We start from the raw sequence: 122,751 nt of genomic DNA, 5'->3' as shown, positions 1-122,751 counted from the left end.
TGCTCCTGCCCAGCCTCCTATGCGATGACTTCTACAACAAAGGAGTGCGTGAGACCAAGTCACTGGCTCTGTACCTGCTCCGAACACCCCAAAATTGGCTGCATCCCCACCCGGCACACGTGAGTAACAGGAACAGGACTGCAAACATGACCTGCTTTGACCAAACGCTGCCGAGCTCTGTGCTTTGGGTAGCGCTAAATAATTCGGCCATCTGGAAAGTGTCAGGGAGAAAGGATCTCAGAGAGGGGAGAGCTGCGTTCCTTCAGCTGGACAGGAGGGGAACCAGAGAAGTTTTCTTTTCCTGGGGAAGCAGGGCTGGGATGTTTCCCTCGCAGAGCATCAAAGCAGAGAAACAACAGGTTTTTCTCCTTTCACAGGGCATCTCCAAAGCAGGGAAGGCAGCAGGCTTCCAGCGCGCCTGTGCCAGGCTCAGCACCTCCTCGCTGCGCCCGCTGCCTCTGCCTGCCAGGCCCCAGCACCACGCACGCACTCGTGCTGGGAGGAGGCTGCAGGGTCGTGAAGCTCCATCTGAGCTGGGGACACGGCGGTGGCAGGGTTCTGGGCACCAGCACCGCCCAGCCGGGGTGAGAGGAGGAGGCACAGCGGGGGCTTCCTCCCCGGGGAGCTCTCAATAAAACAAAGCCCAGCAAACACAAACCAATCCAACCCAAACAGCTCCGGCCCAGGCTGAGCTCAGCAGCTGGGCACTAAGCTCAGCTGGACGGATTTCGCAGCAGGTCGGGCTTCCTGGGGCAAGTTTATCCAGGGCACGATCGCTCGAGCCAGCACCAAGAATCCCTTTGGTGACAAACACTGCGCGTTTCCCCCTCCGTGCCCTCCCCGGCACCGCTAAGCAGAGAGGAGGGCAGGCGGCGGGGAGGCCCCTTCCCCTTTTTGCTGCCCACCTCCTCCAAGCTGCTGCCGCCCCCCGAGCCATTTCCCGACACGCAGGGAAGGCGGCCTTGGGGACAAAGCCACCCCCGAGCTCCCGGCTGCCTCGCTGCCATGCCAGTCCCTCCTGCTCCAAGCCCCAGCTCCTCACAAAATGTCTCCGCCGCTGCCTGCCAGACCCGGCTCCAGGCTCCCCGGAGCTGGCTGGCGCGGCGGTGCCGCTGGGAGAGGCTTTGAGGCGGGGGGGATCTATCTTTATCCGCGCCGGGAAGCGCCATGTGCGGCGCTGGCACCGCACGAGTAATTAACAATAATGAAAAGTTGGGGTTGCCATGGATATGGTGTTCTATTTACAACGCGCATCTCGCCCAGCACCCGGACCCGCGCAGCAGCCCCAGGAAATCAGGAGCCCATTCACAGCCCCGCCGCGTGCTTTTATTTTTAACTGGAGCTCTGCAGCAGGGCCGCAGCGTGGGGAGCAGCACGCGGGGCTCCAGCGCTGCCCCTCCTCACCGAGACCCCTGGGCAGCTGCCAACGGCACAGAGAAAAACAGCAAAATATTGTCAGCCACCCCAAACTAACCAGTCACGGTGGTTTTTTGTAAATAATAACAACAAAAGATGGTCCCCACGCACCATTTGAGAGCTTTGCTGCTGGCAGGCCCTCGTTCCAGACCCTGCTTTGGGGTCGGTGTTACTTCAGGGGAGGAAAATAAAAAAAGAGCCTGCCCATGGGTTTGTTTTGTGCACGGGGCTCTCCCGCACAGCGCTCGGGAATGCCAGAGCTCGTTGGCACACTGCGGGCTCTCTGCTAAGGATTGCAGTTGGTTTAATTAGAGACTCAGGTGAACATGAAAGATTAAATATGGAACAAGGCTGGGGAAGGATGGGAAGACAGCCAGTTCGGGTTCACGTGCCTATCTGGATCCCGGCAGCATTAATTACAGCGGAGCTCCGGCGATAGGGAGAGGCTGGAGCTGTTCGGTCCCTGCACCTTCTTGGACACCTCTAGCAGCCGTCACACGGGGTGCGTGCACGAACCTTTGGCGCTGTTATTTGCCTGTCGTTAAAAATATCAGTCCTTTTTTTCCCTCTGACAGTTGCAGCCACAGCAGCAGCAAACACCCTCAGCCCTTCGGTGACTCAGAGCTGGGAGCTTTGGGCTGCCCGGACCGGGTCCCGGGGGCTTGTGCAGCCCCCAGCACAACCCCGGGCTCCCCAGCTCCCGACGGACACGGCAGGCTGCAGCGGAGCAGATAACACTGATAACAGAGTCACAAAAAGCCCCAGTTCTTGTGCCTGCTCAAGTTCCCTCAGGTGGGGCCGGTGAAACCTAAACCGCCACGGGCCAGGCCACACACCCCAAACACGTCAGCACACCACAGCGGTGCCGGGTCGGAGCAGCACGGGAACCCAACAAGCATCAGAGGGGATAGGAAAGAGCAGGAGAAACCCGAACACGGGGGAGCACTCAGGGTGGCCCGGCCATTTGTGGCTTGGGAAATCCCAGGAACTGCCTGGTCTGCTCAGGCCGTGTCCTCGCAGCACAGCGGGGCAGTGCTCTGGGGACAGCTGCCACCGCGTCCCCAACGGGGGCAAGCAGGACTGCGTGGGCTGCGAGAGGTGCAAGGAGGGATGAGCACCTCGGGAGGCTGAGCTGCCGGCCACGTCAGCCCCTCAGCCCTCAGCTCCCTGGGGTGCGGGGCACCACCACCCCCAGCCAGGCCATGCACACACGCTGCGGCTCGCGTGGCTGCTCAGCCCCGTGACTCAGTGGGCCAGCACCCGGATGAAGCTCACCCCACCCTCCCGGCACCCCTCTGCACCCAGCTTCTTGCTGAGGGAGCTGCCAAAACATCCCTGCGTTAGGGGGCCCTGCACCATTCCCATCTCCGCTCGCCCATCTGAGCAGCCAGCAGGGCAACAAGGGCACCCCTCCAGCCACCAGCCATGGCAGAGCTGCTTCCCAAGACCCCACCGAGCCCACCGTCCCCCACAGGAGGAAGAGCAGAGGGAGAATTGCCCCCGGTGCGTGGTGCTTTCCCGTGCAGGGATGCCCGGGCTGCCAGGGCGAGGCGCGAGGCCGTACCCGCGGTGACTCAGCCTTGGCACACGCGGCTCCCCGCGGCCGGGCGCACCACGCCTGGGCTGCGGAAGCCCTTCCAGCAGCGGCCTCATGAATCAGAGCACCGTGCGGGCTCTGCAGCATTCACGTGCCTTCGCTGCTGACTGCCGAGGTGGCACCGCAGCCACCTTCCTGGGCTCCGTGGGCACGGGAGCTGAGCTGTCCCCTGCCAGGGGTCAGGGAGCACCGAGGGCTCGCCCCATGGGTTGGATACACAACCTCTCTGCTTCCTTCATCGCTTGAAAGCGAGCAAAAATCCTGCTGTGTTTTGACATTCTCCTGCCTCCCCAGAGAGGCCTCTGGTGACCTATATTTGGCCACTTAAATCATCAGCAGTGACCTAAAGCTCAGGTTCTGTTTTCCCCCATTAACAAGCCGTAGCCTGAACGCCTGCTCAGGGTTCCCTCTGCTCCGCGCTGTCACCTCGCATCTAACGAGAGGCAGCCGATGGCTCCTCAGCTGGATTTTTCTGTGGGAGATCACTCCCTGCATCCCCATGGGGTCCCCGAGGCTGTCACTGGCGGGCTGGGGAGCGAGGAGGGGAAGGCAGCACCCCAAAACCACACCACAGCCCCCTGGGTGCCCCGAGGGTGCCGCTCAGCAGGGGCACGCACGCCGCAAGGACAGCGAATGCCCGTGCTGAGCGGTTTGACCGCCCTGCCGTGCTGTCAGTAAGGCAGGAGATCCCACGGCCCCAGGCCTCTCGCATCAGGCAGGGTCCCTGCACCCTTCCAGGGCCGGGTAAACTCTCGTGTAACCATGGAAACTGGAGAGGATGGCTGGCGGCGGGCGCTGGATTCCTGCGCGCGGCGCTGGGGCCGCTGCGGAAACCACCGGCGATCTGCTCCCCACTTGGGCGGCCGCGTGGCCACCGCTGATCACAGAGCAGGGCAGGAAAACACCCCGGTGATTAAGCTAATGACCCTAATGACCGGCTGATGAACCGTGGGCCAGACGCACCCTTCGGGAATGCGCCCAGGACTGCGCTGCGCCACGCTCACCCCGGGGATGACTGAGCCCTTCCTGGGCTCGAGGATCCTCTTTGAGGCACCACTGACCCCAAACACGGGGCCTCATGGAGGGGGCCTGGTCCTGCTTCACCTCTCTTGCCCCAGCACCGTTTTTGTTTCTCTTCCAAGGGAAGGGAATCAGAATCTTTAAGGTTGGAAAAGATCTCCAAGATCACCTGGCCCAACCACCCATAACGCACACCCCTACGTGTCTAGGGGAAGGAGGGGAAGCCCCCCATGAGCTGCCACCATCCCACACAGCCACGGCAGCAGCAGAACACATCTCTGGTGGGGACCAAGGACGAGCAGGGCCTGGAGTGCCTGGTGGCATGCTCCCCTCTGGCTGAAACTGCCCGTGTGAGAGCCGCCCAGGAGCAAACCCTGCAGAGGGGCTGAGCGCGGGGAGGAGACGATGTTTCCTTTTAACTCCCGCACCCGCTTCATCTGCTGCATCCTTGGGTCAAAGGCCTCCAGAGTTTCCCTCTTTGCCTGCTCTAACCCATGCTAAAAACGCAGAGCTGCTGGCAGGGTGAAGGTTAAAAGCCCAAATTACACCAGCACTAAAAGCATCCATCCACCGCTGCACGAGTAGTTAAGAACCACCCGTGACAAGCAGCCGGCTCTGCCCAGGAATGCATTTCTCATTTTGTGGCAGTCAGAGGACAAGGGGGAGACGGGGGGGGGTTGGTTGCTCGGTGCTTGGATTAACACTACGAGGCGCTGAGGCTGCCACCCCTAAAAAACGTCCTCATGGCTCTCTGCGCTGCCCATTGCTGATGCCCCCCAGATTTGGGCTGTGAGGGCTCCGAGGCACGGTCCCACAGCCCCGAGCAGACAGCCAGGGAAGGTGAGTCTGTCTGGCAGCTCCTCGGCAGACCCGAGATCTCACCTCCGAGCCAGCTGCAGAGGGAAACACCTCGAAACCCACAGGGGTACCCCGACAGCCTACCCACGACCTAACACCCCGCTGTGCCCTCTGCTCTCTGACCCAGGGAAGGGCGAGCAGTGATTCCCATGCCAGGGGAAATAAACAACCCCAGCTGTGCCCACGCATGCCGAGAGCCAGCCCTGGCTGCCAGAAGCGCCAGGGACGGCTCCACGGCACCGGGCAGAGGGGACCTGCTGCCCCCAGGTCCATCCCTGCCCGTGGTGTGGCTCCAGGGGCAGAGGAAGAGCAGAGCAAATCTGACGCAAGACAGAGGCAGAGCAAAGCTCCAGCTCACAGAGCCGAAATCCTTCCATTTTCGTTTTTTGGCCTTTTGAGGTTTTCTTAATTTGTCTATTTTTGTTCCTCACCCACCTCCGCGCTGAATGTGATGAGCTCCTTGGCTGGAGAGGCAGGGTTTTAAGGAAGAGCACTGGCTGTTACAAAGCAGAGAGGCTCTTGGAAAAACAGCCTCTGGAGCAATAAACAGATTTGGTGCTGAAGGCTGTGAGGGACGGCTCCATCTGGGCTGCTGAGTCACGAAACCTACTGAAGTGAGATAAAAGCCAGAGGGCTCGGAGGTAAGGGAAGCTTCCTATTAGGGATTTTTGCTATTTTGGTCCAAACACACGACGACAGCAGCAGAAAACGAACAAAACCGAGCCAGGGTGGCAATGCTTTGGAGACTGCTGGCCAGGCGCTGGCAGCCGGGGGGTTAAAGCGGAGGCTGCTGCCTCCTCCTCCTCCTCCTCCTCCTCCTCCTCCCCCCCTGTGTCAGGCCAGCTGAGCTCACAGGCTGCTCCCAGCACGACATGGTGGCGAAGGCAGGGGGGCGCAGACCCCAACAGCTTCGCCTCGAGTTCCCCAAAGCCCACCCTGCTGCGAGAGAAGGGACCCCAGCCCGAGGTGTCCCCTCAGCCCCCCCTTGTCCAGCTCCGTGTGTGCAGGGAGGTCCCAGTCCCCAAAGCACGGGCTCAGCTCCAGCTCCATCCTGACACTGTCCCCTCCCCACGGGGACCACACCAGGTCCCCAGAGAAACCCTGCCATGTCCCCCCCACCATGCTGGCTAATTCCTCATGGGGACACAGCACGTCCCACCCCTAACAGAGCCCCCACCACGTCCCCACGCTGTCACATTCCCTCAGGGACCTGCCACGTCCCACATATATCCATCATGTCCCCACAGGGACTCTGCCACATCCCCATCCCCACAGGGCCCCCGCCATATACTCCTGTCACGTTCCCAGGGGGACCCTGCCACGTCCCTGCGAGAACCCTGTCAAGCCCCTAGGCTGTCAAATTCCCACGGGGACTCCCAGATGTCCCCACACTGACTCCGTAACGTCCCCAAAGGGACCCCACCACATCCCCACAGGGCCCCTGCCATGCCCCACACTTATTCTTGGCATGTCCCCACAGGGACCCCACTGTGCCCCACACATGCTCTTATCACATCCCCAGATGGGGGGTACAGACCCTGCCGCAACCCCAGAGGGACCTCTTCATGTCCCCAGACTGTCACACCCCCACAGGGACCTGCTGTGTCCCCTCATGGTCCCTGCCACATCTCTGTCCCCACAGGGACCCCACCACATCCCCACAAACTGTAATGTCCCCACGCTGACACCCCTACAGGGACCCTGTTGTGTCCCCTTATGGTATTTGTAATGTCCCCACATGGGCCCCACCATGTCCCCACAGATTGTGTAGTATCCCCACACACTGTAATGTCCCCATGGTGACACCCCTACATGGACCCTGGTGTGTCCCCTCATGGAATTTGTAATGGCCCCACAGTGACACCCCACAAGGATCCTGCTGTGTCCCCTTATGGCATTTGTTATGTCCCCACACACTGTAATGTCCCCACAGTGACACCCCTACGGGGACCCTGCTGTGTCCCCTCATGGAATTTGCAGCGTCCCCCCACACCACAATGTCCCCACAGGGACCTGCTGTGTCCCCTCATGGTCCCTGCCACATCTCTGTCCCCACAAGGCCCCCACCATGTCCCGACAGATCGCGTAGTGCCCCCACACACTGTAATGTCCCTATCGCGACACCCCCACGGGGACCCCTCCGCGTCCCCCCGCGCTCCCCACGCCCCTCAGCGCCCTGAGGGGGGGGCGGGCCGGGCGCCATCAGCTCCGCCCGGGGGGGGGCAGAGCCGGGCGGGCTCGGCCCCGCCGTAACCGGGCAACTGGCACCGGGCAACGGCCACCGGGGGGCGGGCGGGGGGCGGGCGGGAGGCCGGGAAGGAGGAGGGGAGGGAAGGGAAGGGAAGGGAGGGGAGAGGAGGGCGGCCCCGGTAGCGCCGCGATCAGGTGGCAGCGCCGCGACGGAGCCGGCAGCCGGCGGATAAAAGTGCTGCCCGCCGCCACGGAGCCCAAGCGAGCCCCACACGGAGCCCAGGTGAGGGGTTGCGGGGCGAGAACGCGTGTGTGTGGGGTGGGTTTGGGGTGGTGGGGAGCTGGGGGGGGGGTGCCCGATCCCAACCGAGCACCATCCCCCCCCCCCCCCCCCTCCCCGGGGCCGGGCAGCGCCGCCGGATCGCGGCTGAGCCCCCCCCCTCGGTGAGGGTCCCCAGAGGGTGGCTTGATTGGGACCGTGCCTGAGGGGGCACCGGGAGAGGGGGGAGAAGGCAAAACCCCGCTGCTGGCACCCAGCAGGACCCCCCCTCCAGCTCCGTGCCAGCTCTTCCCTCACGGCTCCGGGTGCTGTGGGGCACCCCCAGCCCTGCCTGGTGCCTATGGGGGTGCTGGCACCCCCTGGCACCCCACTCTTGGGGCACCCCGCTGCCCTACAGCCGGCCCCACAGCCCCGCCGGCTGCGTGCGCGGCCCTTGACTCAGCTCCCGAGCCGCTGCTCAGTGCCTGGCATGTTCAGTGCCTGGGGATTGCAACCTGCTCGACTGGACAGCGGGTGAGTCCTTGATCCCTGACGGATGCCCTAATATCACCCTGCGACTTGGGTTTATCCCGAACACGGAGGGATTAGCGCTGGCGAAATGTTGTCCCTGCTCGTGATACACCGGATCGGCTGTCCCTGCCCTGGCAGGGAGCGGATTCCTTCCCCCTGGGCCTCGCCGCCTCGCTCCAGGCATGCCGCTGCTCCCCAGGGCTGGGACGGGGCTGGTTCTGCCTTCACAGCACCACAACCCCAGTTCCCAAGCGGTGGGAGACCAGTCCCCGGTTTGGAGAGCTCATGGCAGCTCCCACCAGCAGGAATCTGCCACCAGGGCTTGGCTGGCAGAGCCCCGGTGAGGATCAGGAGGGTGGCAGCACAGCGGGTTGTAACCAACCTGTGCCCAACACAGCCCCTGCCATGTGTCCTTCTGCCTTGAGGGCCTTGGGCAAGGGCACGAGCAGCCCCGCTCCCTCTGGAAACAAAGGTGAAATCCCAGGGATTTCACCCAAACCCCAAGGGATCTGCTCCTGCCTCTCGCAGCTCCTCCGCGTTGGGCAGGACCACGCTGAGAGGCGCAGGGCTCAGCGCAGTGCCTGAACCCAGCTGAAAGCTCGGAGCTGGAGAGCTCAGGCTGGTTTTGTGTTCAGAAATAGGCTGTCTGTGGGGGGAAACAGTCCTTAAAATTGGATCTAAGGGGAGGGAAGACAAAGTGTGGAGCGCTGTACAAGAGGTCTGCTTGAGCATGTTTGGGGAGGCTGTAACAGCTTGGAGCCAGGCACCGCACAGTTGGGGTCCAGGTAGAAGGCAGGACGAGGAGAGCGAAGCAGCAGCCCAGAAGGCCCAGCGGTGCCATGGAGAAACCTTCCCAGCTTCCTACCACCGTGTCAGGCCCCAGAAAGATGTGGCCACCCCCTTCCTCCTGTGGGCAGGTTGTTTTCCCCTCGCCAGCCAGGTTCGTGCCTCAGGTCGGTGTGGGAGCTCCTCCCAACCCCGTCCATGGCCAGTCCCCAGCCTGGCCACGTGCGCGCTGAGTTACGGCTTCAAAGAGACGCTGAGCAACCACAACGCGAGCGGAAACGTCAACACCTAGCAGGCTGTGGTGTTTGGAAACAGGAAGGAAATCCCCAGAGCACGGCCCCAGGCCTCCAGCAGCTCGGGAAGCGAGCGGGAAGAGGGCAGCCGAGCTCGCTGCCCACCCGCACCCGGGCACCGCAGGCTCACAGGGCACCCCCTGGTGCCTGCCTGACCCCTCAGCTCCTCCTGCCCAGCTCCTCTCCCCTTTTAGAAAAGAAGAGCAGCCATTGGGGGGTGTTTCTCCCCGCAGGACAGCTCAGCAGGTGCCTCTGCATGCCCCAGCTCCCCACACCAGGCTGGGTTGCCCGGCATCCACGAGGGGCATCGCGGGCCCCAGCGAGCCGTGGCTTTCCCCCCTGTAAACATCGCAGCCCCCCGCACGGAGCGCGGCTGCGTGTCTCCTCCTGTTGGGAGCGGGAGGCTGAGCAGTAATTCAGCTGGCCAGGCGTCCCTATTCATGAGGGAAATTGGAATTCGCTCGCTGTCCCTTCTGCCGAGCGCCCGTCCATACCAAGCCGAGCGCGCGGAGCCTCGAGCTCTGCACCAGCAGCCCAGGGGGTGCTGGCCCCGGGCTGCTCGCATGGGAAGCGCCTGCTGCTGCATGTAAACTCGATTTCCAGCTAATTGATTAAAATCGGCCTCCCTTCCTGTTACCCTAAGCAACCCCATTGATGTGCTCACAAAGTGACCTCATTCCTTACAGCTGCTGCGGGCAGGAGGCCGGGCACAGCCAGCCCGCTGCCAGCCCCGCTCGCTTTCTTTGCCTCCAGCTCGTGCTTTTTGCTCCTACAGCCCCTGCTGAACCACCGCAGGGCCTTGGGATGAGTCCACAGCCCCTGCTGCCCTTCCCTGAGGGGGATCCCTCCAATCCCTCCACCCCAGGCCCATCAGCCAGGTTCACCAGGGAGCGTTGGGGCTGCCCAGGGAAGGCTCAGAGTGTGCACCAGTTGGCAGAGCCCCTGGAAAGGTCCGGGCGAGCGTCAGCATGGAAGTACCGCACGATTTCCAGGGAGCGAACTCACAGCTGCCTTCAATTTTATGGGTTTTGAAGTGGGCCAGCGGGGACAGTGCCAAGCACAGAGGTGCTCCCCCAGCGCACAGCTCCGCCGCGTCAACGAGAGGCGAAGCCTCCAGCAGCATCCAGGAGCCGAGCAGCCCTGGTCCTGCGAGCAGCCAGCCCGGCCCCGTGTCGTTCAGAGCTCCAAGGAGGTGGTGTCCCTCTTAGCTGGGGCAAGGCAGGGAGCTGGGGAGCTTCTGAGCTCCGCCTGCAGCCCAGGTGCCGTCACCTGGAGCCAAGCAAGCCGTGTGCTTCAGAGCAGGGAATCTCTCCCCGCTTGCTTTGAGAGCAGAGGATTAGAGAGCAGTCCCTGGTGTTCAGCTGATGGCACACCTGGCACCGCGCACAACTGTAGGAGCCGGTTCACGCCTCCTCAAGGCTTCACGCTGGTTTTTAGGGAGGTTTCGTGCACCCAACCCAAGTTTTTAAGCAAGGTGCAGATGGCCACGCTACTGGCCTGGCCCTGCAGGGGAGCCCCCCACCTCTTGCTCCGAGCAGCAGACACCGAGCGCAGCGCGTTGGATCACGCCAGGAGCTCCAAAATAACAGACAGCTTTCTTTTTTTTTTTTCCCTTAAAAAAAAAAAAGACTGTTTCTCATGCATAAAATCAGCCTGCTGGTTGCCGAGGGAGACCTGTCCCCGAGCAGAGCAGCTGCATCGCCCAGCAGTGCATCAATCCCCGCGCTCCGGGTCGCAGCGGCTCCCACCTCCGTCCTCCCCAGCAGCCGGGAGGGCTCCCCCACGGCGAGGGCTCTGCGTGGAGCTGGCAGGCCCCAGCTGCCAGGGGAGAGGAGAGGAAGCAGAGGCGAGGAGGAGGTGGCAGGGAGCGGCGAGGCGCCCGTGGGCAGGCAGCCTCACGTGGGAGACGGCAGCGAGCAGGGAGAGGCGTGCAGGCAGCGGGAGCAGCAGGCAGCGAGCAGGGACCTTGGCTGCTGGAGCAGGTAGCAGCCCTTCCTTCAGAGCCTTCCAGAGCCTCAGCCACCTGTGGGTTGTTGGTTTTTTGGTTTTTTTGTTTTCTCCTGCTGCTGTTTTGGTGCTGGGAGAGCAGCGAACAGGGGAGCCGCGCTGCGTGGATGCGCCCGGCCGGGTGAAGGCAGGCACTGCTCACCCCTTGCCCCATCCAGCCCCACCCAGGTGCTGATGACAAACCCTTCCTCCCCGCTCCTGAGTCACAGAGGTGCCTCCTGCGTCCCTGCTGGCACAGCAGGGGCCTGGCAGCCTCCACACACAGCGGCAGAAGGGGCAGAGCAGCGCTGGGCGTTCAGCAGTTAACCCGCGGGCATGCCCTGATGCTCTGGGAACACCACCAGGTTTTGCTATTCCTCGTTAACCCCTCGCACATTCGCTCAGTGCATTACCCTGCCTGAATGCCTTTCCTCGGGTTGCTGAGCCCAGGACCTCCTGCAGCCGAGCCCTACAAGCCTCTCGTGGAGGGGAGCTGTGCGTGGAGCCCAGCACCGAGCCTCTGGAAAGGCAGCTGTGTGCATGGGGCACCCGGTTGTGCTGGGTGCTGTGCAGGCAGCTGGGCCTGCCCAGAGCTTCGGGAGGCAGATTTTATCTGATTTAACATCTGACAGCTTCCACCCCGTGCTTGCCCAAGAGGGTAACGTGGCCTGCCTGTAGGAATCGGCACGGCACGGGGTTCCCTACAGGCACGAGGTGCAGCTGAGGCATCCTTTGTCACAGCCACATCTCCCCCTACCCTTCCCATTTCCCCTTCCCAACCCAAACTGCTCATCCCTGCGGTGACGGGGGCACGCTGCTGGCTCTCAGCCACGCTCCCGAGAGGGGCCTGGGGCACCCACAGCTCCAGGAGCACGGCCACGGACAGACAGAGGCAGCGGAGCAAGCGACTGCCGAGGGACGGGAAGAGGAGCAAGAAGCCAGCAGGTTCAGCACATCCTCGCTGCCCAGGGCTGCCCGACGGCCCCAAACCCACTTCAAGCTCCCCTGGACGCGGTACGAGCGAGGCCTGACCCCGGAATGGCTGCAGTTTGTGCTCTCTGCTGAAATTTATTTTAAACACCGTTCTCCGAGACCATTTCCAAAGCAATTTTCTGTTCAGCCTGGCTAGGAAGAGCCCTGAGCAGACTCATTCATTCAGCGCCTGCAATATTGACTCTTCTCTTTACTGCAGCATTAGAAAGCATTTGTCATCTCTAAAATGAATAACTTTACCTCTCCTGGGAAGGGGGAGAAGCTCGCTTCAGTACTGACATTTCATACACCCAGCCCACAAACCTGCCTCGAATCCCAGATGATGCTCCGGGAAAGAAACCGGGGGCTCCTGCTCCTCTGCCTTTTGTGGGGAAAGCACGGCTCCTGCTTCCCCTCGTCCTCCCCGAGCGCTCAACTCGCTGGGACACCTCTCGGGCCCTGCCACCCGCTTTGCTCCGCGGTGTCCCTGCTGTCCCCAGCGCCACGCAGCCCTCCTGAGGCCTTCAGGGAAGAGCAGAACACCGAGAGCAGCAGCAGGGGCTGGAGCAGGCCCAGCCACCCCTCCGGGGATCTGGCCACCGAGCGAGGCATCTGCAGGACCTCAGCCAGCCCCGAGGGAGCCGGGGAGGTGCTGGTGCCTGTGCCGGGTGTGTTTTTACCACGCTGCTGCCACACAGAGCAGTACCTGCTGCAAGCCTCGCTCCAGTCACTTAGGAACAAGTCAGTGCCTCTGCTCTCAAGCTAAAAGAGCCCTTAAAAATCATCCAGAGCAACAAAGAAGTCAGAGAAAAGCCACCCAGCAGCCCCAGAATAAGAGGCATGAAGTTCAGGCTTGCCAGCTCATTGTCTGCAGCCCAGTGAGCGAGGCCCTCTCACGGCCTAGAGACCGCAGCGTGCTTCGCTGTAACCTCTGCCTGCGTTTGCCTCAGCCTTCGGAGCTTCCAGAGGTGTTTCCAAGCCTTTCTCAGGAGGTCCAGGGACCAAGAACGTTTGCCTGGGGGAATTTCAGCCTTCATTAACAGAGCTGTGTTTTGGGAACTGAAGCGAGAGGAGGAAATCCAAACTCTGCAAGATCTGGGACAGGAGACCCACGAGCGCTGCCAGCAGCGGCCTTTCTGAGGGAGCAGAGCATCTGATATTCAAACCACCACACAGGTGCTGTCTTATCACTTCTGAAACCCCTCTCACTGCGAGAGGAGCCGCTCTGCCATCAGGAAACCAAGCTGGTGTCTCACCCAGCTGCCCCACGGAGCCGGGCACAGGCAGCCTCGCAGGGCTCAGCTTTCACAGGCTCCCCTGGGGATCTGCCATGGAGGAACCACACAGCTCAGCCTCTGGGTACAGCAAAAACAGCCACGGTGCCCGACACGAGCTCGCCAGACTCACCCCACGCAGCGATGCAGTGTGCTGGAGGCACCAGGCGAGGAGATCCTGAGGAGATCCAGTCCTGGGGCAGCAGCGAGGTCCCTGCTGCAGCAGGAGCTGGGCAAGCAGCACCACAAACCCCTCCTGAGGGGAGCTGGAGGCTTTGCAGACCAGGGTTATCTCCGGGCTGTAATTACCCAATCACTTCCCCCATCCCTCGTTAAGCAGATGAGGGCAACAGCAGAACCCTCCGGTCCCTGGACCCCAGGGACCCCGTGCCACTGGGGCTGGGGAGCCCCAGGACCCCACTCGGGGTCCCCAGCGGGAGGAGCAGCAGCAGCAGCAGCCGGTGTCTGTGGCTGGGGAAGCGCATGGCAGAGCCTGGAAGGGGTTTGCTGTGGGTCAGGGCTGTTGCAAGATTAATTAGCCTGTTAATTGGAATCAGCACAGCGATGAGGGTGCCGTGGCAGGAACACCTGGTGGCAGCCAGCCCACCAGCGAGCCTCGCTGCACCCCGAGCCTCTCCTCGTGCGTGTAGGGAACAAAAAACCCCGGTGCTGAGCTGGCAGCGGGGAGCTCTGTGTGCTGGGGACCCTGCTGCCACCCTGGCACTGCCACACAGGTACGTGTGGCTCGTTTTTTCAGCTGGTTCCCTTGCCTTTTTGTTGTTGTTTTGCCTGGAGCAGTGGTTGGGAAGAGCCGTGGGGCTCCTTCCCTGGGAAGTGCTGCGTGGAGAGGGGCAGCGCTGGGTCACAGTGGGGCCGTGCCAGGAGGAACGGGGCGCCCTAAGGAAGGCAAAAGGCATTTCGTGGGAGCGAAACAGCAGGCTGCAGGGAACCTGTCAGAAGCTGGCTGGGGCCAGGCGTGAGCATTAGGAGGAAACGCAGCTCCCAGGGCAGCTGAAGCCTCTCAGCGCCACCTGAAGCAGCCGTGCCGCGATCAGCCCCTCGGAGCCCCTCCAGCCTGCCCCGGGGAGGTGGCACGTAGCCGAGACGTGGGCCTGCGGGCACCCTGCCTGCGCTCCCAGCTGGCCCCAAAACCACCCGGTGCCCTGCTGCTGTGAGCGGGGCTGGCACTGCCATCCCTTGTGTCGCTCCTCCTGGCTGAGCGGTGCCCCTGTACGCGGGCAGCTCGCTGCCAGCCCCGGCGGCTGCAGAGTTTGCCGAGCGAGCCCAGCCCGGCACATGCAAATGCCCGGATAAGTCGGTGCCTGCCAACAGGAACCGCGTTATGGAAAGCAGCGAGGCCCTTCCCAAGGCGCCCCGAGTGCCCCGAGCCCCCGAGGGGCTGCAGCGAGCGCCTGCGCGGCCGGCTCCAGGCAGGAACGCCACCGGCTGTCACAGCCCCTCTGCCAAACCTGACCCTGCTCTCACCGCTGAGGCCATCCGCCTCGTCCATCTTAACGTTTTTAAGACCAAAAGGTTCTCCCTGCTGGCTTTTGACACGTTAAATCTCGTCTTTTAATCAAAATACAAATCCTCGGGCTGAGGAGGAAATGTGCACAGCGCCGGGGAGCGACGTACCCTGGCACGGAGCGCAGGAGGGCAGGATCACAGTGAGGAGGGCAGGATCACACCAGCACCACGTGGAGCTGGGGCTGCAGGACCCCGCGGGGACACGGCTGTCACCTGCAGCCCCACGGGGCCAGCAGCACGCACCGACCGGGGCTGGCTGGGGCCTGGGGTGCAGCAGAGGCTGCCTTCAGGCTCACATCTCCTCCAACGGCGACGCTTTGTGCCCAAGGACTGTTGGCGTAACAAAACGCACCCTTCTCCCCACCGCCTGGCACCTGTGGATGAAACCAGGGCTGGCACAGGGGGCTCAGGCGCTGTGCGGTGCTCCCACAGGTGGGGTGAGCCCCGCGGGTGGGCCTGGGGGCTTCTGAGCAACCCGTGGAGCTGTGCCCTCCCGTTTGCTAAGGCCACATCCCAACGGGACCCAGCTGCAGCGTGTTTGCGGGTCACCTCCACGCTAAGGCTTCCCAGCCCTCCCGGAGGGAGGCGTGGAGCTCAAAATCCTGTTTGGCTTTGCCTTCTGCCTGCTCCCAGCTCCACCAGAGCTCCCGGCCCGCCCTGCCTGCCGGCAGCACCACGGCGAGCGTGCACGCCGCCTGCCCTGCACCCGCGGCCCCAGCTTCGCTTCCCCTCGCTCCGTGTCATTTCCTTCCTCATTTTTTGGCCACACGCAGGGAAGCTGAGCCCTGTCCTGCTGTCCCCAGGGGCTCGGTGGCCAGCCGTGGAGCGGGGCTGGCTGCTCGGGGCTGCTCCGGGGGCAGGCGTTGCTCACGCTCTCCCTGCGTGGGCTCGCGCTCCTGCAGCGCATCCCCGCGGGCGGCTCTGCCGCTGTTCCCGTGCTGCGCCCACGCTTCTGGGATTTGTTCATTTTGGGCTAGCTGGAGGAATACAGGAAGGGGATGCTTCCCCCAGCCCTCTGCTTCCCTGTGGAGGGATGCTGCAGCTCTTGGCACCAGCTCGGCCCCTTCACGCTTCCCCTGCGATCCCAGCGCCTCTCCTGCTGGTGCGGTGCTGGGGACGGGGAGCTCAAAGCACAGCCCTCACGGGGGGGTCCCAGGGGAGAGAGCTTCGGGCACTGCCTGAAGAAATGCAGACCCACCCCAGGGCTCTGGGGGTAGGAGAGAGCTTGGTGGATGCTGAAGGCAAGGGTATTTTTGTAAGGCTTGTGATGGAAGAGGAAAACCCCAAACACTTCCCAGGTGTCCTGGGTGCAGGAAAGGAGAACTTAGAGTGAATTCCTGGGATCCTGGCTGGGCCCACAGCCTGTTAACTCCCACCTTTTCTTCTCTTCCCAGCTCAGGGCTGGACACACTCCGCGGGACATCCCAGCATCAGCAGCCCTCCGTGTCCGGGTGCCGGTCGGTGATCTGGAGCAGCTTGTTTCGGAGTGTAAGTGCCCAAATCCTCTGTGCTGTCAGTAACAGACCTCTGGGGAGGGATTTCCCATGCTCCAAGACCTCCATTCCTTTGGAAAAACACCACGTTCACCGCTGCTCCGGCGGGGTGGCTGTGGTGGGGGGGCTGCAGGGGAACCTGGGCGCTCGCAGCTGCAGCAAAAATCTTTCCTGGCGGGGCACGAACCCTCGCAGCGCCCGCACTTGGGGCCCACGGTTTCAGGAGCTGCTCAAGTAGCTGCCAGCAGGGAACAAGCCACAGAGGAGACTGTGTTATGCTCGTTAAGTTACCATACTGCACATGCATGCCAAAAATGTGCTGGCAGCGCTAGCGGCCGCTGCTGAGACCTGCCGGCGTTTCCCAGGGCCCGGGCCGCCCGCTGCGCCGTGGTGTCAGGGTGTGCGAGCTGCAGGCAGAGCCTTTCAGCCCTTTGGGGGGGCCCAGCTTGGCTCTACCCCCACCTCGGCCTTCCCTGGGAAACAGGGAAGGAGAAAACAGGTAGGGAAAGCAGCAGGGAGAGGTGGCACCTCTGGGAACCACCACGGTCCCCTGGGGCAGGCAGCGCTGCTCTGGGAGCGCTGAGGGCTCCGAGCCCCGGCGCTGGCTGCTGGGGGCAGGCACCTTCTGCCCCCGAGCACCACCCAGAGCCCTCCACAAGGAGCCCGAGGGCACCGCGGGTGGGCTCAGACATGGCTGGGAGGTGCAGCAGCAGCTCCGCACCCCCCGGGCAGTCCCAGCTGGAGACGGCGCAGGTAGAAGTGACTCGCAAGTTATTAATGCTCCGGGGCTCGTCCCCATGCTTACAGCTTCTCCGCTGGCTTTGGGGAAGTCCTAAAGGAGTAGGAGATGAAAGCAGGTATTTTGTTTTGAACTCCGGCCTTTGAAATAGCAGGAGTGCCCAGATCTCATCCTTCCTGGGGCCCGCAGCAGGCGAACCCAAGCCTGTGCAGAGCGTGGCTCTCTCCAAAACATTCGTCAGGCATTACGGCAGCAGGAAAAGAGCCTCCCTTGTCCCTACCTCTGCTTTGGTTTTACTCTCGGCTTCTGACAGAACCAGGTCACTCTTTCCACACTTCCTCAGCCTCGCGGAGAGCCGATTAGCGATGAGATGGACATGACTCACCGCCTTTTCTAATGAGCAACTTTCCTATGTTTATGTATTTTGGCAGGGCCTCTCGTATACCTAAAAAAAGCAGGGTGGCACTGGGGAGAGGGCAGGGTAAATTGCTGGCATCTGTATCCAGCCTGAGCCTCTCACCATCCCCTTGGACTCCAGCCAGCTGTGAAGTTGCTGCTTTTGAATGTGAAAAAGGTGTAACCAATCTCCCATGCGCTAATCTGGCTGAAATTCTGTCCGGGCCCACAGGTAGGCTGCCTAAGCCCTTGACGAGTAATTGGACCCAATTAGGCTGGAAGATTTTTTTTGCTTTGTTTTGTTAATATCTGTCCTGGCAATGCCTGGGGGCCCCCTGGTAACAAGCACTGCACAAACCCAGAACAGCCTTACCCTGCCGAGGTTTGCCGAGTGCACAGCGGGGCGAGTGGGGTTTTCCTTCTCTTGCACAGACGTGGTCCTGGTGGATGGCCACCCGCTCACCCGGCCTTGCTTGTGTTTTGCAGTGACCAAGCGGTGGAAGCTCTCGCTGCCCTAGCCCCGCCAGGCCAGACAATCCTTCCCTTGGCTGAAGATCCCGTTGGATCCCTTCCCATAATGGAAGTGTGAGTGCCAAGATCCTCCATGACCTCCAGAAGCCACAACTCCTTACCGAGAACTCTGATGGCTCCACGAATGCTCTCTGAAGGTGCCCTCGGGGGCATCGCCCAAATCACCCCCTCGCTGTACCTGAGCCGGGGCAGCGTCGCCTCCAACCGGCACCTGCTCCTGTCCCGGGGGATCACCTGCATCATCAACGCAACCATCGAGATTCCCAACTTCAACTGGCCCCAGTTCGAATACGTGAAAGTGCCTTTGGCTGACATGCCCAACGCCCCCATCTCCCTGTACTTCGACAGCGTGGCCGACAAGATAAACAGCGTGGCGCGGAAGCACGGGGCCACCCTCGTCCACTGCGCGGCCGGCGTGAGCAGGTCGGCCACGCTGTGCATCGCCTACCTGATGAAGTACCACAAGGTGTCCCTGTTCGAGGCATACAACTGGGTCAAATCGAGGCGCCCCGTTATACGCCCCAACGTGGGCTTCTGGAGGCAACTGATAGACTACGAGAGGAAGCTGTTTGGGAAGACGACGGTTAAAATGGTACAGACACCATATGGCATCATCCCAGACGTTTATGAGAGAGAGAGGAGACCCCTGATGCCTTACTGGGGAATTTAATGGGACTGCAGGCAGGAAGCACAACAGAAGGGACACGCTATTCGGAGTCGGCCAGACTGGAGACATTCCCTTCTCTTTCTACAGCCAACTTTGGTTCTTTACCATACAGCAGAACCTCAACTGATTCTCACCTCACTAACCTGCAAGGCCAACGGTTCCCTTCGACGCATTTCTCTCTACAGGGATTCCCCATCCATATTTCTCTGATTTAGCAGAACGAGGTCTCCTTATAAGTTTATTCTCCTTTCATAAACCTTCCCTCTCTTTTTAGTCAGTTTATTAGTATCCTACGAGGAAAGGCCTAAGAGGCATTTGGCAGAGTTGATGAACAAAGTGCGCTTTGTGATGCGGTAGCCTGGATATTTCTTTAATAGCTTGTTTGCTTCCTTGCAAAATCCTGTAGTGGCTAGGGAGCGGCGCTAGCACAGAGCGAGGGAAGTCCTGCTCTAGGGCAGGGGGTTTTACCAAGAGCCAGGAAGGAAGGAGTGGAGTTGTGTTGCTAGTGCTGGTGTTTTCTTTAACAGCTGTAGTGACTCTCAGTATATAGTGTTTGAGATCTTTAGTCAGCTCTTAATCTGTATTAAAAGTCAAAAAGAGTGAAGTCAGTCCGTGTCAGCCACAAGCAAAATAAAATCTGAAAGATTGGAATCAAAATAAATACAAAGTCCTTTTTCACTCATTCCATGCCGGGGCAATAGTCCTGGAGTACACTTACACTTCTGAAAACCACTGGTGTTTTTTGTGGGTGGAAAGTAAACAGAATTTGTCCACGTGTGGCTCAAGACAGACGTGGGAGGTTAACCCTTCCCGCACTGACCAGCCAAAGAAACGTTTAGGAAACTGTGTGCATGGCCACCTTCCAAAAGGGCTGAGCTGTGTTTTCTAATGTTCAATCAACCAGTAAATTGGAAGTAGGTAAATCCGCTTGATTACTTAGCTCTAAGTACGGTCGTGATCTGCCTTAGCCCATTTCTAAAACACTTCATTATGTCCTCAAGGTTATGTTGCATTCTAGAATTATTCTGCACAAAGAGGCGATCTGTGAAACCTCCCGGACGAGGATGGCTTTATGGAGAAGGCTTTGCCTTGTTCTGTTCGCGAGGAGAAAGATTCCAACCTGAGAAGTGGGAGAAACCTTCCCGTGGTGTAACCACTGCGAGCCGAACACCGCTCCTCTCCCCGCGCACAGCGGGGGCCGGGTTTCGTTAGCACATCACCAGAACAAAGCAAGCCCCTTCCTCAGTGAGACGTTTGTGTCCTCTGCTGCATCTCAGAAGGAGGAGTACGCAGATTGCTGGATGCTGAGATAGCTATCTGATTTAAATGAGATTCTATACTTGTAAAAAAAAAAATCAATAAAGATTAAACAAGAACATGTGTTGGCTTCCTATTCAGAACTGTGCTAATGTATCTGAAGTAACAGTGGGAACACGGTGTAATCCTGAGCAGGGGCTGGATACGAGTCTGGAGCTTAGTCCTGAGCAAAATAACGTGATCTGTGCCAGTCACTGGGCTGATCTGTTCTCAGTCCATCCAGGGGGCCTGCAGTTCCTGACCAGCACCATCAGGACAGCCAGGCAAGTCCTTTGGCTATTCCAAAATCAGTTACTGCAAATTCCTCGATACTGCAAAGTCCAAAAGGAGTTTCCTACATGCAACTACAGCCCCTTCCACCTAGAAACCCTTCTTTTACCTAGGGTGCACTTGGACAAAACTGCAATTGAAAAAGCCAAAGTACTTTAGCACAATTTTTCCTAACATCAGTGGATGCATCTCAGAGCAGTCCTGCACCGACAGAGGAAGTCTTTTTCCCACTGAAATGAGTGAGGTTTTTTTGCCATGAGCTGTGACTTGGTCAGGTTTTGCTGGTTGTGTCTCTGGGCAGTGCAGTGACAAGCAGAGTGCCCATGGAAGAACTGCATTCTGCTCATCTTCCTCCCCAGTTAAACTGCACCAGGGCAATGGTAAGCAAGAAAATGAACGAGAGATTAAAAATGAAGACTGATAATTAGTCTGCAGACATTCTGAAAGCATGACGTATTGGAGGGGAAAAAAATCTACTTTCCAAATTAAATACCTAAAAATTGACCATGTATAATTTAACAATATTATAATATTAATAATATTGTTTTATAATATAATTACCTGATAAAGCACATCACGAAATAAAGAATTCATTAATAAGAAATACCCAGCAAAGAGTATATTATGGAGAATTGCCTCGGTATTAATAATAGTTACCGGTATTTCTCTGCACAAATTCCTCGTTCCAAGAGCAGGTATTTACCTGAGTGTTTTTCCCCTCAAAATCCATTTTTTCATCACGCATCCGTAAACTTACAGAGACCAAAGAGGAGAGCACAGCACAGCTCAGGCTGCGGTAAGCACACCTGCTGGGCTCCAGGGAAGCCTCGTTCCTCCTGCTACCCATTCTGGAAAGCGCCCACCTGCGATTGTTTCAGAGTGGTTGGATGCTATTTGGTGAGGCATCTCGCAGATATGAGCCATGAAGATGACTTTGAATACACAGCTTCACGTGAGGCCCTTTTGGTTGAGCTCTTTGAGTTTCTCCCGAGCCAGAGGATGTTTCTCAGCCCTGATGCCACCCGGGGAGCGCGGTGGCAGCTCTGGTCCTGCAGGCAGGGCCAGGTTTTGTCCAGCTGCAGCCCAGAACAAGCCCCTCCATGGCTCTGTCGGGAATGAAACGGGTTCTTTATTGAAATCGAGGTTTGAATCCCAACAACAGATTTGTAAGTCACTGCAAGAATTAAGGGAGCGAACAATTGACTAAAAAGTCAATTAATAACACTTTTCCTCCTTGGATTTAAAATGTCTGCAGTGACTCCAGCACAGCGCAAACTGAAACAGCTCCAACACCTAATCACAAAACCACTTCTGGAAGACAAATAGCATCTCCCCAAGGGGGAGAAAAAGGAATCACAATACGAAGAGACGTTTTCTGACCACTTTTCTTCATAAAATTATGACATTTATCTTTTAACATTGAGAACTGGAATTAAATACCGGCCCGGAGATCAAAAAAATCTTTCAGAAAAAGCAGTTAGTACAATAGCAGCTTTTATTGAAAAGGCAGTTTTTGTTTCAAGTTTAATTAGTCTGACATGAAGCTAACTAGAAAACAGCATTCGTTGGGTTTTACCGAGCTCCACTCGCCCCTCGTTTCTGCTGCACCACTCTCAAGGAGCTGCTGAAAGCAAACCCAGGTGAAGGGAAGCTGCTGCCGGAGCTGAAAATTCAGAGGAATGTTCAAGAGCAGGACGTAACAATTCCCACGCCACAAATAACCTCCCAGCTGCTACACAGCAAACACAACAAGCTCGCGAAGGTACTCGAAACAAAACGCGACAGCGGCCGGGCAGGACACAGGCTGGAACAGTTGGGTTGCTCCCGAGCGCTCCTGCCACCGAGGAAAAGCCAAAATGCACTGAGATAGCACAGAAGCATCAGGAACACAACTGGGCAAAACGATATAAATTAAATCAAGCAAAGGAACAATCTCTTACAACTCCAAATATACACAAATACATAGAAAAATCACTTTTCATAGGTAATCCCAAGGCAGCTCCAGAGAACACACACATTAAAAAAAAAGGAAGAAGAAAACCAGGTTTCTTTTTTTTTTTTTTTTTTCCTAAGGAAAGAGTACATCCAGCAAGAGGAGCTGTATTTATCAAATTCAGCACAGCCAAAGCAGAAGGCAGCATGGCCATTAGCCTGTATGCAAAGGAGGCAGGGGAACACGGTCTGGTACAATGCACTGTAGAAAATCCTGTAACCTTGGATACAGATTGCAAGGACAGCGGGCTCTGGCTAGCAGTGCGATGGCTGAGGAGATGCTGAATGCAACAGTGAGTCATTTTAATGACTGGGGTATGGGAGGGAAACGATCCTCGTTGTGCAACGCCTTTATCAAGGGGATCTGCATGTAAAACATTTGATGTATTCCCATGACGTAAAGGTGTTCAGAACAACGGCTCCTGCTTGCCACGAACGCATTAATATTGCCTGCTGCTCTCCCTTCTGTAGGGAGCAAGTGCCTGGCAGTGTCATACTTCAGTAAGCTCTGCTGCAATTATAATTGTAAATGTCGATTCCTTACTTTTATGGGCCAAAAGCCACACCGGCTACAGCTTAGAGAGGGAACTTGCTTAATAAGTACGTGGCAGGAAAAACATCACTGGAAAAGGCTTTTATGACAGCACATCTCCTACTGCATTTGAAATATTGGTTGCTTTAAGTTTCACATTGTGGCCTTTTTGTGTGTGTGTGTGTGGCATTCTCTTTTAATTAGAAAAGAACACGTACCCGGTTAAGTGTTGAGGAGCTGTGGTGGAAGCCCGTGCTAACAATAAATTCCCTTTTCCCAATATAGCATTTTCATAAGCAGCAGCAGCCTTTGCGTCAGCCAGATACAAAAACCACTCGACAAGTCCCCTTGCTAGCAGCAAGGCGAGGCGTTTGCTTGAAGCCAGACAATGCTTAAGTGCTTCTGTAGCTCAGCGTGCAAAGGCAAGTGCTGGCTCACTGTGCTGTGCAGCCCCCGACCATCAATGGGAGCACTTCCACTGGTACCCAACAGCCCCTAATTACGAGGGAAACCGATGGATGTGGTCAACAGCTATGGTGCAGGCTACTGGAACTATTTCACACCTAATACACGAATTAGAGAGCAAGCAAAGACTGACTACTGACTCTTTTCTTTTTTCTTTTTTTTTTTTTTTCCCTTTTTTGATAATTACTGGGCAGCAGAAGGCAAGCAGTCACTGTCGCACTATTGACAATCTGCCACTTGATTAGCTTGAGCTTGCAACTGGAGGCACAAGTTGCTGAGTTTATGAATAAGCTAATTTCAGGCAGGAGAAAGATTTATTTTAATTTGGGTAAACAAGGGGCCGGACACCTAACACTCTTATTAGCCAAGATTCTTTAATTTGGCATAATTAATTGTGTAGTATAGCTAATTGTTCTTTTTTTTATTTTTTTAATCACAGACTGGCTGAGGCTGACAGGGACCTCAGGGTCCCTCTGGTGTCACCCCAGCCCCACGTCCAGGGGGCTGCTGGAGCTCTCCCAGAGGAGCCCTCGGGCTCCTCGGGCAGCCTGTACCAGGGCTGTGACACCTGCAGTGTTTTTTCTGATAGCCTCCTGTGTTCGTTTGTGCCCACTGCTTCTTGTCCAGGCACTGGACACCACCAAACAGGGTCCTCCCTGCAGGTGTCTATAGGCATGGATGAGATCCCCCCGAGCCCCCTCTTCTCCAGGCTGAACATCCCAGCTCTCTCAGCCTCTCATAACAGGAGAGGTGCTCTGGTCCCCTGAGCATCTCGGTGGCCCTCCACTGGGCTCTTCCCAGTATGTCCAGGTCTCTCTTTTACTGGGGGACCCAGACCTGGGCACAGAGCTCCAGGTGAGGCCTCACCAGCGCAGAGCAGAGGGGAACGAGCACCTCTCCGGACCTGCTGGCGATGTTTTGCCTAACGCAGCCCAAATACCACTGACCTTCTTGGCAGCAAGGCCACGTTGCTGACTCGTGTTGCCCATGGGCTTGTGACAGTCCAGTTTGCTCAAGTGTTCCCTGACCTTATCTTCTTCCACCAAAGAGAGGGCAATCTTCCTCTTTGTAATTTTGATTTCAGCAAATAATTACTTGTCAACGTCAGCTACTCGCAATGAAGGCAAGACTAGCTTGAAGAAGCTGTCGATATCTTTGGAGAAAAGAGATTTTCTAGAGAACCGAGTTAAACTGAAGTTAAAGAACGAAGCAAACTGAACACGGTGTATAGTGGTAAGGCTCTTAAAATAACGCCACGAAGCTCCCAGTGGGTTTAAAGTTCTGTAACTATCACTGAGCTGATGGCACTGTCTTCACATTGAAAGAAAGAAGCGGTTACTTTAAGTTTATGGGCAACACTTTGTGATGGTCTATCACACTAATCTCTTCCTATCGGATAGGTGTACCTGCCATAAGCAACAAAATGACAGCCTGCCTCAAAAAGCAGTCTGCTTAAGCCCAATTTTCGGCGTTAGATCACACCCACCTGCAGTAGGAGCTAAGGGCCTCCTTGCACTGCCAGTTCTGAGTCAGGAAAATGTTCTCACTGACAGCACCGGATTGCACAAGTTAGCTGCATGCGTCCCATCAGGGGAAGCAGGTAACACACAAAAAAGGGACTATGTACAGGAGCAGACACGCAGTATCAGCGGAGTCCAGTTTTCAGCAGTGATGCAGCCACACAACTACCACAGTGTCAGAAGCATAACAAACCACAGCTGTAGTCCAGGACAAGTGTAAGAGCAGACATTAGCCAGTATTTACAACAGAACAGCAAAGATTTCTAGTTTTAAAATCCAGTTGCCCGTACTAAAGAGTCCAGATATGATAGAGAAAATTTAAACAATTTTTCCATGTTCTTAACCCCCAGTACTAACCAGTTAAGCATATGAATACTTTATAATAATTTACAATTCAGAACAGTTGAAAATTTAAATAAACAAAGGCTCTCTACAGTCTAATTCCTTCCAAGTCAGTAATTCATTTTGCCTTGGAAGTTACCATGACATGTGCATTGTATGCATTGTAATAATGTAGCAGCAAATATTTAAAGAAAAATATCATGATCCAGCCACCCAAAACATTAAGAAAAGATTTGTTTGCAAATATGTAGTCTTTAAGTGTCACTTCCATGCAAGTCAGTCTAGCATTTCAGTTTGTCTTGGAAACTAGGTGCTGTCCTCTCACAGAGGTCTGTACACTCCGACAGCAGACTGGCTTTTTGTTTGTTTGTTTCACAAAGACCTACCCGCTTTCATATTGAGAAAGAAACGCCACATTTTGTGCCACTCCACCTTTTTTTTCTGGTTGTTTCTGAAACCCAGCCATTTCAAGTACAGTTCTTCACGGGGAACTTCCATATGCGAGAGTGGCTTTAATCCACTGTTGCACAGAAATCAAAACAAAGCATTTCAAACCCTAGCCACAGCTCCAAGAAGCCTTTCCACTTACTCTATCGCACCACTGACCCCAAGCGAGGTGCATTTTCAGACCCGATACTCCACCTTCAGTGTGACCGCTTTCAGAGCAGGTCAGGCAAAATAAGACCCGGAGGCTTTGGCTCCACGCAGTTGATCCAGAAGTTTGCACAGCTGGCGTGGTATTGGTGTCCTCCATATGCCAGCTTAAAATTATCCGTTTCTGAATTAAAGGCCTAGAATAACAAGAATTGAAACAAGTATGACAGTCTTATCTTCTCCAGGATATCAAACAGAGTGGAAAATGGCTATCGCAGAGGCGTTCACCCCCAGATGGCACAGCATGGCAGAACCTGGCCCCTCTCACTCTGAATGAGCCATCTCCACTTGCAGAAGCAGAGCAGGCAGACAAATATTTCAGTTTAGTCTGCAGAAATGTTTGCAGGTGGACAAAGCCTTCAGCCACCACACCTGATGGTGCTCAGTCTGCTACACGGTGTGTGAGAGGGAGCCTCTCGATGGGTATTCTCTCATCTGACACCTGGTAACTAACTCATCTTGTTTCGTGTGTCCTCTAGGAAACAAAACCTTGTTCTGCTGGCTATCGCATTTATTTCACAGGGTCAAATTCTGCCATAACTTAGGCAGGTGCAATTCTTGATATTAGCATTATCCTACCATGCTGCTGGCTCAGGTTGGTCCCTTTTTTTCTGGTAATTGAATCTGCTTTACAATAGGAGCGCATGAAGCCATGAACAAGCTTAAAACATCTCAATGTATGTTGCTAGGAGATACTGCTTAGATGTGATGGGAAAACGATTTTATTTTTTTTTTTAAATAAATCTAGGCTCTTGGGGATAACGTTGTTTTTTTTTTCTTCCAGTTCAGAAAGAGAACAGTTAACAGCTGTTTCTACTTCAGCAGCATTCCCAGTGCTTCACAGCTACCTATTTAAAAAATATTCTAAACCTGTTTCCCACACTTTGGATTTCCTGCACAGACTTCTACAAATGCCATTGCCTACTCCATATAGCCAAAAGGCAATACTTGTAGCAAAACCCCTAGAGTTCCCCACCCTTCTGCAACAGACACACAGGCAGCTACAAATTGAGAACCTCGCTGCGGTGAGTTTTCTACCACACAACAGAAGTAGCACAAAACCAGAAAGCTATTCACGAGAAACAAGCATGCAGACAAGACAAAAGGGAGGCTCTGGAGCATGTTAGTTGATCGGATCAGGTATTACAGTCACAAAAAATGACTAGAAGAAAAGGATTCATGATTGGTACAATTGAGAATGACAGCTGAAGGCCAGTTTGCAGTTCAGCCTTTCACACTCAACTAGGAATGATTCTATAAAGAATTTTTTACAGGTTCATACTTTTCTAGGAAGCTCTTCCACAGGTTTCTCTTCTTTCTGAAATAACGTTGAAACCAAAAGGTCAGCAAAACTGCCGATATACATTAATTGGTTGGCATAATTACTCTGTACACATCCTGGGATTCCCTCCCAGCTCTACTAATTGCAATAGTCCCCTCCTGGCAATCCGCAGAGATGCATTGCATAAAAGAAAGTCATTAAAAGATTTATATCTGTATCTGTATATATATTTTTTCTCAGTATCCCAGTTCTTTCCTGTAATGAAGAATTTAACTTTTCAACCTTTTTCTCCACATCCATGTCACACCCAAAGCCCACTGAGTTTAGGCCACTGACTGGTCTGAGTCCCATCTATTGATCAGATTCTGCCTTTGCTTCCAGTTACAAATTACAGCCATGAAAATTTGTAAATGTACCCCAAGCCTAAATGGAAGTCAAAACTGTAAATAAAAATGAGTTTAATGATAGAGGCCATGATACTTACTTTACTTCTTGAATCCACATTTAGGAGGCACACTCCACAGGCAAGATCTTGGGCATTTTTAATCCCTGGACGCAGCATACAAGAAGAGAAATCCAGTGAGTTTTCATCTGGCTAAAGAAATGAAACAGTAAAATTTAGGCATTTTCAATGACTGAAAAAAATCCAGATATGATAAAAATTATTTTTCTGGTTGTAGCAGAGACTTATGGCATCACACAGGCAACAAGTCAGAGGTGACGTTACATTTTCTCAAACCGATGCATGATTTAATCAAAGCCATTAGTATGCATTTGCAGTCCTGCAACGCAGTCTCCATCAGCATTAATTTATAACACTCCGGCTCTTGAAAAGGGGTTAGACTACAAAGGAAATAATTCTTAAGTTCCATGTTCCCACATCAAAAAGGGAAGAAATTTCTGAGGGAAGAGCCCGGGCAGCTGCTGCTACATTTCAACTGCAGCGTATTAAGAACTGGATGCAGATAAACAGCGGGTATGCACCAGCTATTTGTGCAGCTGCGAGGAAACGAGGCGCTGGCCAGCACGGCTTCCACTGGTGTTTGAAGTGGTGTCCGTATCTGTGTTTATTGTCCTGAATTCCGTGTTACTGCCTGATCAAAAAGGGCAGTTGTTATTCTTTCTGAAGGTTTTTTTTCCTGAATCTACAGGATGGCACAGCAGTACCAAACGGGATATTAAGATTAACCAAACCACGTAAGAATTAAGGTCACCAGCTATTTCATGCCAGACAAGCTCAGGTCCAACGGAGGCAAAGATTGGGAGAATAAGCCTGCAAATAATCAACTTTTCTGGTACACAATCTTAAATTTCAGCTACAAGATAAACGGTTACAGAAAGCTTTACATATGCATGCTATAAAGCTGTTGAAGTATTTATTGCTTGAAGGCAGTAGCACAATTAAAAATAATGACTAGAAATGCGAGAAACAAACAAAATGTGTGATCATAAAACACACGTACTCTTTCTTAATCCATAGGCTAGGTATGCTGATCACACTCCCCTGCTGAATGGCTGGAGAATAATTGGAATCCTGAAAAAAGCCCTTTAATCTCTAAGTAGATCAATCAAATTAATAAACACACTCTAATATTTGTTTACCAAACGCACGAGTGAAGCAAATGAGAAGGTCGTCCTGTAATTTGCAATGAAAAACCACAAGGCTGTGCATAAAATTACTTTGCAACAAAATCCTTTAAAAGATAAAATTAACCTTTCCCAGAGCGTGCCTCTGAGCTGGGCTACTTCTCTGCACCGTGTGGGATCTGTGACACCGGGGGAAGGCACGGTTCCACATGGTTCGGTATTCCACGTGGAGAAGAGAAACAAAAAAGGATGATTTTGAGAAGTATCGGAGTCAGGAGTCTCTTCAGTAATTTCCGCGGCACTGCACATGTTTGAGAAGCTGTTTGCAGCTCCAAGCGTGCTTAACTTTTAGCTGGACTGCTAAGGAGAATGTAGCACAGACCTTAAAGGTAATCCCTGTAATCTGCCAGGGAAAAGTACTTTAGGAACTAAATTTTAATCTACTTGTTTTAAACCAAGAGAGGCTCCTGGTAGCTTTTTAGATTGTCACCATCAACAATGCCAGATTTCAAACGGATGAGTCCTCGTCTATCAACCTCACCTGCCAGGCAGCAAAATAGCTTGGCAGTGTAAGTTTCATATTCTGACAGGCCTTGTGTAACACTGGGGGTTACCAAAAGCACCTGCTTGGCATCGCTGCGTGTAATGAGAGATTTGAAGTGTGCAAGAGGTGTGTAAAAAGGGACTGACACAATACCTGCTTTGCTCAAGGTGGCTGTTTGAGGCAGAAACCAGGTACCTGGGGGCTCGTTTACAACCAGCTGCTTGCTGAGGAGCAAAGATCTTTAGTGGCCACGGCTGCATTGCAGGAAGGAAGCCACAAATTAAAGCGTTCAGGGAGAAGATAACACAGCAATGATCTAGTTATGGGTGCTTGATGTGAAGCACTGATACTAGGGATTGGAGACTCCTCAGCTATACACTGAATTAAAGAGATCCATTACACAAGACTGTATCAAGCACCCTCATAAGGATGATTCCCTAAGGATATGAGTTCTACCATGGTTAAAGGAAGTCATTTTGCACATATTTCTGTGTGAACGTTGCAGGAGCTAAGTGAAAGATACTTAATGGCAAGTTTATTTTCTTGCTTTCCAGTTGTATCTATTCTGTACCAGGCCCCTACACAGCCCTCTTTTTCACAGTTCCTTTGAGCACCCTTCCCATCTGGTGCTCCGTCACCTAAAGACCAGTGCTCAGACAGCCCCCCACCGTCTCTCCTTGTGTCTATGCAGAAAGCTCTCGAGCTCCTACCAGACTGTCTCAGAGCAACTGAGTCTTTTTTGGCAGTTCTATTGCAAGGAGGAAGAACTATTTAGTCTGCAGTGGGAACCAAAACAAACTTAGGCATTTCCAAAATCCAGAGAGAAAAGAAAACAGTTCAGTTATTCCTGTGTTGCTACATGGCATGCTCCTGTACTGTTAGCATTAGAACTGGCTGCAGGGATGTTTCACTGACAAGGTAAATCCACACAATTCTGGCTTCACATAATGGCTTATAAAATTTCACTAATTTTCCCTTGTTAGAGAGGTCCACAGACACAGAGGGTATCACATCCTTAAGTTACTAACATAACGCAGTATTTGCACATAAGTAAGTTTTCTTACACAGAGCTTTAAACTAGATTTTACAAACAAGTGTATTTCCATTTTGCAAGAGGAAAAAGAAAAAAAAGAAAGTTAGGACACCCCATGAAGTCATTTTACACATAATTATGAGGTTTCTGCTAGTAAAGAGATAACTTATTTCTGGCCTTACCGTTAAAGCAGCAAGTGACATGAAGCTTATTAGGTTGTTCCATACTTTGTCAATATCCTTCAGCAGCTGTTGGAGTTTCTCGCTACAGACAGCTGTTGCTTTGATACCCAGTTCAACTCTCTTTGTTACTCTATAGACTTCAACAACCCCTGTTGAATAAAACAGAGCAAAGAAACACAGATAAATTCACTGCAGGAACAAGATTCCTGAAATTGTGGCTCAAAAATAGCACAAAATAGGCACAGCATATTAAAGGCGGTCATGGACTGTTTTTTCTAAGTAGTAGTTACATTATTTAGCAGCAGTTGTTGCTCATCTTTTCAATACAGGCATAGATTAAACTAAAAAAAAAAACACAATTTGGGGAAAAATGATTGTACATTAGTATAGGAGAACATTTAATGCAAGAGAGGCACTAAATTAAAACATACCTAGTAAATATTCCATGCCTTGAGCAGACTGGATAACTTCAGTGCAAACAGATGAACTGCTTATTCCATTTAAGGTATCATTTGCTTTCTTTATGACCTGATGGAAGTAAGATTCATAAAAAGGTGGTGTTATTTACCTTAAAATAATTACTACAAACAAAATTGTCACCAACAGAAATCGTTACACAAAAAAGGAGGCAAATTAAATGACTGCTATATTCAGTCTCATGATTTTGTACATTCATGCTGTAAGTCTAAGTAGATCAGGGTAAAAGTATGAACATTTAAAACCTTAGTGCATTCCCACCAATGTTTTCATTACTAAAACAGTAGTTTTGAGTGTATGCATGCATTGCTATTTAGTTTAATAATAGCATTCAGATTTTTTTTTTGCATTTTAGTATTAGACAGTAAAAAGAAATTTTAAGGAAAATTACTCTGGCTGTGAAATACCTGACACACATTACCAGAAAATCCATGACCTCTCCTCAAGCCATATTAAATATGCCCATTTCTAAAATACGGTGCTGAAGAGCAAGGTGCTGATACCAATGCCCCAAACAACATGTTTTATTGGGCTCTGCTCGGGCTGATTCACACCCTTTCCATGCCTATACAGTCTTAAACATTGAATACAGTTGTACCTACACTAAGGAGGAAAAGATTTCAGAGGCTATACACTTACTTGCAGGGCACTCTCCAAGCATCTTTGCCATTCATAAGCGTATCTCTCACTTTCCTATTTGAAAGAAAAGGACAGTCTGAATCCTCTTTCTACATGCATTTCCCTCTCTCCTACCACAACAGACATACAGAAGACAGGTATTTAAAGAGTTCATTTGCAGGTTAGCTATGAAAAAATCGAAAATACCTTTTCCTAATTTTTAAAATAGTCTCTTTGCATCTGACCTCTAAAATTTGATTTCTGGGAGTTAGAACTAGTTTCAAAAGGAAGCACACACATTCCCACTCCCAACAAATTTGTTACAGGTTTGCCGTTACAGAAATGGGGATTAGCAGAACTTAATCCAAGTCCTTTTACCATCCTATTCTTAATACGAGCGAGAGAAATAACGATTACACAGCCAAAAAGTTAAGCCATTTCTCAAAGCCAATGGTCTCAGTGCCAAAACTAGGATTAGATTTTAGTCGTAACCAATTTCCAGTTACAAGCTTGGACTGCAAGGTCAAATGATTCAGACACCAGCATTTTTTTCCATGCCACAAGGCTTTAAAGAAGAAACCTCCTTTATGAACCGTTTCCTGTTCATAAGAAGAAGACAAAGAAAAGAACCCTTTCTTTATGAACAGCAAAATCAAAACACCTAACTTCACCCAGGCTCCATCTTAGAAATACACCCTAAACGGAAACAGCTGAAGTCCCAAGAAGCTGGGATACAGAACTCCTTTAATATCATACCACCAATGAATGTCATTGCTGATTTTCCAGACAATTCCTCACCTCAACTTCCCCGGTCAGGTCTTTGTATTTGTCTCTGATGACAGGCAAGGCCGGCTTCTCACTCAGGGTGTTTGAACGATCTCTAAACGGCTGCTCCAAAACCGGTAGAGGTGAAGAGCGGCTTATTTCTCTGTCACCTAGGCTTAAACTCCTTTTATGAGACCCTAAAAAGTTCGGATATAAACAAGGTTTTTCTTCCACTCAAAGGCAGGGAATACTTAAAATGAATGTAGTGGTATCGAGGGATGCACTGCGCCTCCATAAGAACAAAACCTGCTATTTACTCACTGACTGGTGCAAGCTTCCCCGGTTCAATGCTTACAAAATTTTGGCACAACAACTTTTTATTTCTACGAAGAACTCTACTCCAAACGTCATAGAAATCAATAAGGAGCTTGTTTCCAGTAGTCTTTAGAACAATCCCCACTGGCTAATTTATAATTTGATTAGAAAAAAATAGCCTTTAATAAGTACCTGCTTTATGAGATTGCTCTGCTCTGAGCGGGCTTACCTTGAACAGACAGGTCAAAGGTAGCCAGCTCACTCTTGATCATTTCTTCACTAGATTTCATCTTGCCTTGGGAAGTTGCCACCAAGAAGTCAAATTTGCTAATTTTTGGCTTTTCACTTTGGAATTCTCCAAAGTCATCCGTGGACTCCCTGCGCATTTCAGAAGAGATGCCAGTAGCAAGGAAGTCTGCCTCTTGACTTGTGTCGGCTGCTGCATCCTGCGCTTCTGATGAAGGTCTTGCAAAATCACCAAAGTCTCCAATGTCATCATCACTTGGACCGCTGGATATTGGTCCGGAGTCCTTAAAGTTTGCAAAGGCTGCAAACGAAACATCCTGCAATGCATCCTCGCTAGAAAAGGTTGTCACTTTGGAAACGGTTGTCATGGTAATGTTTTCTGAACTGCCAAACAAAGTCTCCTTCTTCTGAAGAACAGAGGTAGCTGCAGAGGATCCGCTTCCCGAAGCCTGGACAAAGGAGGAGAACTTCTTGCTCTGGTGAATGTCTTCTTTGTCGGACCAGTCGTAGCTTGCCAGGCTGCTGACTGCAGACCCACTGTTATAGCTTCCAAACGGGGCACATTTTAAGTCATCTATATCTGAGAAAAAGAAACCCCTACAATTAGAAGCTGAAGTTCAAACATTAATCTCTTCACACTGTCTAAAAATAATAGCTACTTGCTAAGAGTCTCAGAGAACTGCAGAAACAAACACAGTGCATTGTTGTTTTGATGAGGCTTAAGCTAGTTTGCACAAAAATAATCCAAAAAATACCTAAGAGTTTAATACAAAAATTCCCTACTTACTAAATACAAGCCTCAACCTTTGAATAGCGTCTTATATTTTAAGCTGAAAGTCACCATCCCATTCCAGATAGCAAAGAAACACTAAAAAAGAAGATGTTTTTAGACAGTACGTACTGCACCCATCACTACTTCAGTTTTCTGATGCTGGCTACTGAATCTATAAGCAAGATGTAAGCATTAACTCAATGAGATGTCGGAGCTGCTATTTCACCTTACCAAAACCAACCACGTAGACAGCTTGGTTAGCTTCCCCATCCCCTTCAATAAAGTATTAAACCATTTTATATTCACGCTTTGATACAAATAATGTATAGAGACGTGCTGCAAGAATTTTTAAGAAGTCGTGTTAAAGCTTATCACAATTCCTGCGGTGCCGCATGACCGACTCTTCAAACCTACAAGTTTCAGAAACAACGGATATCGCCAAGATCCCGGTTTAGCATTTACACAGTTTGTTCACTTAAGGATAGAGAAAATCCAATTATTTTGCAGAAAGCTCCAAACATTCGTACTCACCCAGCAATTATATGGGCCACTAGGTTCTTCTCACTGCCGTGAGCGGGTGTAGGATACGGTCTGGCTGCTTACATTAAAGCCAGCTGAGGGGACCACGCAGTGCCCAGCTCCTGCCAGGCTCTGCCTGCTGCTCACACAACTTATCTCTCACATTTCGACTGAGATTGATCCGCAGCGAAGGCGCCCAGAGCCAGGGGCTGGATGGTTTTCATTTGAGCAGTTTTAACAAGCCCTGCTGGGCTACCTTTGGCATTTGTTACCCAGCATTAGCGACTGTCAGCTTGGATTAGACGCTCAGCCGCTGCTCAGGGCCTACGGTCAGAGGGTCCCAAGGCGAAGCAAACACATTCCCTGAGTATCATCTGTGCCGAGGCTCCTGTGAGCGTTAGGGCCTCACCTGGCTGGCAGGCAGGAGGCACAGCCAGGCCTCAGCACAGCCAGGGCAGACCCACGGCGGCTGCACCACCTGAGGATTAAGCCCTTTTAACAAAATATTCCACCGACGTTTATTCATTTTACTGGGAGGGGAGAGCACGCCGTGCTTCAGGCTGCTTTCCAGGCACGACCCACATCCATGGCTAATTAAAAAGTCCAACGAGTATACGATATAATGATAGAGCTTGACGGCTACTGCAACAAAGCGAAACGTCTCCGTGCAGTGTGTCACCTATCGGAGTGTCCTGAGGGACAGCCTTCACGCAGCTGCTGCCTGTGCAGCTGACAGCACCTCAGTAATAAGCGTTAGCACCTTGAATATACAGGGCAACATTTCAAAGTGCCATTCGAATATTAAATTTGTAGAGCAAGCAGTTTGCAGAAGGGTAAACAGGCGAGATGAAATCACCTGCTCAGGGCAAAACTGAACAGAAACAAGGCTCTGAGGTAAAAAGGAGCTGACTTGCAAGGGATCGGTAATTTATCACAAGAAACCACACCTTGTGCTCTCAAATATAAGGTTTTGTTTAGAGAAGCTAAATGAGAGTTTCACTAGCATTAAAGAGTGCCAGAATCACCTCCAAAATGTTAGCCAACTGTAATTAATCCTGAGATCTTGAAAATACCACAGCGTACCAAGCAACCTTTCCCTTTCAATTTGTGTTGACTTCAAAACCCAGCACAGATTTAAGCATGGCTATTGTCTCAGCATTCACCAAGGTGTGGCAAGAAAGAGTGATGATCCTGCTGTGAAGATCTGCAAAATCTCGGGTGAATGCTTTCTTTGATAACCGGTAGGAGCTGGAGCTGAAAGCGCATCCTAAAGGAGCAGGTCACTGCATTCCTGCTGACCGATCCTGGCTCAGGGACACGCAGAATCAGTAACAGCATCGGATGGGAGCCCTGAGCTCCCAGCGCTTCCCCTGTAATCCTGGCAGGGAAGGCAGAAAAGGATTTTGTTATTCACAAGCTAATATTTACCATTCTCTACGTGAATTCATGCAGGCATGAAGCCCGCCTCTATAGGTTTAAGGGCTAAGATAAAATGTCACACTTCTCGTCTATGCATTTTATTTGGATTGTTTCACTGATTGCAGAAGTATTACTCTGGGGAATAAACTTTCATAAAAGTATTCTACTACAGGAAAGATGTTGTTCAGGTACAAAACGTCTACAGCTAAAGCAGTCCCCAAACAATTTAATAAGAAGTACAAAAAATACAAAGTTCTGCGTGACTGTCTGTAGTTCAAGGTAAAGTAGGTTTTATAAAAAAAGTCTTATTCTATTGCAAAAAAACCCACGCTATATTTAGCTAGGCCATGAACTGTATTTGTCATGAGTCAGAAGTTTTGTATAGAAGCACAGTCCTAACCTTTGCCATAGCTGCAGCAGGACAAAAGGCTTACCTAAGCTCTCAGCACATTTGCTGTATAACGACAAGGGGAGCGTTTCTCTTCCCTCGACAGGCAGCAGAGCAACTCGCCACCAGACTAATAAGCGAGGCAGCAGTTTACATGTGAAAAGCACTTCTTGGTTGACCCTAGAGAACTCTTTATGATGTGGGTATCTTTATTACTGGCACAAGATTGTTTTATTAAGCGCTGTTAAGAACTGCTCCTGCAACAGCCTTTTGCTTAAAGACCGCAGATACGTTTAATGAATAAAACCGCTCCAGTTAAAACGCTGCATTTATAACCTCGGATGCAATAAAACCTTCATTTTGCTGTTATGGCAATTCAAAATATAAGAAGATGCATGCGCATCAGAATATTTTTTTCAAAGCGAGACGTGATTATGTGGGAAAAAAGGAATTAAGTCTAAGTATCGCATTTAGGAAAGACACCTGCTATTGAGCTCCTGCCATTTCCTCCGGCAGGAAACTTTCTGTACAAACAGCATCTGAACTGATGGCAAGCATTAAATCTCATCCAAAAAAGAGCAAAGAATAAATCCATACAAATCCCTAAGAAAACGCTTTCCTTTGAGGATATGCAACCTTTTTGGCAAGGTTAAAATTGATTTCTTAGCACCTTTTGGAGAACATGCAGCAGACTGCCCTGTGGAAGCAGGGCAAATATGAAAGGGAGGCATCAATGGATTTTAGTGAACTATATCATAATAAAACAGCATTCCTAAGTAACCTTGCTAGCTTTCAGAAACATGAGATTTGAGTTTTGTTATAAAAATCTCAGTGCTCTTACTGCCAGTGCAGTTAGAGCCGCATGGAATTGGCACAGCCAGCCCTGGCGTGACTACAAACACACACCCCGTGAAATACAATGGGCATGGAATCCCAAACCGCTTAAAGAGGGGTCAGGGAGGGAAGGGGGTGTGCGTGTCCATAAAAATCCAAGTCGGATCCATTCAAATATCACATAACCACATTTTTTTTTTCCTTAAAAAAATATTTTCTAGCAAAGCAAGAATGGAAAGAGTGATCTTCACAGAGTCGTGCTGGAGCGCTGGAAGTTTCTGAAAGCTTTAGAAGCAAAACCCAGTTCGTATTTCATCCAGTGCAGAGGGTTTGAAATATTTACCCTTTCCTTCCCACCTAGTTTGAACTACCAAAGCCGTGCTCCCTGCTCCACGTTCAGCCTGCCCGAGGATCACCTGGGGCTGGTACTGCTGCTGGTGCTGAGCGGTGCACGAGGAGCTGCCAACCAGAGCTTGGGAGAATACTGTCAGGGTGAGATGCAGGTAAAACACCATTTTATACATTATCTAATCTACAGACGACTTTGCCATCCTTCATTTGAGCCAACTATAACAATGTATTGCAGCTATCAAGGATCAAGTTATGCCTGGAGGCAATTTACAAGCTGGAGTCTTCCACGTCAACAGTTCAATCATTTAAAGAAACCTTTGTCAGAGTTAGTTAGTTTAACAACAACGAAAAAATGCAATTCTCAAGATTGTATCATATACTCAGTGATTATAGCCAACACAGGAGGGTTTCACTTTTCAATATTTCAGTTTATATTCAACTCTAATGAATAAATGCAACTCGCACCATGCTTGGGATGGTTGGGTGATGCAGGATGCTGCTCCTGGTCCTAGCAGCACAGCATCAGTGCCCCAAAACCCAGCCCAGCTCCTACACCAGCACCGTTACCAGCAAGAAGCCCCGAGACTGATGGGTGGCAGGCACCAGCTCTGGACCCCTTCCAAGGAAGAGACCCCTGAGAAGGGCCAGGATGAGAATTGGAGGAGAAGAGAGCTCGTACTGCTGCTGTCTGTGCCCTGCCTGCCAGCAATCAGAGAAAGGCAAAGCCCGTTTCTCAGCTGCTGAAGTCCACAACAGCTTCAATTGCCCCAGTGCAATTCCATTGAAAGGCAGCACCCAGCACTGCTGGAGAGGAAACCCTTCAAACCTTGTGGAATGAAAGCCCTTGCTAATTATTTTCCTGTTATCACGATGAACGTTGTTTCACAGCTGAATAGAGACCCTCTGAACGTGCATGGGGAGCAGGAGCCAGCTCAGTTTGACCCTTCGGGAGCCAGGACAGAGCTGCAAGGAGTTGCTGGTGCCTCTGTGCCCTTTGCTCGGCTTCAGAAGACCACAGATACCTTCCCTTGGTGGGAACCTTTGCAGGATAAACAAGTCTTTTACATCTCTTCTATTTGCAAGCACGTGAATTTGACTGTCAAGCCTGGACAAAAATGTATTAAAGCAGTCGTGAACATTACTTTCCTCCTCCGGGTATGATTAGCTGAACAAATACTAATAGCACAAGCCCTGCAGAATTAAGTCTCTCAGGTTTATGTTCAAGCCTTCTGTTTAAAAAGCTTTAGGGCTAGACATAATGTACGGGTTCTGTAGAATGAGAGAGGTGTAAAGAAAAAACTGGCTTTTAGCCTGTTTTTGGCTTTGGGGCAAGGAACTACAAAAATCCGGCTTGCACTGGCATAACACTCGAACTTTACCCCACATCTCAAGTATTTTTGGCTTTTAACCTTGCCTCCTAATTTGACAATAATCCAAAACTGTTGGTGGCCCAGGATTTGGAAGAATTTGAAGTGACACCGTGCTGTGGCACAGATTTGCAGCTGTCATTTGTGTTTGAAAACGTTCATGTTTAGTAAGCTAGGACTTTCAAAACAGAGAAGAACGAAGCAGGGCCCTTTATACTTTAGGGCACCAGTTAACTCACTCTGGATTAGCTAAACAAACATCCAAATACTGTTTAATGGTCTCCTACTCATAAAGACCTAAAGAGCGACACATTTTCCAAATGCCCTTCTTCACTAAGTCTTCTTACAACCTGGGCTAGCAGCAGGGAAATACAGATGGGGAGACCTGGGGACAGGTACCAGGATTTGTCTTCAGTTCCAACTACCACCGTGCCCTCAAAACCAATGCACAGAAACAGCCCTGCCACCGAACGTCTGGGCAGTTCAATCCCTCTCAAGATCCTTTCTTAAAAAAGTTTTTGTCTAGCTGACATTGAAGGTTTCAGAAAGGCACAGAGGGAGGTCCAAGCACCCAGCTCAAGAGGTTTGCAGAGGAGAAGCTCGCCCGCGCGCTGCCCTACCAGCCTAAGGGGATACTATAACTTTAAACTTTGTATTTTGCAGGAAAAAGAGGTATGATTGCAATCCAGCAACAAATCACACACCCCCACATTTTCAAAATATGCCAAGATAATATTTATTAACACAGCAGGACTTACAGATCACAAAAGATAGTGATACACAGGAGCTCGTAAGGGTGTTATCAGAATAAAGCATGCAGGTCAATACTTGCAGAAGAGAGATATCAAAGCAGGTCTGAGAAGGCACATTCACACAGGAAATGTTTAGTTGAAATAAGACATTAGAAAAGCAGCAAAAAACCTGAAGTTGATTAAAATATACAGAGATCTCCAGTAATGCCAAAGAAAAAGATACTTTACAGATTTGTAAGTGCAGCAAACTGGATAACCCTTTGAGAATACCCCCGGCGAGGTACGCTCCCACTGCAACGTTTGGCAGAACAAATTAGGTTCGTATAACATGACTAGATGCTAATTAAAAATGCTTTAGTCTTGGAGTGAAACATAAATTTGGTTTAAAAGAAGCAGCCCGGTTGAACTAACAGCATGCAGGCAGTGCTCAAAGGGTTATACGAAGTATATGCAAGAGAAATCAGGCAACATTAGTATAATCTACCTTCCACACAAAGAATTATAGCAAAGTTTAAAGAGACAGTATCCCCTTCGGAGAGCAAAACTGAAAAACTTGCTTCCCTCCAGGCCAAGGTCAGCTGCATGGGAGGCAGCTTGGTGTCTTCTCGCTAATTCCCAGCACAAGCAACCTACCTGCCCACGTCCGAAAGCTACACAACGTGAAATCTCAATAGCCAAAGGATAAAAACCTCTATATCACTACAGCAGAAAAGTCTACTATTTATCAACAGCCCCCACCCCGCTGCTCTGGTTCACTCGGGGTGTTCAATATTGCTTGCAAACCTAACGATTCCCAGTGCCTGGTCTGCCATTTCTCAGCACTGAGGACTACAAAGGGATACTGTCCCTTTTTGACATTAGATTTACAGATTGAAGAAAATGGAGGAAAAAAAAATCTGCTTTTTAACTTAGGTAAACTTAAAAAAATAAAAAAGGACTTGAACATCAGCAGTTCATAGCTTGAAATGCATCAAACATACAGAGAGGAACACATGAGCACAGAAGTATTGGTAACAGATAGTCCAGAGCACGCTCCGCTAGGAGATTGGAACAGAATTCAGTGGAGTAAAACCCTCCTTGTGGAAAAACATCTAGCTTGGCACCATAAGAGAATACAGACTTGTTTGAGTTTAATAAAAATAGCTTCTAATTAATACTTCAAAGTTCAAAAGTTTAGCAACAAGCACATGATCGGCTAACCCCTTTAAACGACCCAAAGAAATCTTTCCTGCCACAAATGGCAATTATTAATCACTGATTTCTGTGGCAAAAGCTCACGTACCGTAGAAGAGCTACATAAGTCAAGCTACCACCAAAAGAGGCTAGAAAAATATTACGAAAAAAGTGCTTTCAAAACCAAAGTAAACATTCAAGAATACACTGTAGGTGCTACGTTTTTGACAGCTCACTCGACTTGGAATTTCACCAAGCAGTAATATGAAAATTAAATGTCTTTGCTAATAAAATTATTCCTGATATTTTGTACCCTGTTATAGAGTATCTTCCATGTCAAAGTTGCCAACTCAATTTTTTCCTCCCCTACTTAAAAATAGCATATAATGCAAAATTACAGTACTGTATATTTTCTCTACTCATATCTGCAAAAATGGAAGAATTATTTCATCTGGAAATTACCAATTCTTGCAGTAACAGCTTTTACATTTGCAGTTTGTATGCTTCCCCCGTTCAGAAAAGCCTTTGACTGCATAATACTTGTCCCTAGAACACAGTAATGGTTCCCGTATTATTGAAGGCCACAGAACATTTAACTACATCTTATCTTCCTATGTACATATGAAAAGAAAAAGCAGGACACTTGGGAAATTTATTTTTATGATATGCAATCAGATTGGAGATGGTTAATTCATTCTCTCAGGAGTACTTTCATAAAGGGAAATTAAAGAAGGTGAAAGCCTCATAAGGATAAAATAAAAAGTCCCGTGGTTTTAAATTTAGGTCCAAAAGCTATCAATCATGGTACTAGCATTTACAGACCCCTTGCACAATTATTCCAATGAGGGTATTAACTCTAAGAAGTATACACAATACCTGTAGTCCTGCAAAATACTGGCTACGCTAATTAAGCCCCCCCGTAACGGGAATATACTAGTGTTATTGATTAGACAGCTTTTCATTAACAGCACAAATGAGTGTTCTGCCTACCCTTTTAGCAGCACAGAGTGGGTTAAGTCCCCGAGTCAAATGCTTTGTTGAAACCAATAAATTAAAGTGTGACTCTCTGCCATTTATCTTGTTAATATAAATGGAATGACACCGTTTGCATTAGAAAATTTTCCACGCAAATCCCTTAAGTGACGGTTGCTAACAGGTACCAGTAATATGATGTTGTCAGATCTCAAAAATAAACTGGAATCGAGTTCAAACTGCTCAATCTCTAGTCACCTAAGACAAAAATAAATAAATACTGCCCTTTTAAGGGGCTGTCGGTTAGCAGGTGCACGGATTTAGAAGCCTTTCACTACTGAAAGACCAGTGCATTATTCTGTAATTCAGCACACAGAACACTGAAACCTCCACCACCTACGTTACCAGAGCAATCTAACCAATTCCTCACCTGCTGCTGGTGGATGCTGGCCACTAACTGTTGGCAAATCCAAAGAGCTATCAGACATGACATGCTTAAGATCTCCTCCCACATCAGCCAGTTTCATGTCAAACTGAACAGACAACGCATCTTCAGAATCCTCCTTGCCAACACTGCTGCCGCCAATAGACGGGAGATCCAGAGACTTCACTGACGCAGAGTCTTCTTTGGCCTGCTTGAAAGCTGCGACTTTGTCCACCAGGGACTTATCTGTGCTGCTGCACGTGGAAGAAAACTTGTTGGAGTGAAAGTCAGCAAAATCATCGTCGCTCTTCACTGAGGAAAGCGTGTTGTCCTTCCCCTCCTCAAAGCCTGCTCCAGAGCCTTCCAGAGAAAGCTGTTTGAAGATATCGTATTTGGTGGGCGTAGCAGAGGTGGCTGAATTCTGCCCGCTCTTCACCGTGCTGGCAGATGAGCCGGGCTGAGGAACAGGGCTGGCCTCTAGCTTAAGTGCATTGTATTTGTCGTCTGGTTTTTGTTCAGAAAATCCACCGCTATTGTTGAAAGCCATAAAATCTGCAAAGTCATCTTGTCCACTGGCTGATGTGCAATTAGAAAATTCCCCAAAAAGGTTGAACTCTCCAAACTCATCAGCTAAGCTCGAACTTTTGCTAGGTGCTGGCTGCGCAGTGGTAGATGGAAGTGGTGGTGGAGGAAAGGAGGAGGACGATTTTGATGCGTTAAATGCAGGCGGGAAGGAGAGCTGCTTGTTTTCTCCAGTAGAGGAAAAAAGATCCAAGTCTGCTAGATTCAAAGAGGGCTTAGCTTGTGTTTGCTGTTTTGACTGAATAGGCAAAGAAGGGAAGGATGTAGGGAAAGTTTTGTCTTTTGTAGGCGGCTCTAATGGTGGGATACTGTCGGCAGTTTTAAAATCTGTGAAGCCATCATCGGTTGCTGCAGACTTGAATTCTGCAAGGTTATCTCCTGACAGAAGAACAATGAAAAACAACACAGTAGTAAGATACTGCAGTGACAACAAATACATCATATCCATACCATGCAAGCAAGCAAATTATTTCATGCAATGTCAGAAAGATTTTATGCAAACTATTTAAATTAAGACCTCGGGATGCACGTAGAACTGCAAACTCAACTTGTATAAACCACACAAGTTTCAGGGTCAGCGATTCTAACAGTCATTCCAGGAAAAAAAAAAAAAAAAAGTCTTTCATATAGCCTCAAAGTTACATTAAATTCCCTTTATAATGAGTTGTTATAAAAACACACCATGACCAATAGATTCAAAAGGTGATCAGCTGTCTCATTCAGCTCCTGCACAAGGCTTTTTCCCCACTTCATCCTTCTCACGTTTGCCAAGCAGCAAACATAACCCCAGATTTGACTTATACCAATATAGCATTTGCTTTCTTACAGAAGCAGCTCTCCCTCCCTCCCTTTGACGTACTGCACAAATGTAGTGTCTTCATGGGATGTCAGCAGAATGTTGAGACAAAAGCAGCCCAGCTTATAAACTGGAAGGGGAATGTAGGAGGGACCAACTCGACTTCTGAAAGTAGAAGCTGGCTTAAAAGAAGCCAGCCGGCCAAACAAATCTACCCAATGGTGCATAGGGGGAACCCAAACGGTGGAAGAGACAAGCCACAAGCAAAACAGAATGCCAGGCTGTCATCCTAATAGGTTGTTTTAGAACACTTATAAAGCTCTCATTTTAATCTATAATTTTTTCCTTCTGACCAGCATATATTTACAGAGATCATTTGTAATTTCGAAGTATTTATGCGTAACTTACGACAAGCATCCAACAAACAGATTTTGTTCAAGTTTAGAAATACACCATTACCCTTTAAATTAGTTTAACCAAAATTTAAAAGACTGCTCCTTACAAGGGTAATAGAAGACCATGACTATAGCTGACATTATTCCATTCTCCTTTCCCTCCAAACCAATTCACTTGGCCCAACAACAGCAAAAGTATTTGTGAAATTGCTATCCATTCATCAAAAAATGAAACATCACAGCAAACTACACTTACTGATGGATTGCAAACTTTTCCATTAGAAATGTAAGCTGGTGAAAGGGAGAGACTGCTTTTGTAATTACACAGATATTGCATCTCACATGCCATCTAGGTTTTACTTTTCCCAATCAAGAAAAAAAAATTAAACAAATTTAAAAACAAGTGACCATATCTATTCTTAGAGCAAAGACTGTGAAAGATTTAAATTCTGCCCTAACTACAGAAAAACGTTGCAATTTTGTCCAGACGCATCTTACTCTACTGCCTTCTAAGAATATGTGATTCCTTACTTAAAACAGACAAACTCCAACTATGTCGTTATTTTAAAATGAGCCTCAGAAGCATCCAAAAAAGATGCCAATCTTCTAGAAACAGTTTGTAGACTGTTCAGAGAGTATACTGATACTTCCTGTCAAGTTGTTCAGAGGAGCAGAAGGACCATTATTCTGAAATCCTAGCAATGGAAATTCTACAGTTCGTAGAGAACTACCAAAAAAAAGAATCATGAAAATATGTTAAAGCATCTCCAAAAATACATACTGCTTACCTATGTATTTGGTCTCTGATGGTTGTTCTAATTCACGGAAAGCACTATACTTGTCCCCACAGTCTAGTGAATGTGAGAAAAGAAATTTGCATAAAGTTATGAACTTGTATCGTAAATTTTACATTGGCATAATTGCTCTGACTTTTTACATTAAATTTTAATAAATGCCAGAAACTAGATATATGAAACATTGCAATACTTTGTTCAGAGTAGTTGCATATTTTTCCTTTTACCTCCAAAAGTAGCTGTACTTTCAGGCTTCTCAGCTGCAATTCCTTTAAACACAGCATACTTATCAGTTGATGAGAGTGTCTTATTACCTGGGAGTGGCATTAGTAAAGAAGGAACACTAAAAACAAAAGAGATAAAAGCAAAGTTCCTTAATTTATCCAGAAGAAATATATGGTTCCAGGTTTTATTTAAAGGACTTTATGACTACAGCTTGGATCACTGAACTTAAGCTTGTACCCTACAAAGTTCTGAATCAGAAACATTATGGAAACTACCTCATATCTATCAAGAGTAAGAGCATGTAAACAGGTAGTTGCTGTTGGGTAACTGATGGAAAAACTTGCACTTTATCTCACCTAACTGCATTTCTGTAGGCCAGAAGTCAATTTTCACCTTTATTGATTTTGATTTGTAACAAAGCGTGAGCAAAAAACTCCAAAACTTTCCACCACAGGAACTCTTAGCCTACAAGAGGACAGACATACCCCAAGAATCACTGATGTTTCATTTAGCACTGTGTCCAAGGCAGTGTAAGGACTGTTCTCTGGTAGAAGTAGCTATAGTAGAGTCAAAACTGCATGAAGTTTTTCCAGCTCCATGCTTCCCAGCTTATCAACTTCTGATTATATTATATCGCAAAATTAAGAGAATAAAGCAGAACCACTGTTCAAAGTGAAGTAAAAGAGAACTTTGAATTTCTGTCAGTGCAAATCAGCACGTTTAGGTAACCATCTATTCAGCAACATCAGGATTATTCCATAGTTACATAAGCAAATCTTTTTGCACATAAACACATTTTACTTTATATAGTAAAACTGCCATAATAACCTAACACCATGTTAGCAATTGCTGAAAGATTTTTAAGATGCTCTGTGAGAGCTTTGCTTGCCCTCCGCACAAGCCTCCTTATCAGACCTTGGCAGCTCTACAGAACAACATCCTTTACATATGAATGATGCATTTTACCTCTAGTTTATGTCATTCAATCCTATACACATTGAAAACGTGAATGAATTTCTATGGCATTCTTTGGCCTGAAGCAAGAATCTTTCCAGAGCCATTTAAATCTCCTTATCAGCAGCCTACAAGCAACATACAGACCTACCACTTGCACACACGTGCTAATGATGGTCTGTGATGCTTGCAGACAGAGCAGCGTCAAAAAAAATATAGCTTATGGTAATTTAATTAAATTTCACATCACTGCAAAACAGGCTATTACATATGCAATCTTGGCAAATGTAATGGTTAATCATCTGTACTCTACAGATGGCTTTTTTTTAAAATAAAGCTCCATAAGCAATTAGATTATAGCTCATTGTAACATTTTGTTCAAAAACGAATGCTTTTACAACAGAATAAAGAGAACTGCTGCAATGAAACACCTTTTTTTTTTTTTCCCTTACGATCCCCTACTTCCCACTGTGGAATTTAAAAACAGTGTTTCTGCTAAAACTTTCACTAACAGAATGGCTTTAATTGCAAAATGACGTCTAACGCAAATTAAGATATACTTAAAATAGAGCACCTTCAACTACACATGGCATTAGTGATTGACATCAGCAAAATTAAATTCCTTACATGGAATGTCATTAGGCACAGTGTAACTGAACGATCTGTTTTAGTATCCCCAGCTGATGTCACTGTTGAGGAAGCAACCGGTAATCACTACTTACCTGGAAAACACTCGTTCTATTTGCAGCTAAGAAGAGATAGTTCAGTACGTGGAAAAGTGGTATGTCTACAATTAGACATGTGGGAGCTACACAAAACTTTGCCACATGCAGTAGAAGTAAACACTTTGTAATTTTGTGATCATAGAACTTTGGAAGATTAATTTTAAACTCTCAAAGGAAGCAAGCATGCATATTTTATTGTACAAAATCTGCCTGAGCCAGAATTACATTTTGGCAGTCTCCCAGATGAAGAGCCAAGATTGCTTAAGTCTACATAAGATTTCAATTCAGATTTATATTCAGCTATCAACAACGTACATGCTAGCCAGAGAAATAACAAAAACCCTGTCCACTAAAGTTCTCTGTCATTTAAGAGTACAATGTCATGCTTTTTGCGTGAATTCCAGGGTCCATATTCAGGGCCTGAAAAAAGACCTTGATGTCAGCAAATGGTTTCTGTCAACTCCAACAAACACTGGGTCAAGCTATTAATGGAAGCACACAACACTACATGCAGAACCCCCCTGTCCTTGTGTATTTTTTTCTGAATAGCTTTATGTAAGATTTTTGCCCGAATGCACAGTATGAAGTAACTTTCAATTGCCTGTGCAGTAGTGTAAACACTTGAAAACCTAGCCCCACACCTTGTATATGCAATTTACCTCAGCATGGTGACTGGAATGGTAAAGAATGGCCAACCACCTATGGCACATCAAATGTCATTTTTGATTCAGAAAGCCTAATTGTAGTTGTAACAACCTTCAGAAGAAATTGTCAGAGTAGAAGTCATGTGACAGAAGAAAATTACAGGCTAGAAAGCTACCCACAAAAGAGGAAAGCACTTCATTTCTTAAAAGAATTCTAAAATACTGAAGGGGTGGAAATCAAAAGATCTGCTACCTGCTCCGATGCTGTGAACTGGTTGCTTTGGAGGAGCCAGCTCCATCCCCTTGGAAATCAGTGAAAGATTCATCTAGTGAGCCAGACTTTGAAGCATCTTGAAACTCTTGGAAGTCATCATCTTCTGGTTTTACTACCTGCATTACAAATAACATGTAAATTGATATACTGTTGTCTCTCCAAATTGCCATATAACATGAAAGTAGATCAGTAATGTGATACACTTCAAAAAAAATCAACAAAACCACAACCCTTTCAACATTAGTAAGCAAAATTAGTATGGTCAGTGTTTCCACTTCACCTGTACCTCACCCAGTCAACACATACAAGGTGTATAGGATTACAGATAGTATGCATGAAGAACAGCTGAGTAAGGAACTCTATTCCCTTCACATTAAATGTATTATTGATCGTAGCCATGTAATCTTTTAATATAGGATAACTATTAATAATTTAAATCAGTCAATAACTTAAATCAATAGATACATAGAGCAAGACCACCAAAAAGATGAACCATATTTGCAAAACAGCAAAATTGATCTCAACATGATTTACAATGTTGTAAAAAAAAAAAAAAAAAAAAAAAAGGGTTTTAGTTTTTATAGTTTGCATCTTCTCCCAAAAACTCTTATTTCTAACTATTCTGTAATCTAGCAGAGTCTCTCATGTAGTTTAACCTAAAATTCCGTTTTTTGTGCATTACGAAGTCCTAACTAAAATTCTCTTTCAATTTCAGTTTGTAATGGAGAAAGTTGTACCTCTTATAATGCTACCAGAAAGAAATGGAAAGAATAAAAGGACATTCACAGTGGCATGACTTCACATTTTTAGATGCCACATCCTGGATTCCAGCTTTTTTTTGTTCTGCTTACTTAAAGCCTGTTGTCATTACACAGCTTTGAAACATTCAGGCTAATTCTCTTTCCAGGACAGTATTTGCCACACAACAGAGCGAGCTCTAACCTGACTTGGCGGGTAGGATGGCATGAAAGCTCCCGAAGGCTGTGCTGCAGCTCCACCCGCTGGTGCCGTTATGTTCATTCCTATCACAGCTGGTCCCATGCTAAGAGGCATGGAGACAGGTGGTGGTCCAGAGGGCATCAGAGGCTGCTGGCTTACTGTGGCAGGCAGCGGCATCGGAAATCCAGTTAAAGTGGGGACAGGGGCAGCTGGAAACTGGTTTAACACATCAGGACTCACTGCAGGTATTCCTCTCTGCAAAGGCAGAAAAGCAAAGACAACTGTATAGTACACATCAGCAAAAAGGCATATTGCATTCTCACTCCTAGCTCTAGCTTGTATTATTGAAACCATGAAAGAGCAGGGTTCTGCTCCAGCTTCAGTTAGATCTTCTGAAATGGAAAAATGTGACCAAGAGCCTATATAAACAAAATGAATCCTATTCAACACCCTGACTGCTGGCATTACACCGAGGTCAATGATACCCACCTGGGTGAGCAGAGACATTTGACAGCATTTTTGTTCAGCTTTTAGTAAATCAGTCTAGCATGCACAGGCAAGCAAAGCTATGCTGAACCTGGCACGTGCTATATAGTCCACTCCCACGAGATCTTCATTGCTCAAGATACTTTCCTCTTAGTTTTCATACAAGGCTGGTACTTAGAAGTAAATGGTAAGAGATGATACTATGCTGACAAAGAATTGAAGACTAAAATTCACACTCCACTGGCTCAGGAGAGAGGTAGCAAGCAAGGGCTAAAATTACAGTCCTACTGAAGTTACAAGGGAAGCTTCTCCTCTGGACTTCAGCAAAGCAGTATTTTACTTTATTTTTTACAGCTGTGGCACACCATCCCTTTGTGCTAACATGCAGTCAGTCTATGGCAGATTAGTTAAGTGAATTACCTTTTTGCACTAATCCCCAAAGCCTTAGACGTACCTGTGTTACTGCTATCATAGCCAGGACGGAGTACAGCTCTTCTTTCGTGAGCTTCCCAGGGGTGGTACGGTTGGCTAAAGCCCATATTTGTCCAAGAGTCTCTCTGGGCAATCCAGATGACATCAGGATGGGATACAGCTTAGCAGTATCTATTCCAGCAGGAGTCAAAGTGGTTTCTAAAATTTTCTTATACAGCTCTGTTAAGAGGGAGTCAGTGTTAGGCAGTGACAACTGCTCTTTTCAAGCAAGTTTAAGACTGCATTTCTACTTTATCTCAAACTCAACATTATATCAAATTAATAACATTCTGAAGTGTAAGTTAAGGCAGCAACATTCTGGTGTTGTATGCCATCATCACTTCTAATCTAAATGTGTTATTGGAAGATCATTATGCACAAGTTTAAAACAAGCAAAGAAGAAATACTTTATACAAAATACATTTAGTGCAAAACATGTTTCTTTAATAAAATTGTAGGATAATCCATAAAAAAATATATTTATAAAAGTTTTATGTATTTAAATCTCAGTGTAATCAATATTAGCATGGTAAACAGAAAATGCAATGCTACAGTAATTTGCATGTATAAGATAAACAGCCTTAAGAAATGGGCCTCCTCAATTAAAAGAGATGCCAGAAACAGACTGCCCATGAAAGCAGGCTTATTAGCAACAGCGACCTCTAACATAATCTGCTTTCATTAGAAATTTTAGTTTAAGGATTTAGCATGCTTGAAGAAAATCCTTTCTTCAAATGTAGATGAAGCCACCATAAATGTAACATATCAGAAACGCAGGATTCATTTGATAACTGAAGAAAAATGCTTAAAACCAATAAACAGTAACGTAAGCTCACCAAAACATTCACACCTTACATTGCCCACTTAGAAATGCCCACTTTCACATTTACCTGGGACCAAACTATCGTTGTAAATCCAAGGAGGCAACATTTGCTGAATTGGGTCCTGTGAAGGGAATACTCCAACTCCTAAACGCGTTCCATTTAGTAGGAAAAAGAAAGGCACAGTTGTATTAAGATGCAGAGATTCAGAGTATAAAGGTCTTTGAGACTAAATCATAGTTTGGCGGCATCATTTAGCTTTTCAGGCAAAGATTTCAGATAGGAATCACTGTGCTCAGAGGAAAAACAGCCACTGCAGAAATACACATTTCGACATAACTAGAATGATTTGGGGGTAACAGCAAGAATACAGTTATATACACAATGAAATAAGGAGCTCCTCATTTGCCAAATTTCCAGTTGTACAGAAGCTCAGGTCTCATTGTCTCTTAAAATTGCTTAACAGCAGCAACGCAATATCAAACTAACCTTCCCGTCAGCTGCCTGCTATTAGGACTACTTGTGGAATAAATTAATACCTTCCAAAAGCATAAGAACCATTCACAACATTCCTCCAGAAAATCCTTAGTGGGGAAACCCACAAACAGCCTATTATACTGAATCTCAGCAAGATCTTTTCCCATGTTCCCAAAAACTTAACCATTGCCTCATTGCTCCTACACTTCAGAACCAGAAGGCATCGCAGCTGCCTTCACTGCCATGAGCTTCTGTGTGACCTGCCACAACTCCGTCCCTGTGAACGGATTGCTTCCTTCTCCACTACATTAACTCTTCCCCTTGGTCTCACATTTACATCCCACCTAGCTCCTCCTGAGCAGATTTTGTGCTCATTTTTATGGAACATGAGAAACTCAAAATAATTTTGGATTTCATGGTCTTTTCTACTCACTCTTTCCCAGTGCACCTCGTCTTCCACATGGATCATCTCCTGACTGCAACCTAATTTCTAATCATCCTGTAACTCCACGTACATTTTAACAATCAATTCCTTCCATTTCTCCACCCAAGGAGAATAATTTTTCTATTTTCTCCAATTTCATTGTTGTTATTCAGCTTTAACCACTCTTCCACAGACATGTATGCACAGACATTTATCCAATTCTTGCTTCTCACCCTTGAATCTCTGATAAAATTCAGCCCCTACAAATCAAATAATGAGAAATGAAAAGGAGTTCTGTCATATTTAGTTGATAGATAAGTGAGTCTTATTCAAAATGCTGATAATATCCAGATGGCTAAAGGTCTGCCATTTTTCAACTTTATCACTTAACTACTGAACTTCTGTTCCTCACAAAGCACTTCAGCTCATCTTTCAGAACACCCTTAACAACCTTTAGACATATTCTTAACCATTGTTGCTCTCCAATTGTATTGAATTTGTGCAAAAACAATGCAATTGACTGAACTATGAATAAATGAACAGCTCCTATTTCATTCTGCAGACTCTTTAAAGTCACCTTTAGCAATTTACTGTGTATTAAAAAGCCCCTCCATTATTAAAAATGTCTATTCAAACCATTTAACTTCATCCAATATTAAAACAAACAAAAACTCATTGGATAAGAAAATATTTGAAAGCAACATACCCAGTGACTGAGAAGAGGAACATACAAGATTATTAATAAAAAGTCATGGTACCTCCAGGCAAAAAATAATTGCTCGGGAAAGTGCCTAATTCAATTATCTACACACCAGAAGCTTTCTCTCACTTCTCTGTCTCCTCTCACCCTCCAGTAAAGTGAGATGACAAAAAGGGCTACATTTATTTTTATCATACTTGACTACACTTGAGCTCAGATTTCATGTAACCCTTGAATACAACATCAGAGCACTTACCAAGGTGTACCAGATACCTTGCATTTATTTTGATTGAAATAAAACAAAACCAAACATTTAATAGTCAGCTTTAATAAAATCGAAGCTGGTCCAGCTTTTGAAATGTTGATCTCTAAAACACAGTTTGAAATGTAATACATGTGAACGGCAAACTGTTTGGCTAATAAGTGAGCTAAGAGCTTTAGGCTAACAAGATTTTATCCTTTCAAATTTAAAAGATGGAAAATAACCATGACGTTGACCATCTTTAAATAAAAACATAACATTTCTAATTCTCCAAGAAAGAGGACAGAACGTTGTAAAACAGAAGACCTGATTAAACAAACGTGTTAAAAGTGATCACAGCAGTAAACTCACGTGGAAAAGTTCAAAGCAAAATCACAGCTGTTACTTTTAGCATAGAGCAGGAGGCCCTGACATTATTCAAGCAGGCGTTCAGAGCAAAATTATGCAGGATTGGTCTTAGAATTAGCGTACAGAGTGTTAGCGTTCAAGCAGCGTCTTATTAAGTTCTGTCAAATGTTTCGTTTGCTCACCACACTCTTCAACTGCTATGTTTTGTTCTGAAGCCTTGTGCGCCTCTGCAGCTGTGGTACCACTTTCGTGTCCACCTACAACATCCCAGTCATTGATGCCTAGACTGGGGCGAACTTGTCCCGCAGCTGAGGCTTTGTGCCCAACTTCAGATGTTTTAAGTTTGGTTTGCGCTTGTTCAGATTCATTTGAGTCATTATCTAAGACTTTCTCCAAGGAAGAGCCTGAATAAACAGCAGGAGGAATTATTTATATTTTGTTATTAATCACCCAGACTGTAATTCCATACCTTCAGACAAAAGTATTATTGGTACCACTGACAAATGGTGAGGAAAACCTGTTCCATCTTGGAACAGTAGCACCACCCGCTTCAAACACTTTTATGGTCTGATTCTGCTTTTCACTTACCATGTATACACAACAAATTCAACTAACAAGAAGCAATGAGTTGGGAATAGATTAAACTATTTTCTGTATTAGGAATACTGTTGCATAATCATCTGTGCATTGGTAGCAAAAGCACGATTTAAGGCTCAGGTCCAATATTTACATAAGCAAAATTCTTCACATTAATCTTACCAACATCCACTTAGCCTCCAGGAGAGGAAGCACATAAGTGTTCCACATCAGCGTAAGCCATTTTTTATACCACCATTTCAACGCTTCTACTACATGTACTTAAGATGATGTTAGTACACAAGACTTAATTCACTTAAGATCAGACAGATGCATATTTAGCCATCTTCAGATCCACACAGGACTTGCTTTTACAGTGCAGTTCTAAGGGAAGCAGGAAGGGGACTCGAATAATCTTTCCCTGTGGATCAGCAGGTTTCTACTTAATTGACTGTATATATATCTTTCAGAAAGACAAAAAAAAAAAAAAAAACACAAAGGCTCTCCATAGCTCTATGACAGAAGGTGATATTAAAAAAATAAAATAAAATACTTCAGAGTTACCTGTTTTATGGATATTGGGTGAAGATGCAGAGGTAGGAAAATAAGGAACCTGCCCAATTGTACCATGCAGGATGGATAACACTGGAGTCTGGGCTGGAGGGAGAGGCTGACCCACAGCCTTTTCTGAAAGGAGTTGCCCAACCTCAGTACCAGAATGGAAAGGCTGAAAAGGCTGAGAGGCAGGCTGAGGCACCAGTTTGGGGATTTCAACAGGCCCTTGTATAAAATCACTAAATTCTTCATCATCGAGAAAAGCAGAGTGGGAAACAGATACAGCAGAATGGGATGATGTGGGATGATCTGTAAAATGCAATGAACACAATGCAAAGTGATGAGGAAGAAGGTTTTTAAGTGGAAAGGTAGGAAAAATGGCAAATACTAGCTAATCGCAACAAATGGGTGAGAAGAAATGGCAACTTGACAGAGATGAGAACAGAGGTTACTGTCAGCATAAACACGTAAGGTAAAACTGAGCAGCCACTTCCAACCATGCATCTTCTCTCCCAGACTTTTAAAATGTAAATACTTTGATTGAAGCTTGATTCTTAACACTGGCTATGAAAGTATTCTATTTGTTTTAAACAGACGGGGTCAGAATAAATCAAGAGGTGATATTTCAAATTGGACATCCTCAGAAATTCAAAACGCATTATGAGATACAAAAGAAATGTATATTCATTTAGACAGTTTTCTGCTCAATCCCTTCCTTATTTACCCATTTTAACAGAACTGATATAGGGTGGGCAAATCAACAAACCATGCGAAAATGTCAGAAAACAATTGTAACTTCAGAATTATCAAAGAGTAAATCCACAGCAGAGAAAGATTTTACATGGGAGAAAACTTATCTAGATGAGCTTCATTTCAGGCATAGAGCAAGCTATATTATAACCCTCAGGAAATCTTTAGTAATAATTACTAAGAAGTACTAATACCAAAGAGGTATTATTGTACTAATACAAAGAGAGAGTACCAAAGGCTTCGGTTTGACCATACCAAGGCAATGGTACAGAAGTACTATTGCAGTACTTAGAAGTTTTTACACAATGTTTTGATCATTCTTAACACTTATATGGCATTTCTCAGCTTCAAAAGCACTCTGCAAAACATTAATTAATGCTTTGAAAAGAACTCAATTATATCAGTTATAATGGAAAGATAAAGAAAGTTACTATCACTGGCCTGAACATCCATTACCAATTCCCATGATATTTCACATTAATCATTTCATATTACGCTCTCTTTTGAAGATTATCAACTCTTCTAATAAAAGCTGAAATCTAATATTTTACCCTGATAACCTGAGTGAGTAAGCAGTTGCTAGGATGACACATTATTTTACAAAACATTAATTCATTCACTTTATACTACCAAATTAATACTTCTTTCAATTAGTTCCTCCTGCTGAGGATTTCAAATATGAGTTTTATTTTCAGCTGGAAAATAGGAAAAATGACAAACCTGGCTTTTTTGGGTGTGACGCTGGTGTTGGGTGCATCTTAGCATCTCTAGAAAAACCATCTAAATTTCCTTTAATGGCTTCCAGTGCATCATCCCTGCTTTTTTCACCTGCCTGAAACACGACAGAACACGTTTTGAAAAATTCAGAGCAGAACTCAGTTTTCTTTCAATGTCCACACTTGTTCAGTACAAAATCTAGCAATGCCTGCTGTCAGATTAAAAGTTTTCCCCCTCCTGCAACACCTACTTGAAGCATATTAACATCAGCTCACATATTTAGAAAGCCATGTATTTTGCAGACTACACAATAACAGCACTGCTCAGTTTTAGACCTGTGCTTTATGTACAGGAACAATGCAGAAACCTCACTCGACTATTTGGAGTCTTGCAGATACGAGTCTTTAAGCTCACTAGAAGCGTTCAAAACTTTGGACAAAGTTAACAAACAAGCCACCAAACGCTCTGTTTTAGAAGCCTCAGTCTTCCAAATGTTACGTGCAAGGTTGGTTTAAATTTATTTTTTCAGATGTTGATTTCATTTTCAACGCCAGCTTTTGTTTACATTATACAAAGAGCAAAAAGGACGGAATATTTCAGATGCTTTTGAAGATCTAATCTGATGTCTCATACAAGTTCCCCACTTGCTTACTTGCCAGCCAAAAAAGAGCGCCCCATAAAAGCTATTAAAAAAAATAAAACTGAAGAAATGAACATTGCAGTTATTATTTAGGCCATACCTTAGGTTTCACACTGCTCAGGAGCCTCAACTTTTGCTTCTGCTCTTCAAACTGGCGCCGCTTTCGTTCTTCTTCTAAGAACTTCTGCTGATGCTCAAACCTCTTTCTGAAGCAAAATAATAAAAAATCAAAAAATAATTTCATTACAATTTTCAAGTCAACCTTCTGCTCGTTTTTTCCACTTCTGTCTCAAATTCAGATGGCTTGGTGCACACATTTCCAGTTATCCTCTGAATTGTACGACAGCAAAAAATATTCTACACCCCTAAATGGACTTTTTTACTAGAGAAGCTACCATTAATATTTTTGCTGTGTTGACTATACTTCCAGACTATATCTACCTCTTAAAAAAGAATTTCCCAAGAGTAAATAAAGTGTCACTTACTGCTGTTCTTCTGCAAACTGCTTCTGCATGTCAGGGGTGTACTGCGGGGCTGCTGGACGCATTCCCAGGAAAGAAGCCTGGCCCATGTAAGGCATTCCAGCTGCCGGCATCGGACCCAAGGGCATGCCCCCCTGCAACAAAAGAAATATTACAGCTCCTAGATCTTTTTTTTTTCTTACTCACAAATAAAGGCAAACCACTGAAAAATGCACCTTGCCAGACTATGAACTAGCTCTCCTAAAATTAAGAGCATTAGGAGTGCTGGATGAGCAGCCTCTGAGCACAAACTGTCACTGAACAAAGAGATGGTCACTCAGTAGATGGCACTCTTCCCTCTCAATAATGATTACAGTTCTTAAAGGATTTTGGACAGTGCAATGGCCTGCTGGTCAAATGCAAAAAGCAAGACTTCAGATCCACACAATCTACCTCAAAGGAAGGAACATTACAGGCATTCTACACATGTGCTTTTTATTTAAAAACACGTGTGGTTTTTTTTGTTTGTTTGTTTTTTACGGGTTACTTTTGTTTATTTATTTATTAAGTTTTGTTTCCTGCTCTCAGTGATTGCACAATACTTTTTGAATTCCATGCTAAAGGTGCGCACTCCTAACCAATAACAGATGCTGGCAAGACCTGGTCTGGTCACTTTGCAAACAAAGCTTATCCAGGGAACCAACTGAGGGAGAAAGCATACAGCAATAGCCAAGAAAAAACTTGTCTGAATAAACTGCATGCATAAGAGAAATATTTGCTGATATATAGTTATAGCAACAAGGCTTGCCTAGTGTAGAAGGAGCCAGAAATTAAGTTATTTCTATTACGAGTCATTTTGTGTTTGGTATCAGAACGTGTAGGAAGAGAATAAAGGCTATTATTTTTAGACCAGCTCTCATAAAACCATCTTCCCACTATAAACCTTATAAAATTAATGTAATAAACTCCAGGTGGGGGTGGGAAGGGAGGGGAGCATAAGGAGATGGCAAGATGCAATATATTCTGGTTGTCACAGCAATTTGGTTACAAAGCCACACCAATACATTAAATTTCAGCAAAGTGCAAATTTGCACATAAGAACAGATGGTACTAAACAGAAAACAAATTATAAAAAAAAAATAGAAAATATTGTACTAGCTACTCATGCTTTGTTCTTATTCCCCAATTAGTAACAATAAAGAAAATGTTGCTTTAAGCAAGAAAAAAAGAAAGTAACATGGGAGCTAGGAAAAATGGGAAAACTGGTGTGAGAAAATACAGCACATTTATGAAACCCTTTGTTCCCTATAACAAGGTATTTTAAAATAAATTTTATGAATTGCCACTTACATTTAAAATATATATTTCCATTAACTACAGCATTTGAATTACAAAAGGCTAAAAAAAATTCAGTGAGTTGGTCATGACTGGACTGCACACACAGTCACTTCATAACAGTTTGCAAGGGTCTCAGTTAAAATCCTGCACAAAATGTCACCTTAGCAGTAAGTACGTGAAACCAAAGCAAAAGAAAAAGCACAAAGGAAAATTAAAAAGGCAGAAGGGACGTGCTGTGGGAGTTTTGAATTATAGTTATTTAACAACCCAATAGTATTGCTAACCACACTCTGGAGTAGGTGGCATCTGATAGCTTTTCAAGATCTTGCTGATGTTTTTTTCTCTTTCCTGTTCAGAAACCATGATTCTTATCACACTTTGATGTCATAACACGTATAATGAAATGAAAGTTCAGATTCTGACAACTTTGAGTGGAGTACAACAGTCAAGACACGTTAAGTTTAACTGATGCCATCCTTGCATTTCTCTCCACTCTACAACAGTGAGTAAAGTTTGCCAAACTTCCCCACTCTCCCTACCCAGATCCCAATGAAACCTGGAGAATTCATTAAATACCAGAAATATCTTCAAAGAGAATAATTTCAAATACGACGTCCCACTATGAACTAACACCCACGCTCCAGCTTCCAGCCAAGTTCTCCCCTCTCATCTCCCTGCAGTTGTGAGAGGGAGACAGTGCCAGCTGCCACCATCTCAGTCGTGTTTCACTGCCACACACCTGCATGGCCATAGGTCCGGGAGGCATCTGAGACCCGTAATTCATTCCCATCATGCCTGGCATGTTGGACTGCATGACAGGAACCATTGGAAATCCTTGCTGTTGCATAGGAATCATCCCTGTAATAAAACATTACACAAAGTAAGCACCTAGTTAGTGTCAAAGCTCTGCATTTTGTTTAGTGTATAAACTGAACCACCACAGCGAAGCAACTGCGAACAAATCTCAGGCTTGCTGGACCGATTCAGAAATAAAAACCAGGCTGCACTGCAGGCAGCCACAGGATTTCCTTAAGCTAGATACTGGTCAGTCTAAGGGAAGAAATGTTTTGGGGTTTATCAGTAATTTGTCATTTTTTGTCAAATGACAAATTGTCATTTGTCAGTAAAGGATAAATTTAAACAAAATTGGACAAATCAAGAAGGATTTTATTAATTTGCTGAATAAAGACAAACGGATTACATTTCAGGATCTTTGTATCTCATTTTGCTACCCTGGGAGTCCTGCACTAAGAAGAAGCACACACTTGCTACCAGCACCCCCTGAGACGATTAGAACTGAGCATCCCATGCAAAAGCACTCCAGGAGGGCCACAACAAACTCAGAAGTAACTCATAAATCAGTTCCTGACCCTTTTAATACGACAATGGCCACTTCCCCTTCAAGTTCCCCTGCATTTTCCATTAATTAAACAAACAGCTCTGCAACGTGAATGAGAACAAAGGCAATTCAAGGTTGTGGCTCTCCTATTGTATTAATACTTTCACACAGGTTGTGACTCTTGTCCCGGGGTCTTGCTGAGCTTTGTAAATATTTACCAGGCCTTGCAACACCCACACAGTATGGGTATACACAGCTGGTGGGTGAAGCAGAAAGAGGTTAAACGCCACACTCAAAATAATAAGAATAAAAAAAAAAACGTAAAGGCCAATTCAGGTTCAAACAACCCAGAGATGTAGTTTTTCTGGATCTTTAACCTTGCACTCTGGTAACACTACTACTTTGACGTTACACACGAAGTTTTATAAATAGAGTTGTAAGATTCAGCTTCCCAGTATTGAACTGAAGGGGAAAAAAAAAAACGCTAAGAAGTTCTCTTAATAATCCCTCTTCTGAGCAACATCATTAAGTAGAAGTTCCTTGAAGTTGGTTAATGTATCCAAACAAAGTAATGAACTCAGTGCTCACAACTTTAAGTTCACACATACCTTGAGGGGGGCCCAAACCTCCTGCGACAGGAAACATGAAGCTGGAAGAGGAGGAAAAAAATGGTACATGAAAGTCTGTGATTTGAGTGCAAATATAAATGAATGAAAAAGTCACCTCGACCTGCACGTCGACACCACCATCCTAAATCTCCCCCATTCTGGTCAGCACATCCATCTGCTGCTGCTGGTCTCACAGATGAGATGCCGGCTAAATTACACAAAAGCACCCCTGCCGGAGATCCCCCAAAACCACCCGGGCTGCAGAGCGATGGAGGATAAGATTTTATCCTCCATAACAGCACTAAGATGGTTTTGACTCATCCACATCACCCACAGGAGAGCTCTCAGCACCTACGCAGGTTGGGAAGAGGTCAGTTTGTTAATTTGGGCTAGGCCTTGGAGCACTGCAGAATGAATAAGCATCTCCTGGTGGAAGCATCTGATTCAGCAAGACCATTAACCGCACCAGCAAGCAGCCCTCAGCTCCTCAGTAACAATTTCCTGCAGAGAAATAAACCGCCCGTGAGACCCTACCATGTTCCTGCCTCCGAAATAGGTGCAGCACAATGTAACGCAGCTCCTACTTTCTCTAATTTACAAGTAAAACGGTGATATGGGAAAAAATATTCAGTCCAGTATCAAGCTCCAAGCACACCTGCGGGAAGAACTGTTAAAAATTCAACCAAAATTATAACAGCAAACTTCAGTCCTCGCTTTCACATGGCAGCACGTGCTGTGCTGCCAGACTGGAAAAGGAGGGACCTGGCTTCGAAGGCTCCCTTGCAAGCGACTCAGAAGCGTAGGTCAGCAGTAATTTACCAAATGGGAACTTCAGCCAGTGTCCCAGCCAGCTATTACATCAAAACACCATGCAGAGACAAAGGCTTTTATCGATATTCGATAGCCCTCAGCAGGACGGTGGGTTTAAAAGAAACTGCCTAAGAGTAAAGGAAGGAAAGCCACCATAACTGACTGCAGCCAGTTTTGCAAAACCTGCAGGAAATCAGAAAGCCAATCGGATTTATCTTTATGAAAGAGCTGTGCAATATAAATACAAAGACAAAATAAGGAATTTAGCTCGTGGTTAAACGTGTGATTTAATTACAGCCACTCACTACACAGACAGCGGGGTACGTGGTCACCACGACAACCCCAATTACTCCTCATCTCATCCTCTAACTTGGAACCTTCGTCATGCTTTGGCTTTTCCTTTACCCTAATCACCACGCTACGTTTTAATTTCTCCTTCCACAGCTAACATACGCTTATGCCTTCGAGCAGGTCTAGGTCTTACCGCCCTTAATCACAACAATTTCAGGTTCTTCTGCTTGAAACGCTGGGCAGACATACACGGCCTCCCCTCAAAACAAACGATGGGATCATTGGGATTGGATTCAATTCACTTTAAACCGTGACCAAGTTCTACTCAATTCACTGGTGTTCAGGTCGCTCATTCTGATCTGCTCCCCAGAGCACAAGCACTAGTATTATGAAGACAGTTTACTAAAACTCACAGCGGGATCCAGGACTGAACTCCTATATTGCTCAGGAAAACAGTTTTCTCCATCAAAGGGCTGATGCCCAGTGAATTAACTGGATTTTGCCTGCACTGGTTTTCAGCCATGGAAATAGTCTTGTGTGTGTCCTGACAACCTCAGAGCGCCATCTGGGCCATAGAGCCTCTTAAAATGCAGGTAATGTCAGACGTGTGAAGCTCCTGTCATACGCCAGATCTGCAAGTACAACAATTTTAGGCTTCTTTACGAAATACCTTTCTTTGTCTCTTCTGAATTATAAAGTAGTTAACTTTAATTTTGAAAAGCTCAGAAGTATCAAAAAATGTTCTTCACTTTTTGTTGCCCCTCCTTGTTGAGGAACCTGGTCAAGGAAGAGTTCTTCCAAATTAATAAACAACACAAACTGAACAAGCATGGCAAGATACCCCTGCTTGTTGGAAGCAAATAAGGTACAGAGCATTAAATATTTATCCCTTTCTACTGAGCTCCTGATTTATTTATAAGTCTCAGTTAAAAAAAAAAAAAAAAAAAAGACAAAAACCAATCAAACAAAAAACCTTGCAGCTAATTAGAGGGCACTGGAAGAAGAGGTAGTTAACAGAAGTGGCAAAGCAAGCTCCTTTAGCACAGCTCTCCCCATGTGCAGCCAGGATTCGTCTCAGGCTTTGCTCCGAGATTTAGTTGTGCAATTGCCTAGAGACTGTCCACATGCAAACATACATAATCCCTACCAAGTTTTTAAACACAAAAACCAGCAGCTTTATTTCTAAACTAATTTTGGGGGACGCAAAAGAAAAAGTGAATCCACACATCTGGTTAAAGCAGCTGATTAGCATCGCTGAAAAAGAAAGCTAACTCTCAGACATTTCTTAGATAAAACTGAAGCACTGCAGAAAGCCGCAGAAGTTGATAAACTGTACTGATAAAAGTAACAGCAGCAGCTTTCTTCTGAAGAAGGCATTGTAATTCCAGGTGCCTCAAAATAACAACACTGACGAGAATGAAGAATAAGGAGATGACACGACAACAGAGCAGTCTTTAAAGGAAAAAAAAAAGGGGGGGGAGCATGCTGAAATAGGTCCGTAAGGACCAGTACAGCACTTAGGGCTTGAAGAGCACTCGCAGCTGGTTGCCAGCACGCTCCAGAATTACCAAATGCACTTTCTAGACCGAAGGAAACCTTCGTGACCCCAGTTGTTTAAAATAGCATGCTTGATAGTAGTGAACTGGTCTATTTTAATAAGGGTTTTTATTCCTTGTTATTTCCAAAGGGGATTTAACTGCAGCCGCAGGCTTCGCTGTTGTTCTCAGAAGTGGAAGCTCTCCACCGGCTAGGTTGATGCAACTAGATGCAATACTTTAGGTCACTCAGTACAAAAACGTAACGCACGTCATACAGTCTGCACGAAACAGAATAAGCACAAGGAAAGTGAAGCAACTACACTAGCACAGAGCTCTTAAAGCAGCGATATAAACCCGTAAATTCTTATCGGGTAAGTATCTTGAATATCAAAACCAAAAATCAGGTTCAGTCAAAACGCAGGAGCGCAGGGAGGAGCGACTCCCCTTCTGTGTTCATACCGCACTTACAAAGCTCCAAACTACGCACAACATCGTTCTGTCTACAACTGGATTTTCAAACCCTCTCGCTCCCAATGAGTGAAGCCTCAGCCTACCAACACACCACACACCAAGTGTCTTTTTCACTGTATTTCCACCCAGAAATCCACAGGAATGAAAGCGAAACAAGCAAAGAAACCCCAGCACACCAAACCAATCTCTGCCTGCAGACTTCTTCCTCCAAGAAACCAGAACAGGAGCAAGGGGAAACAATGACTCCACGCTGCTTTTATTCCTCTAAGCCTACAGTGGGTTGACATTTTTGCTACTTTCTTACTCACTAAACAGACAGTGTTGCTCTGAGAGGTTACACGGTTTGTCCAGCCCCTCACAAGAAGTGTTTCAAAGCTATAGGTACGGGGAAATACCAAGATAACCGCCTGCTCCTTCCAAAATACAGAGATAAAGCACATAAATAAATACCCACAGTGGTGGTCCCAGAGCCCTGGGGGTGCAGGGCAGACCCCAGAAGCCCCCACATGCTGCAGGCATCAGGCAGCCGGGGTGACCCAACCCACCCAAATTGCCTTTGTGAGAGACGAATTCACCCAACCGCCCTCAAAGTAGGACAAGGGATAAATTAGCATGCAGGAGCCCGTGTTCAATATATAAATATGTGCATCACCAAGTCTTCAAAGACAGCAAAACGCAGGGCTCCCTCTCCTCCCCAAACCCGCCACCACACAATAAAACCTCCCCCTTATTGCTGCTTCTTCCTCCTGACACCATTCCCGGCTTCCCCACCGCCCCCATCGCCCCCCAGCACCAAACCCCCTCCTGCCCGGGTACCCCAGACCGCCGCTGAGGTACCTGAGGGGGCTCCGGGGACCCCCTTCTCCCAGCACCTCCCTCCTCCTCCTCCTCCCCTTCATCCTCCTCCTCCTCCTCCTCCCTCCCCGCAGCCCCTCTCCCCTCTCAGCCCGGCCCCGCCGAGCACCGACCTGGCTCCCCCCGCTCCTCCCGGCGCCCCGCCGCCCCCCGGCGCCCCTCCGCCTCCACCGCCGCCTCCTCCCCCCGCGCCGGGCCCTGCCCGCAGCGCCATCTTCCCGCTCCGGCCCCGCTCCCAGCTGGGCCCCGGTGGTGGCGGTGGCGGCGGCGGCTTCCGGGGCCGGGCCCCAGCCTCAGCCCGCCCTCGGCCCGCAGCGGGGCGGAGGAGGAGGATGAGGAGGAGCCGGGGATGAAGGGCCGGGCCCCGGGAAGCCCCGCTGGGTGCCCGCCCTCGCTGGGGTTTGGCGTGGGGTTGGGGTCCGGCCTCGCCTCGTTGCTCCGTTGTCTCACGGCACGGGAAGGGGCAGCCCTCGCTCTTTTTCTTCGTTTTCCACACGAAAACGCCTGAGGTGTTTTCATAGCTCCTCGCCTGCCATCTGTGCTGCTGGCAGGAGCGGCGGCGGCACCGGCGAAACGCTGCTGCCAGGGGAAAGGGGTGAAAGGCAGCACCGATGCTTCCATGAAAACAAAGCAGCGCCAGCCTTCCCCTCACACCCCAACAGCACCCAGGGAGGCCAGCTCCAGCTGGCTTCCCCAGCTGCCATCGCAGTGTTCCCCTACCAGCACTGCTTTTTCTATTTAATGCAGTCAAAAGCAGGCTTCTGCCAACCGGCCCTGTGAAGGGCAGTGGAAAAGTTACTTTATTAGCTTGTAACCGTGCCTGCCAAAATCCGCAGAAGTATTGGAAAATTAAAGCCTGCTTGCTGGGGTGCTGCATGATTTACTAGCCAGTCACACAGTTGGGCAGAAGCAGCTCATCTCCCTTAATAAGTTCAGCCAAAGCTTGCTAAAATACATTACAAAGCAGGGAAGTCCTGGAGTTGTTCTTTATCCTCAGGCAAAGAAGCTATTCAGCACGACAGCTTTCCAGTACTTCACAGAGTAAATTCTACGCAGCACAGTGCTTAAGCTTCAATACGCTACTGGTTAGGGTCAGAAAACACTAAAATCAAACCCAGTCTGAGCAAAACAGGTAGGTGAGAGCTGAAGCTTTCATTTCATAACCAAATCCCCCCAAAGAGAAACGTGTCACCATCTTTCTACACAACTGGAATTACACCCAGCTAGGCAAGAAAAAGATGCTCATGAGCAAAAGCTGCTTTCCCTCTTCCCGCCACTACTAGAATAAGCATATTCATTATGTATGTTACCAGTACCTTTTCAAGCAATTTCTTACTCAAATTGTAATATATATTCCACATCCCATCTATCATCGTTACCTTACAGCAAATGACTCGGTATTTATGAGAACATATGACTGAAGTTTTAGTAAGATACACAGGCAAATTCATTCATAGATGACAAAATGAAGGTGTCTCCTGTATAACCCAAATATAAGGTGCAATCCTGCAGACAAAGTGAAAGCAATTTAGCTTTTCTTATTAAACTTTAATGTATTTTAGCAAGCTTTGTCTGAATAAACAATTAAGAGTACTCCACTGTAAGTGATTTAAACAGAGCTGGGATCCATTTCCAAAATGGATTAAGTATGAGAAAACAAGACAATACTAACAGGACTGTTTGCTTAAAGAATTACAGGTGCAAAGGAGAAGCCATTCCTGCATTACAGGACTTCTGACACGACAAGGTGGACTAAGAACACAGATGAGGTAGGTGGAGCCTGACCTTTTTACACAGCAGAATGAGGAATAATGTATGCAGACTTGTCCCATCAAGGTTATATAAACAAGTCTCTGTATTAAAGTATTCAGTGACCTTATTTATTCTGTTCTGAGGCTTAAATACGAAATAACACAAAGTAGTTGGAGTTACAGGCATGTAAAAAACAAAGTCATTTTTTGCTTATTAGATATTTCAAAAGTAGTATGAACGGAGACTTTACTTCCACCTATATACATGGTGGTGTATTTTTTTTGTCTGTTTTATAAAAAAAAAAAGTTCACTGTGTCTTCTGCAAATTTATTAGGGATCACCTGACCACAAAACTAACAGTATTTCCAACTAGCAATGCACAACTAAGTGACAGTAACGGATGTTTTTTTTGAACTATCGTTCAGAAACATAAGGTATTTATGGCAAGACCACATTGTTCAGCTTCTATAAGAAGCATTCAGGAATCCTCTGCAGGCATTTCAGTAGATACTTTTTTGCACATAAACATTTCCCTTCCCCTTTGCCATCACCTTCGTTCTTCTGTTCTTCAGTGTGGACTGGGGCATCAGTCCCAGCTCAAGAGCAGTCACTGCTCAGCTTTTTGAAGCAGTCTTTGACTTCCCAGCATCTGTAGCTTGGTTAGTTTTCTTTTTTTCCTTAATGTTCTCCTTTGCAGTTCCCCTACAAGAAACACATTGGAGATTAAGACAGCTGAACATTGCATATGGAAAAAAAAAGTACATAGCAACATCCCAGACAGTCTTTTTACATTTTACTGCAACTGAACATAAATCCTTCAGTTGCAACAGTCTGCAGCACACGTAATTGTGCTCTTCACAACCACTGTCCACCACACTGAACTGCTGCACCCCAGACAGCCTTATTCTGGGAGCTCTAGTCATTAGAATTTAAGATCTATTTTTTGTATTAATAATTCACACACTAAAAGAAAGCCAGCCCTTAGCGAGAAGAGGAGCAGGTAAGGTCTAGCATTCTGCTAGGACTGCTAGTCTGAAGTCTGGCTTCACAGCCGGTGGTTGAAACTCGGCTCGTTACAGAGCTGCCTGAAATGCTGCCGCCTCATGTGGCACCACATAAGGTGAACTGATGGCATTTATCCAAGTTCCAGTAAGCAGATACTGACACTGAAACTTCACCATCACTACAAGCATTGTGACTCAGAGGTGCATTCAAACAAGATATTGGTTACTGCGGAGGAAGCTCGCTGGCCTTTCCTGTAGAAAAGCCATCCTGAAAGGAGAAAAAAAAAAACTACTTACTTTTTACTTTTCTTCTTTTTTAAGAAGCACTGAGGAGTGGTACAAATTGCTTCTCTCGTTAGTGGTTTCTTAATGAATTTCTTCTTTTCTTTGCTGAGAACGACATTTAGTGAAGAAGGATTAAGTGTCTTCAACAGACAAACATTAATATTCAAAGTAAATAAAACAGACACTGAAAACCTGTACTGGTTGTTAGGGATTTACAGGTCTGAAGGTATTTTCAGTGTTTATTCCAGGATCAGTTCAGCTACTTATCCATGACATTTACCATTTACTGATCCATGACTTCATCTCCATGACATTCCAACTTGATTTTAATACACAAGGTTTATGTTTATATACACACACAGATTTCTGACTTTGAAAACTATTACAAGTTAATCAGTTCTGCGCAAAAAAAGCATTACAAAGCACTAATTACAAATCTATCTATATGCATACACCCCTACACCATTTTAAGGTAACTTTTTCAACGTGTCAGAAGTCTGATTCCTGACTGTGAGCTTAGGCAATCTAGGGCATATTTCAGGGAGCTCACATTTTTCCTGGAGTTAACTGCTTTTCTATAACTAGAGAATCATTTCCATTTTTGCCTGGGTGAAAAAAAAAAAAAAAAACCACCATCCCCATCTAAAATTCCTTTTGCAGGTGAACTGTACCTTTTGCAACCCTTTTATCCCAAGCACCCCTCATGCAAGCTTTTGAAATGGATGACAAATTATAAACTACTCAAATGAACGTACCTCTGAAGTTTGGGAAAATGTTTTATGTAGCCAGGCACAGGACAGCCAGCTCGCTGAATGACGTTAGCTATACTGGAAAGGAAAGAAGGGAAGAGATTAACTCTGGCAGTAAGTGATTGGAAAAGAGAGAATAAGGTCCCATGGACCAGACAGAACCATACAGTTCAATAATACACTATACAAAACGTAAATGTAACATGGATTTTTGCTGTATCATTTTCGATTTACCTTCGTAATAAAGGTTTATCATCTTCTGTAAAGAAAGTGACTGCTTTTCCTGTGTGCCCTGCTCTTCCTGTACGACCTGTCAAACACAAATTTAACAGAGTAGAAGAGATTTTACTTCAAATACCTTTCTTTATTCTATTCCTCTTCACAGCCCCAGCCTCCCAGCGTATGATGTTAATATACTAAGCATACTACGAAGCAGCTAATCCCCAAAGATCGTTTCTACTGCACAAAAGCACATGTCTGAAAGAATCAAGTGTCCAAGGTTCATAGAAGCTTGAAATAAAAGGAACTCAGTTTTACTGAAAGTTGAGGCCAGGTAAAACTAGCTCTAGTGAGCTAGTGCTGTAGCAACAGAGGAGTCTTGGTTCTACGATTTTCACTTTTGCACAGGAGAATCTCCATTAAAGATTTAAGAACTAAGAAAAAGGACACACTGTGAACAAGCACTCACCTATCCGATGGATGTACTCCACTGCACTCGTTGGCAAATCGTAATTAATGACCATATTTACTCCTTTGAAGTCAATCCCTCGAGCTAGTAAGGCTGTGCAGATGAGCACCCAGATCTTCCCAGATCTGAAACCGTGTACTACGTTATCTCTCTAAGAAAAGAAAAGAAACATACTTGGGAACAGTCTGATTAGAAGTCCAAGAAAGGAGATGAACTTATTTCCTAAAAGGTGTCATGTGAACAAGCAAAACCAAACCTCTCAACCAAAAACTGCAATGAATTACTGTCAAACTTACCTGCACCAACATTAGAAAGAAAGGTTAAAAAACAGGTGTTGTCGAGTATTATAAAAAAAATAAAATTATATCCTCCTACCTGTTGCTGAGTTTTGTCTGCATGGATGACATCCACATTGATGCCTTCGTAAATCAGTTCATGGAAAAGCTCTTTAGCCCTCTCAATAGACTGCACAAAAACAAGGACTGGAGGAGAAAAACCCTGCAGAAGAATAAGCTTGTATAAGGTTCAAGTCCTTTTTCTACTGCTCTTGGTTGCAGACTGTGCCACTACAGACCTAGTTAGCCCCAGTATTTTACATCTTAGAGGATACCTATTTCTTTTTTTTCTAACCAGCAAAAATCTTTGGGAGTCAGATGTAAGCACGTTCAACCCCACTACCTTTGAATCAGTCTTCACTTAATCATCAGGCTGCATTTTAATCCACAGAAACTTCTTTTTGTTCCCCTCCCAAGGTAAGCAATCCTACTCACTGCCAACTAAAATTAAGTAGACCATTAATACAAAACGCTCCCAAGACTCAAACACAGAAGCAAGAAGAGGGAACCCTCTCAGTTTTCACAGGGAGAGTAATTTCTATTCCTTTTGTACTGTTTTGCACGCTCTTTAGCATATACCACATCGAAGCCTTTGACCTAGGGAATTACATGGTCCTGACAGACACATGGCTTGGTTCAGAAGTACGCAAGATGTGCTCAATCACTCCAAAATACCTTTTTAACAAGCTCTCTCATTGCTGTTAGTTTTCCTGTCTCAGATCCAACAAACAACAGCTCTTGTTCTACTGTCTCCGCTGCAGAGTTTCTGAAACCAGAAAACAAAATCATACACATGTATTTTACCTGGTGGGTGAGAAACACTGCATGGCTTATTTCACCAGTACATACTCCCAAAGTTTATTTGATGACAAAAGAATGGGCAAACAACATTTTCCCTAGTGTGCGAGACAGATCTATATGCGTAAACAAATCTTGAGACAAAGAGCCTGTAGTACTAAGATTAACAACATACACCAAGCAGGCTGGTGAGGCGAAGAAAGGAAATAGGTCACCCAAGAAAGGAAAAAAGCATGAGAGAGCCAGAGCACAACTGCACACCTACCTTGCTCCAACAGACACCAGAACAACACTGTCGAGGTGGAGTTTACACCACTCCTCCACATCACGTGCAAAGGTTGCACTGAACAAGGCCCTTTTCACAACGTGGGACGTGCACGCCAGGAAGATAGAGGCCAGCTGGTCTCGGAATCCTGTCTTCCCATCTTCAAACAGTTTGTCGGACTCATCCACCACCAGCCACTCCACACTAGGAACAAAGAGGGTTTCTTTTCAGTAAGAGTCGCTTGCAGAGAAGGCAAAAGTTCTAAACAGTCAAAGACACAAGAATTATGCATGCATACGCTTTTAAGTGGCAAAGCTAGCAGCAAAGCTGGATATGATAAAGATTCTCCCTACCTGGTCAAGTCTATTGCTGGAGGATCCTGTTTCAACAAATAAATGAGTCTGTTTGGAGTAGTAACTAGTATATCTAAAGGGAAAAAATAAATAAAAAAACAACCAAAGCATTAGATGAGACGTGGACTTTAAAAAGAATGTTAAGAATCATTTTCCAACCCAATCTGACAGAGGTTTGTTGGTTTGGGGTTAGGACAAGGCACTTCATTGTTGCAGTTCATTTGAGGGAGTATTTAAGCAGCAGAAGATATTGCAAAAAAAGTCGTGGATTTTTCTCTCACCTTGAGACTTTATGTAAATGGTTCTTAAAATCCATCAGGAAGAGTTTAGATACAAAAATCATTCTACTGTGCTCTTCTTCAGAGCCCTATATTCCGTGATGTTCACCTTTTATTAAGCCTACAACTTGGCAAAGTTCTACTGTCAGGCTCACTTCCTATTTCTTCCATGGAATCTACCTTTTTTTTTTTTTTAAGCACTGAGCAATGATTACACGACTTGGGTGGTATTAACCAATCTCCTCACAACCACACAACCCAGAAAAGTCAGGGACATTTCTTATGTTTTCAGAACGCACTTCAGTAGGGAAAACAATTACCAAATTTCTTAGATGACTTTGGCCCAAACTTCTTCGCTGCTTCAACTGCCTTCTGGATCATGTGTATCCTGAAGCCTGTCCCCTCAGCCAACTTCACCAGCTCCCGATGTGTCTGAGAAGACAGGAACACAGACTACATTTACAGAAGCCGATCAGCTTTGAAACCAGAAAACAAACAAACAAGCAGGCATTCCTGAAGGAACAGTTTCAAACGTCACCCAGATTTCAGTATTAGAGAAAGCTGTGCAGTCTTCTTAGCATTATAAACGTACAAGTACATAAATACGACAACCCTTCCCTCACAGCACACACCTGGCTAGCAAGTTCTCGGGTAGGCGCTATGATCAGAGCTCTGAATCCTTTGTTCATAGGTTGTTTCAGGTGTGTTAAGAGAGGAATACAAAATGCCAGTGTTTTTCCAGACCCGGTAGGAGCAGAAGCTAAGAGTTCCCGCCCCTACAAGACAAAAGGTCGTTATTTTACTAGAAGAAAAACAAACATAAAACCAAAAAAAAAAAAAGTCACATGCATGTAAAGATTAATGCTACAAACCAACCTCAAATACCTTAGTAAAAGCAAAGATAAAAAAAAGTCTTATAACAAGGGCATTTTGAACCATGGTGCACTAGATGTCTCTGTAACGACACGCGATACCAGAAGGCTTACATGAAGCATGACGGGAATGGCCTGCATCTGGATTGGTGTTGGGACCTGGAAGCCAGCAGCTCGGACGTTCTCCATGATTTTGGGGTGGATTTTGTACTCCTTTTGGAGTTGTTCAAACGTGGCAATTGGGTCAGGAAGATCTGTACCTTGAACATTAATCTTGTGTTGATTTCTGAAGCGGTTTATCTGAAAGGCAGGAGACAAACTCTTTCTTTTCACAGCATGAAACTAAATACATACGGATTAATCTTCTGATTATTTTCCCAGACTCAGTCACCCTCCTCCCAAGGGGAACTGCCAGAAGTGAGCACCAACTTCAGATGAAACACCCACAGAAAGCAGATAATCAGTGGCTATGTTGGAATGCTGTGGTCTTACCTTTTCTCTTCTCAAGCGCTCAAGCTTTTCCGCGGTAGGTTTTTTGTCTTTCGTGCCTTTGATTTTTGCTTCCAGCGAGGACATCCACATTATTCCATTATTTTCTGACAACTCTGGAATTGACTCTGCTTCTAGAGGTTTGAAAAAACAAACTTTCTGCTAGTGAAATCTAGTAAAAAAATTATGTGGTAAAAAAGGACAACTCAAAACCATTTTGTCTCATTCCCACCTTAGTTAAAGGACAGTAATCACATCCCCACACCTTAATATTGTAACATGGCCCAAACGATTATCAGCTCTGATACAATACAGCTGAAGCACCCTGAAGCCCCTTTTTTTTTTTTCAGAGTTAAGTGACTTACAGCATCTGCAGATTTAAAGTAAACTCAAACAAGAAGCACAAACTCTGTCAAGGCACTCCACCGCATGTACACATACACAAATACCTTGCATCTTTTTCCTTTTTCTCTTCCCTCTTCCATTTTCTGCCGTTCTTTTTCTCTTCCCTGGCACCTCCTCGCCTTTCTCCCCTGCTCCATCCTCCTCCTGCAACCCTCCTCGTTCCGCAGACCCCTGAGGGGCTCCCTCCTTGCTCCCGAAGAAGTCGAGGCCCCCCTGCGAGCCGCCGCCGCCTCCCCCCTTTATCACCTGAGGGCAGGAGAGGGAAAAACGCTGACGGGGCGCCCAGCGCCGCCAGGCCGCAGCGGGACCGGGCCCTGCCGCGGGGCCGGGCCGGGCCGGGAGCGGCCCCAGGGCCCGGCCCCAACCCCCCGGGGCTCCCCCGGGGGTTCCCCCGCCGAGCCCCGCACCCCGAAGCGCCTCGCGTCGCGCCCGAAGCGCCGCACATCGAAACGGGCCCCGGCGCCCAGGCGGCGGAACAGCTCCTGCGCCTCCATGCTGCCGCCCGGCCGGAAGCACACGGCACTTCCGGGGCGCGGGGCCCATAGCAACGGGCCCATAGCAACGGGCCTGGCCAGGCCTCGCCAGGCCCCGCCTGGTTTTTTGTTTTCTTTTTTTGTTTGTTTTCCTTTTTTTTTTTTTTTTTTTCCCCATAATTCTAAGTGTGATCCAACCACATGCACACTTCCCCTCAGTATTTACAAGCACGACACAGCTTTGGGTGGGAGGAGGGAATAAGGAAAACTGTGCAAAACCCATATATTTACTTCCTGGAGCGATTTCAAGCAGCGCTCAAGGCTTCAGTCACCTGCGTGATACGTAAATAGATCAGAAATACCAAATGTGGTATATGAGCCGTAAAACTGTTCTACATCTTTATAGGCTCATCGCGGCATTTTGTGCTTTTGTGTATTCCTGATGGCAAGTTAATTACACTGACTGCTTCACCTATTTTAAAGGCACAGCTCATTTAAATGAAAGGACAAAAGCTTTTGTAAGAAGTTTTTGTTCGTGCGTGTCTGTGCTTTCATGATTTACAGTATCATTAGCTGGTCTCAAAGGGCTGACGGGGGAATCGCTCTTCTATCAATCACAGTGCCAGCAAGCAGAGATTATCAGCTCCGCTGGGCACAAACACGCTGCCTCCCGGGGATGTAAACTTGGGCCCTAGGTATTTCTGAGGAGGAAAAACAGTGGTTTATTAACATGTTCTGACCTTTTCATTGTCAGGATCGTCCCTGGTTTTACATTCTCTTCATCAATTGACTGGGAAGTCCCTTTGTGATCTGCTACAAGTGGTTCTGCCTTGCTCTGAGAAAGTTTAAGAATGTTTCTCTTGGTCTGATTTAAATCCATGCAGTCAAAATATGGGAGGCTCAAATCTTCACTAGCCTCTTGATTTTAAGACCCATTTTAAGACCCACACTGACAAAGATTTCTGTGTGCATTTGACATGAAGCACCTCAGGACTTCCAGTGACAACTAAACTGAAGTCAGGCACATGCCGTTTATTTGTTTAATCCTTGATGTACGCTGATGCAATACAGCTTCACACGCATGCAACTGTGCTTAAAGAAATAATTTTAGAGGCAAAGATAGGAGCAACAGAGCAACTGGCTCAGCTGTTCAGGACAATCAGAGAAAGATCAGAACTCATTTAATTAATCTATTTATTCATTATGATAAACTGAGAGGCAGAGTAGTAAAGGTAAGTCTCCTTGTACTCTGTATCAGATCAAACTACTGATACCGTGCCTGGTGTTCTTGAGGCAGAACAAACAAATCCAATTAAGCAACATAACATCAGCATTACAAAAACTATTTCATGTAATAAAATTCTCAAGGGCCAAACATCTACATTACCGAAGTCTGAGAGCCCCAAGACATACAGGCAACGGTTGTTCTTCCTGTAACATTCACTACTTTAATTACGAGCTTTGAGATGAAAAATGGCATAAACGAGATTCTCCCCGCAGTCCGTATCTGCCTGATTTATAGCACTTTTCCTTTGCCAAACTTCTGACTTCCTAGCAGAGGGGGTGGAAGCAGACACACAGAAACTGCGGGTGGGCACAGAGCTCCACCTCTGCTGTGTCCCTCGTTGGTGTCCGTGCCCAGCTGCTGCCACCTGTGCATGCAAAGCAAGTAAAGCCAGCACAGAAGAGAGACGAAGCCGCGTCCTTCGGGGCCAATCCTGGGCTAAGGCTCTTGGTTTTCTGCTGGGAGAGGTGGCTAATGGTTGCTGTGCAAGGATGGGGAAGAATGTGGAGGAATTTGTGTAACAAAGAACTATAAATCACCTCCAGTATCCATCACTCCCCAAGAGATGCTGTCAGCAGATTCAAGAGTGAGGAAACGGGAAATGCTCTCTTCATCAATCGACTGGGAAGTGCTTTTGTGGCTGGGCAAAGGAGCTCTGCACCGAGGTGGGACAGGGACCCTCTGGCAGGAGCAGCACCAGCAGCACGTTCCCAGCTCCTGGCACCAAGCTGCCTCTCCATGAGGTCGATCTGCCCTGACGGCGAGGCCAGCACCAGAATTGGGGCTGTGAGGTGCCATGTTGTGCACGAGGGCAAAAGGGAGAAGTTGGTGAAATACAAAGTCAGAACAATCTGAATGAATGCAAAGCAAAAGTGCTCTTGTCACAGCAGCGGGCTTAGCTTTGCTTCCCTGGTGCTGCTCTATCAATTACCCGGCACTAATTGCCAAGTCAGCACTGACAGCAGATGACCAGCAAGGGTTTTGCAGGGTGTGTGGGTGGGGTGTACAGGGTACTCAGCCCACTGCTGTTGCAGGGTTTAAGCATTTCAAGCAGCATCATGTACCAGGACAGTCCTGTCTTATCATCGGAGCTTGCTGGACTGGGTCTTGGCTCCACATAATTCTGTTCAAAACCCCTCCTGACCCCCCAAACTGATCCCATATCTGGCTCGTGTAAAGCCACTGCAGGATAGGAGCATGGGCAGCCAAAGCTGCTGGCAGGGTGCTGGGCTGGGTCCCCACGAGTTCATCAGACTTCGCTCTTCAATGTCAGTCAGGGCACGGGGCCATGCCCCACAGGTAGGAACAAAGTAAAAAACTACAGAATTTAGTTCTGCAGTTCTGAAACTGTAGTGATTTAGTTCACTGCATGCACAGTCAGGAATGGTCACCTATAGCTGTGGCATCCCCTCCAGAGGAAAGCCCACTGAGGCCAGTATCTCTTTTTTTTATATGCTTTTTTAACTGGTGTAACACAGGACAGCATTTGTCAGTGGCACTTCTGCATATCTGCTCCCCATGTCCCACTATCCTACTAAATTATCATCACTAATATGCACATAACAGTCAATTAGCCTGGCTGAGCGCACTCGTGACCTCTGATCCCTGCTGTGTCCCCCAATCCATTAACAGGCCCTTGTCCTTTAGCTCCCAGTATGAATTGATGTTGCATCTATTCTCTTTCGGCAAAGAAACACGCTCCCTCATTCATCTGTCCATTTCCACTTTCTGTTCTTTTGTCTCCTCCTTCTGTTCCCTGTGTTGCTAACCTGGTCACAACTTCTTGACCCCACATCCTTGTCCCTCCCGAGGGTGCTGTAATCCCAGTCACTACCAAAAAACTTTTACTTTTTTTTTCCCCCTTTACCCACATCTTATTTAGCAAAAATGGTTTCCAGCAGTGTGGGAGCTTTGATCCCCTATTCAAGAAATCCTTGCAATGTTTTTTTTTTTTTTAAAGGACTTTCTTTCTAAAGCAAATGAATTCTTCATAAAAGGGGAAATGGTGTGCTAGCTGGTCTCTGTTCATCTGAGGAAGACAAATGATCTCTTTTATTACTTGAAAAGCATAGCAGTTGAGTGTGTAGATTTGTGATTTATATGTAATTAAGAATCCATTTGAGCATCATATTAATTACGGAAAGGAGAATTAATTTTGCAGGATATACGAGTAAAAACCAAAGTTCCTGGAAGGAGAAGATAAAAATTCTGAGGTTCACATTTTATGTGGTTCTACATTAAAACCAATATTGGGCTGGGGCAGCTCTGTGGTGCACGTTGAGGTTTTTCACTTGTAAGTTTGATCCCTGGGTTGAAGAAATAAAGGCGAATGTCAGAGCTCTCCCCTGAAGCTGTAGTGCTCCCATTCCTGGCTCTGCTGAGCCCTTGGTGGCAGAGCAGACCTCTCCTTGGCCCTGTGCTGGACCTCCTGGCATTTCAACGCTTCCAAGGTGTCTACAGACCAAGGAGCCCGCAGATTTGCAGGTCCTCAGGTAAAATGAGCAACGGGGGACATGCTGGAGCAGCAGGGACTGATGTTTTCTCTGGCTGCTGACAGAGATCTTCACGACCTGTCTTTCCCTATCAAACCCTTGCACATTTTCACAGGCTTTGAAGACCTCCTGCAAACCCACTGCAGAAATTCCACGTTGGAGGGACATGGGATCAGTGCATGCTGCCAGAGCTGCCTCCTGCCTGCCACAAAAACCCCTCGAGCTCTACATACCTGCGCCCAGGGATCCAGCAACACATGCAGACAGCGCCGGCAATCCCCACCGTCCTCCCGGCGTGCTCGACAAACTGCTGCCACCCAACCAAGTCCGTGCAGGGACTTCAAAGGGTGGTGGCTCCTTTCCGAGCGTCACACGGGGCGGCAGTGCCCGGGCTGCGGGGTGCACAGCCCTGGTTTTCCTGCCCAGGTTTCCAGCGGATGCGGCCGTCTGGCTGGACTGGCAGAGCAAGTCTGGAAAGACGGCACATTTTGAGCCAGGCACTCTTGTGCAACCTGGCATTGCTTCTCCGTGTGTGCCAAGCAGCATTTCTGGCGTTGCTGAAATAGCTTCTCAGCATTTCGGTGTCCATCCTGTTGCCTCCGTGGCCAGCAGCTCGGTGGCTCCTCTGCAGGGATGCTGGGGCTTTCCCTAGCAAGCCACCCGCTCAGGGCCAGCGGTCACACACGTGAGGATTCAGCACCGGGGCACCCCGACCCTCCGGCATGCAGGGTTTGGCCATGGTCAGGGTTTCCCTGGCTCTGTCCTGCCCACGATCACAGGGGTGATAAGGGCCAGCAGCCCCGTTCCCCACCACAGCCCCACGCAGAGGGCTCGTGCTCGCCATCTGATAAAGCCGTAACGCGGCGAGGGCGGCACTAACCAGGGTATGACCCAGCAGCTTCGCAGGCAGCGTGCTGCAGTGCAAAGAGCAGGGGTCTCTGGCAGGTGGCAGCAGGCTGCGCTCTCCTCCGGAGCTAAAGGAGAAGCCACGCTCAATTACAGCCCTCCTGCATCCCACCTCCGCACCCCAGGGTCCCTCCAGCCCCATCCCTGCAGCCTGCGTGCCCTGGCCAGGAAAGGAGCACAAACACAGCAAGCGGTCCTCGTGCTGTGGAGAGCCAAAACAGCCTGGAGTTGGTAATCCTGGGATCAGGAAGGGAGGGATTTTCCTTTGCACTTTAAGTTACCTCCAGTGATGCGGCTTCACTCTGAGATGAAGGAGGCCGCGGGCTGTTACGGGTATGAAGCAGACCTGTAAAGCCTCGTGGCAGCCCATGGAGCCTCACGTGCTGGAATTCCCCTGTAAAACAGCTTTGGTCTGCAGGATGATCACCCAGCCTTGTAAAACCCCACTGCTAGTAAAGGAGCTTTGCCATGCTTCTGGTAGGTGTCTGCGCTTTGCTACATGACAACTGTCGCCAAACACAGCCCCAACAGCAACAGGAGGAAAAAAAAACGCCCTGCAGGAGCCTCCTTTGCTGTTAAGTGGCATTTCCCAGCCAAGTGGTACTTCCCAGCAGCTCAGGGTGTAGCAGGAGCAGGGGCACTGGGTGAGGTGTGGGCCAGGCAGGGCTCCAGCCCCAGGCAGTGGCAGCAGAGGCTGCTCAGGGAGTTTGGGGCAATACCTCCCTCGGCTGGAGGTTAAACCCACGTCTTGGAAACCTCCTCCTTGCAGTGATCACATTTGTAAGAGCACCCACAGCATCTTGCAAACCATCACGCTGCCTTCCTCCCGGCCTGCTGGTCCCCAGGGGTGGGGGACAGCACCCAAGCAGCTCTTTGGCAGCTTCATGCATTCACACCTCCTGGGTAAACACTTTCTCTTCTTAATCATTTGTGCTATATTCATATTATTGACTTTATCCTGCCTGCTCTATCACACTCTCTCAGCTCCATGGTTGCTGCCTTCTCCATCTGTGCCTTTGTTTGGATGTGCCCCGTGCCCGTTTCCCAGTTCCTTTTGGCTTGCTCCCTCCTGTCACCACCCGGCCCCTCTCCCGTGGGGTTGTCCCTCAGAGCCTCCACCCCCCGAGATTTTCTCTTACCTTCTCTGCAGGGCTTTCTGCAGAGCAGTGCTGATAGGAGACCACTTACCAAGCGATGCTTTACCCTTATTGTTCACACCCCAAGCCCCGTGCCTCTCAGCCCACGTCTGCCAGAGAGCTGAAATCACACCCCAACAGGCGCTACCCCCTTGGAGGCTCAGCTCTCAGCTGCATCAAAAGGGAATTGCTGAGCAGGGAGGGCAGTGGGGATCTCTCAGCATAAATCCCGCATCTTTGCTCTGCAAACTTTGCTAAAAGTGTGTCTCTTCCAGCTCCCTGTGAAAGGGACCAAGCAGTCCTCACGCCTTCCATCCTCCCTCCAGCTTTGCGCTTCCAGTTTTTGATCTGGGACAGCAAAAAATCACAGAAACTCCAAATGAGGGTTTCTATTGGGGTGTCCTGCTCCGGCCCTAAATGCAAGCACCACATCGCTGTGCTGAAGGCCCTTCCCACAGCAGCCCACACTGAAATGATGAAAAGAAACAGGATCCGAGGCAAACACGGGCACTCCTGAACACGATTCAAACCAAAGCCCTGCACCATGCAGAGGAGCCACCCTTTGCTCCTGGTGTGCTCCAAGCCTCAGCTCTTGGCAGTCACAGACCCCCAAAAGCCTCAGAGCAAAACTCTGTGCACCCTCCTGCCTCCCCAGCTGGTGGGCTCGGCCCCCAGAACCACAGGGAGGCAGCGGGGTGGCACTGCCCATACTGCAGGAGCCCCAGGTCCCCACTGCCCCCCGTCCACCCCAGCAGCACCTCCCACTGCGGCAGGATTCACAGATCACACAGCACCGAGTAGGAAGAAATGGTGTTTAATTAAGGTATACATTAAATTAGACGTCATTCTGAATATTGGTCTCCAATTCGTGGTGACTTATTCACTGTAGGGCAGCTCCCATCAGTCCCAGCAGAGGGTCCCACTGTGCCAGACACTGTGCAGACACACAGGAAAAGTCTTTCTTGCCCCAAAGAAAGCATCCAGTGTTTTTCTGAGCAGTCATCATCCGTCCACAGGCACCTCCTCTGCTCTTCACCTCTCTAAAGCACCCTCAGCAGTTGGCACACGTGGCAAAAATAAGAAAAAAATGAACAACTGGGGAGCATGAGATCCATTTCTGAAGGGGTTTGTGCACGGAGGTGCTTCTGTCCCGTGGGAAGTGAGGCGATGCCGTGTGCGGCTCCCACAGTTCTGGAAAGTTGGGCACCTAAACCACACCAGTGGGTGCAGAGCTGGGATGTGCCCTCACCGTGGAGCTGGGCTGAGCCACAAGCTGGAGATCGTCCCTCGAAGCCTGTCCTCTGGGAGCCACCGCAGGCGGGGGGAGGCAGCCCTGGGACCGGTGGTCTGAGGCTGCCGGGGTGCAGGAAACATCCCGTACCCTCAATCTGGAGTGAGCAGGGAGGAATTTGGGTCTGTGGGAACTCAGGGCTCTTCCAGCCTGCTTCTTCAGCACCTCTCGGAGGCGACGCTGCCACGGCGAGAGCACCGTGGTTACTGCTGAGGGGGGAGCCAGCCAGGCTCAGCAGCAGCAGCAGAAAATAAGGCACCTACACTGGCTGCTTTCTGGGCAGGAGACGAGGCAGTGGCCGGGCACCCATCCCAGCCGCATCCCACGGAGAGGAGGAGAGGCAGAGGGTCTCCAAACCCCATCTGAGGACGATCCCACCAGCACCTCCTGCTGCCACATCCCCTCGCACAGCACAAGAGCCACGGGCTCCCCTGGCAGCCGCCGGTGCTCTGAGCTTCCCGGCAGTGTGGCAGTGCTTCCCCACCCCACAGCAGCCCATCTTTGTGTCCCCCAAATCAGGCAGCCCCTGAGTTTTTGGGGTTGCCCAGGCTCTGGCCATCAGCAGCCAGCTGCTGGGGCTGTGCTCAGCACCAGCACCGTGCCGGGGGGGAACACACGTGTGGACTGGTGCTGCTGGACCGGTGTCCTCACACAGGCACAGGGCTTTCCTTGTGGGCTGGCTCAATGAAAGGAAGAAGGGAAATACAAAACCAACAGCGTACTCAGCTCTGACCTTTACCAAAAAAAAAAAAAAAAAAAGGGAGAGAGGAGGTTCAGGACCAATATATACAGATGGGGGAATTGCACTTAATTACAGTAGTTTACATCCATTGGACAAAATTTACTTCTTTTATATAAATCTTTATGTATAGGAGTGGGGACAGGTGAGGATGGAGCAGACTGTACCTATATTTACAGTTTAACTGGCTCAGTTCAACAGCTCACGCGATTCCTCCTCCCGAGCGCCAAGTAACAGACCCAAGTCCCTCTCAGTCCGTCGGGCAGAGGAGTGTAACTTAAATACCATCCGTCCTCCCCTGCTGCCACCTCTCAGGGCAGCTCCTTCCTATTCCCTCGGGAGAGCCAACGGCCTCTTGGAAGGCGAATACTTCAGAAAAAAAAATTTAAAAAAATGATAAAAAATAAAAAAAATCCTCAAGACACATCTCGGAAATACTGCGCGGAGGGGAGGAGAGGCGCGGTCCCTGGGCAGGTGCCCGCGGTTGGGGCTCGGGCCGGTCCCGGCGGGGTGCTGAGCCTCCGGCTCCGTGTCGGGGCAGTGGGCTCCTCGCTGCGGCGCTGGGCTTCTCTGCGGCTCGGCGCGCGGGTCGCCCGCGGGATGTTGTGGAAAATAAAGTTCCTGTTGCTATGTGCAAAGGCAGCGAGGTGTGGAGCATCACCAGGCTTGCAGGGGACACTGGGGAGGGAGAGAGCAGCACGGTGACGGGAGGGCGAGGGCAGGAGGCTCCCCGGGGAGACCTCCTCCAGGCCCCCCGACCTCGGTGGCACAAACCCCAAGCAAGCCCTGCGGCACCCCCAAAGGTAAAGCAGATCAAAAGCATATTGAGCCCGATATTGCCACCCCCAAAATAATACTCTAAAAGGAAAAAAAAGGGGCCTGTTTCAGCGATTGTTCTAACAGCCCCTGCCCCGTCCCTGGGGTCCCCCGGTCACCGGTGGGGTGGGGGCCGGCAGCCGCGGGTGACCTTGTGGGCTGGAGCGAACAGCAAACATCGTAACGCGGAGATAAGGAGACGCCAGGAGCCTCCCGTGACATGTCATTAGGGACGGGCCGTGGCTATCAGGTGTTTGCTCACGTAATAAAAATGGTGGCTCGGCCTCGAGCGTTGTCAGAGGAACCGAGAGCTGCGCACCCCTCCTGCACGGAGGGGACAGCTCGGGGAGGAGCAGTGCAAACGGCCACCACCAAAACCCAAACCCTGCCAGGGCTGGGTGCCACGCCGGCCATCGCTGGGGGAGTTTCACACCCATCCTGGCCCCATCTCCCCGCTCCTGCACAGAGAGCCCTTCTCCTGCTTTAATTAAAGCGTGAGGGCAGGATGGAGGGAGGAAAACGAGCGAGCCCCGGGCAGCGCCACGTCAAGGTAGGCTGACCGCAGCCCGGCGGCGGGGCTGCCCGGGCGCTCTTCCCATGCGAGGGACATTTCCTGTGTGCGGCGGGCTCGTTTCGGCAAGCCGGCATCAAAGCCAGCCCGTGGCAGGAGAGCACGATTAATCAGGGGGAGTTCGGGCTGAGCGCACACCAGATGGGCCGATAAGGCCGCGCGGAGGAAATGGAGCTCCCGAGGAGCCCGGCCGCGCCTCGCCGCCCCCACGCCGCCACGCGCAGGGCAGCGCTCGCCCCACGGAGAGCAGGAGCCTGCAGCGAGCCCCGCAGGAGCACCCGGTGCCATCACACTTCTGCCTTCCCCTGTAGGACACCCCGGGCACCCCAAGCCCCCGCGGTGCCCCCAGCCCCTTCCCTTTTTTTGCCCCCCGAGCAGCGAGCGGTGCCGAGCATCCGCAGGGAGGTCCCGCAGCAATCCCACGCTGTATTTACTCTGCGCTCATTGCAGGCATTTTTTTCCTCTCCACTGTCAAAGCTGGGTAAGAAAAGTTTATCTGCATACAAGTTCAAGGCTCTCTCTTATTTATCTAGCAATCAATAAGGGCCGCATATTTCCCACAGTCCCCAGAGCCGGCTGGTAGAAAGGGGCCATTGTCTGAGGAAGGCCTCGCGCACCTGATTTGAGCCGGGATAAGTCCTGTGCTGGCACGGGGCAGATAAAGTTTGGGGCTGGGGCCGCCACGCACCCAGCTCCAACCGATCCCAGCTCACCCCGGCCACGAAGGGCTGGAGCCAAACCCCCGGAGGATGCCCCAGCCCCGTGCAGCTGAGCGTGGCCTCAGCCAAGCGCTCACTCTCCATCACGGCCACTTATCACCCGTGTCCATCACGCTTGCCATCTGCAATAGGGTTTTTTTGCAGCCCACTGAAGGTGTTTGGCACCAAAGGTGGGACCCAAGGAGCAAACACCCCGAATTATCCCAGCCCCGGCCATTACCTGCTTACTGGAAGACATGTTGGTGAGTGTGCTGATGCTGCTGGTGTCCGTCACCACCATCGCCGAGGGGAAGCGGGAGGTGTGGGAATACTGGGGAGGCTCCTGCTTGTGTGCATACACTGCGGAGAGAAGGGGGACAAGCGGCCGTCACGGAAAAGCCACCCAGAGCCTTGGAAGAGGAGCAAAGAAGGCAAACCCCGCACTGCACAGAGGGGGGTGTGTGATGGATGCTGTGCAGACAGGGACACGATAAAACAAGTGGGAGGAAAGAAGGGGACAGAGCAGGGCGCATCCACCCCACCCCGGCTGGCACCCAGGGGAGCGAGCAGCACACAATCACGGGCAGGGGCACGCAGGAGGAGGCAGAAACCCATTTCCCATCAATTTAATCTTCCAGGCGCTCCCCAGGGCAGCTGCCCGGCCGGCCCCTTACTGTGCGAGTTGGGCAGCTGGGTGACGGTGGCCATGAAGGGCTGCTGGGCCATGTGGCTGGGCGACTGCTGCATGAGCGGCTGCTGGTGCGGGCTGTGCAGCTGCTGGGAGAACTGGACGGGCTGCAGGGCCGCCAAGCTGCCGGCCACGCTGTTGATGACCGGGACGCTCTGCGCCTGCGAGGTGTTCAGACCTGGAGGAAGGGACAGAGCGGGGACAGTGAGCGCCGGGGTCCCCAGCGTGCCGCGGGAGGGGGCGCGGATGTGTCCCGGGGGTGCGCTTACTCTGTGCGATGGCCATGACTCCCGAGAGCGGCGTCATGATGAGGTTCTGGGACTGCTGCGCGTTGTGGTGGGACAGGCTGTGGATGTTGGTCAGGGTGCTCACCGGGGGCAGCCCGCCGCCCGACACGGAGATCTGCCAAGGAGCAACGCAGAAAGAGACATCAGGCACACGGCGAGGGCTGCTCCCGGCTCCCCGACACCACCCGGACATGGCAACCCCAAAAACAGGGATTTGGGGGGTGGAAAAAGCCCCTAAGAGCTAAGCAGGCTGCGGCCACGCTGGGCACCTTTCAGTGAGGCGCCCTGGGGCTGCAGACCCTGGCTGGGACACCTGAAGACCGCGTTAATAAATAGCAAAGCAGCAGCGGTGCAAAGCTCCCCTGGAAGCGGCTGCCAGCGCTCCAGCAGAGCACAGCGCCGGGCACAGGACGCGGCCCAGGCGTTTGCCATTGTGCCCGCCAGGTCCAAGTTCCTGCAGCTGGGGACAACTGAGGACTCTCAGCACTCATTAACTTCCAGCCGTCACGGTTGAAAGTGGGAAATATAAACCTGGGAATCTTACAGGAAAAGACAAAAAAAGACCTGGGTGATCTTCTTAGTCATCACTTTTATGGAAAAAAAATCCTGGTTTTGGGTCTGCAGCCACAGCGTGCAGATGGGCAGTGCTGGTGAGGTGGCCAAAGCCGGCTCCCTGGGTTTGGGGTTGGTGCGTGATGGTCAGACACACACGGAGATCCTTGGAGCGTGCTGGGAGGGCTGTGTCGGTCCCTGGGGCACACAGGGGCACAGCAGTGCTGAAGTATTGCTGAATTATTGAGTCGCTGCTTTACTGAGTTCTCCTAACCCCTCTGATGGAACCTCTTGCACCGAGCAGCTTCGATCCAGGTTTCGGAGCCATCCTTTGGGCTCTCCGTGTGACACTCCTCGACACCGGTCCCAGCGCCTTGTTTATTTTGCCCATTGAATTTGAGATAGCCTCATTGCGATTGAAACATCAATAAATTCCAGAGCACGAGGGTGACTCATGTTTCCTTATCCAGTACTTTCCACTTTCAGAGTTTCTTCAAGGCCAGGTCACACCACGCCGCGGTGCACGAGCCGCTCACCTGCAGCCTGGGCACGTTTCAGGGGGAGCTGGGCAAAAGAGCTGCTCCCAAAAGGGGTCACCTGGAGAGGGCAGGACTGGAAAAGACCCGCCAAGCACTGGACCATTGCAGGGGGCTCTCTGGGACCACAGGAACAACACAAAAACACGAAGGAGGGAAACACCACAGCTGCCTGCACCCTCCGTAGCACTCCTCCCTAAAACACGACCGCCTTCAGATGCAGCAATTTCCTTGGCAGCTTTTGGTTTCATGCGGGGTATTAAAGGCACATGTTTACTTACTAGAAACCACAGCCTACAGCATATTTTTATTAAATAACTTGCAAGCACTAGCTAGCCTTGCTTAAAGATCAGAGATAAGCTGGCAGAGCTGCACGCTGCTGGGGAACCGGAGCAGCCCCAGACGGCGCTGTGCAGCGGGGATCATTCAGCAGGGCTCTGCCCGCCTGTGCCTTTAGCAGGCTGCTTCCCCCCCTGCAACCCGCTGCACTTCTGCCACGCGAGGGAAGCTCCCCTCCCCGGGGGCTCCTGTCCCCCCCAAAAAAAAGGGGCTCCAGCAGAAGGAGCTGGCTGGGGTGTGCCGAGAGCTCCGCGCCACCGAGCTCCTCGCACGGCTTTGTCCTCTCGCCCCCCACCCTGCACTGTCGGTGCCTGCTGCTGCCTTCAGTCGTGACTCATTTTATGACTTCAAGGCTCAGGGTTACGAGGCTCAACACACCCCGAGGGAGGCATGGGTGTGCTCAGGGCGCATGGCAAGGGAGCGTGCTGCGGGGCTTGGGATCGCCCTGCAGCGCTGCCTCTGCCTGGAGAAGGTCCCCAGAGCTGCACCCGAGCCGTGGGGCTGCAACGAGCCCCTGGTGGGGGCGAGAGGGGAGAAAGGCAAAGCAGGGAACTGCCAGGAGCCCCTTGTGGGGGTGAGCAGAGGGAAAGGGAAAGCAGGGAGCTGCCAGGAGAGAGCCCAGGCTGCAGGAGGGAGCGCCCAGCCAGCAGGCTTGTGGGGACGCACAGCCCAGGAGGGACAGTCCTGCGAAAATGGAAGTGAAAACCGGGGCAGAGCAGGGCTGGCCCCGCTGCCAAGGGCCATGCGTGACTTTCACTTTCAGCAGGAAAACCTCCTCCCGGAAGAGCCGCGGGGCAGCCAGGCAGCACAAAGCTGCAGCAGCCCGCTGCGAGGGAGCGCCGTGCTCCTGTCCCATCCCGTCCCGTCCCATCCCATCCCGTCCCTTCCCGTCCCATCCCGTCCCATCACACCCCATCTTGTCCCATCCCGTCCTGTCCCTGCCCGCACAGCCCGGCACCAGCACATGGCCACACACAGCACCAGGGGCTGGCACCGTCCTGGCACGGCCGGGCAGGAAAGAGCTTCCCAACAAAAAGCTCCGAACCCGGGAGGGCTTTAGGAAAAGTAATGAATGAGCATTTTATCAACGCCCGTGTCATCGGCGGGGGAAAGCAAACAGCGATCCACCCAGCGCGCAGCCAGTCAGCGAGGCATGCGATCGATGGGAGCGGAGCGGGCTCTGTCAGCTTTATGGGCTGTGTTTGGGGACCATGCGGGGCCACGGGGCCGCGCAGCGCGCTCGAGGCGGGCGCTGGGGACGGGCACGCGCCCGCGCCACGGCCCCGGCCCCACAATGCCCCATTGTTCGGCGCGGGCCGCGTGTGAAACCCGGGGAAAGCGTGTTTGCTTTGCCCGCTGGGCCCTCTTATCTTATCAGCGCCGCCGCCACAATCGGCCAGGTGTACTCACCATTTTACCGTCGGGAGAGAGCAAACCGTGGCCTGGGTCCAAGCCGGCCGGGGAGACCTGCTGCAGGACCGCCTGGCTGGTGGTGACCATGGCACCGCTGCCGTGGTGGCTGATGGCCCCCGAGGACGCCGCCTCGCCGCCGGCTGCCTGGCTGTACCGGACCCCTGCAAAACAGCACCAGGTGTTGGCATCGCCCGCGGGCACCCCGGTGAGGGCACCCCCCAGCCGTGCAGCCCCCCAGCCCTCCCGGGGCGTGCAGCACAAGGATGTGTGAGCCCCCTGAGTGATGAGCAGGAGGGGGGCAGCAGGCGAGGTGCCCCCTCCTCCTGTGCTGTTTCCAGCCTCTCCCCAGCCCCATCTCCTGAGACTGCCCGGAGAAAATGAAGCTGAGGGATACCAAGCGCCCAGAGAGAGCTCTCCGAAGAACCCAGCCATCCCTGATGGCCACGGGGCAGAACGGGGCTGCCCCCATCTGACCCACCCAGCCCACAACAGGCACCCCTTCTGCACCCATCCACAACCCTCGTGCACGGTGCACACCCACGTGCAACCTCCACCGTGTCCGAACGACGATTGCCCTCGCTTTTTTCTCAGCCTCTCCTGCATCCCATTTCCCTCTCGATTTGCTCTTGACCAGTGCATGATTAACAGAGAGCCGCAGGAGGACAGAGGGACCAGAAATGCAAACCTCCAAACCGGAGCGCAGCCTGACACCGCCAAGGGGTGAAATCTGGCTTGAGCGCAGGTCTTCAATATAAATCTATTTAATTTGGCTAAAAAGCCCTGCACTGATAACCATATGATCAGCCGTGTGTCATCGAAAGGCATCTACAGATCACAAATAATTAACCGAGGAAAACCCGCGGGAAACAAAAGCGTCTTTTACACGGGTGCCCTGACAACTCTGGTGAGAAGCCATTCATTCCGAGGAGCCCAGCACCGGGCTCGCAGCCGGGTTCACTGAACTCCCCGGAGATCGAAGCGAGGGCCCAAATCTCTCCTGGGATTGAAAATCACCAGCAGCAACCTCTGCGAGCATCATCTGCCCCAGCCAGAGCCAGGCATGAACGGTGACCCTGGCCACCACCATGGGCACCTTGAGGACCTGTCCCCAAACCCACAGCTCCATGCGCCCAGGTCGAGGGTCTTTGTCCTGGGGTTTTGGGGCTCTTTCTGCCAGGTGCCAGGAGCCCCGCTGGCACGGTGGCCAAAGCCCCAAGGACCTGGAGCTTCAGAGGCAGCTCCGTGCAGGCTGGCAGGTTGCAGGTCTGCAGGGATGCTCCAAAAACCTTTGAGTTAAGGAAGAAACACCTGAAATAACCAATAACTTGAGTCTGGCCGCTTTGTGCGCGAGGCCCCAAAAGCAGCAGACAGGGCACGGCAGGCTGCCTGCTGCCATCGCCAAAAGCACGGGAAAGTCACCCTTTAATTGCCTCCAAATTTTCACCGTCAGCTGGTTAAACACGTCCCGCAGATAGGAATCTCCCCGCGATGTCTGGTTCCTGATCATTTCCCAGCAAACCCCTTTATCCCTGATAATACAAGAATGTCCTCTGGCAGGTGGATATTTGCCGCTACGAGTGGACGTCCCAGCCATGAGCAGGGTAAACATTACTCAACCGGGGCACTGTCACCACATTCTTCCCCGCAGCCCCGGCCTCGTGCAAAGTGTGCTTCAGCCGCTGCCGCTCTGAGATCCTGCAGCGCTGCTCAAACAATGGGAGGGGAGATAAAATAAAGCCCTTTCTGCTCACAATGGTCTTAAAGATAGACGGGGAGCGCGGGCGGCTCCGGCTGGAGATTAAATTATAGTTTCTGCGCCGATGAAATAGTGATTGAATTGGCTACGGAAGAGACCCGAGGTGTGTTTGAGAAACGCAGGACCGGGGGAGACCTCGCCCCTGGGGGTGAGGGTCTGTAAGGTTTGAGGCAGTGACACCGCGAGGGGGGGATGCCGAGGTCTGCTACCTGCCGGGGCGATCTCCCCCCCTTTGGATTCCGTGAAGCTTTCAGTGAGGACAAAATTTGACACCCCAAATCACGCCGCACCCGCTTCAGCCAAGACTCGCAGAATTACAAAGCTGTCTTTAAAAAGCAGACGATGTTAAAAGCTGATTTTCTAGCTTCTCCCTGCAACCCTAAGGACGAGACTGCTGTTTGAGGAGCGATAACCACCGCCGAGGTGTCCGGGGAGTCTGGTGGCCGAGGCTTGGGCAGGGTACGGGCTTCCCCGTCTGCTGCAGCTAACTCGCAGGCCTTTGGGAAGCCACCAACTATTTATTTTTTTATTTTTTCATTCCTAGAGCGGGATGGCTATCACTGCTGGTTGTACGCCCTCGCTGTCGGGCTGGATTTTGGCAGATTTGGGTTGGCACCAGGAGGCTCCCGCTGCTCAGTTCCAACAGCGCTCCGGGCGATGGAGGTGCCGGTTTGCTCTGCTCCCCGCTGACCTCCTGCCCACCTCAACCATGGCCATGGGGAGATGGTGGGGCCGTCCTATGGGTCTGAACATAGGATCTGTCCCCTGACACCACTCCGGCCCCATTTGTTGCCCCCCCTGGGGCGCACAGCTCCCTCCTGGGGGGCTTCACGTCCCGCCTAAGCGCAGGGTTTATGGCACGGCGGGCCAGGCGGCTGCACAGAGCCGGGCACGATTGTTGTCCCTGTGCTTGAAGCAGCCCCAGCACAAGATTTATTCCTCCTCAGCCTCTCCCCGTCCCGCTCTGCGCAGCCGCCCCAGAGAGGAGCCTGCCCGTGAATCACAGTTAATGGGCCTGCCCGCGGAGCCTGCGCCCTAAAAGACTTTTTTTTTTTTTTTTCCTCCGACTGGAGCTACAGCCATAATATAAAAGTCTGTTTATGGGACCCGGCTATTGTTTGGCCCCCGAGCTGCACAGCCCGTGAAATGTTTTACTGCTTTCCCATGTTTCCAGACAAACCGCGGGGTCTGGCTCCCGTAGCCTTAACCCTGTGTTTCAGCCCCGCGGCCGGCACCCCCGGCTCTGCGGGGTGCCAGAGCCCGTCCCCGAGCCAGCACATCCCAAAGCACATCCCCAGGAGCATCCCACAGAGCATCCCGAGGCACATCCCGAGGCACAACCCCTGGCAGCAGCTCTCACTGCTCGCACCGGCTGTGTTTTCACCCGGAGCCTCGCCGACACCCCGCGAATCGCCGATTTTGGGGCTGCCACTCAAATTGTCCCTAAAGTGTTAATCTCGCTCAGTTACAGAGGTGCATAGTTTATATCCATTATAAACCTGTTTATTGGGACTGGACCCTCCCATTTTGCTGCTGTCATAAAGCCCTAATTACCCCCCATAAAACCGGGAAAAGCTCCTAAGAGCGCACCGTCCCCACCGAGCTGCACAATGAGCGCAACAGGAAAGAATTACAACGGCTGGCACCGGGTCCGCAGCCAGAACCAGCACGTACCCCACGGCTATCAAAGAGCAACTTGAAAGATCCAGATATAAACTGATGTACCTCTGGACCAGGGTTTTATGGACGGGCTTTTCTTTAAGGAAAAAAAAAAATAAAAAATTAAAATCACCCGAATTGCCCTCGCGGCTCACCGAGAACCTGAGGGCGTGGAGCTGAGTTATTTTTATATTTGTACGTAGGTCTGTGGAGATATCTAAAATCTGTACCATGTATATTCAGATATAAATAACGTTTTTTTATTATACACACGCATGTGAAGGATGGCTGCTGTGTGGGCACTGCCAGACGGATGGGGCAGGGGGGGGGAGATGCTGCGGGGCCGGGGCTTTGCGGGGCACCCCGGGGCCCTTTGTATGCAGTGGGGACATGGGGGGGTGGGGGGGACACAGCACGTCACCTAATCTCGTCAATGCACTGATTGTCTTTGGGGCTCTTGAAGATAAAAATGGCATAAGCCAGAGTCTGTGGCATGGCACCGAGGCAGCGAGATAAAGCCCTGAGTGACCTTCAAGTCAAACAGGGAACCGAGATCACTGATAATGCCCTATAGGAAGGGAAAAGTCCAGAGTCTGAGAAGCCTCCGAGATAGGCTTGAAGTATTTACCTCCAAATAGTCAAAAACTCCGGCCTGAGACTTGGCTCGGGGTCTCCAGGAAGAGGCTGGGAGGATGCCCGACTTTTCCAGCTCTTTCCCCACGCCCCTGCCCTTTTTGGCAGGGCACCCCCCAGGCGATGCCGCCGGTGCCCGGTTTTGGGAGCAGTTCTGGGCTGCCCCTCGCAGCCAGCCCCACCGTTCCCATCCCCGACAGAGGGACAGGACGCGGGGCAGCGTCCCCACACCGTCATTAAGCTGTTAAGGAGGCGCTGAGGGCTCCAGACAGCACCACACAGGGTGCAAGGGCAGTTCAAATCCCAGCACGCGCAGCCACGGACGGGGTCAGCACCTCTCGGAGGACCCGGAGCTGCTTTGGGGGCTGCAAACCCACAGCTTGTAGGGCCCGAAATGCCACCGGGTCTGACGGACCCCAACACAGGCACTGGCTGAGCTCCAGCCCAGCCTCCTGCTCCACAAGCAGCCCTCGCCGTGCCCACCTCCTCCTCCTCCTCCTCGGCGAGGCCGATGCGCTCCAGCGCTGGCCGCCAGCAAATCCCCGCGGCTGAGCCCTCCTGACCCCTCGGTGGCCATCACTCCTGCCCGGCTCAAAAGCCCCTCCGAATGGGCTGTCATCGGCCCTATAGCCGCGGCCGGCTCCTGCTGGCCTAAGCTCGGGTGGGAAAAGAAAGGTTTGGGCTTAACGGCCCCGCAGCCCCGAGATAAATGCCCGCGGGTGCAATAATTGCTGTCCCCTAATAGAAGGGGACAAAGGCTCTCGCGGGGCGCCTGCATGCGCGCTGGCAGGACGGGGGCACATCAAAGGCAGCGGGGTTCGTTCAAAGCCCCGGCTTAATTGTCAATTAAGCATGCACGGGGGGGACAACGCCATGACAACGCGGGGCTGCATGCTGGTGCGGTATTGTCAAGCCCGGCGGCCGACACAGAAAACAGCTGATTTTGCTGACAATGTGCTTGTAGGGCACCTTGTAAGCAATCAGCCGGTGACAGGAGGGCAAACGTCCGCCCGGTCCCCGCCATTGTGCGGGGCATTCCTGGGGCAGGGTCACGCCGTGGTCACCGCGGGGAGAGCTGCGCCGGGAGCCGGGGCTGCCAGCGGGGCAGGTGGGACGTGGGAGGTGGGGTGCTCTGCGCCCCATGGGTGTCCCCACACGTGGAGCCTGCCTGGGGGTCCCACAGCACCCGGGATGGCCCCGTCACCAACTCTCAGCACCCTCTCCCCATGCCTTTGGGACTCTCTTCATTTAATTCTGCTCCAAATGAGGCTGGGGGCTTGCAGGGACAGCTCCAAGAGGGGGCTGGTTTTCGGCTCCCCAGCCGGGCTGTGCGGGTGCCACCCCAAGGGGGTGCCGGGGGTGTTTGGGGTGCATCGCCCCCAGCCCCACGGCCCCGCGCTGACCCCTCACCGCCCGCTCTTGTTTGCCGGGGCTGGCGGCTTTGGAGTGCAGATTGCAGGTAGCGGCACAATGGGGATTGTTCTCCCAACAATGCCTCTTGCCCCACGCTGCGGCCGCCGCGGACCCTCCCTGATTACCCTCCCGGCGGCGTTATCTCCTGCTTCAATCCCCCTGGCCACAAACACCGGGGGCAGAGGGGAGCCCGGCTGCAGGGCTTGGCGCACACCACTCGTGCCATTCGGGTGCCCCCAGGGTGAGCCCTGTGCCCCCCGGGACAGCTTTTCCTCCCCCAGCCCTCCTCGTCCCACATCCCCGCCCCAGCCCAGCCCAGCCCGTGCGGGGACGCCGTCAAATTGAGCCAGCCAAGCAAACACCCATCTGTCCTCAGCAGGATGGCAACCAGCCCTCGCCACGTGGCTCGCCCGGCCACAAGGCTGCAGGGACAGCGTTCGCTCCTCTCCACACCCAGCGAGGCTGCGGGGGGACCGGGCTGTCCCCGTACCTGGGTGCTGAGCAGGGTCCCACCCCATATCCGAAGTGTCTGTGGCCGGTTTGCCAACTGGGAAACCGCACCAAGAGCTCAGCTCAGGGTGGGCAGCACGGACCAGCCTCCCTCCGAGGCCATCACCACCTTGGTGGTGCACGGCCCCAAGTGTCCAGCGCCCCTTTCTCCAAGAGAAACAGGGGCCAGCGCGGCCACTGCTCGGCGCCACCACCCCGGGGCTCACCTGGCATCTTGCTGGGGGGCGAGGCGCTGGGCTGGTTGTGGTGGGGGGAGCCGTGGGACAGCAGCAGGTTCATGCTGTGCGGGGGCTGGCCCGAGCTGTAGGCGTCCATGGCCAGCTTCTGGCGGAAAGCCTCCTCCTTCCGCCGGTTGGCGAACCAGTTGTAGACGCGCACCTCCGTCACCAGGTTGGAGCCGAGCCCGTGCGCCTTGGAGGGAGACACCCCCCGCTGCAGACACTCGGCCCTGCGTGTGCGAGGGGACACGTTGGAACACGGCTGCTGCTGGGGAGCCCCCTGATCCATGGGGGTCCTCGGGTGGAAGGGGGAATTTGGAGGTGTTTGAGCCCTCCCTCAGCGCCTGCCCGTGCTTCCCGACCGCATCCATGGCACAAAAGCCACCCCACCTCCCTCCCACCTCGTGGCATCCCCGGCTGTAGCAGGGAGCTTTCTCAAGTCTGCACGCTGCCCCCGGGGGGGGCAAAGCAAGGCGAAAACAGGGCTGGTGGCTCAGCCACACCGTGCCACTGGGGCTGCTGTGGGTGTGCGAGCCGTGAGCCCGGCACCGTGCGTGGTTTTTGGAGGAGAGGGGCGGCCGTTACCTGTTGCACTCCTCCACCAGCGCCTCTCGCTCCTCCTTGCTGGGGTTCTTTTGGCGGTCGTAGGCTTGGTACAAGATTTGCTGGGAGGCCGGCCCCCACTTGAAGCGATTGCGGCGCATCTTCTTGCTGGGGGTTTCGGAGCAGGCGTCGTCAAGCTGGCCAGCCCCCTGGTTCTGCTGATTGAACTCTGGAAAGAGAAACAGCAGCTGATCCTGACTGCTTTTGTCTGTCCTATTTCCACAACCCTGGACTGTCTGGTTGAACTCTGAAAGAGAAAGGAGCAGACGTCACCCGGCCTGTAGCCGCCGCTCAGAGTCACCGGCACGCGCGGCGGCAGCCCCCAGACCCCCCCCCTGCTCCCCAGACCCCTTCCTGCCACCCCCAGCCCCCGGCCCCGGTGTTTTTTGGTGCCGGTTTGGGGCACCCCGGCACTGGCCGCGCACGTGGGCAGGGGCAGCGGGGTTACGACCGACCCGGACGGGTGTTTAATGGGGAGGCAAGCGCAGCGCATGCATATTCATGGTGGGGCTCTGCCGGCCTGCGCTTGTTCCAGGAGGAATTTTGCAAGCCAGGAGCCAGGCAGGGCACACTGAAACCCCCCAAAATGAGCTCTCAGCCACCACGGAGCCCCCTCCTCACACGCTTGCCCTACCCCTGGCTCGGGGAGCTGGGGGCTCAGCCCCGCGCCCCCGAGGTGTGCGCCAGGGGTGACCTTCCCCGCGTCCAGCCGGGCACTTGTCAGCGTGGCAGTAAAGGGAGATTAATGGCAGGTTTTTATTATTCTCAAGGTTTGCGGGGGAATTCTCCCTCTTTTTGTAATGGCTTTTCCCCCTTGTGACAACAGAGTCCCAGGCTGGAGCGGGCTCTGTTTGCTTTCACATCTCCAGGTGCGCTTTCAAAGCGGCAGCGCTTGGTGCTGGACCCTTTTCTGCGCTTTTTCTTGCTGCATTTTGCATCTTTTTGGAGGAGCAGGGGGGCTCCGGCATGCTGGACAGGGCCCTGGGGGATTTAAGGAGCCCTGCTCTGGGTGCTTGGTCAAAACGGGCTGTTTTAAGTAACTCCAACTGCCTGAGAACATGCCGCAGGTACAAATCATTTATTTATTTTTTCTTTCCTCTCTCTTTACTTTTTTGCCAAGGAGTTGCCGAAAATGAGCGCGCTCAAGAAGCGCAGAGAGGAAAAAGGGGGCAGAGGTGGGAAACGGATCTAACGGTGTGCGACCCTCAGTCGCTTTCCCAGCTCTGAGGAACAGAAACGCAGAAACCAAAATGTTCAGAGGGGCTCGGGGCAGCGTCACCGCGACCGAGGGGGGCTCCCACCCGTTTCTCCTGCAGCCCCAATGGATTTCTCTCATCAATCCCATCCCCGCCGGGTACTTACGCCGCAGGATCTCCCGCTGCTTGCGGACGTACCACGTGTAGAGGGCGGCCCTCTTCTGCGTCTTCATGGGGGTGCCCTTGTTGAGGTGCTGCGAGAGGTGCGACTGGTTGAGGCCGGTGACGTCCACCACCTCGCGCTGCGGGATGTTGTGCTGCTGCATGTAGCCCTTGATCATCTTCGCCGCCCGCCACGGGTCCTCGCTGCGGGGTGGAGGAAACCAAGGGTTAAGCTTCCCCCAAATTTGCCCTTTTTTTTTTTTTTTTCTGCGATGGAAGCCTGTTACGATCACCACAAACCCACTGGTATTGGTGGTAGAAAATTTTCTTCCTGCCTGCCCTGGGCTGAATCCTCTTTTAGGAGGGCACAAAATCCCCCGGCCGTGTCCTTCGGGGGAGGCACCCGCTGGCCTCCATCCCCCCCCCAGGCTGAGGCTGAGGAGCAGAAAGCCAAAGCAAGAGAGCAAACCCAGGTGGCCCCCAGGATGGAAAACCCCAACCAAGTAATTTTAAGTCAGTCTCGAATATTTTTCAACACTCGGATTTGGCTCCGGCACGATCCAGTTGCAAAATGGCTCTTCCCTAAATACGCGTTCCTTTGGTGTCCTTGTGCTAGCTGGCACCAGTTTAGGGAACAAACCAAATTATGGCCAAAAATAAAAATGCTGCATGCGTTCTTTTAGCTCCCATGAAAGCAAAATGCAGTGGGAGGCAAACGGGCCGACACACCTGCACCGAGAGCCCCGGGTTTAGGACCCCCGGGTTTGTCCTGCAGCCCTCGAGGACGCTGGGCTAAAAGGAAGTGCTTTAAAACTGAAAAATCGGCGTGGAACCTAAAGCTGGTCACAGTCGTGCACTCAAATAATGAGATATTCTAAGGCTGTGCTTGGAATAAGCGTCCAAATGCTTTTCCAATTCATTAGTTATTTTGGATCCTTCAACTTGTCAAGGGGAAAAAAAACCAACGAGGAGATTTCTTACTTTTTGTCCCGAACGCAGCACAAAAACAAAGCTGTTTGGACCCAAAGCAAAAGCACCCAACTGCAAGCAGCCCGCTGGCTGCAGGGGCGCTTCGTCGGCTCCCCGGCCCTGGGGCAGGGGGGCACGGACCCTTTTGGAGGGCACGGACCCTTTTGGAGGGCACGGACCCTTTTGGAGGGCGCGGACCCTTTTGGAGGGCGCAGACCCTTTTGGAGGACGTTCCCGTGCCCAAAGCCCATTGCCCCGCTGAGCGCAGCGGGCTCGGGCTGCGGCACCTTTTGTCCAGGTGCCTCCAGGGGCTTTTTTACCTGGAGGAGGACCTGGAGACCCTTCTCCTTCCCACACACGGTGTCCTCAGTATGTCCCTGGCTGCATTATGGACCCCTGGAGCTGTAGGGGCGCACAGCGGTGCTGCCCTCGGGGGGCTCCCCCAGCACGGACGTTACCCAGGTGGGCACAACACAGCCTGCAGCCCCTTCCCGCATTAAATTACCCACCGAGACATCACCAAAGCAGCACGGAGCCAGGGCAGCGTGTTTTTTGGGGCCACACACAAGGAGAACTCCTCTCACCGCAGGTCTCCTGCGGGCGCTCAGCCCTGCTCCCAGCAGGGAGTGAAGCCGGGCACGAGCCGAGGGGCTGCGCGTGGGCTTCCCTCCCCAGCAGCTCACCGTGCCCACCTGATCCTACTAATTACTGGTTGCTAATAAGTTAATGGGACAGAGCTCGTCACCCTTTCCCACAGCAGGCTGGCCCACGGCTGCACCAAGGGCATCGCTTTTACAGAGCTAAATCCCGAGCCGGCGCAACAGAGCGCACTACCAAAAGGGAAAGAGAGATATTTTAGGTTACAGGCAAGACTTCTGAATTGAAATAAAATTTGGCAACGTTTTGGTTGAAAAAAAAAATAATAATAATAATTATGTGAGCATTAGAAAAAAAGTCCACAAATTTCCTTTCATTTTACAACTTCGTGGAGGGCTTCCCTCGGGTATTTCTGGGGTGTTTCTCACTTACGCTTTCAAAGCAATTTTTCAGCTCTTAATTTCTGAGCAGCGTTTTTCTTTACAAATCAATTTGACCGTATTCAAAAGGGTTAAACAACCTGAAACCAAACCCAAACATTTTGTTTCATGTTAAACAAAATGTTTGGACTTGACCCAAAATGAAACGTTTGAGTGTTTGTTTGCCTCTTTTCCCTTTTTTTTTTTTTTTTGGTTAACCTAAAAAGGCAGAGAGGAAAACATTTTGATTCAACACAAACCCTTTTTTTTTTTTTTTTTGTTCTGTCACCAAAATGAAAACCTCGTTAATTGCCTAATCTTCATCAGGACTTTACATGCAGGAAAAACACCGACCCAGAAGCGCTTGGTAATACCGGAGCAGCAGTTTGTAGCCCTCGCCCTGCAGCCCTTCTCCACCCCGTGCTGCCCCTGGCATCAAGGAGAGGCTTTTTTTTTTTTTTTTTCCTGCCCAGAATTAACCAGGACGAAGCCCGGCTGCGAACACCGACCCAGGGCAAGCACTTCCCAGCCCAGCCTCGTGCCCGTCCCTCTCCCCAGGACCCCCCACCTGCTCGCCCTCTTTGTCAGCCTTGAAAACAGGTAAATACACTCAACATCCTCGGAGAAATATGCCAAGAATTTATACACATGGATTATAAACCCGGCTCCCTACATCGGTGATCTATCTAATCTGCATCTCCCTGTGCACACAGCGCGGAGCAGAGCTCGGAGGCGGGGGGTCCGCGGCCACCCCTTCCCCTCTGCCCCGGGCACGTTTTGGAGAGGGTTTTGGCCTCCCCACCTGGGGGACTCCCCCAGTTCCCCTGCGGCACCATCCCCATTTTTTTGGGGTGCTGCAGGGATCGATCTCTTGCCCTGTGCACCCAGCAGGGCCGCTGGAGCCTGGCCGGGAGGGAGCCGTGGGGCGTCTCGCCCCGGAGCTGGGCTCTGCACCCCCGGCACCGCTCTCCAGGCTCTGCGAGGAGCCGGGCTCGGCGCTGCCCTGGCACAGAGCTGAGGACATTTGGGCCCCCTGAACGGGTCGTAGGGACGTCAAACTGAACGTGGTGCAGGTGAGCAGCCAAGCCCAGGGCACGCCGCTGTCCCCAAAACGAGCCCTGGGGCTGAGCACCCCCAGGGGCACGGGAACAGCCCGTGACCGAGCTGAACCCAAGGCCAGGAGGCTGGGGCTGCGGGGTGGCAGCAGAGCGGGGTTTCGCCCCAGCGTGGGGCTGAAAGCGATGGCTCCCGACGCCTCTACCTTGGCTGCCTCTCCAAGTACAAAGGGCTCTCTTAGAGCAAACACAAGCTCTTTGCAAAAGGCTCCTCAGGGACATGTGCCTGCTCTTGTTTGCACCAAAGGCAAACTTTGCACAGGAACACCTGTGGGAGAGCAGCGACGCGGGGCAGAGCCCTCCCTGCGCCCCCGCTGCCACCCGGGCACCCCAGGGCCGGGCACAGCGGCAGGCGGAGGGGAATTGGGGACAGGCAGAGCACCCAGCGGCACGCAGGAGGGGTGGGTGGGTGGGTGCCCACCCAGCTGAACAGCCCTACAATGCCGTGCCCCTCAGCACCCTGTGGGGCCAAGCGGAGCCCTGGCACGGGTGCCACCACCCAGCCCCGTCCCCAAAAAGCTGGGGGCTGCCTCATACTGGGGCAGGCTCCGAGCGCCGAGCACGGCACCCACGGCACCTCCAGCACCCACCACAGCGCTGCCTCTGTCCCGGTCCCTCCCGAAACACCCGGGCATTGGGGGCTGGTGGAGGGGCACACGGCGGCACAGCCCCCCGGGGGGAGAGGCTCAGCGCTGCCCGTCGGGACCCCTGGGGACGGGAGGGAGCCGGGGACGGCCCCGCGGGGCTCCCAGCGCGGTTCCACCGGCCCCGGGTGCGCAAAGGGGGCAGCCCCGAGCGGCACAGCCCCGCTGCGCCCCTCCGGCACCCTCCCTGCCCGCGCCCCCACGGGCCCGGGGCTGCTCCGCCGCGCCCCGACGGCTCGGCACGGCTCGGCTCGGCAAGGCACGGCTTGGCAAAGCTCGGCTCGGTTGGGCTCGACCCGGAGCCGCATCCCCGGGCCGTGCCGGGTCGGGTTTGGGGGTTTCCTCCTTCCCCCCTCCCCGCCTGGTTTACAACTCGGGCAATGAATAACCCGCCTCTCCGCTCACCCTAATCGCGGCCCTTTGTGTATCTTTCTGTTGATGATTTATAGAAATAAATTAATAACGCCCCGGGCTCCACGTGCTGCAGTTTATGTTACATCTCACGGCGCGGACGCAGGACGGAGCCCGGCACCCCCGGGCACCCCCGGCCCCGCCGCTCGGGGCGGCCGCGACCACCCGACGGCTGCCCCGAGGTGTCCCCGAGGTGTCCCCGGGGGTGTCCCCGCCGTGTCCCCGCGCTGTCCCCGCTCTGCCCCCGCCCCGCCCGCCCCCCCCGGCGGTACCTGATCATCCTCTCCACCTCCGCCCGCTGCTCCACGGCCTCCTCGGTGTTGAGCGTCTGCAGCTCGCGGAGGATGGGCGGCGTGTCGAAGTCGTCGCCGTCCTCCGAGCCCTCGTCGCCGGACAGCTTGCCCTTGCCGTGCCCGTTGGCGAGCGGCGGGTAGGCTGCTTTGCCGTCGGGGGGCCCGCCGGGGGACAGGGGCAGGCTCTCCAGCTTGACGCCGAACCCGGCGGCGGGCACCATGTCCTCCAGGGCGCGGATCAGCCCCTCCTTGGTGGCTCCGGAGCTGAGCAGGGCGCCCAGGAGCTCCCGCTGCAGGGCGCTCAGCTGGGACACCATGGTCCCGGGGGGCTCCCGGGGGGGGCTCCCGCCGCTCTCCCCTCTTTTGGCCCGGCCCGGCCCGGCCCGGTCCGGCCCGGCCCGGCTGCCCCCGGCACCTGCCGCTCCGCCGCAGCTCCGCTCCGCCCCGGCCGCCCTCTACCAAGCCATGCCGGCCTCCATTAGGCAATATACCTTATGCAAATCAGCGCCGGGAGGCCTCTCCTCCGGCAGCAGCGGGGGCGGCCGCCGCCCGGACCCCGCGTCCCCGCCCGCCCGCCCGTCGCGGCCCGGCCCCCGCGCCCGGCTCGGCTCGGCCCGGCCCTTATCGGCCGCCTTGGGACGGACTTTGCCCGGAGAGGCAAAAACGGAGGCCCAGGAGCAGCGGAGCGGCCGCGGGGAGGGCGGCGGAGCGGCCCCGGGGAGCCCCGACGGCGCTGCCGGCAGCGGGAGGCCCGGAGCCCCGGCGGCCGTCGGGGTGCCGAGCCCCGTGCCCCCCGTCGGGGCGGCCCCGGCCGCGCTCCGCAACGCCCCGACGGCGGCCCCGGGCCCCCTCCGTCCTCGCCCGGGGCTCTTCGGGCTCCCCCCGGGCTGCGGGACCCCAGGGCTCTCCGCCGCGGGGGTCCCGTCGGGGTGCCGCCGGCCGGCAGGAGGGGCTGGGTGCGGACACGCCGCCCTTCGGATGGGGTTTTTTGGGGGGACCCGCGGCGGGTTAGCAATGGGACGGTGCAGGGATGGGGTGCTCGGGGACACGGAGCCCCCACGGAGCCCTGAGAGCCGCGGGGGGAGCAGGGGGCAGGGCTGGGAGTGGGCAGAGGGGAGAAACCCAAACCCCGGGACCTGAGCGCAAAGTGCTGCCCTCACCCAGTGAACACAGTGCCAAAAACTCAACAAATTCACCGAACCCAAAGCAGACGGGAGGGCAGGAGAGGCACCACCGCACCACCGAGCACGATGTGCAGGGCTCCTGGACCCACCACGGGGGGCCAGGCCATGTCCTAAACCTCCCCCCGTCACCCCCGGCCCCACCAAAGTGCTGTCAGCCTGGTCCCTTCTGCTCTGGAGCGCCAGGGGACGAGGCCGTGGGGCAGTTTTGGCCCCAAAGGTGCAGGAGCAGCCTGGGGGTGGGAGTCGGGGGCCAGGAGGGGAGCGCAGCACCTTGGCAGCCAAGGGCTGGGGGCAGCAGGGCTGGGGGTCGAGGGTGTCCCCAAATGGAGCAGGAACCTCCCTGTGTGCCTGGGAGGCAGCTGGTGGATGTGTGCCATGGCTCGGCGGAGTTTCTCCGCAGGCCCCAGCACAGCTATGGAAGGGAGGACTGAAAATACCCCAAAAGCCCCATCCCAGCTCCAGGCAGCTCCAAGGGGCTCAGCACCCCACTGCGGGAGCCTCCCTGGCTTTATGGGGTGCAGGGACCAGGGGACTGGGTGACTGACCCCACTCTGGGAGGTACCCGCCAGCTCTCCCATCACCAGGATTTGGGCTTAGACCCGGTGCCCCCCAGCCAAAAGCTCAGTGGAGGAGCCGTGCTGAGCACCCAGGGCCGTGCCCACCTGCCCACGACCCCGACCCAGCCTGGGAACAGCCTGGCTCGGGCTCCGGGAAGGTCCCCTCATCTCTTTCAAGTGGGCTAGTGAGCTTTGACTTGGTCTTTGCACAGCTTCATGGCATCGCATGATAATCATGTTCTGTCACAGTGGGTGACCTGGACCTTGTCCTATTTCCACACATTTGGAAGCACCTGGCTAATGAAGTGGATATTGTTTTCTGGTCCATCTCTCTCACCCTATTGCTCTTCCCCCTTCCTCCACGCCCAGCTCCTCCGAGCGGTGTCAGGAGCCTTATTGCAATCGGCCCGTTCCCATCGTTGTCCGGCACAGCTCATTAACTCCTCTCAGCAGAAGATCGTGGTCATTACGGCTCGGGGGGCCGCCGGCTGCCCCGTGGGGCTGGGAGCACATAGTTTCCCAGCCAGGGGAAGGCACTGGCCCGGTGTGAGCATCACCCCGAGCTCTCACGTGGAGCTGACCAGGGCTGGGAACAGGGGACAGCTCTCCCCGCTGCAGCCCGGCTCCGTGGCCACCTCCACACCATCCTGCACACCATTTTTCAGGATGCCCACGAGCCCCCTGAAACCACCCACAGGCAGCCAGCCTGCGTGCCACAGGAGGCTCAGGGTGCCCTGGGGGGGCTGGCAGCCTCGCCACCCGCTCCCCCAACATTTGCAGCACCTCCCAGGCTCCCGGTCTGGAGCCTGAAGCCCCACGGGGTCGGGCGTGGGCAGGGCTGTGGCACAGGGGACTTTGCTCCCAGCTCCCTGTGGCCACATCTCATGGTCCCCCCGGTGCAGCCCTGCGCCCACCCTCACCCACGCACCCTGGGGACGTGGGGGCTGTGCCCCCGGGACCATCCTCGGTCCCCAGTGCCGCCGGGCGGGGATTTCTCCGACACGACGGGCGAGCCGGGCGCAGCGCCGTGACTCACGGGGCGCCGGGGGAATTCTGCCATGGACGCGCTTACGCATTTTGTATATGCCTCTCATTTTTTCTTCCAGTTTCATTTAACGCCTGAGCGCGTGCAGACACACCGCCTCTGACCTCGTGGGCAGTGGGCAAAAGAGTTCCCACCAAAACAAGGCCATTAAGTCCCCTCGCCGATATTTTTTTCTCCTCTGCCCCCACTTGCGCCGAGATTTTCGCATTCCCTGCCTGCCTCCGCCTCCCCCACAGCGAGGGTGACGTAATGTTTTGTAGCCTTCTCCCATCCCCACCTTTATTAAATATGACCCGCGTTTGATCCCCGCGCAGCGGCGAGGGGAAGCTGTGGTTTCGGGAGGGCTCAGACATGAAAGGCAGAGCTGTGCGCCCTGCCCGGCGCTGGGTGGTGGAGAGGTGGTGACAGCCACCGGGACGGTGGCACAGCCACTGCCGCCCCTGCTGCCAGCCTCCAAGGGGCACCCAGGGCCTCTGGCGCTTTGGGTTGGGAGGTAAATGTGCTTGCTCCTCATCCTCTCCCTCCCAGGTGGCCGATGAAGCCACCCCTGTGCTCCCGCTTCCCTTTTGGGGACCGTGCTCAGTCGGAGGGGTCCGGTGGGTGCCCAGCTCCGCACCGAGCCCTGCCTGCTGTCCTCTTCCCCATCCCTGTCCCCTGCCACAGCCCGGCCACCCGGCACGCTCGTGGTCCCCAGGACAGAGCAAACCCCGAGGCCACCAAGCCAGATGAGGGGAGCAGACGTGGCCGAGGGGGTGCTGAGCCAGGCCCCATGTCAAGCGCGTGCAGGTGCTTCGCAGCGGGGACCCCGCCTGCCACCGTGGAGAGGTGGCGAGGCACGAGCCGGGGACGTGGTGGCAGCGGGGCCACGGCCGCGAGCCCGTGGGCACGGGGAGGTGGCGGAGGGGTGGGCAGGGGGACAGGCGGCAGCAGCGTTTGTCTGCACTCCCATAATTAATGCTTCTCCCTTACGCTTTGCAAATAACTCGCGACTCTCTTTGTCTGGTGATAAATGGGCCCCTTTGAAGTTCTCCTTTTCTCAAAAGCAAAGCAAAGAAACACTTTCATAATCCAGCTTCGCCCCCCTGTCCTTCGCAGGGGCTTTGGTGCTCTCAGGGGGGCACAGCGGCGCTCCTCGCAGACAGCCACCCCCCCCGGCACTGCTCGGCATCCCCCTGTGCTGTGCCACGCTCACAGCCCGGCCACGTGCCCCCTGCCCTCTCTTGGGGTCCCCGGGGCTGGGACCCCCATTTTTTGGAGCCTGGGGGCTTCCCACAGCCTCCCCAGAGCTCGAGCTGGGGGCGGGTGCTGCATCTGAGCACCCCCGGGGGAGCGGGGACCCTCGGTGGCACGGGTGGGTGCGAACGTGACCGAGCACCCATCCCAAACTACACTCGTGTCCCCTGCAGCTCCCAGCCCACACTCGGGTTATGCTTCACTGGTACAGCAAAACAAGTTCTGCGGGGCTATAAAAAGACATTGAAACCGGGGCGAGCTAGGAGAGCTCGGAGCAGTGCAAATGAAATCAGTGCCAGAGCCCTTGCATATTGTCACCGGGCTTACGTGTCACAGCAAACAATGCTATCTCCCGAGGAATCGCGGCACAAAGAACACCACAACAGCGGCCCAAACCCCAAACAGGGGGTCACGAGGCTGAGCCCATGTCCGAGAGGCTCCCCAAGAGGAGCCCTGGCCCCAAATGTGGCCGAGCAGCCCCGTGGTGCGTGCGTGGCACAGCCCGGCCTCGGCACGGCCCCACCGGCACGGCAGGGTCCCGGGACCCCGTGCCGGGCAGGGAGGCGTCCTTGCTTCCCCACGCGGGGCACACATTTTGAGCGTGCCATTCTGCTTTATCGAGCAGCCCCTCGTCCGCTGACTTTTTATTAATTTTAAGACAAAGAGGAGGGAAGCGAGCTGGAACCAGCGCGGGAGGAGGGCTTGTTTGCTGGGAAAACAAAAGCAACGGCACCGTGCCTCCGCCGGGGGATGCCGGAGGAGCACCGAGGGCCCCCCCAGCCCCGAGCCCCAGTCCCTGGGTGCCCCCGAGCCCCCCCCAGCTGTGCCGTGCCTGTGTCACCAGCCCCTCGGCACACGTTGGTGGTGCCCCTTTTGGGCAGGCAGGGGTCCTGGGAGGAGGATGAGCGTGGCCACGATGGAAAAAGGAAAATAAACCCCAGCGGCCCGTGGGCAGCGTGGGGAAGCACAGCTGGGGCTGTGCAAGGCGAGCAGACCCCTTCGGACACTTGTTCACAGGACACCACAGCAGGGCCCCAGCCCAGCCACGCATCGAGCCCACCCCAGACCCTTTTCTCCCCAGGACGGGGGCAGCCCCGGGTCCCGGCCCCCAGCGGGGTCCGTGCCGGGCCGTGGGGGAGAGGGGAGGGCAAAAATCAAAAGAAAATTGCAGCGGTCAATGGCGCGGAACCGCGGCGGCCTCGGCGGCTGCAGCGTGACTTTGATTCCCCTATCATAACCCCGAATTAAAAATTCAAGCAATTACTTGCATGGCTTCCCTCCGATTAGGCTGGGCCTCGCGTTCATTAATGCGGGCGCACAGAGAAAAGCCATTAGGGCCGGCGGAGGGGAATGTTTCTCTGAGAACAGTTCCGCTTCAGGAAGAAGCCCGGCAAAAAGCCGAATTTCACACATTTCAGAGGCCGCCCAAGCAAGGCCGGCCCCGTGGGGTCCCTGAAAGCCGCCTTTGTCCGCGGGTTTGGGGCCGGGGCTTGGAGCCGGGAGGGTCCGGGGCGCACCGGGGCAGGTGGCGAGGACGGCACCGTCCTGGGGCCGAGGGCAGCGGCCTCCCGGTGCTCGGCGTCACCACCAGGCCTGGTGCTGAGCCCTGAGGCACGGCGATGTTTCCGGCAGCCCCGAGCCGGGCTCCCCGCGGTATTTACCCAGCCCAACCCCGCCGGGCGCACGGCCCCGGGTAGTGGCGAAGGCAGCGGCTGCGGAGCGAAGCTCCTCGTGTGAGCCCGGCCCCGGTCCCATGCGGCCCAGGCCCAAGCAAGATGCGGCAAGTTTCCCACCCAGCGAGCCTGGTTTTATGAGCAGATTTCACATTTCGCATAGTTTTCTCTCCCCCCCTCTCGGCGCAAACCTTTCTCCTGCCCCCAAGGGAGCCGGCGGTGGGGAGCGGGCACCGGGCTCCTTGGTCGCTCCCTCTCCCGGCCCCCCGTGGCCTCTCCGCGTCTCCCCCCGGTGCCTCTGCCCCCACGGAGCCCCCACCTGGCACCGACCCCGTGCCAGCGCACCCGGCGTGCCCGGGCCATGGCGGAAATCTGCGGGACTGAAAAAATGCCAGCACGTCTAGACTGAAATACCAGACTGGGCTCCCGGGGAGCTGCAGGACCCCCCAGGGCAGCGAGGGCTACCGGCGTGTGGGAGAGGCTCGGGGAGGAGACGTGGCCTCGGCTCCTCGGGGATCTCCGAGCCCTGCCTGGTGCTGCCCGTGCCCGGGGTCCCGGCTGCCCCCCGGGGTCTCGTCCTGCTGGGGGCCATCCATCAGCGGCGACCCCGGGGCCGCCCCGAGGAGGACTGACAGAGGTTGCGGCGGGGCAGGGAGGGAGAGGAGGAAAAACAGACAGGATAAAAATCACCGAATTAGCGGGTCCTGGGGAGGGACGGCCTGCGAGATAGCACGGGGCCATTTTTTACAGGGCAGACAGCGGGCGTGAACCCAGGACCAGCCTCTGCCCTCTGAGCCTGCCACTGGAAGCCCCCCCTGGCTGCGGTGCGCCCCGTGCCGTTACCACAGCCCCCGTGCCCCATGGTGCTTGGCACTGCCGCTGTGACCCCACCACCCCGGCACAACGGAGGGGCCGAGAGCCCCCTTTTCCCTCGCAGGGAGAGGAGCAGCGAGGCCACGGGCAGCCCTCCTGCTCCCAGGCCTCTCGGAGCACCCGCGCTCCCCAAGGGGCATCCTGGTGGCTCCCCGCAGCGGGTGCCTTCCTGCCGCCCCGCGCTTGTGATCCCTGGGGGCCCCGGTGATAAGGATCTGCCCCACCCCAGGGTTTTACACGGGGAGAAGAAAGGTGCCGTTTATTACACGCGGGAAAACGCCTGCGCCCTCGCTGCGGCCCCGCTTGGATCCTGGCGTGCCCAGCGGGAACCTCCGGGGGGGGACAGGGGCAAGGGCAAGCAGCACCCACACCCTACGAGGGTTCCTGCACCCTACGAGGGGTCCTGCACCCTGTGGGGGGTCCTGCACCCCATGCACCCTACAAAGGGGGTCCCCCTGCACAGCCACCAGCCCTGTAAGGGGGAACCCTGCACCCCACGCGCCCAACACCCCCTGCAAGGGGGACCCCCGCGCGTCCCCACAGCCCCGAAGTGGGGACCCCCACGCCCCTCGTGCGCCCCCGGCTGCTGCTGCCCGTGGCCGCGCTGCTCGTGCCCGTGGCGCCACCTCGCGGCTCGGGGGCTGGGGGGGGGCGCGATCCGGCCGCCCCCTGGTTTTTGGGAGCGTTGGGCACAGCCCTGCGGGGACCCTGGGCTTGGGAGGGGGCAGCGGTGGCCCCCGGGCACCCCCCCCCGGTGCCAGCCCCAGGCGCGCTGGCACAGGCAGGGTCCCCTCCGTGGTGCAGGAGGGGGCAGCTCAGGGGTTGCTTTGCTCTGAGGTTACTGGAAAGGGGATAAAAAGCCTGAAAGCAGAGGGGGAGCGTGGCACAGGGCTCACGGCTGCTCCCCAATTAGCCCAGGGCACCTGCAAGGAGCTCGGTGTGCCAAGGGCCCAGGGCAGACACGGGTCTGGTGCCACCACGGGGTGCCCACTGCTCCGGGGCAGGAGGCTGGGTGGTCACTTACCAGGTAATTCAAGTTAAAAAAATAAAATACAAAATAAAAAACTAAAGGGGAGGGGGGGCTGAAGGGCCTGAGCTGCACCCTGAGCTTTGAACGCGCTGGGTCGCTGCTCCTGGGGCACGGCGAGGAAAAGGAGGAAAAAAAAAAAGGTGCTGGTGTTGGGAGAGCCCACGGGGGGTCCCGGGGGGCTCAGCCCCTGGAGCCCCCTTGTTCTCCCCCAGCCCCTGACCCCGCGGCCGGTCGCCTTTCAAACAGAGCCCGTGTGGAGCTCCAATGTCCCTCGCCACCTCGGCTGTAAATCAGGCTGCGTGCGATAAGGTAATTGCCTTCTCCTTGAAACTATTCGTAGGAAAACATATAAAGCGCCTGGCTTGTAAACACCACAATAAAGAGGCAGCACCATAAATCCCCGGCCCTGGTGGGGAAGGTGCTGCCTCTTGCCGGCACCGAGCACCTCGTGCTCTGCCAGGCCCTGGTCGAGGACTGACGGTGAGCAGGAGGCACAGGGCGAGAGGGGCACCAGGGGACAGGAAAGGACGCAGCGAGACACCACTGACCTCTGACTGCAGCGGGATTCGGCAGGAGAAACCACCCAGCCCTGCTCCTGCACCCTCAGGGCTGCACCCAGGCACCACCAGAAGCCAAAGAGAGCCTGAGGGGCCGGGGTCAGGCACAGCTGAGCCCTGTAATCAACCCCTGCCCAGCCCACACAGCAGCTTTTTAGCTGTTACCCACAAATTAGACCCAAATCCTTGCAGCTGCTCCACCGTCCCATCACTCGCTTTGCCCCCATCACTTGCACAAGGCTGCTCAGAGCACAAGTCCATGTCTCAGATGCCAGGAGGTGTTTTGGGATGCAGACAAACCTCACGATTTTTAATAAAAAAAAACCAAAGCTCTAGGGCTCCCACCAAGCCTTGGCAAGCAATCCTGCCACCATCCTGACGTCAACGGTGACAAAGCACAGCTGCAGAGCGCAGGCTCTACCACACTCCTCCTCAGCCTCCAGCCCAGGCTCCTGCTCAGCACTTCAAAGCACGGGGACTGCTCCTGCTGCACGGGGAGGAGCAGCCACTTCTTGGCACATCCAGTGAAAGAGGCTCCTAGACGGGGCTCCATTAATCTGAAGGGGTTTCAGATACTCAAATACTTGAGGCCCACTGAAACCTGTGGCAAGAGCGAGGATGGAAAACACAAAGCGGACAAATTGTGTATCCCAAAGAGCTTTTATGACAGCTAGGGCTTGCACTGAACTCTGTTCAAACATCCATGCAGAGGTTAGGACAGCAGAGGCACTTAACTCTCCAAGTGCCTCACAGACGGGCTAATTCCTGGAGGTATTGATTTGTCCCTGGCAACATCACAGAGCTCCGTCCTCCGCCGGCTATCAGCGCAGTAAGCACAGATCAAACAAAGTCACATAATCCTGAAGGAAGGGGAAGAACAGAACTTCAGCAACACACGCAAAGCCACCCGAGGTTTAGAACATCACAACACATCCCACAAAAAGGTGACAGACCCCGACAGTAGCTGGTTTAAGAGTGAAAACTCCAGCCTCTGCTCAGCTCAGAGGAGCTAGTTTGAATTTTCTGGCCTAGGCAGTGCAGTACCACCCACCTGGAGCCACGGAGCTGAGGTTTGGGAAGACAGGAGGAAAGAAGGCAGCAGGGAGGGGGAGGCCAGGTGTAAGACACCAGGAATAGACAGTTAAAGGCAAAGCATGTTTGCTCTAAGCTGTTATTCAAATATTGGCATATTCGGGTTTATTGCAGTGCTTAGAAAAACAAAATTCTGCCAGATCCCTCCCTTACAAATGTGATTTTGAATATAGCAGCAACAGTAACAAAGGGCTTTCAGGTAAGCTCATAGAAGAGGCTGTTTTTATAAAACATACAAAGAAAGCACATTTGTTTCCCCAGAGGTAACACTGTAACAGGTACAAACAAAACCAAGTGAGGATGATTCCAAGAGTCCGTTCAAAACAAAAGTTTAAAAAACATTTTATGAGGTGTTGTGAATGAATAAAGTTCAAAACAAATTGTTTAACACCAACAACAGGAAACTTTTCTTTTGCATGGCCTGCACAATTCCAACCCGTGTGTTTCTTCTGTGTGCAATCAGATGTGCAAGTTAGCAGCCACTGAAACAGGTGCTCCTGTTTAGCTCTTTGTTAACTCGGTGGCATTGGCATGGTTTGTCAAGATGCCTTCTAGATAAACACACACTCTCAGGCCAGCTTTGCCCTCCACCTGTTTCTCTATCCCACTGAGATGTTCAATAGCTCCTTTTAACTTTCTCTCTCTCTCACACAAGTCTGTGCGTGTTCCTGCTTCATTTTCTTCAATTCCACATTTCATGTATTGCAAGACATAGGATTTGATTGCATCCCCATTTTCTGTTATGGTTCTCCAAATTAATGGCAGGTCCGTGCTCTTTGCCAGACTTAGTAAGTGAAGCAGAGCCTGGCAGATCTGTGTTCTGAGGCTGGCACTGTACTTGAATTCCAGAAAGTCCTCAGTGTCTTCACTTTTCTGCAAGGCTTCCACCAAGGCATCCCAGATCTGGCAGAACTGCTCAGTGGGTCCGTAGCACTCCCTCTTGCTAGGGATGGAGAGGGCCATGGCTGATTTGATTCGGATTTTAAAATTCTTGCATGACTTCACTACTGAGGAAAGTGCATTATATGCTTGTGTGGTCCAAGGAGCCTCTCCTAATAGTAATAGAAATAAACACAACAACAACACAAACCCTTTTCAGTCACTCAAAATACACAAAGCTGTAAATGTATCTCCAAAATATTTAATGGGCTTACATTTACTGCATTTATGCTGGTCTAATGAGAGAAGCGGGGCTTATGAAAAAGAAAATAGTTTTAGAAAAGTTAATCTGGGGTGTTAATGAAGAAGAAAAGCAACACTTTGCATCTAATCACAGCTGTAAACCTGTTCTTTTCCAACATGACACATCCAACTGAACACAGCACAGCTATGACTGTATCAGCACTTCCAGGATTTGAACCTATTTCACTGGCTAGAGTTCTGGGAAAGACATACTTCTGGATATGACAACATGATTCAGCTCAGGTTGCTTTCTCCCCTCTTCCCCAGCACATTTCTAACAGAGACTAATTAAAACCACACCTACAGTACAAATCCAAACCCAGGGGACCAGTCTACTCACCAAGTGGCAAGGCAGTGTTCTTAAACACATTCCCCAGTGCGTAACAAGCATTCCAGCGCACCTTCATGGTGGCCTCACTCAGAACAGTAGAAATGAGGGCCTGAAGAGATTCCTCGATGGCTTCCTTAAACCTGGGGTTTGCTACATGATATGGTTGAAGGAAATGAAGCAAATTCCCAAGGGCCCGGACTGCATTGCTCTTTACCTGAAGGGAAAAAAAAAAAGAAAAAAGTTCGCACAACAGCATTTTGGCTTTTAGTTTATGGGCAAAGCCTTTTGACGAGTCTGCTACGTAATCATGCACAGAGTCAACAAGGAACCCATCTGGAATTAAGCTGGTGTCTTTTCAGATACAACTTGCTAAATACCATCAGAAATATCATTCTCTGCAAATGATCATTCCAAAACAATTAACAATCCTCATGCTGTGGACAAGTACAAAATCAAGTGCCCTGCAGGCCACAGACATGGGAAACATCCCACACATCGACCCTCAAGAGAGGATGCTGACCAGCAGCTCACTGTCTGTTGGGGCAGAACACCCTAAAAGCAAGTAAATGGTGCCTTTTCTTTAAATGAAAATATAAGAGCTAACTACACCACAATCCTCCACCCTCTTTCCCCCTCATACCTTGTCTTTGTCCTTGGATGCTTCAGTCGCAGACCGTAACATTTTCAACAGGAGGAGATCAGAAAATTCCTCTTGAAAACTTTGTCCCATTGTTTCCCTAGCAGAAGGATTACATTGTGAAAGACTGGCTCAGTTAATCCACTCTCAAAGATGTGATACAATCCTTTATAAAGTCATTTGAACAACCTTCACTCTTTAGAAGGCTAATATGTAAGGCAGACCTTACTACATGTGACCACTATGTTTATTAATTTAAAACCAAGCTATCAATGCAAGAAAGCCTGTTAGCAATGCATTACGTCTGTAATAAAAGACAGAGGGCAATGAATTGCTCAGAGGCAATTCATTAGCAGGAATATATGATAACTATTTCTCCTGTTAAAAATGTAACAGCGGGCTGGGCGTCCTCCAGCCTTTGGCTTGAGGAAGCGTTAAATATTTGTTACTCATACTTTTGTAGTATGTTAAAAGTAAAGTAACCAGGGAACATGCAATTACACTAAGTAATATACAGGGGAAAAAAAAAAAACTGAAAAGTAATCTTGGAGCATTCTCCAGAATTAATGGTTAGAAAGACCTAAAAATCAAGCAGTGAACTTGAAGTCAACCTCAGCTGGGTACAGGATATTTGTAATACAGCCCGAGTGTCTACACATGCTGAAGAGTGGCTACAAAGAAGCATTCAGTTTTGACACAGTGACCACAGATTTTGTCTATTTGATACTAAGTGCCCTCTATGTGCTACGGGAATACAGGCACTGAGAGGACCTCTGTGGGCCGAAGCCCGCTGACGTACATGTTGACAATCAGAGTGTCTGTAAGGTTGCCCAGGGACCAGGCTGCTTTGGCACGGACGTTTGGAGACTTGTCATGGAGGGAATTCAGAATTGCATTTGCTGTGTCTGCCACAAACATCACATCCTATAAAAGAAAGAAAAAAGTTATTAGAAAGTTTAAAAAAATCTGCACGATTTCCTTAGTAACATACACATCTAGCCCTTCTAGGGAAAATGAGATGTGCACAGACTGCCTCTATTAACATATTATTTCTTAGGCAAGAACTTTTAATGTGTTTACGGTGCTTTCTGTACAAGTTTGTTTGATCTTCAATTAACAGTCTAAACCACCATGGCGACCAAGCTCACCACTCTCCTAGGTAGCTTTTGCTGAAAGCTTTCACTGCATAATTTAATTCCATTGGTGCTTTAGTTACTTTGGATTTTAACATAATTACCTGGACTGTCAATTTTATACTCATCAAATCCCAATGTTAAGAAAGTAATTGCTTCACCAAGCTCCTTGTTGAGCTGCTTGTTTAATTTTCTCTTCTATGGTACATTACATTTCATTTTCATTCCTTTGCTCGTGATAAAGGATATTGCTTGCAAAATATTTGAACTAAAATTGCAGCATCAGCTACTGCATAATTTGTTTTTGTTAAAAATCACTCACTGAAGGCTAGATGGCAAAAAAAAGGCTACTAACCCAACCAAGCTAAGATCAAATTGTTGTGGAAGCTAATCAGCATTTCTCTCAAAATGAGCTTTACTTGTCAGTTGTAAGCAAAACTGAATCCCCGTCCTGTTAAATACTTTAGATCGAAAGCAAGAAGGAAGGCCAACTCATTGCAAACAAATTCAGGTCCCATATCTCATGGTTTATCAATTCCATTCTAAAATGGTTCAAAATAAGAAAAAAATAAACAAGTTCTGACCTGACGAAGGCAAGAGAAGAGGATGTAGACCCCGAGGGCACGTGCAGCAGCAGCTTTTACCAGCGGGGTCTCACTGTGGTTCAGGCCAAGCAGCAGAGTGATGCACAGGATCTGCTGGTCATTCTGAAATGAGAAGCAGTCGTGGCAACAGGGAGAAACTGAAAAAAGTCTCAAAGACAACTGACAAATACTCTTAAAGACCACAATACATGGAAACTATAGAAGCTACCACTCAGAGTGCACTCTTTTCTTCAAGGTAAATTGACGGGCATTTCTGGATGCCACACAGAAAACCACAACACTTCCAGAAAAAAACAAAATTGTCTTGTTGCTATTAGATAATACCATGAAGGAATCAAAATATTATCTATCATCCAAATGCAGAAGGTAAATGGCCCATCAGAGGTAAAACAACCTGGATCGGTTGCTTTCTCCTGTCACTTCGTAAACAAGGACAACAAGGTAGATTAAGTTCATCCCGGACAGATTGCCAGTTTACCAAACCGCGACAAAGATCTTTGTTTCATCAGAGCAAAGGGTCAGAGTGGGCACTGACTTGACCCCACGTGACCACAGGGACAAGAGAGTGTACAGGATCAAAGTACAGCGCGATGAGGTACATGCTGTACTTGGAGAAACCAGATGGAGAATACCAGAGATACTGCTGTACTAGCAATTCTTGGGCAAATGAGATCTGGCAGAGCACTGCCCATCAAGAAGGGCACAGTGACATAAAAGGAGCTGCACAATGCAGTGGTGGTACACTGCCAAGGCTTTCATGTTTAGAAGCATATTTCATGTTGCAAAAGGAGAGGAGGGCCAGCATATTCGTTTGCTTCTGCCAGGGCAAACACTGCACTTCAGTGTTTTAAAAGCCAGCCAAAAGAAAAAACCTGCATGCAAATTGGTGAACATCAGTCCACGGCTGTTAGCTCAGCTGTCTCTTCAAATGCTTAACCAGCAAAATAGCAACCCTTCACCCCTCCCTCATGAGATGAAATTCTTGCCCTCCATCCCATGCATCAATAGCCAAGGCTGAGTATTCATAGCAGGGCCAAAAGGCTTCTTTGACCCACAGTTTAATTGGTTTGTGAGACTAATTACTTTCAACATTGCCTTCTCCAGTCTTCAATAGTCACAGCTTGTTCAGAACGCAAGAAATATTCTAGGCGGCCTCCCTGCCCTCTCCATGTAATTTTTAAAGGCTTTATATTAATACAATCTAGCAGACAAGAAAAGTTTCAGTAGGTAAAAATGCCACGCTTATAGAAGTGCTCCGTTACCTGCAGACTGCCAAAAGCTTCTGGCAAGATGGAGGACAGAGCATCACAGGCACTCGTCTGAAGAGTTGCGTGTTGAGAATTCTGCAGAGCACCAGGTAGAGGGCCATTTAACATCATAGTCCAGAAAGTGACAACCTGCAGAAGCAGACAGGTTTACTTGTTAAAACTCAGCAATTATGCCTAAGTTCTATAATAGTTTGTCTTTTTTTTTTTTTTTTTTTTTACAGTCATTTAGAAGACAAAGAGTAGGTAGCAAAATCACACGTGACAGCGATTACAACTATTTGGAACCCTAAAACAATTAACATCCAGAATGAAGTATTTAAGATATTTTAGTACTGCTATAAAATACTTCTTGGCTGAGTTGTGTTTGTTCCTTCTCAGGGGGATACACCCACTTATACTGCATCAGGCAGAAGCACGATTCCATTCTTGAAACCATGAAGCTGGGTATTTTCATTTACACTTTTACACTGACAATTTCCATTCACAACAAGTAACAGGAAACCACTACTACTGGACACGTTTCTCAGCTGGCAGGGTCACTGGTGACAAGCTTAGGATTTAGTGTACTCTAAATAACTTTTTCAAATTACCTGTTGTTCACAGAACGCCTTAACACTAGACGTCTACATCTAGGCTTTATGGAGCAGTAATGACACATGCAGTTTGGACTGGTCTTCCAGCTTCCTGACTTACATCAGGCAGGAAGAAGTGGGATGAGGAAAGGTAGAGGCACTGTTAATACCACGCAAAAAGATCACTTACCTACAGTCTAAAATAAATGCCAAAATAACGGAGGAAGTGTACAGAAATCCAGTACCTAAAAAGCTGCAGGTATTTACTCCTGTTCTGCTTTCCTGTAATTGATTTGTTCCCAGGCCAGTAACTTTGCAGGGAATTCAAGAAAGGAAGCTCTGAGTGCAATCTCAGAGGGAGCCCACACACTTACCGTGCTGACCGGTACTCTCTGCTCAGGGGCAACAGCTGAATCGGGTTTGTACTGCTGCACTATACCTGTGCCCAGCTCCTCCAGAAGCTGCAAGGAGACAGAAAGCAGCTAGGTCTTTATCAAGGATGACTCAAGTACCACAGAACTACAGTAACCTTTATCTAGGACTATACTTATTTACCCAAGGAACAAAAATATGAGATCCAGTATTAATTTGGACTCTATTCTGTCCCTACTAGTGAAGAAATTAGAGGAGAAGCCTTTCTTACATGAAGTCCCCAGCTAAAGCAGCATAACAAATTGCTGGGTAAAGAGGAAATCTCTTTGAGATTTCCTTTGAGTAACGGGCCAAACATTTGTTAAGAGTTCAAGACTAGAAGTAGAAGGTGCACTTCCCAAAGTGGCAGGGTGCTGCATTTCCAAAGAGCTACAGCACGTACCAGCTCATTACAAAGTGCTGCTACATGAAAATCTCTCTGAATATTCAGCATTAGTCATCTGTATTTGCAAAGCACACGGAATGGCAAAACTGACTTGGTAAAACAACGTTGGTGTTTTCTCACACTCTTACTTTGGCTCCGTGGAGCTGAATGGATGGATCCATTTCTTCCATGCATTTGCAAGCCACTTCTCCAAGTTCTAGCAAATAGGTCTGAGCCATAGAGAAGTATCCTTTTACAAGAAGAGCCAATACCTAAACACAACCAAAAGATAAACTCAATTCAGCATTTTTTCCTTCTATTACACCAAACTATCCGAAACACAGACAGCATGTAAACAGGCAAACCAACACAGGAACCATATACTGAAGTCTGATGTAACAGATACACCTTACAGCACGACTTCTAGAAGAGTAGAGCTAATTAAAAACTTTCTGATTTCATGATCTTGTTCAAAAAGGAGCCACAAAAGCACTATTGGGTAGCAACACAATGAATTATTTACCGTAAGTCAAATGAGGTTTCCTGTAGCAAAAAAAAAAAAAAAAAAAAGCAAGAGTGTCTGTAAGAGTAACGAGTAATACATCCTGCATCCCCTGCAATGCTGCTGCTGTGTTCTGCGAAGCTGGATTTAACAAATATCCACTGTTCCAGAAGAAGTATGAGACCCTTGGGATGCACACTACAAAATCTTATCGTTTTCTATGGTTACATGAAGAAAAACAGGGCCAAGGCTCAACGTTCACAGGTGGTACTTTAGCCATGCAGCATCATCCTGCAGCTCTTTCCACTCCGTTCATTAACTGCAATGTTCCCCCACCCCCATTTGCTAGCAAACCTTTACATTTAGATTCTGTACAGAGGAGTTTGCATGGGGGAAAACTCATAGCTTTCACCAGATGCCAGCACTTAAAGCCAAATAATATTTTAAAATAATAAAAGTACCAAAAATCAAGCCGAACTCACTGCTGCAGCTTTACTCTGGGAGGGCCTTGCTGCAGCCACAGGCATAGAATCAAAATGCTACTGCTCCTTCAGCCACAACAGATCAGAAACGCTGCTCTAGCAAATGCTTTCACCTCATCTCACTGAGCGAGCTAAGAACAAAGGCAACCCACGAGACTCGGCTGATGTGAGGCAATTTGATATTGTACCAGGCTGTTCATTTTACAAGCTCACTGTAGCGAACTGTTCACCATCACCTGCAAGGATTCCAGTCGAACAGGAGATGGCTCATAAACGCTCCCAGATGGGAAGTTCGCATCGCTGTCAGAACAGGAATCCTCTCTGGGCAGAACAACGATGGAAATACAGAGACGAATAAGCCAGCATGGTTCTGGAGACGTACATCCCGCTGGATTATCTGGAGACTCCCCTTCCAAGGGGGGGGCTTTTCTCCACTGCTCGGAAGAATTAAAACGATGAGGGGTTCCACTACCGCTACTGTTTAGCCCTGAAGAACTCGGCTGTTGCAAAAGTAACTGCACCTCTGGTAAAGGTGCTTGGGCAGATACTACAGCCCCTAACAACGTGAGGCTAGAAACTCGAACGTTAACATCTGCAAGAAAGAACAGGGAGGGGGAAGAGAAAGGCAGCTCATTAGCATCTCACGGATACCTCAGAATTTTTTCAGACATTTTCAAAGGAGACTGATCATAACATATAACTTGATGGTGCTACCTTTACTTATGTATTTATAATATTGCATAATAACCAATGTTGAATTAAGGAATAACATGCAAAGAGACTCCAGATATACAGAACAAACCTTTATGACAGATGTATGGCTTTATCTGGTTCCAGACTCTCGTCAGCAACCCAGGATTTAAACGGCTGTATGGTGCATTTGAAACCAAATTTGCAAGGCACTGAAACACATAAAAGCATGCATGGAGTGGTGGTTACAACGTCAGCCTGGCCTCCAATACATTCTTTCCTACGTTTGCAGTTTAGTCCATTTAGACAGCTAAGTATCTAAGGACACCTGAAAAAAATGACCCAGTTAGCTGCTCTTTGAAAACTGGTTACAAACGTGTTTCCTACAACAATTATTAAAGTACTGTGACCTGGCATAAAGACCAATAGCCCACAAAAAACTTTTGCTTCTTAAGATGGCGGTTTGGATTCAAGTCTCCAAGGCAGGTTAAGTCTCCACAATCATTATACAGGCTTATTCACCTCAAAAAAAAGAATACATGAAAGAAATGCAGAACAAGAGAACTGCACTGAAGAGAAAAGAGACCCTAGACCTTTGTAGAAAGACTCAGTCATTGAAGCTCCGTGATATGATGACAGTATTTGCCCCTCTTGTCCCTTGGTCCTCAACAGCTACAAGAACTTCTGTGCAATCTTAATTCAAAAAGAAATCTAGATACCAATATCAGCTCTTGGGTAGCAATTGAAACACTGACAGTGCAATTACCTTGATGATTTGCGTTAGTGTTTGAAAAGATGATTCTGCCACCAGGGCTAGCAGCAGGCAGCGGTGCAGCTCCCGGATGCTAGAAGCAATAGTTACAGAAAAGGGTGTAAAAGCTCTCTTGTGATCATTAGCATCTTCAGCAACAGAAAGAAACTGCTTCGAACCTTCCAGAATGGCTGAGAGAACTTGAAGAGAACAGGCACGTGTCTGAAATGACAAAACATTTCTGTTAGCCACAGCAGATCTTTTGAGAAAACACTATTTTCTCATAGCCCTTCTGCAATGATCATCTCAAGCATGTGATGAGTATCACATTTTTACTCCGTAAGATTAATCACTGAAGAATAATACTTGAAAAATACAATGCTTCATCTACTCAAAACTGTCTAACCTTTGGAGAAGGGTCCTTTAAAGCAATAGTCATCAGGGACACTGACTGGGGGCTGCCAATGCCAGGTGCATCAGGAACAAATGCTGACCAGTAGCCATAAAGAACTCTTTTTTCTATTGATTTGATAGTAGAGAGGAAACAGGCTAGAGCCCCTTGACGAACTTTGGCTTGATAAGACCTTAAAAACAAATAAACAAAAAGATTAATGAAATAGCAGCAGTGAAAAGTAATGGATTTAACCTCTTTCATGTTAGTGACTAGCTGTGAGAGCAGTAAGTGAAGTGTTTTAGACCAAAACAGGGAACAGAAAGAACAAGTTTACTTTCAAGCCAATATTAATTACTGCCTTCCATTTTTCTTGTACCACAATATAAATGGAAAAGTGATTTTTTCAACAGTTTTGATTAAGAACAAAGCACTGGAATCCTCTGAAAGGAAGTCTGCACACTTGTAAAATTAGTACTAGACCTACAGGAACAAAAGGTATGATTTAATGTGATAAACTTAAATTGTTATAAAAACAGCACTACTGGCTACTACGTTTTATGATTACATGAACAACAATAACCTCGTTTTGCTCTGTATTCCACCTTCAGCATCAGAATATTCTGACTCACTGCTGCTGATTCTCTTCCAGCTAGTACAGTGTGAAGATAAGTGATCCTTTCCAGCAGGCACACATGCAGCATCCGATGCACAAGCCTGAGGATCTGAACAACGACTGTTCTGTGCATCCCCTAAGCGCAGTTTCAGCATGTCAACTCCACGGATCGATTCCTTTCCTGTATCACACATATCTTCTCTTCCTTCTTCTGCAAACTCTCCTTTCTTTTGTTTCCCTTTGGACTTTTTTCTTCGGTTCTGTTTAAAAAAAATAGATTATTAAAAAAAAAGAAGTATCTATAAAGATGTGCAAACATTTCATAGTGGTAAATCTTTTACTAGTGGAAAAATCTCCTCTGAAAATAAAGCTAATTGTTAATCCAGACAAAAGCAGAGTTCAATATAATAAACCATGCCCTTTGTATAAGGGCATCGACACATAACAGTTTTAGTTTCTAAACAAGTTAAGTTTAGATTAAATTTAGTTTTACTATGAGCTATCACAGCTATTTAGCATCTTCAGTGCAACAATACTGCATGTATAAATGCAATAAAATATACAATATTGTACATGTCTAAAAAAATCACACCATCAGCATCTGAGAGACTGCAAATTCTGCCTACTAATTACAGTAAAATCAGTGTACTAACACTCTAATGTAAATAAACAGTTCATATCTGAATACTCTCAAAGAAGCCAAAGCTTAGTTTTTAATCAGTAAAGCAAAAGATTTTCAATTAAAAAATATATATTTAAAAAACATTTTGCACAAAATTAATAAAAACAGCCAGTGCTTTTGCAGCTCTTTTGGATTTATAGTAGTTATTTAACATCTAAAAAGAAATGAGTCAACATGACTACCTAACTTTGGATTACCAATTACCCAAAAGACATTACAGGGAAAAAAAAATTACAGGGTTAAAAAATAACCTGTATAAGAATTAAGCAGAACAGCCAGGGAGAGGAAAAGCAGAAAAAAAAAAGAGAAATAAAATCAGTCCCTAAGTATCAGTCTCTAGGTGAACTTGACTTTCCTTAGAAAAAGTCAAAATGACTGTGCAGATGTTAGGAGAGAAAATGCAATTTATAAAATAAAAAACTTTGGCTAGTCTGCAAGCATCAACTCCACGTCTGCAGGCCAAGAATTCTTGGCTACAGACGAATATCTGATGCACACAGCTTAAGTCAAGAAAACCAGCCTCTGCAGAGCCATTTGTTCTTGTCACCTGAGTTCACAAAGCAATTTTATTCAGTGCAGAGATTTATAACCAGTATCTTTGAAGAAAAGAAAAGAAAAAAAAAAGTATCATGTGCCCAAAATGCAAAGAGACCGTTAGCCACTAGTACCATATCAGGCACATACAACCTCAACAAACAGGCACATGAGTACACAGGAGAATCAGTCCGATTTCAGTTTACCCCTGTTGTCTTCGAGGTGGCCGGCTCTGGCTGCTCCTGCTTGACAGGCGACCTTTTGTCATACTGAGGTAACGGGGCTGGGTACAAGGCTGCAGGCACCTCTAAGCTCAGTCCTGGCAGGCCGTGAAACATACACTTCTGGAAGAGTAACAGAAACGTTAGCATTCTTTTCCTTTTTGATGCACAAAGATTTGCTGTACGTTTCCTCAGGTGTTCATCAATTTTCCCTTTGGCTTGTGATCCATCCTTCACATCTTGCCTCTCCCTGTGCTACGTAACAGCTATCTCCAGAAGGACTTCAAGTAGGTCCAAACAAACCAAACCAAAACAAAAAAAACAGACCTCCCATCTTTTTAATTTGTATTTCATGCTACATCTTCCCCCCATGCTCAGGCTTCTCTGCTCTGTCTTCCTCATCTTCTCATACTGTTTTGCACTCCATGGGCAACTGGAACGCGCACTTTCCAGTGTCTGTTTCCGTATTTACCTTTAATACTGCAAGAAGAGATCCAAGTTGGTCAGCTTGCATTAGTTTCATCTTCCCGCCATTTAGAAGTGACTGGATACCTTTCAGTGCATTCTGTAGCAACTGAAAGCAAAAAGCACAGAATTACTTACTTTTCCTTCCCAAAACACTGAAGGATCACACCTCTTAGGTGACCTTCTAGGCAGTTAAAGCTTTGCTCAACATAGTTACTTTGACAGTTATTTGTAACATCCTGTTAAAAGCAAAAAAATAAAAAATAGTCTATTTAAGCAAAATCTCAGTTGAAAACATTCCAAGTTTCAAATATTCCAAATTCCAGTATTCCAGCAGCACAATTTCCTAATTAGAGCATCCTAGACTCACACTTACCACACAAAAGGTGATGTCATCTACCTCAGAGGTTTTTGAAGACTGCAGAACACCAAGGAAAGTTTGAAAACAGACACTTCGGTAGGGCTCATCCAAGTATGGCTGTCCAGGCACACTAAAATTAAAGCAAGAGACAAATCATTGCTTTATAATCTGTCTCTTGACTTACTGTAGGAAGAGAGGGAAATTGCATCACTTTAATCTTTGCTGCCATAAGTACCATAAAGTAAAAGCTGGCCATTGCTGCAGTAGTTTTAGGGTCATTAAGCAAATTCCTTTCTAATGGATTCCTAAGCAGCTGCTTCCAAAACTTTTAGTTACTTTAAGCCACCAAAGCACATTTGATAACATTTAGAGGACAGCCCTAATATTGCAAGTGTTTTTCCTGATATTAGAATCACAGAATAGCTGAGGTTGGAAGGTACCTCTGCAGATCAGCTACTCCAAGCCCCTTGCCCACAGCATGGCCGATGACAGCAGGTCACCCAGGACCACGTCCATTCAAGTTCTGAGCACCTCCAAGGATGGAGATCTCACAACCTCCCAGCAATTACCACAGGACCAGACAAAACACTTTATATTCTTCCCTAAAAATGTCCCACAATAACACTATTTCCAGAAGTCTGAGAGTTCATGTTTTTATCCACAGATGGATTTTATCCACCAGCTGCCCATGCTGTCAGATATACATCTTCTAAGGCATCCACTCCACCACCTGCAAAGGCTGGTACGCACCTGAGACACAGGTTTGCCATGCTGTGCAGTGCTGCTGTCCTGAGCTCCATGTTGGGCTGAGCAGAATCACTGAACTGCACCAGGAGTCCCGTCTTGCCCAGCAAATCCGGGAGATACTGAAACAAACCAGCAAAAGTCACTAGGGGTTAATGCTCTTCCCTCAGCCCAATGGCTCTTTTGTTTGCTAGCTAAATATATCCATGCTACAAAAAAAAAAGATTTGTCAGCTTCAATTTCAAATTCCAGAGACAGATTATGTTCACCAAAATGACCAGATAACATACATTTCCAAAGCTCTCCTATTTTGTATTAAAAAAGTACTGAGTGTGAGCATAGCTCAGGCTGAGTCACAATTTATGCCTTCTTCCCAGACACAAAGCTAAGTTAGTAACAACTGCTGTACCAAACTGCTGCAGTTTTCTAGGCTACAAACCCACGCAAGCTGGCAGCTACAACACTGCCAGCATCACTACCCCGTGCTCCAGACAAACAGCAGAAACTGCTCTGCAAACTGCCAAGTGCTGGTGGTAGCAAGAGAATTCAACGTATCAACCACTATCAGTCACGCTGCAGCCACAAGGAGCTTCGTGCAAGCCCCGGACTGATACTAAAGAGCCTCGACTTTGAAGTGGCTTTGAGCCCACTGCACACCAAAGACCTGATCTGGTTGTGGGATATATTTCCGGATCCTCAGTGGAGCCTGCTGAGTAATGTGAAATTTGAAGCTCCCTACATCCTTTCTGCCTGACACACAGACAAACCAGGGGGCTTAGTCTGCAGACTGAGCCTGACACCCTTCTTTCACAGCGTGCCTTTGGCACAAGCCAGATCCTAGATGGTCCCTGCAGCTGCAGCCTGCAGGTAGGGCATCATTCAGCATGGGAAGAATCTTGTCACCTACTGATTGTTACAACATACACCTAACACACCTGTATGTCTACTTTTCCACAAGTACCAGGCATGATTTAAGTGGGGTCTAATATTAATCTAAAAGGTAAAGTGGTTTGAGAACATGATACATTTTCTATTACCCTCATCTACTCTCAAAAAAAAAAACAAAAAAACCTGTGGAAGTTGCAAGTTTTTCCTGGTTAGTTTCTCCTAGTTTGTAAACCCACCTTCTGACATTTAGGTCCATTATTGTAAACAAGAGCTGCTAAAGCTTGCAGAACTTCTACATGTGTCCAAGAGCTGCACTGCTTAAGAGCAGAGATGCAGTAGGAGAGGAGAAAATTCAAGTTCTGTTCATCAAATGTCACCTGCCATAACAGAAAAGGATTATGGTCAAGAAAATTGCATCATCCTGTAGTGCTAAGATCAATATATCTACCCTCCTAATGGGTACAGACTCATGTAATCTGGCTGTTAAAATTACACATCACCACAGAATCGGGCTACAATTAAGAAAATGATAGATTCACACAAATATCTTATAATTAAGAGTATTTCCTATGGCATATTGGTTATGACTGGGAGTTGTTTTTTACACGAGCAAGCTGTCAGCCAGGCTAAAGCCACAGATCAGAACCTCAGCTAAGAGTAAAGGAACGACAGAGCAAAAATCCAGATGAATTTGCATGAAGGCATGTTCCATAGCCCTGTAAAAGAAACAAGAAGAAACAAAAGGCCTCTCTGGCCAAACTTTCTGTACCTGGAATCTGTTTAGCAAGTGGTAGATGAGCTGGCAGACTTTGCTGACGAGATGCGCCTGATCGAGATGAACCAGCTGGCAGGCTTGGACAAGCAAAGCACAAACATCCTGGAACAGAAAGAATGAATTATGAATTAGAGGCGACAAACCTGGGATGGAAACCACATCAGCGGCTAAGGCTTGGCTCTCACAGGCGGTATAACACCGACATCGATGCATGTGGGGACTGAGGAAAGCTCCCACTCGGGAGCCTTCCTTTCTCCTCACCCATCACCCAAACAGCGAACAGCAGGGCAAAACTAAAGCCAGTAACGATGGCCAAACCCAAAACAAACCCCCCCAAAAAAAACACCCCGGGGAAGCTCTGAGACCACCCCGCGGGCTACCTGCGGGCTGGGCCCGGCCACCGCGGCGGGCCCGCAGCTGTCGGAGATGAGCTGGTCCAGCAGCAGGTGCAGCTCGGTGCGGCGGCCGCCTGAGGGCTGCTCGGAGCCGGGCTGAAGGCGGAGGGCGCCCAGCCTCGCCAAGCAATGCCGGAACGAGCCGCCCGGCTCCGGCCCCGCCATCTTCAGCTCCTCCCGGCAGCGGCGTTATGGCAACGCTATGGCCCTTCCGGGGCGCCTATGGCGGCCGCGCCGGGCGGGGAGGGAGGGAGGCTGCAAAATGGCGGCGGCGGGAGGAGCGAGGGGAAGGGAGGCGGGCGGCGGGTTGTGAGGGCGGCAGGGGGCACTGCCCGCCCGCAGCCGGCCCGCAGCGATCGGGGCTGCCCCTCAGGGGGTGTCCGCGTTTTGTAGGTGGTAAAACTTCACGCAGAGCTACGCGATCGTGTCGTTATCGCGTGTTCATGTCGCGACAGGGCGACTTGATGGAGCTGCCGGGCC

The 122,751-nt window shown here is 50.2% G+C and overlaps 5 protein-coding genes across 16 annotated transcripts; 1 reads left to right on the top strand and 4 right to left on the bottom strand.

Moving 5' to 3' along the window:
* Positions 1-5,508: 5,508 nt before the first annotated feature.
* DUSP14 (dual specificity phosphatase 14) lies at positions 5,509-19,911 on the top strand. Of its 2 annotated transcripts, none has more exons than XM_068656282.1 (3): positions 5,509-5,532; positions 16,104-16,197; positions 17,824-19,911. In XM_068656282.1, exon 3 carries the CDS (start codon positions 17,942-17,944, stop codon positions 18,536-18,538), a length of 597 nt encoding a protein of 198 aa, XP_068512383.1. In that variant the 5' UTR covers positions 5,509-5,532; positions 16,104-16,197; positions 17,824-17,941; the 3' UTR covers positions 18,539-19,911. The 2 variants fall into 2 exon arrangements, with proteins under 2 accessions (XP_068512383.1, XP_068512382.1); XM_068656281.1 differs by lacking the exon at positions 5,509-5,532 and adding an exon at positions 7,206-7,364.
* A 2,917-nt stretch (positions 19,912-22,828) lies between these two features.
* SYNRG (synergin gamma) lies at positions 22,829-63,196 on the bottom strand. 8 transcript variants are annotated; one of them, XM_068656272.1, is made up of 24 exons: positions 63,027-63,196; positions 58,949-58,989; positions 57,741-57,859; positions 55,688-55,818; positions 55,303-55,408; positions 54,566-54,677; positions 53,105-53,404; positions 52,147-52,368; positions 49,823-49,900; positions 48,916-49,112; positions 47,979-48,230; positions 47,016-47,152; positions 44,442-44,557; positions 44,209-44,271; positions 41,654-42,607; positions 32,660-33,256; positions 32,149-32,312; positions 31,372-31,425; positions 30,687-30,783; positions 30,256-30,404; positions 27,394-27,504; positions 26,910-26,945; positions 25,616-25,764; positions 22,829-25,493 (listed from the first exon to the last, which is right to left on the bottom strand). In XM_068656272.1, the coding sequence occupies exons 1-23, from the start codon at positions 63,125-63,127 to the stop codon at positions 25,633-25,635; spliced, it is 4,269 nt and encodes a 1,422-aa protein (XP_068512373.1). In that variant the 5' UTR covers positions 63,128-63,196; the 3' UTR covers positions 22,829-25,493; positions 25,616-25,632. The 8 variants fall into 8 exon arrangements, with proteins under 8 accessions (XP_068512373.1, XP_068512375.1, XP_068512372.1 ...); XM_068656274.1 differs by having other exon boundaries at positions 22,829-24,829; XM_068656271.1 differs by having other exon boundaries at positions 22,829-25,764.
* Positions 63,197-64,771: 1,575 nt separating this feature from the next.
* On the bottom strand, positions 64,772-71,748 carry DDX52 (DExD-box helicase 52). The gene is made up of 15 exons (XM_068656280.1): positions 71,594-71,748; positions 71,231-71,432; positions 70,785-70,915; positions 70,407-70,592; positions 70,053-70,196; positions 69,741-69,852; positions 69,143-69,215; positions 68,790-68,993; positions 68,402-68,492; positions 67,767-67,889; positions 67,392-67,542; positions 66,938-67,013; positions 66,710-66,781; positions 65,967-66,059; positions 64,772-65,367 (listed from the first exon to the last, which is right to left on the bottom strand). Exons 1-15 carry the CDS (start codon positions 71,741-71,743, stop codon positions 65,280-65,282), a joined length of 1,896 nt encoding a protein of 631 aa, XP_068512381.1. The 5' UTR covers positions 71,744-71,748; the 3' UTR covers positions 64,772-65,279.
* Positions 71,749-78,276: 6,528 nt separating this feature from the next.
* On the bottom strand, positions 78,277-98,484 carry HNF1B (HNF1 homeobox B). 4 transcript variants are annotated; one of them, XM_068655905.1, is made up of 9 exons: positions 97,986-98,484; positions 93,563-93,762; positions 92,183-92,447; positions 91,586-91,827; positions 85,406-85,569; positions 82,551-82,683; positions 82,268-82,459; positions 81,835-81,953; positions 78,277-80,186 (listed from the first exon to the last, which is right to left on the bottom strand). In XM_068655905.1, the coding sequence occupies exons 1-9, from the start codon at positions 98,321-98,323 to the stop codon at positions 80,166-80,168; spliced, it is 1,674 nt and encodes a 557-aa protein (XP_068512006.1). In that variant the 5' UTR covers positions 98,324-98,484; the 3' UTR covers positions 78,277-80,165. The 4 variants fall into 4 exon arrangements, with proteins under 4 accessions (XP_068512006.1, XP_068512007.1, XP_068512005.1 ...); XM_068655906.1 differs by having other exon boundaries at positions 92,183-92,369; XM_068655904.1 differs by lacking the exon at positions 97,986-98,484 and adding an exon at positions 97,249-97,651.
* An 8,843-nt stretch (positions 98,485-107,327) lies between these two features.
* On the bottom strand, positions 107,328-122,546 carry HEATR6 (HEAT repeat containing 6). Its single transcript, XM_068655673.1, has 20 exons — positions 122,257-122,546; positions 121,871-121,978; positions 121,338-121,478; positions 120,220-120,335; positions 119,485-119,599; positions 119,116-119,217; positions 118,629-118,766; positions 117,174-117,466; positions 116,606-116,783; positions 116,215-116,421; positions 115,561-115,660; positions 114,995-115,350; positions 113,924-114,046; positions 113,353-113,439; positions 112,401-112,535; positions 111,118-111,240; positions 110,200-110,324; positions 109,404-109,500; positions 108,773-108,977; positions 107,328-108,302 (listed from the first exon to the last, which is right to left on the bottom strand). Exons 1-20 carry the CDS (start codon positions 122,434-122,436, stop codon positions 107,752-107,754), a joined length of 3,480 nt encoding a protein of 1,159 aa, XP_068511774.1. The 5' UTR covers positions 122,437-122,546; the 3' UTR covers positions 107,328-107,751.
* Positions 122,547-122,751: the final 205 nt, after the last annotated feature.

The sequence above is a fragment of the Anas acuta genome, chromosome 19 (genome assembly GCF_963932015.1).
Source record: "Anas acuta chromosome 19, bAnaAcu1.1, whole genome shotgun sequence".
Classification (NCBI taxonomy): Eukaryota; Metazoa; Chordata; class Aves; order Anseriformes; family Anatidae; genus Anas; species Anas acuta.
Note: the sequence above shows the minus strand (reverse complement) of the source record. Positions and strands in the feature narration are given on the sequence as shown.

Coding starts and splice junctions, on each gene's coding strand:
- DUSP14 (XM_068656282.1), top strand. CDS start 17,942: ATGACCTCCAGAAGCCACAACTCCTTACCGAGAACTCTGATGGCTCCA.
- SYNRG (XM_068656271.1), bottom strand. CDS start 63,127: ATGGCGCTGCGGGCAGGGCCCGGCGCGGGGGGAGGAGGCGGCGGTGGA. Junction 30,405..30,686: donor AGGCATGGAATATTTACTAG/GTATGTTTTAAT, acceptor TTTATTCAACAG/GGGTTGTTGAAGTCTATAGA. Junction 25,765..26,909: donor TGGAAGAGCTTCCTAGAAAA/GTATGAACCTGT, acceptor TTGTTATTCTAG/GCCTTTAATTCAGAAACGGA.
- DDX52 (XM_068656280.1), bottom strand. CDS start 71,743: ATGGGCCCGTTGCTATGGGCCCCGCGCCCCGGAAGTGCCGTGTGCTTC. Junction 68,994..69,142: donor CCAGCAATAGACTTGACCAG/GTAGGGAGAATC, acceptor CTTTGTTCCTAG/TGTGGAGTGGCTGGTGGTGG. Junction 66,060..66,709: donor CATTTTCCCAAACTTCAGAG/GTACGTTCATTT, acceptor TGTCGTTCTCAG/CAAAGAAAAGAAGAAATTCA.
- HNF1B (XM_068655904.1), bottom strand. CDS start 97,610: ATGCGGCTCCGGGTCGAGCCCAACCGAGCCGAGCTTTGCCAAGCCGTG. Junction 92,448..93,562: donor GCAGCGGGAGATCCTGCGGC/GTAAGTACCCGG, acceptor TTTCTCTTTCAG/AGTTCAACCAGACAGTCCAG. Junction 80,187..81,834: donor ACATGTCTTCCAGTAAGCAG/GTAATGGCCGGG, acceptor CTCCCTCCCCAG/TGTCCCCTGCAAGCCTGGTG.
- HEATR6 (XM_068655673.1), bottom strand. CDS start 122,436: ATGGCGGGGCCGGAGCCGGGCGGCTCGTTCCGGCATTGCTTGGCGAGG. Junction 116,422..116,605: donor TAAAGGACCCTTCTCCAAAG/GTTAGACAGTTT, acceptor TTGTCATTTCAG/ACACGTGCCTGTTCTCTTCA. Junction 108,303..108,772: donor GAACACTGCCTTGCCACTTG/GTGAGTAGACTG, acceptor TATTACTATTAG/GAGAGGCTCCTTGGACCACA.